This window comes from Schistocerca nitens, chromosome 3 (genome assembly GCF_023898315.1).
Source record: "Schistocerca nitens isolate TAMUIC-IGC-003100 chromosome 3, iqSchNite1.1, whole genome shotgun sequence".
Taxonomy (NCBI): domain Eukaryota; kingdom Metazoa; phylum Arthropoda; class Insecta; order Orthoptera; family Acrididae; genus Schistocerca; species Schistocerca nitens.
The window spans coordinates 283458559-283602737 of record NC_064616.1 but is presented as its reverse complement, the minus strand read 5'-3'; the positions used below and the strand labels follow the sequence as shown (position 1 = coordinate 283602737).

The 144179-nt window shown below is 40.4% G+C and overlaps 1 protein-coding gene across 1 annotated transcript; it reads right to left on the bottom strand.

Annotated features, from left to right (window-relative positions):
- Positions 1–58756: 58756 nt before the first annotated feature.
- On the bottom strand, positions 58757–143821 carry LOC126248251 (WASH complex subunit 1-like). The gene is made up of 9 exons (XM_049949101.1): positions 143447–143821; positions 138713–138968; positions 126584–126727; positions 97444–97589; positions 90107–90318; positions 88332–88690; positions 78889–79020; positions 74158–74274; positions 58757–59738 (listed from the first exon to the last, which is right to left on the bottom strand). Exons 2-9 carry the CDS (start codon positions 138944–138946, stop codon positions 59604–59606), a joined length of 1479 nt encoding a protein of 492 aa, XP_049805058.1. The 5' UTR covers positions 138947–138968; positions 143447–143821; the 3' UTR covers positions 58757–59603.
- Between the last annotated feature and the right edge of the window lie 358 nt (positions 143822–144179).

Here is a 144179-nt window from a genome sequence, read left to right as displayed (position 1 = left end):
CAACAATGCCCAGCAGCTTGTGGCAAGGAATATGCAAGCCTTCTGCAAAGAACAGCGGGTATCACGGCTTCTCTGGCCTGCCCGTTCACCTGACGTATCGCCCATCGAACATGTCCGGGATATGGTGGGTCGACAACTTCTTCGTTCAGGTCCTCATGCAGCCTCAGATGATGTTTTGTGCATGCGCCTCCAAACTGCATGGCAGAGTATTCCCCAGCAATATATTCAGGCGCTCTTTGAGTCCATGCCACGATTTCTAGTGCCTCTGATTGCAGCACGTGGTAGTGGTGCTCCATAATTAATTTACATAGTCACCGTGCATGTACGGATCTGTAAGGCTAATCATTTGTGTGGTGTCATGTCCATAATCAGTGGAACAAATTTCATCGTGATTATGACTGGGTCTTGGTTTTCCACGTTTTCCAAACAGTAGTTTCATATAAAATTGATATGTAATTAATGTTCTTGAAAACTGAATAATCAATTTTTGTAATAATCTGAATGTACTGTGCAATGACGGTAGCCATAATACCTGTCACCCAACCAACAAGTTGTGGTGTCACTGCCAGACACCACACTTGCTAGGTGGTAGCCTTTAAATCGGCCGCGGTCCGGTAGTATACGGCGGACCCGCGTGTCGCCACTATCAGTGATTGCAGACCGAGCGCCGCCACACGGCAGGTCTAGAGAGACTTCCTAGCACTCGCCCCAGTTGTACAACCGACTTTGCTAGCGATGGTTCACTGACAAAATAAGTTCTCATTTGCCGAGACGATAGTTAGCATGGCCTTCAGCTGCGTCATTTGCCACGACCTAGCAAGGCGCCATTATCAGTTACTATTGATATTGTAAAGAATGTACAGACAAGAGCTACGTTCAACATTAATGGATTAAAGTTAAGTATTCCACCAGCTACATCCTTTTTTTCTAGTCTAACTTCCTTGTCCTGTTCCAGACCTCACGCCAGCCTGCATGAGCTAAACGCGTGCTTTTCAGCTTCCTCCAAACTCCGTGGGTTGGCTCTCCTGCCAATCCACAACATTTTGGCGACGAGGATGGGATATGCTGACCCTGTCCTTGCTACCGTTCTGCGTTTTGTTGCTACGCAATGGCCCTTGTCGAAGTCACGGATCAGGTATCCGTTGGTTCGCCGATTTTTTGCTCACAAGGAGAGACTTTTTGTACGACGTGCTGTTTTGCTGTTGCGTTCTGATAATGATCAGTCCAGGGTCGTGGTCCCACGTTCGTTACAGTCCTCTGTCTTACGGCTTCTCCACCACGGACATTGGGGTATAGTGAGAACGAAACAACTTGCTCGTCAGCACTGTACTTGGTTCGGAATCGATGCTGCAATTACGAATATGTGCTCTTCTTGCATGGCGTGTGCCGAACAACAATCCGCACCGCCGCGGAAATTCTTTGCATGGCCAAAAGCCACTTCCCCTTGGCAACGCTTACACATCGATTTTGCTGGTCCATTCTGGAATGGTCGATGGTTGGTTCTGGTCGATTCATTCAGTAATTTTCCTTTTGTTGTCCGGATGTCTTCCACGACGTCATCTCCCACCATCCAGGCGTTATCTGCTATATTTTGCATTGAAGGTCTGCCACAGACTATTGTTTCCGACAATGGCCCACAATTCATGTCCGCAGAATTTCAGTCCTTCTGCAAGGCCAATGGTATTCAACATCTGACATCCGCGCCGTTTTCGCCTCAGTCAAACGGTGCCGCTGAACGATTGGTCAGGACTTTCAAGTCCCAGATGTTGAAGTTGACAGAGTCGCATTCTCTGGAGGACGCGTTGTTGCTCTTTTTGTACTCGTATCGCTCTCAGCCCCGAGATGGTCGCTCGCCGGCTGAGTTGCTCCACGGTCGTCCTCATCGAACCTTGATGTCTTTGCTACATCCGCCGCATCAGGTTCCTGTGCAGCGGCAGACACCTGCTTTTGCTCCAGGCGACGTTGTCTACTATCGTCACTATCGAGGTTCACGGCGTTGGCTCGACGGGCGCATTCTTCGCTGCCTCGGCCGCGCTATGTATCTGGTTTTGGGGGCCTCTGGTGAGGTGTGTCGGCATCTCAGTCAGCTGCGCCTCTGTCGTCGCACGGGATCTGCCGCTCCCCGTCTGCTTTCAGCGACGGTGCCGTCAGGTCAGCGCCCTGGGGACCCTTCTACTGGCTCGCCTCAGCCCCAGGTGTTACCGACGCTGCCTTCCATTTTGCTCCATGGCGACGCGACGCCGCCGCCGCCTGTTCTCCCGCCGGCGACGCCCGCAGTGGACGCGTCGCTGCACCCGCCGGGCGCCTCCCTGGGTCACGCGCCGCCGATCGCTTCCCGTGCCCAGTTGTCTTCCGACATGGAACTCTTGCCCGCTGCGGACCGTATGGCGTCTTCGCACGTCGGGTGCCCCGGCCCGATGGAGGTCGACCCTTCGGCCCCTCCTGTCTCTCTGCGGGCGCATACACCGCATGTTGGCGTGCACCCTGGAGCAGGTTTTCAGGCGTTTTCTAGCTCCCCTCGGACCGAATGGCAGGGTGCGGGTGGCACAGCCTCGCCTGTTGTAAGGCTCCCCACCTCGTCGCATACGTCAACATGGGGTCCGCCCCACGGCGGGCGGAAGCCTTATAACACAACCGTACGCCGATTTGCGGGGGAGGAATGTGGTGTCACCGCCAGACACCACACTTGATAGGTGGTAGCCTTTAAATCGGCCGCGGTCCGGTAGTATACGTCGGACCCGCGTGTCGCCACTATCAGTGATTGCAGACCGAGCGCCGCCACACGGCAGGTCTAAAGAGACTTCCTAGCACTCGCCCCACTTGTACAACCGACTTTGCTAGCGATGGTTCACTGACAAAATAAGTTCTCATTTGCCGAGACGATAGCTAGCATGGCCATCAGCTGCGTCATTTGCTACGACCTAGCAAGGCGCCATTATCAGTTGCTATTGATATTGTAAAGAATGTACTGACAAAAGCTACGTTCAACATTAATGGATTAAAGTTAAGTATTCCACCAGCTATATCCTTTTTTTCTAGTCTAACTTCCTTGTCCTGTTTCAGACCTCACGCCAGCCTGCGTGAGCTAAACGCGTGCCTTTCGGCTTCCTCCAAACTCCATGGGTTGGCTCTCCACCAAGCCACAACACAAGTGCTGTACCAATTTGAGCCACATGGAAGGACGTGCACTAAAACGTACTCCACCATCTCCCATTCCACAATTCACCCACTCAGAAGCACCCCACAGTGCCAATTTTCAAAGAAACCGCAGACGCGCCCTAACACACTCTGCCACCAGCACTGTTCCTAAAAAAACCCAAATCATTCCTGATCCCACCATCCACATGGACACTACTCCCCACCTACCACCCCTGCACCTTCAATCCTGACTGTCCATACATTATCCTTTCCCACCCTGATGCCAAATTCCTTAATACTAAACCCCTAATTCTTGAAACCAAGAAATAGATCCCACACCTTCGCATTGCCCAAAGCATACCTTCACAAATATTCAGTCCTTACTAAACCCACAAACCCCATTTACCACACAGATGTCCCCAATTTCCCAGACATCACCTTTGATCCTTATGCATCCCTCGTACCCTTTAACACCACCTCCCAAGCCAAGAAATCACGGCCTCTTCACCTTCCCCCCGTCCTCACTGCTGTTGGCCCTGAGATCATGGCGAATTCAGTTCCCATTCTGCCATAGCGATCTGTATGGCCTTCCACAGCTACAGTGATTGAGGGACCACCTTCCTTATGCACGTTTTCGTCGAGTCTGTTCTCACCACTGATCACTACCTTACCTATGAAGCCCTCATTTACAACTGCTGTCACAAATTCGAATCCTCAGACTCCATCTCTCAGTCCTATCGTTGCCAAAAGCGCCTCCTATGTAATTATCATCTCACAACCGACCGCAAAAATCCACCAACCTGTCCTCACAGTAAAGCCTCCCATTTTCTCAAACAATGTCTAAATCTCCCTCCCCTCCCAACTACAACACATGCAGTGACATCCATCCTATCTACCCAGTCAAATGAAAAGGCAAGACCCCATCTAACAAACCAAAACTAACCACTTAAAACCCTATACATGCCAATAACTCCCTTCACCTGCCTCCCATTGCCAAAGTATCATCAGATTCCTCACCATCATCCTCCAAAACATCAACTCCTTCCAATGAAAGTACATTCTCCAGCAAATTTCCCTTGCAGTCCAATCCATATGCCACCTTAGCAGCCAGCCAGTGTGACTGAGCGGTTCTAGGTGCTTCAGTCTGGAACCGTGCGACCGCTACGGTCGCAGGTTCGAATCCTGCCTCGGGCATGGATGTGTGTGATGTCTTTAGGTTAATTATGTGTAAGTAGTTCTAAGTTCTAGGGGACTGATGACTTCAGATGTTAAGTCCCATAGTGCTCAGAGCCAACAGCCACGTTAGCATTCAAGCCACCTACTTGCAAAATCAAGTCCACTTCAGATTAACCTGTCTCAACACACACGTTTAAACTCTCTCCACTCCTTGCCTACATAACTCACTGTCTAGCTTCTCATCATGACTTGACAGCAATACAGAATCCAGTCCAGCAAAATCAACTCCCATCCCAAAACTCTTTTTTAATGCATACACTCTCCAGACACAACACCACTATCTCTATATGTCCTCTACCATACAGATAATCCCCTTCTTGTGGTCAGAGGTGGAGTTGCAATCAGCCACCACAAGAACATCGCTGTTTGATGAAAACCCTTATACAATACTCCCACTGGAGACATTTTCTTTACCTCATCTTCAATATCCTAACAGTTTCCTGCGCCACAATCTACGTCCAAACTATTCACCCCATCCCTATAGCTTCCTCACCCATATCAACTGTAACCTGTCCACCTGTATTATTGCCATTGACCTGAACATCCATAGTAGATCCCCTGCAGAAGTCCAGTGGTAGCGGTAGTTTACAGACTCCCTCCAATGTGACACTGTTCCAACTACACAGCATACCTATCATGAAAATAACACCACTCCATATGTCGTCCAAGCATCTCCCAGCCTCCTTGGATGCCTCACAGCGGAAGTCATCGATCCAACTGGAAGTTACCACCTACCCATTCTCCTCAAAATCCCCCATACACTACCTCATTCCCATGCCAATCTCCATCCAAAAGTTACGAAAGACTGCTCCCACACCAACTGGAATGCATACTGGGAATTCACTGTTATCCACATTGGAAGGCACCTCCTAAACTTCCATCGCTGATACTACTCCTTCCTATGGACTCTTGACCAGGATACGTTCACATGCCGCTGTCAAATACAGACAATCATCAGGAATTATTTAAATGCTAAGAAACATCGGGACTGTCGCCAGACGTGCACTGGACTAACAGCTACACTCACCATTAACTCTTCCAAGTGCTGGAAAGCAGTCGATTGGCTCACTGGCACTTATTCCATCCCTCACAAACCACTCCTCCACAGCAACAATCCCATACCTGACAACTTGAGCAAAGCTAACCACATTGAATATTATCTCTCCAACATCTTCTCAGTTCCTGACCACTCTCACTTTGAGTACTCCCTGTTCTCTATGATCCATGGATGCGTTAATACCGCTGTCCCACCCTTGGCTCCCAGTTTCCACTGCTAGGACAACATACTACAAACTGAATCAAATACACTAGTCAGCCATGCGCAGTGGCCGCACTGTTTGAGGCGCCATGTCACGGATTGCACGGCACCTCCCGCTGGGGGTTCGAATCCCCCCTTGGGCACGGGTGTGTGTGCTTTTCTTAGCATAAATTTAGTTTAAGTAGTGTGTAAGTCTAGGGATTGATGACCTCAGCAGTTTGGTTCCTTAGGAATTCACACACATTTTAACATTTTTGAATACACTAATCACAGTACATGACATAAAACAGACACTTCACAGAAAATGCAACATTTCCGCTAGTCAGGAATTATCCCCGTCCTTTCTAGTCACCCTTGTAACCATTTATGACACTATCCTCTCTACAGGTTACTATCCTCAACTGTGGAAAAACTCCAAAACCTTACTTTTCCTCAAACAGAACGAAACCCCAAATGATACCTCCTCTTACAGCCTCATTACCCTTACCTCACTGTTTTGTAGGGTCTTCAAATCCATTCTCTCCTAACGTATCGTCAGTACCTGAACCAACACCACCACCTTCCGTTTACAAGTGCTGTTCTGTCCTAACTACTCCTCTGATGATCAGCCACTATACCTCATTCATCGTTTATCCTAACACCTCAAAAACCATAAATCCGCTATCTTTGTCTTCCTAGATCTAGAAAGATACTGTGACCATGTACAGCATTCCGATCCCCTGACTCCAGACTTATCCACTTCCGATTAACTATGTCCGCCTTCTTGTACCCTTCATATCTACTCGCCCACCCTTTGTCACTACTAAAACTATCAACTGCCATTCCTTCCATCCCACTGCAGGTGTGTCCCAAGTCTCCGGCCACTCTCCTCTCCTAAACCTTCTCTACACCGCCAGTGTGCCTAAACCACCTCTATGGCTGCCTCTAAACCTTACAGCAACTTCGTCAGTTACGTTGTTGAAATGTGGAGAACATTCAAAACCTACTGTGCCTTCAATGGTGTCTGTCAGATAAAAACTGCCTGTGGAAACACGTCCCTTCTCACTTGGTTATTGCCAGCTACAGGACTGTCGTCATGTATGAAGTACAGTCGCACACTTGTTCAAGTTGTGGCCAGGACAGCTATGTCCATTCTGAACGTCCCCGACATAGACTGGTTCAGATGCCGATCGAAGACGTCGCTCCCCCTGCGGCCCCCACTGTGCTACGTCTCTTACGCGTCCGCTGCAGGACTGCCAGTTGCGCCCACTATGAGTCAGCCAGTGCCAGTGTCGACTCTTCTCGGCGGCGTGATGGACGTTTTGCCTGTCTCTCCTACTCTGCCGCTGGCAGCAGTACCAATTGAGAATGGTCATAAGCAGCCGCAAGACGTCTATCCAAACCCCATGGTTGTTGATCATGGAGCTGTACCGACCTCCATTTCCCTGCCATATTGCTGCACATCGAACGAAACCTGTCCACTACCTGACACAGAACAACATGTTAGGAAGCAACGGTCGCTGAGGAAACGGAAGAGACAGCACCGTCTCCGTTCTGATGACTGCCTCCATCGGATTTGTGCACAGGATGATATGCTGTCCTCTGACGCCATAGCACCATACAATGTGACGGTCAGCATCCATCTATAGACACCAACCTTCATCTGCATGCATCTGATGTGGTTGCCCTACTTTCTGTGTCACACTATGTTTGGGCACACCTCTGATAGTGTTCCACTGAATCGGCCCAGTGAGAGGCCTGTCTCCCACACAGATGACTGTGATGATGAGCATGGATGTTCTGAAGGTGTACAGAGTGATAAACACTCCTTGTTGGGTTGGCTCCCTCCCCATCACAGTATGTGCCCTTCCGCAGGGGCCTAATGGGAAGCTCCCCGTGCTTCCTCTATGTTTCTCAAATTTATCGAATAGCCATGGTCAATTTCAGTACCATTAGTGTGTGTCATGAACTGGCAGTACGCCATTAAATACTGTATGCTGCGGACATTGACGATGCCCTCCTTCAGAAGGTGCGTATTGCAACCTTTTGTGCTTCCCTTGGATTTATGGCACATGTCTCCCATACTTCCCATACTGGTAGTGGGGTGGCAATCCTTACGTGACAGTGTCCTCACTGGTGCAATTGCCTATTTCCCAGATCCCAGAGGTATGGCTATCACATTTGGTGGCGTCAGGATCATTAACATCTGTGTGCCATGTGGTTCAGGTCACCACAGCGACTGTTCCACTTCCTTCTCTGAGGCGCTTATGCCTCTCTTCCTGGGTCGGCAGGATGCCTTAATCGTGGGAGGCGACTTCAATTCCATCCAGGCGATCAAAGAGAGCCTGCCGCTTCTACATCTACATCTACATCTACATCTATACTCCGCGAGCCACCTTACGGTGTGTGGCGGAGGGTACTTATTGTACCACTATCTGATCCCCCCTTCCCTGTTCCATTCACGAATTGTGCGTGGGAAGAACGACTGCTTGTAAGTCTCCGTATTTGCTCTAATTTCTCTGATCTTTTCGTTGTGATCATTACGCGAGATATATGTGGGCGGTAGTAATATGTTGCCCATCTCTTCCCGGAATGTGCTCTCTCGTAATTTCGATAATAAACCTCTCCGTATTGCGTAACGCCTTTCTGGAAGTGTCCGCCACTGGAGCTTGTTCAGCATCTCCGTAACGCTCTCGCGCTGACTAAATGTCCCCATGACGAATCGCGCTGCTTTTCGCTGGATCATGTCTATCTCTTCTATTAATCCAACCTGGTAAGGGTCCCATACTGATGAGCAATACTCAAGAATCGGACGAACAAGCGATTTGTAAGCTACTTCTTTCGTCGATGAGTCACATTTTCTTAGAATTCTTCCTATGAATCTCAACCTGGCGCCTGCTTTTCCCACTATTTGTTTTATGTGATCATTCCACTTCAGATCGCTCCGGATAGTAACTCCTAAGTATTTTACGGTCGTTACCGCTTCCAATGATTTACCACCTATGGCATAATCGTACTGGAATGGATTTCTGCCCCTATGTATGCGCATTATATTACATTTATCTACGTTTAGGGAAAGCTGCCAGCTGTCGCACCATTCATTAATCCTCTGCAGGTCTTCCTGGAGTACGTACGAGTCTTCTGATGTTGCTACTTTCTTGTAGACAACCGTGTCATCTGCAAATAGCCTCACGGAGCTACCGATGTTGTCAACTAAGTCATTTATGTATATTGTAAACAATAAAGGTCCTATCACGCTTCCTTGCGGTACTCCCGAAATTACCTCTACATCTGCAGATTTTGAACCGTTAAGAATGACATGTTGTGTTCTTTCTTCTAGGAAATCCTGAATCCAATCACAAACCTGGTCCGATATTCCGTAAGCTCGTATTTTTTTCACTAAACGTAAGTGCGGAACCGTGTGTGGTGCTAGCGGCAATTGTCCTGCATCTCAACCTTGTGAACTCTTGGGAGCATGTTATATGGTGATCGTCCAGGGTTTACGCATTCAGTAGCCATTCTTCCAGTCGCCTTAGTCGTGTTTATATCTCCCGCACTATTGGCAGTGAGGTGCAGGCTGCTGAAATCTGGTCTGCTGCATTCTCTGACCGTGACGTCCGTATCTGTGCCATTAATCTCTGCCGCCAAAGGTTGTGGCGCGGCCAGGGACGACAGAAACTGAACACAATCCCTCTTACTTCACTCGACTGCTGGCAGCTCATCGAGACCACATGGACAGCTTGTAGTCGACTCTGTGATGTGTATCAGTCTGCCCTGTCATGGTGGGTCCTCCGTGAAAAAACTTGCCCTCTCAAAGGCCTTGACTGGTTACGGAAGGGAATTCACGGCGTGGTGGTGACGAACCCAGGATTTCTACTTCACCAGTCTTCAGGAATATACTAAGATGCCATATTCGCCAGAGCATCAGATGATGGTGAACCGTGCCAAAGCACAGCTCATTGCCCTCTCTCAACACCACCTTGAAGGAGCTACTGTCAGGGCACACACACACACACATGACGGATTAGCCCAGGAGCGCCTGTCTATCTACCACGTGATAGCAGAACGGCACCACCATCAGAGGACTTTGATTAATGTTCTTACGACTGATGATGAGCAGCGCTTAGATACCCAACGTAATATAGGATCTGCCACCCCATGCACATTATATTATGCTATACTCTGCACAATGTCACAGCCCAGCTTACATTATGGTGGTCTCCTAACTCTCTTTCAGCTCAGTTCCTGTTGACGCAATGATGGATCTGCTTGCCAATATCACGGAGTATGAAGTCCATGATGCTATCCAGACGGGTTATACGAACAAGTCGCCTGACCATGGAGGCCTCCCTCTAGAGTTTTATCGAGCATTTCGTCCCCTGCTGGCGCTGGTGTGGACGAAAATTTGTCGGGGCCTTATGTCGCCTGTCATGTAGATCCCAGATGGTTTCCTCGATGGTCTCCTCATTCCTATCCAAAATTGGTGGAGTACATCATGGATATGCGGGTATCGCCCTTTGACATTGCTCAACTGCGACACAAAGATCTTTACCCGGCTGTTGGCTGCATGGCACGGACGACCTGGTATGTGGGTTCCCCAGATGGAACCTCTATGGGAGGTGCTAATAACATTTTCACTGCCTTCTGTCGCTATCGAGACATAATCGCCCTTGTTCACACTCGTCATACTCCTGGACCTTTTGGCCAGTCTTGACTTCAACCAGGCGTTCGACAGGGACGATCACGACTACTTGGAAGGGGTGCTCACTAATATGGGATAACTTGATACTACCGTCGATCTAGTAATGCATCTCCTTCACGGAACGACGTCCCTTGTACTCCAAAATGGCCATCTCATTCCTCTCATCTTGATCTGTCATTCAGTGCATCAAAGCTACCTACTCCCGCACTTTTGTACGCTTTTACCATAGAAACAATGCTCTGCTGCCTCCGTCAACGCTTGTTTGGGATGTCTCCCGGTGGCCATGTATTCAGCTGCACTGCTTAAGCGAATGATGTCGTCCTCATTTTTCGTAGTGGTGCTGAGGTCACGGAGACTTTGGCAAGGGTTACCAGCTACGGCGAAGATTCCGGTAGCTGCATTAACGTCCACAGATCGAACGCTATGGCTGTAGGTGCTGGGCTCCATGTAGGCAGCACTGCTCCATTACGTGCAGCTGCTACTTAGGACTCGATTTTGCAAGTGATGTGCGGCGCTCGATTGCATTCAACTGCCGGCGTCTACCGCTCCAATTACGAGCTGGGCTCCTAGATCATAGTTTACGAGCCCTAAAACTGCTGCAATGGACGAAATGTGTTAGTGTCTATTTGGCGTCACATATCCCCACGTGGCACAGACACTCCCCATTCCGCCATCCATGGCCCTCTGCATACTAGCAGCAATAGATTCATATGTTTGCCACTGCTTGCTGTTCAAGATACGGTATGAGATCTTCACTCCCACGTGGTGCAGGGGCGGCTTAAGCTGTATCATGTCTTTGTAAGAGTGATAGCCCTTATCGTCGGCTCTCAAATAGTGCTGCGGCGTCGTTGTCCCACGTACCTTACCAACCTATTGCTGGAGGCCCTTGCACCTCTCTCTCTCTCTCTCTCTCTCTCTCTCTCTCTCTCTCTCTCAGCACTTATCCAGATAACGGACGTCCTGCCGCCCTTCTTTTACTTCCACCATTTTTTCTTCGACATGAGCTATGTCCGTATTGCTATAGTGTCAACGCGCTTGATGTCCAGAGGTTTTCGTCAGCAGAACAGGTCACCAAATGTGGTTGAGGGGAAGCATCCTCACGTCGTGTGGCATATCTTCTGACGATCAGTGTGCACTCATTTCCTGCCACTGACGTCCAGTCTGCATGGTACCTTATGGTCGATATGAAGCAAGTATGCTGGTCACGCCTTCATGAGATTCACTTTGTAGACACCACGTTATCCGTCGTTTGTGATGTTCTGGACACTAACGAGCATCGTTGGTGTGCGGGTCGGCGATATGTGTCTGGTTCTTGGTGCGACAGATGCTGGCCTTAATTATCCGTACGACTCTTCCTCATATACCTCCTTACTCGCCCCTCTTTCCGTACTCTGGATGCTTCCCACAAACGAAGACGAACTCCGTGAAGTGGATTTGTGATCACGCAGTTCGCTACTTGTTTGCTGACAGCAAGAAAAACGTAAAACGTCCTGCACAGTTGTCCGCAATCCAAAATACAGACAAATTTTCTCTAATTTTCGGTGTACTGTCTTTCTTAACCCACCCCAGAATTGAGGTGTTACTGCAATGAAAAGTTGATCCACGCCTTTTCCACTCTTAGTACCGGCTATTCTCTGGTAATAGGAATGTTCTTCTCCGACAAACTATGCGTCAATGGTCCCATCGAGTGTGACGAACTGCAGCTCCCTCCTCCTCGCGATGTTGGTTTCCTGCTACGCTCGGTGGTATAAAAAATTTTCGAAAATAAAAAGTAAATAAAAATAATAAAAAAACAAAATTAAAAACAAAAACTTGTCACATTGATGAGCTTTGTACCTCTATTCCACATACCTTACACTTTCCATGGTTCCTGGGGGAGGAAACGGGACATGGTCGGCAGCCCTCAGGTTGCAACCCCTGCCCACTTTGCTCCGGCTCCTTCCTTTGGGCGCCAAGAAGGTTCCTTTCGAAAAAAAGAAAAGAAAGATAAGGCAGCCCTCACGATGATTGGGAAATCCGGGTTCGAGTCCCAGTCCGGCACAAGTTTTCATTGTCGTCATTCCATTACATAGCTGATGGTTGTCCTTATTCACAAATGCGAGTACAATTCATATATTTCATAACGGCTGTAGTAGCTGCAGTGCCTGCTTCTTGAACATGCATACGTGTCGAAAGTAATTTCGCATGGCACTTCTGAACAATACAGGTTCACAGTATCCTAAAAATCAAGATTGATTTATATGAAACCTTCCATTAATCTCACCTTTGCCATATTTTACATGTTCTTGTAGGTATCTTACCTTTTAATTTAGTGTTTTTTCGCCTTAGTTACTATTACTTGTCCTTTGGCTGAAGAGTTGGTTAAATGTACTGCTGACACACCATCCCTCGCTCGTGTGGGGCGAGGGGGATTAAATAACACTAAACAACAACAACAAAAAAGATTCCAGTAGTTAGCCACTCTGTAAAAGATCGCTGCACAGCCGGTCGAAACGACGGCATTTTAGTTGTTTTAAGTGTTTCATAATGACCCAAAATTATTTTATTCACATTTGATATAACTTAGGCAGCAATTTAACATAGTAGGTAAACAACACAAACAGATGAAATACAGTATTAAAAAATAGCCTACACTAACACCTCATATTACCAAGCTTAAAAATAATAGTTTACATATCGAAAACATCTTTAACAAAACATAAAAATCCAACTTAGTTGACGCAAATTTTGCCATGAAATAGACCGGGACTCACGGACAGAAATGAAACTAAACAATAGACACAACGTCAAAAATAATACAGTAACACAATCTAGCAACCAATTTAAAAAAAAAACCGAAAGGATACAAAAACGAATGCCATATACGAAACAAACCCAAACGAAACCTCCCCCGTTCTGCGCAAAAAAATAGAAAATAAATACCCACTGTCATCCACTCCTATGTAACTTACAAGCCAGGGTCTATACATTTTCTCTATTACCTTCATGAACCCCGAGAGATACGGGAATTGTTTGGAACACCCTTCCTCTAGCAGTACTCATCAAGACGAGGCTGCAGAACAAAACAAATGTTTTGTCCCTCCCTATAACAGATTTCACATCCCCTCAATATCCCTCAATACCTTGCGTGCCGGCCCCAGTCTCATTGTCTTTAAATTCAAGCCTGTGATTCACAAAGTCATTGTAACCCTTTCTGCGCAAACCCCTCCCCCCCCCCCCTAACCACTAAGAAGCGAACCCATCTGACATAATTCTAAAATTTTTTCCTGGGCCCTTCTCCTGTCGATTCTGAGCGGTGATGTGTCTGAAATGATTTTCTCGTCCACCTAAAACCGCATGATAGGTCAACCTGAATGGGGGCCGCAACCGGTATGGCGCCTGCCGAGCCCGAGGGTGATTGTCACAGGGCGCCACTCTTTTGCTCCATTACAGGGAGAGGTCGTAGGCACTTTTGAGCCAAATTTCTAACTTCTGCGTCGCAATGGGCGACAATTATGGGGTTTCAAAAATGTGACCCTTTAATTGTGTTGTGCTGTGTACGAGGTGCATTCAAGTTCTAAGGCCTCCGATTTTTTTTCTCCGGACTGGAAAGAGATAGAAACATGCGCATTGTTTTAAAATGAGGCCGCATTCATTGTCAATACGTCCCAGAGATGGCAGCACCGTACGGCAGATGGAATTTTACCGCCAGCGGCGAGAATGAGAACTGTTTTAAATACTTAAAATGGCGACGTTTTCCTTATTTGAACAGCGTGCAATCATTCGTTTTCTGAATTTTCGTGGTGTGAAACCAATTGAAATTCATCGACAGTTGAAGGAGACATGTGGTGATGGAGTTATGGATGTGTCGAAAGTGCGTTCGTGGGTGCGACAGTTTAATGAAGGCAGAACATTGTGTGACAACAAACCGAAACAACTTTGGGCTCGCACAAGCCGGTCTGACGACACGATCGAGAAAGTGGAGAGAATTGTTTTGGGGGATCGCCGAATGACTGTTGAACAGATCGCCTCCAGAGTTGGCATTTCTGTGGGTTCTGTGCACACAATCCTGCATGACGACCTGAAAATGCGAAAAGTGTCATCCAGGTGGGTGCCACAAATGCTGATGGATGATCACAAGGCTGCCTGTGTGGCATGTTGCCAAGCAATGTTGACGTGCAACGACAACACGAATGGGACTTTCTTTTCGTCGGTTGTGACAATGGATGAGACATGGATGCCATTTTTCAATCCAGAAACAAAGCGCCAGTCAGCTCAATGGAAGCACACAGATTCTCTGCCACCAAAAAAATTTCGGATAACCGCCGGTGCTGAAAAAATGATGGTGTCCATGTTCTGGGACAGCGAGGGCGTAATCCTTACCCATTGCGTTCCAAAGGGCACTACGGTAACAGGTGCATCCTACGAAAATGTTTTGAAGAACAAATTCCTTCCTGCACTGCAACAAAAACGTCCGGGAAGGGCTGCGCGTGTGCTGTTTCACCGAGACAACGCACCCGCACATCGAGCTAACGTTACGCAACAGTTTCTTCGTGATAACAACTTTGAAGTGATTCCTCAAGCTCCCTACTCACCTGACCTGGCTCCTAGTGACTTTTGGCTTTTTCCAACAATGAAAGACACTCTCCGTGGCCGCACATTCACCAGCCGTGCTGCTATTGCCTCAGCGATTTTCCAGTGGTCAAAACAGACTCCTAAAGAAGCCTTCGCCGCTGCCATGGAATCATGGCGTCAGCGTTGTGAAAAATGTGTACGTCTGCAGGGCGATTACGTCGAGAAGTAACGCCAGTTTCATCGATTTCGGGTGAGTAGTTAATTAGAAAAAAAATCGGAGGCCTTAGAACTTGAATGCACCTCGTATATATGATTCAGAGTTCACATAAATTGTAATCACTGTTTCCTCTAGTTACTAGAACAACCAAATATAATTTTTAATATCCTGACGAATAGAACCTGCAGCTCATTAACGAATGACGTCACCTATCACGTCACTGCTTAAAGCCGACGGGTGATACCGAATGCCCAAGTTGACCTATGACTTGTACCATCTGCTTCCGAAGTGAATGTCACTTATTGAGATGTCTGGCACGGGAGGAGCTTCGGGCTACCTTGTAAAACGATCCACTACTGTAGCTAGATAGCGGTGACCATCAAAATAGCAAAACAGCCCTACTATGACCACATGTATGTGTGAAAATCTTGCCTTCGGTGTTAGAAAATGCGCAATCGTTGAGAAGGCATATCATCCAACTTCACTGCACTGGCGATTGAGACAGGCCATTTGTGAAAACATTGGTCGACTTTATGCAGTGCCGCTTCACTCGCTGAAGGCCAGGGTACCTTCCAACTACTGGTTGTATGCTTAACCGAGTGCAGTGCGGTAAGCGGTTCCCGCTGACTTTCCAACCCCGGAACGTGTCGCCGACAGTTATTTAACACTCCCAACTCTGCAGGTCGTCGGCAAAGGTATATCTTTCACTGCTGCCAAACGTCCAGGAAGCAGTGACAGGCTAGCTGGTGAGACTACATATCTCAAAAACTGGACCTCTTGTTTGTCAAAAACACTCACTGCAGTATTAATGAAAATACAATATAACTGTAGGCGCTGAAAAAGCTGCCGCAGGTGAGTCGCATGCTCCTCAACTGTAGGTGAAAATATAATGATATCATCCATGTAACAGAACAGGAAAGGCAACCCACACAACTCTTCATGCATAAAATGATGCCATGTCCGTGCGACGTTTCTCAGTCCAAAACGCATACATTGATACTGCAAATCCCAAAAGAGGTAATTACAGCAATTTTCTGAACACTCTCTGACACTACCAGAATTTGCAAAAATGACTTTGCACAATAGACCACACTAAACATACGAACATTAGCGACGACACTGTTAAGGGGGGACGTTGATGAAATTGACCAAAAATGGCAATTTTCGATTTATTTTTTGTTAGTACAACTCCTGGACAATAAGTTCCCAAAGTTTCAATGTTGAAATCGCATCCTAAGTGCCTGAAAATTAATTAAAAGTGTGATGCGGCCTCCCTGCCACGTCCACGTTTTGAAGCAGCACTTCAATACCAGCTCAGTGAACAACGATTCTGTGTATTACTTTCAACCAAACGTGTGCGGGATACATCTAGGAGGCCGTGATACATACTCTTTGGTTTTACAGATCATCTTTGGAAGATCCTGCACTTCTCAAAAAGTGTATTCATGGCAAAACCCAAAATCCAAATGTGCCTCTAAATTCACTCATATGGAAACGATGCCCTAAAAGCACATTTGAATCTGCTACAGCTGTCAGAATTGCAACTCATGATGCAGTTATTGTATTTAATTATGGGAATGTCGGGAGGATGAATGTATTAAAAAGAATGGGCTTCAAGATAGGAAATTTTACTCAAGACATCCTGAGAAAAATACGAGGGCAGTTCAATAAGTAATGCAACACATTTTTTTTCTCGGCCAATTTTGGTTGAAAAAACCGGAAATTTCTTGTGGAATATTTTCAAACATTCCCGCTTCGTCTCGTATAGTTTCATTGACTTCCGACAGGTGGCAGCGCTGTACGGAGCTGTTAAAATGGCGTCTGTAACGGATGTGCGTTGCAAACAACGGGCAGGGATCGAGTTTCTTTTGGCGGAAAACCAGGGCATCTCAGATATTCATAGGCGCTTGCAGAATGTCTACGGTGATCTGGCAGTGGACAAAAGCACGGTGAGTCGTTGGGCAAAGCGTGTGTCATCATCGCCGCAAGGTCAAGCAAGACTGTCTGATCTCCCGCGTGCGGGCCGGCCGTGCACAGCAGAATGGCGGAGCTTGCGAACACACTCGTTCGAGATGATCGACGGATCACCATCAAACAACTCAGTGCTCAACTTGACATCTCTGTTGGTAGTGCTGTCACAATTGTTCACCAGTTGGGATATTCAAAGGTTTGTTCCCGCTGGGTCCCTCGTTGTCTAACCGAACACCATAAAGAGCAAAGGAGAACCATCTGTGCGGAATTGCTTGCTCGTCATGTGGCTGAGGGTGACAATTTCTTGTCAAAGATTGTTACAGGCGATGAAACATGGGTTCATCACTTCGAACCTGAAACAAAACGGCAATCAATGGAGTGGCGCCACACCCACTCCCCTACCAAGAAAAAGTTTAAAGCCATACCCTCAGCCGGTAAAGTCATGGTTACAGTCTTCTGGGACGCTGAAGGGGTTATTCTGTTCGATGTCCTTCCCCATGGTGAAACGATCAACTCTGAAGTGTATTGTGCTACTCTTCAGAAATTGAAGAAACGACTTCAGCGTTTTCGTAGGCACAAAAATCTGAACGAACTTCTCCTTCTTCATGACAACGCAAAACCTCACACAAGTCTTCGCACCCGAGAGGAGCTCACAAAACTTCAGTGGACTGTTCTTCCTCATGCACCCTACAGCCCCGATCTCGCACCGTCGGATTTCCATATGTTTGGCCCAATGAAGGACGCAATCCGTGGGAGACACTACGCGGATGATGAAGAAGTTATTGATGCAGTACGACGTTGGCTCCGACATCGACCAGTGGAATGGTACCGTGCAGGCATACAGGCCCTCATTTCAAGGTGGCGTAAGGGCGTAGCATTGAATGGAGATTACGTTGAAAAATAGTGTTGTGTAGCTAAAAGATTGGGGAATAACCTGGTGTATTTCAATGCTGAATAAAACAACCCCTGTTTCAGAAAAAAAATGTGTTGCATTACTTATTGAACTGCCCTCGTAGATTTACAGCGCGTCTCTACAGCTGAAAAGTCAGTTGAAGACCTGGTAAGGGAAAGAAGGCAGGCAACAAGAAACCAGAAGAGAAACCTTGAAGGGAAAGATGACCCAGAGTACAAATGTGGTGCCTTCTGAAGAAGTGACATAAGGAAAAAAGTTAGGTTGAACTTTAAATTGCGGCCGGCGGGAGTGGTCGAGCGGTTCTAGGCGCTACAGTCTGGAAACGCGCGACTGCTACGGTCGCAGGTTCGAATCCTGCCTCGGGCATGGATGTGTGTGGTGTCCTTAGGTTAGTTAGGTTTAAGTAGTTCTAAGTTCTAGGGGACTGATGACCACAGATGTTAAGTCCCATAGTGCTCAGAGCCATTTGCACCATTCTTTTAAAAAATTTCGTTTCCCGTAAAGTTTGTTTTTTAAAGTTTATGTACCTTTTCCTCAGATTCTATGGATGCTAGAATTATGAAATTTTGTGCACAAATTTCTATAAACCTAATAAACGTTGTCTCAAGAGCAAGTTTTGAAATTCTGATTGCAAGCTGAGATATGGGGTAAAGTGCTTGAAATTTTGCATGAATTTAAAATTGTAGTTGTGGAATTATAATTAAAAATTACGAAAATTTTCCTATTAGACCTATTCTAAAAACCTCATGAGAGAAGCTTACAACATATAAAGAGATGTAACAGAGAATTTTTTGTAGAAATCTCTTGAATACTTTCTGGGAAAAAGGAACATACATTATTTTTTGAAAATAAAACTTCAAATTTCATTTTAAAAAAGTTGGATGTATATAATCAAAGGATTTTATATGTAAATGTGTTACTTTCATGTAAAGCGTGGTACAAAATTTCATTGCCATATATCCAAAACTATGTATTTGGTGTATTTTTGAAATAGTTTGTGTTTTTCATCAACGTGAGGCACAGGGTAGCGATCGGGAATCGTGTGGACATTGAGTGCCCTGTAATCCCTGTATAATCGCTAGAAGCCTTCTCTTTTACACACCTTGTGTAGTGAAGATGGCCAAGGACTATCTGGTGTAGTCACAATACCTGATTTCAACAGCTCTTCGAACCCAGCTCCCGCTGCTGGCAGCATGTGAGAGGGAAGCCTACCCAGATGGGCTGCAACGGGTTGGTCAGATATTGTGCAGATACGGTGCACTGCCGAGTGGCGACACTTTCCGTCAGTGGCGGCCAGATGGGTGAACGCTGGAAAATCTTGAAGAATGTGGCCAAAAACGTTTCCGTCATTTTCGCTACTGGCCATTAAAATTGCTACACCACGAAGATGACGTGCTACAGACGCGAAATGTAACCAATAGGAAGAAGATGCTGTGATATGCAACACACCTACAACGTGCTGATATGAGGAAAGTTTCCAACCGATTTCTCATACACAAACAGCAGTTGACAGGCGTTGCCAGGTGAAACGTTGTTGTGATGCTTCGTGTAAGGAGGAGAAATGCGTACCATCACGTTTCTGACTTTGATAATGGTCAGATTGTAGTCTATCGCGATTGCTGTTTATCGTATCGCGACATTGCTGCTCGCGTTGGTCGAGATCCAATGACTGTTAGCAGAATACGGAATAGGTGGGTTCAGGAGGGTAATACGGAACGCGGTACTGGATCCCAACGGCCTCGTATCACTAGCAGTCGAGATGACAGGCATCTTATCCGCGTGGCTGTAACGGATCGTGCAGCCACGTCTCGATTCCTGAGTCAACAGATGGGGACGTTTGCGAGACAACAACCATCTGCACGAACAGTTCGACGACGTTTGCAGCAGCATGGACTATCAGCTCGGAGACCATGGCTGCGGTTACCCTTGACGCTGCATCACAGACAGGAGCGCCTGCGATGGTGTACTCAACGACGAACCTGGGTGCACGAACGGTAAAACGTTATTTTTTCGGATGAATCCAGGTTCTGTTTACAGCATCGTGATGGTCGCATCCGTGTTTGGCGACATCGCGGTGAACGCACATTGGAAGCGTGTATTCGTCATCGCCATACTGGCGTATCACCCGGCGTGATGGTATGGGTTGCCATTGGTTACACGTCTCGGTCACCTCTTGTTCGCATTGACGGCACTTTGAACAGTGGACGTTACATTCCATATGTGTTGGGACCCGTGGCTTTACCCCTCATTCGATCCCCGCGAAACCCTACATTTCTGCAGGATAATGCACGACCGCATGTTGCACGTCCTGTACGGGCCTTTCTGGATACAGAAAATGTTCGACTGCTGCCCTGGCCAGCACATTCTCCAGACCTCTCACCAATTGAAAACGCCTGGTCAATGGTGGCCGAGCAACTGTCTAGTCACAATACGCCAGTCACTACTCTTGATGAACTGTGGTATCGTGTTGAAGCTGCATGGGCAGCTGTACCTGTACACGCCATCCAAGCTCTGTTTGACTCAATGCCCAGGCGTATCAAGGCCGTTATTACGGCCAGAGGTGGTTGTTCTGGGTACTGATTTCTCAGGATCTATGCACCCAAATTGCTTGAAAATGTAATCACTTGTCAGTTCTAGTATAATATATTTGTCCAATGAATACCCGTTTATCATCTGCATTTCTTCTTGGTGTAGCAATTTCAACTGCCAGTAGTGTAGTTTATTAACTGTTTCTGTCGGCCAGAAAACTTTCGGACCGGCGGTTAGCATCATGTGAGACACACCTGGGTGGTTTCCACACTGTTGCATGTGCACAATCGACTCTTAATTTACCAGCATAGATGAGACGGTTGACAGGTTGTCACTGCGACTCACTGTGATTAAACGACAGTTGACTAAATCTGTCGATAGATGAAAACGAGACAAAAAATCCGCACCGAGTATAGGGTCGGCGACACTGGCGACAATAATACCCAAGTAGGCTCAAACTGAAGATCCAAATCCAATGCTGTTCTCGGTTCACCATAACTTTCAGTGCACGAATCGCTTGCTGCCCTAAACATAAGTTGTTTCGGTGTGGCAGGTACAACACTCAACCATTTGGGGTATACACTTACTTCAGACCTTCAATCTACAACGAAATTTGTACCGGAGATGCGATCCTACACGGTGTCACGCCTACAGCGATGCGTTTGCACGCTGCCTTTTATCGTTCAGTTGCAAAAGCACACATTGTTGATGTCGAACGTCGGTGTCCTCTAATGTCCATCTACGGCATTTGGGTAACAGCAGCGAGTGGTGCAATGGCGAATCCCATCTCCAAAACACCTGTGATACCAGGACCATTGCCGGCCGGAGTGGTCGTGCGGTTCTAGGCACTACAGTCTGGAACCGAGCGACCGCTACGGTCGCAGGTTCGAATCCTGCCTCGGGCATGGATGTGTGTGATGTCCTTAGGTTAGGTTTAATTAGTTCTAAGTTCTAGGCGACTGATGACCTCAGAAGTTAAGTCGCTTAGTGCTCAGAGCCATTTGAACCAGGACCATTGATCAGTAGTGATACCAGATCTACGCCGATCATCTTTCCAGCACCCTGTCCGCTGATCAGGAGTACGCTTAGAGCGCGTTGGAATTTGTGCTGCTGTGCCGATAGCTTCAAGTTCAGGCACGCGATTTGATATTCTAACTGCTTCACTGTTTGCTCCTGCACTGGCGCATCTGCGCTCGTCAGACTCGTTTCGGTACAAGTGGCGGCGCTTGCTGCTTTGAAGCTCGTTCCGCGACCGTTGGCAGTCTTACTCTCAGGTTTGTTGTTCGCTACTGCATCAGCGTTCTCTGCCAACACCTGCTACAGCAGACCTTGACGTGATACCACGACTGTGTGAGTACTAACAGGTGACTTGCAAAGCCATAACACGCATAGCGACTGTTCAAGCACCATATCAGGGCCAGCTAAAGCGCGGGAAGTTCGGAACATTTCAGATGGAGAGATGTTGTCTACCTGCACGTCGTTACATGCTTTCCGTAGCTGAAGCTCTGGTTGACAATGTATAGCGTCGTAAGAGCGCCTCCTTTAGTGACATACGAGGTCTGTCTAAAATATTCCGGAACATTCGTAATTTCGCGCCAATGGCGTGCTGGTGCGAAATGCTGTTATCCCAGCACGCGCCTATGTTTAATGTGTAACTGCCGGAAGTTTCATTGTTGTATGTCTGTTCGTCTTTGTTCGGTGCTGTATTGAGTAGAGCGTTGTGTCTCACAGTTTGCGAATTTCGATAAGGCAAAGTTAGAGGAGCAACGAATTTTTTCATATGCATACAGAGGCATCCTTCTTCAGGAGTCACCGGGCCCGGGCCTTTAGGATAGACAGTCTGTCGCACTGACCACTTCTTTTTTTTTTTTTTTTCATTTTGTGCATTGTTGATCGTTGTGTTCGGTCGTTGCGGACGTCGCAAGACATCCTGTTCAAGTTCGGTGGTTGATCCTTCCACTCAGTTTTTTATTACAGAACCACTCACCTACCCGGTGCGGACGTCCTGCCAATAAAACGCAGTCTTTGGTTAGCCTTCCCCACAACATTTTCAATGTGTTCCTTCCAATTTAAGTTGTTCGTAATTTTAATTCCTAGGTATTCAGTTGAATTTACGGCCTTTAGATTTGACTGATTTATCGTGTAACCGAAGTTTAACGGATTCCTTTTAACACTCATGCGGATGACCTCACACTTTTCGTTATTTAGGTTCAACTGCTAGTTTTCGCACCATTCGGATATCTTTCTGGATCATTTTGCAATTTGTTTTGATCTTCTGATGACTTTATTAGTCGATAAATGACAGCATCATCTGCAAACAACCTCAGACGGCTGCTCAGATTGTCTCCCAAATCGTTTATATAGATAAGGAACAACAAAGGGCCTATAACATTACCTTGGGGAACGCCAGAAATCACTTCTATTTTACTCGATGACTTTCCGTCAGTTACTACGAATTGTGACCTCTCTGACAGGAAATCACGAACCCAGGCAAATAACTGAGACGATATTCCATAAATACGCAATTTCACTACGAGCCGCTTGTGTGGTACAGTGTCATAAGCCTTCCGGAAATGCAGAAATACGGAATTAATCTGAAATCCCTAGTCAATAGCACTCAATACTTCATGCGAATAAAGAGCTAGTTGTGTTTCACAAGAACGATGTTTTCTAAATTCATGTTGACTATGTGTCAATAGACCCCTACTGACCCCCCCCCCCCCCCTTTCCCCCGGTTGATACGCTGTTGCTGGTGATGAGACGTGGATCTACGGTTATGATGTTGGACCAGGGTTCAGTCTTCACAGTTGGGTCGGGAAAGGTTCTCCAAGACCAAAAAAAAGCTCGTCAGGTCAGATCATATGACAAAACCATGCTGGGAGTTTTGTTTGACTTTGAAGGGTTAGTTTATCATGAATTAGTGCAACAGTGACAGACTGTTAATCGATGTTACTATCGAGACGTGTTGCGACGTCTGCGAAAAAATGTGAAAAGGAAACGGCCTGAAATGTGGCGAGGCGATTCATTGCTCTTGCATCACGACAACGCACCCGCACATTCATCCCTGTTGACTCGTGACTATTGCAAAAATGGTTCAAATGGCGCTGAGCACAATGGGACTTAACGTCGGTGGTCATCAGTCCCCTAGAACTTAGAACCACTTCAACCTAACTAACCCAAGGACATCACACACATCAATGCCCGCGGCAGGGTTCGAACCTGCAACCATAGCAGTCGCGCGGTTCCGGACTGAAGCGTCTAGAACCGCTCGGCCACCGCGGCCGGCGACTATTGCATAAAAAACAAAATCACTGCGCTGCCTCATCGTCCGTACTCTCGATACCTGGTCCCTGCGGACTTGTTTTATTTCCACAGTTGAATACCCGTTGAAAGGACGAAGAAAACGGCTGACGAGATAAAAGAAAATTCGCAGAAGGCACTGCGTGCAATCCAGCAAGTGGCGTACCAAGATTGCTTCGGGAAGTGGAAACGGCATTGTATCAATTGTAGAGGATAGGATTTCGAAGGGGACCATGCACAATAAGTAAAAGATAAGCGTAGAAAAATCCTGTGGACAAAGTACCGCAATTTTTTGAACAGACCTCGTATAGCAACATTGCGTCTTCTAACACTGCTCCTTCTAAAAGTGCAGCCGCGATTATGTGCTCGTCGTCGTTGTTCCACGCTCAGTCAGTGTTGTTGAAAGATGCATTCTATGTGCGAGAACCACGTCGGTGGGCGATTAGACCAGAACAGCGTAAGTTTGACATGACCAAAACGTCTAGCCGATTTATGTTGATTTGTGCAGTAACAGTAGAAGAAATGTCACTTAACAGTAGAAGAAATGTTGTCGTTGATTACTTTATAGATAATGCTGGCAAAGTACCATGGCAAGACAAATGTATCCAAGTCCGGTCGGTAACAATTGTAGTGAACACTGAGTCAAATTATTCCCGAACGTGAAAGACTGTTCAGTTTATTTCTCTATTAAAATGTGTGAAATTACGAATTTTGAGGCTGCGATACAATAATGCATTGGTTACACTGAACCGGATGAAGTTAATAGAATTTATTTTAAACCGTTGTTGTTAACTGAAGAATTATTCATTCAGAGCTAGAAAGCAAAGTAGTTCTGCTTAACGCTATTTTAAGCTTCAAATGGCCACATTCGGGCAAAAACGCCACCTTAAGAACTCAAACAGAATTTTGTCTCCTCAATCGGTTTCGCAGCAAAAAACTTTACACATACTTGAAACCATGCCATTTTCTTCTTAATCCTATCACGACACTCCTTGCGAGACATGTCCCATATTTTAGAGTATTTTTTTCATCATTTCAGTGAACAATTGCACGCCCAAACCGTCTGCATTCATACTGCTTGGGTTGCGAACACGTGTGTACCGACATAATCACATATAGCGGCTGCTGGCGATCGGCGAGATAGCTGTGATGCAGCAGTGGGTTGGGGAGCATAATTCACTCGCCCATATTAAATCGTTCGTGTGCATCGAGCTTTAAGCGGCTCGAGTGCCAGTGGTATGAAAGAAGCTATTTTGTATAGGACGATTTTGGATTCAGCTGCTGTCACCAGCAGAAAACGAGTATGTAATGCAGTAAGTGAAAGACTTTCCATTTTTCGGTAGCATTTATTTTCAATGTGTGTATATAGTCTTCCAATGATATTACAGTGTAGTGTGCGCCCTGCGCAAACATCACTGAAATTCGTAGTTCCCGCCAAAGTTCTGTTCGTGTCGTAAATGCGGAGCTGTATTTGTACGTTTGGGACTAGAAGGCAGTCACGTTTGACGGTGGGTATATTTATTTTTGTAAGTTTGTGCTGTATACTAACATTGGTGCGGTACAAAAAAGTATAGCATGGCCCCCTGCCTAAATATGAGACGTCATACCCCGAAGTGTTCCACATTTGACTTCAGAAAAGGTTATGTGACTTATGGCAAAATTCACCTTCTAATTCTGATCCTGTTAAAGCCACTTCACATATCGGTACGCTCATAAGACCTGAACGCATGAAGGTTTGTCACAGAGTAATGCACCTTATTTATTACCTCGTAAAATACTGGAAACGGTGTAAGGAACACAGTCTAACACTGTGGTAAGAAATCCGCTTCATCTACACTCGACGACATGGTTCGTCTACAGGTGGCAGCACGAAGCATTGGTATTTGAGGAACGGACGCAATTGATGATCGCTAATGACAAGGCGCTGTGATAGAATACTTGAGGGCCAAAAGCGAAATACATATTCAGATCCGTGCAAATCTGAAGAATACATTTGCGCATGTTGTACAAAGTTTTCTCACAGTTAGACTCTGGGTTTTGTTGCAGTATGGAACTGCCATTGGCTGAGTTGAAGGGCAATTCAATGCTCTGGTAAGTGCCACATATCCAGGTGCGGTATGTGTAGGAGAAAAAAAAATTAATAGAAATGCTGGACCAGGAATAATGTCTAGATCCAAAAGCTCAGGGATAAGACTTAAGAAAAGTAGCCACAGTCATATACAAACGGAGAGAGATAATTACTTTGTTGCAAGTGAACAATTGCAATATTAGAAATAAAATCATAGTTTAGAGAATTTTTGTAATATTGAGAACGTATCTGAACATTCAAGAAGAATGTAGTAATCTTCTAAAGAAGGCAGGTGCGGACAGGTGTGAATATTACCACCACCAGTTTATTAGGACTGTTTCATGTTTGGAAAATGTTACCAAGAATTTTTTACAGAAGACTGGTGAGACTGATAGAACTGAACACCAGGAAAGATCAGTTTGCATTCGAAAAAAATCTAGGAACATATGAGAAGATTCCATTGCTTGAAAAAGACAAATTCACATTTGTAGTATTTCTAGATTTAGAGAACTGTTGACTGCAATTCCTTCTTCGAAATTATGAAGGTAGCAGCGTTTAAGATTGGAAGCAAAAATTTATCCACAGAAACCAGACTGTAGTAATAGCAGTTGAGGGACATGGAGGCGGAGCAGTATCATACCAGTAGTTGAGAAGGAAGCAAGACAAGTTTATAGATCATCCCTCATGTTAGTCAATCTGTTGCACTGAGTATGCCATAAAGTAAATCGTACACAATTTGAAAAGGAATTGGTTCATGGAAAAGAAATAGAAGCTTTGAGTTTTGTTGATAACATAATCCTATTAGAAGACGGCAAAGCACTTGGAAGATTAGTTGAATGGAATAGATAATGTTTTGAAAATATGTTATGAAATGAACATCAGCAGAAGTAAAACAAGGATAATGGCCTGTAGTCAGATAAAATCAGGCAGTGCTTAGGGGATTAAATTAGGAAATGAGCCAGTAAAAGTAATAGGCAAGTTTTGCCATTTCACAGAAAAATAGAATTAATAGCAGAAGTAAGGGGGATGTACAATGCATACTGACAATAGCAAGAAAAGTATTTCTGAAAAAGAGTAATATTTTAACTTGTAATAGACTGGTAATTTTAGTGTTAGGAAGTACTTAATAAAAGAATGTGTTTTGTGTGTAGCCTTTTACAGAAGTGAATTGTGGTTGGTAAACTGTACTGATGAGAAGCAGCTAGAAGCTTTAGAAATGTGGTCCTACAAGGGAATGCTGAAGATTAGATTGGTAGATCAGATAACTAATGGATAGGTACTGATTTGATTCAGTGAGAAAAGAAATTTGTGGCTCAACTTGATGGAAAAAGGAATCAAGTGATAGGACATGTCCTGAGGCATCAAGGAATAGGGAAATATAGGGTTGGGGGGGGGGGGGGGGGAGTAAAATTTGTAGAGGAAGATAAGGCTAAAGTTAACAGGTTCAGATGCATTAAGGTTGCAGTGGTTACGTAGAGATGAAGAGGCTTGCACAGGATGGGCTATCGTGGAGAGATCTGCCAAACCTCTTGTCAGACTGAAGACAACAATATCTGAACATTGGTTGGCAGAAAAAGGAGCAGACATTTGTGTTCCTTGAAAGTATTTTATGGCAGAGAAAGAAGGATGGTGCTGGAATTTTTGTTAAAGAGGGAGTGAACATGTCAAAAATTGGTTGTTTCAGTACAATACATTATTCAGAGCAAGATGGAGAACTTTATTGTGTAAGACTGTTAGACAATAACATAATAGTCAGTTTGTATAGGTCTCCAGTGGTGTATTTCTTGATTCAGTTGACTAGAGGTGCCATATGTGGTACTTCCAGTGTTGAAATGCCAAAGACAAATGAGCAGATCACAAGCACTATTTTGAACATTTTAAGATCCTTAAATTTATGTTGTACAAACAGTGATGACTGTATTAATAATGTTATTAACCTCTCACTGTTATTTCAAAAAAGGGATGTCCCTACAATTCCTGTAACAGATGTACCATATCACACAGTTAATCTAGGAAGATAGGAAGATTAATAGCCTGTTCTTGTATAACATGGGGATTATACCATGCCCAGTACACACAGTCATGGCAGTTGATCCATCCATTCAGTTTAAATGTCACCTCATCATACCAAACAGTGACATCACTCAGCTGCTCATTATTGCATATCCATTCACAAAATTTGAGGTGCCTATCTGGATAATCCTCATTCATGGTATGAAGCAACCTGCAGATGTACAGTTTCCACTTCGCTTGCTTTAAAATGCAGTGAACACTTGATTTTCTTACACCTGATTCATGTACAATTTACCATATTGACTTCATTGAGGATCTTGAGGAAACTTGTACCATTGCATCCACTCCTCTTTCATCTCAAATTTGTCACATAATTTCATTATTCTTACATGTGATGACAGTGCAGTATCAAACTCTGCTCACTTGTTTCATGTTTTCAGTTTTCCAGTAACACTTTAAAACCTATTTTCTTTGCTCCAAGAACAAGTTACTAGTCCTTTGTTACGTATGTGTAGTTACTGGCAACTGAAAATAAAAGAAAAAAATGAATGACTACACTCACTAGTTCATGAGAGCACCATATAATTACAATTGTATCAGTTTTTCATTAATACCTTCTAAGTTATTGAAGTCCAAACAGTGTAAACCCCTTTGTGGGACACCTTGTACATATTCACCTATTATATTATTTACTTTATCAGTGGAGACACACTCTCTTAAGAAATTTGAAATTTTGCTCTACTGTAACTGTCTACTACATTATTCTGTACTTTATGAAGTATGGCAGTACCTTTTAAGATTTTTGGAATATTTAAGAATTTTCCTGTGCTGTACTTACGTACATTATTTGATTTCAAGTGGTTGCTACAATTGCTAACCTCACAACATCATGTTCCACATGCTGGACAAAACTCACATACCTTATAATGACCTTTATTAATGACAGAGCCTGTCTCATATCTGAATGATCAATGGCAATAAAGTACCATGAGTTTGGTTCCTGATCCAAAGAAAAAGTGTTCAGTCCTGCTGGATTTTTTGGAGAAGGGATGAACATACAGTTTGGTGGATATTGTCATCCTTTTGAAGAAACTAAAGATATTTCTACACCAAGTTCACTCTTAAAAATCTCTGATGTTTTCATATGAATGTACAAGACTATGCACGAGTGTGCAAAGCACTGCTGACGTTTCAAAACTTAGATGGGAATGCCACTAAAAGTAGGTTATCACAGTCAAGACTTTGAAGATAAGAAACTGAAAAAAATTCCATATACAGACATAATTGGGGAACAGATGCAGAACTTCTATGTGCCATTGACCGAATATCGATGAAGATTGTTGAAATGCACATAGACCATATTGAAAACTAAACAGTTATTCAGTTCACAAAGGTTGTGACGATATGATGTGTAAATGTCTCTTTGTTTACTTGTGAATTAAACATGAAGTAAATTAGGTGGTTTGCTTTCTGACTAACACATTTACAATAGTTCAAAAACGCTAACACTTTCTGTCCCTACATCTAGGAGTGATGCCCAGACAGTGGTATAATTTTAACCCTCCTCTACTACAGTGGTTTCAGATCACACATATACTACTGTTGGGTTGGATCCGACCAAGGGGGGGGGATAAGTGAAGAAGTATTAGTGTTTGTACTTTATCGATGTAAGCGGGTCAATGGTTTCCCCACGACTGATGAGGAGGTGCCCTTGGATGACAGCATGGAGTGCCCTCTAAGTTAGCCGTGGCATGAAATATAACATTGAACTGGGTCACATGTGACCTACCGTAATAGAGGAGGGTTAAGTTTCCTTACCAAGGAGCAGCAGCTGCTACAAAGGGTGGACCCATGGTGGATAGTGAAACGTTCTTCACTGTTTTCTGTTTTTATACTACAGTGATCACTTGAGAAAATACTCGGCACTCCAATACTCATCTATTTACTTTTTCTGTCAAAATGTAAGCATTTTTCAAAGGCAAAAGTTCTTTTTCATCTGAACAGCCTTGTCATTTGAGAAACCCTTGTGGCCTATGTATGGCACATTAAGACACACTTACTACTGTTTTCTGAGCTTAATTAGCATGTTATGCTATAGCATTTCATGTTGTATCAGAAAATGAAATGTTTAGGTAATGTCCTGTCAACAGAGTCTGACTATCTCTAATGGGTACCTTATTCTTGTCATTTTTATTTGTCTGCAGAGCTTAGGATTGCTCCACTATCATTGATATAGATGCAAGAGATACTGTCTCATAAGCTTTTCTGTATTCACTTTTACTACAGTATTTCGATGACTTATTTTTCTAATTTTTGTCCTTTAACCAATAAAGACCTAGGATTCTGTAACTTAATTCCTGTGGAACAGATACTGGTGTATCATAGTTACAGTAGTTACAGTGGAATAGGATATCCTCTGTTATGGACAGTATGGTGGCTTGTGGAGTATGTAGATGTAGATGTATTTAAGAAACTGTGAGATGAGTTTTTCCCAATTCTTCACTTAGTGACAAGCAGAACCACCCACAGCCAGCCCTCTACTACCTCTACAACTGACTGTCTTTAGGTGAGATTCAAAATTTTATCTCTTGAGAAACACCAGTAACAACATTTCTTTTTATACCGTAATCAGATCTTTTCCAGAACACAGGAAAGTGATAGTTTGTTGTAGGGCTCAATGTCCTCCTTTAAACTGTCATCACCATTTTGACTGGCTTTGCTCCTATCCTCCATCTGTTCTTATCTTGCATCAATCTTTTCCGTCTGTACAAGTATTACAGGCAGTGCTGTACTGAGAGGTCGGTAAGCTAGGCCCTCGCCAAGGGTGAAGCCACAGAGAAGATGCAAAAACTGACAAAAAAACTGAAAAGAAAGACAATTCAAGAATTTTCCAGGAAAGGTATGAGAGTTCTCCTACCACTTGTGCTCCTCTCTTTTGCATACAGTAAGAAGCATTTCCCTCAGCCTGCAGCCGTAAAGGTAGGCTGTTGCCATAGTGCCATTTCTATAGTGTCATTTTGTCCAGATACGAAGATAAAGAAATTACTACTACTAACATTGTGTGACAACACTGTACTCAGGTTACAAAGCTACATACCCAGCTCATTCATTTCAGCTGTGGGATTCTTGCTGATGCTTCACTGTGGTGTTGTAAGATCTCAGAGGTCAGTGAGTGGGTAATGAAGCAATTTTCTGCTTCACTATGGTATTATAGGATCTCAGATATCAGTGAGCAGGTAATGAAGCAAACATGTTATTTGGACGAAGGCTTCCAATTTTTGCCGATTTTTGCTGACTAAAGACTGGAGGAAGATGCGATGGACTGGGAAGTGAACAAAATAGGCAGAGAGGATATGTGATTTACTTGCCCCTCTAGGCAGTATGTTTACTGCTCCCAAGTTTCGGTTGTTATGATTATTGTGCAGTAAAAGAATGTAAGAATAAGCCTTTTGTGGCTGATTAGTAATATTATGGGAGAAGTTAATTATTGTGTACATAGACAGCTATACTTTGTTTATCTAAGTTAAAAGAAGTGAAAGCAGACTGTCAAATTTAGCTGTGTTGCCTAGAGAATACTTCACAGCAGCTAAACTTGACTTCATTAAGAGTTTCCTTTGCTCAGAGCAAAGAAATGCAAAGTAAAACAATAATAAAAACACAGTTTCTGGAAAGGGATATTTTTTGAACTCTTAATTGTAGATCTTTTTTCTTTTATTTGTAATTAATAATTTATGCACCATTATTAATTTATGAGGAACAAATTAAATCTTTTCTTTATTACACATCATATTAAAATTAATACACTGTAGCTGCCAAAACAATAAGAGATCTTTTCTTATATTTTTTATTTTTTTATAAAGTTTATATGATTTTTTGTGTATTTATATGATACATTTAATTTGTTGTTTGCAGTATGTTTCATCAGTATATTTCATTTAAGTGATATTTTCAATAATGTTCCATTTTTAGCAAGCTTACTTAGAAAATTTTAAAATCCACGTAGAAAAAAAATTTAAAAAGATATTTTTGTGAGGAGGGCGGGGTGGGGGGTGAGGAGTGGGGGAGGAGTGCAGATTTGTTTCAAATTACACTTCTATGACAAAAGTCATGGGATAGCAATGTGCACATATACAGAAGGTGGTAGTGTTGCGTACACAATGTATAAAAGGGCAGTGCGTTGGCGGAGCTGTCATTTGTCAGGTGCTACATGTGAAAAGGTTTCCAATGTAATTGGGGCTGCACAATGGGAAGTAACGGACTTTGAGCTCGGAATGGTAGCTGGAGCTAGTTGTATGGGACATTCAGTTTTGGAAATCATTAGGGAATTCATTATTCTAAGATCCACAGTGTCAGGAGTGTGCCGGAAATACCACATTTCAGGTATTATGTCTCACCATGGACAACACGGCTGACCACCTTCACTTAATGACCAAGAGCAGCAGCATTTGCATAGAGTTATCACTGGTAACAGACAAGCAACACTGTGTGAAGTAACTACAGAAATCAATGTGGGATGTATGACAAGCATATCATGTGGTGGAATTTGGCATTAGTGGGCTGTAGCAGCAGACGACCAATGAAAGTGCCTTTGCTAACAGCAGGAGATAGATTGCCTGCACTACCTTTCCTGGGCTTGTGACCATAATGGTTGGGCCCTAGACGACTGGAAAACTGTCGCCTGGTCAGATGAGTACCAATTTCAGTTGGTAAGCACTGATAGTAGAGTTCAAGTGTGGCACAGACCTCCTAATTACATTGTTCGGCAGTCCAAAAAAATTTTGAAAGAGAAAGGATTCATGGAAGGTCCAAACCCAAAACCAGGGAAGTGTTTACCGACAGAAACTGTCAAAACTGTACATTCATTTTATAAAAATGATGAAGTTAGCAGGGCAATGCCAGGTATTAAAGATTGTGTGACAATTACAGAAACAAGTGGAAATAAAACAAAAATATCAAAAAGACTTATTTTGTGTAACCTTAAAGAAGCTTACAAGCATTTTAAAGACAAGTTTCCTAACATAAAAATAGGTTTCTCTAAATTTGCTGAGTTGAGACCAAAACATTGTATATTAGCTGGCTGTAGTGGCACACACACACTGTCTGCGTGTGCACAACTCACCAAAACATAAAATTAATGATAGAAAATGCCAAACTAAATACAGTAACAAACAGCAGCTTAAACAATTATAAGCAGTGCATTGCAAAAAGGCTTTGCAACCCATCATCAGTTGATTGCAACATGGGAAACTGTGAATACTGCCCAGGAGAAACTGTCATACGTAAAATTTTAAAAGACTCTTTTCATGAAAACTTAATTGAACAAGTTCAGTTCCGACAGTGGATGTCAGTTGACTGATGTAATCTGGAAATTGTTCAGAAAACTTCTGAAGAATTCATAGATTTATTTTGTAGTAAGATGTCGACTTTGATTCGGCATGACTTCATTGCCAAGCAACAATGAACATTCCTTAACTCCACAAGAGAAAACCTTATGGAATCTGAATTTGTTGTCTTGTGTGATTTTTCAGAAAATTGTAGTATAGTTCTACAGGCTGAAGCTCAGAGTTTCCACTGGACAAGACAACAGATTACCATTCGTCCATTCGTAAGACAAAATTGAGCATATGAGCTTTGTCATTGTTTCTGATTGCCTGGAGCACAATACAACTGCGGTTTGCACCTTTCAAAAGAACCTAATTTCATATCTAACAAATAAATTTCAAAAGATTCCGAAAAAGATATACTATTATTCTGACGGTTCTGCCGCTCAGTATAAAAATAAGAAAAACTTCCTGAACCTTTGCCTTCGTGAGGAAGACTTCAACATAAAAGCTGAGTGGCACTTTTCAGCCACAGCACATGGGAAAGGGCCTTGTGATGGAGTAGGGGGTTCAGTAAAGAGACTGGCAGCTCATGCAAGTTTGCAAAGGCCATACCAAAATCAGATCCAAACTGCACGAGATCTATTTGAGTGGGCAGTAGATAATATCACAAATGTTAGTAGATAATATCACAAATGTTGATTTTGCATATTCCACTCAAGAAGACTACGCTGCTTCAGAAATATTCTTAAAAAGCTGACTTGAAGAGGCACTGACAATCAAAGGAACACAGCAATTTCACGCTTTCATTCCCAACACTACATCAAAATTAATAGTCAAATACTTCTCAGGTGATATGCAGAGTTGGGAGAGGGAAGTTACTACATCACCAGACAAACTGAAGTTACAAGATGGATCAGCTATGTCACCACTGTATATGGCAGAAACTGGTGGCTTGGGTACATTTTAGAAAAAAACGAAGAACTTGATGAAGTGAAAATAACTTTTCTTCATCCATGTGGACCAGCTAAGTCATTCTCTTATCCTGCACATGCAGATGTCCTGTGGGTGTCAGTTGTGGATGTTCTCACAAAAGTGAATCCATTTACTCCGACAGGGAGAACATACATTCTTAATGCAAGTGATGTAAACCAAACCCAGTCAGCTTTATTAAAATGTAATATGTGAAGTTCCAAGACAATTTATTGGGAAACTGCTTTCAACTCAAAACTTAATTTTTGTCTCAGGTTAGTGTTAATGTATATTTTGTAGAAAGTTGTTTCAAAATTATTGTTAGTACCTATTGTGTTAAATTTACCTATGTACAGATACCTGTTACTCAAAAACAAGCATTACGTATTTAATTTGTTTAATAGTTGCATTTCAAACATCATGGACCAGAACTATTATGTAAATACTTGTACTTATTCATACTTTATTTCAGTTTGTAGTTAAATGCTCAATTTCTTGTTTTTGTTATATCGGTTAATATACTGTTAGTGAAGTTGTATGAAATTAAAATAAGCAATCAACTTAATTATAAAATATTCTGATTAGTTTTGGTTTAATAAGGTGATGTTTTGATATTTCTAATACTTTTTTTACTTACCTTTCAGTATATTTAAAGAAATTCCTGTTTGTTAAAGGTCAATTTGGTCAAACTAGGGGCGTTAGTGAAAAACAAGAGTCTGGAATAATTTATTTTTAACAATGAACCCATCATTATCCCAGATTTATATTTTGCCATGTGATTTACAATAGTATGAAGTAGTTATGGAAATATTTTGAAAATTTTCAATTATGTACTTTTTGTAAAAAAATTAAAATTAAATCAAAATATTAATTAGTATTTTGAAAAAGGTTATTAATTAGAAGCTATGTTTTGTTGTATATCCCTGGAAAGAGCATGCAAAATGCTGCAAAATGACACCTTTCCCAGTTCTCTAGCTCAATTAGGGCAGCTCCTAGGACAATTTAAAAAAAGTCCGTTCACACATTTTTGGCTGGTTTTTGAAAAGTTTACATAGCCATATTTCAGGAATGGTTTGAGATAAAAAATTGAAATTTGGTATTTTTCTTAGTCTCAGTGCCCACTATAAGTATACCAACTTTCAGCAAAATCTAAGAGGGTGAGGTAAAATAGGTGTGTTGATTTGACATGGAATGACTCTGGACAACATTTCATTGCCATTAAACACTGAGCTGCAGAAACTCTATCTTAATTCTGTATCAGTATTCAGTGTCAGTGTGGCCCTTTTATTGATGAAAGGTGTTGTTGCCTGCAAAAATGTTCTCCTGTAGTCTGCCACATTTCTTATTTTGTGAATAGTGCTTTCTAATATCATTTCACTTTTTTAAAATTATACAGGGTGGCTCATAATTTTTGACTGTGAAGGTTGCCAGTGAAATCCACACTAAACCATAAACTAAAAGTCTCATTACAACTTATTGCCAGGAACAGTCAGAAACAGAAGGAGACAGTTATAAAGTTATTGCATTCTTCATACTCATAGATTACATTTCACACTTACAGGATGTTCAAAGCACCTGCAGGAGGTACTCAAAGTGCCCATGATTGTATTCAGAACACAGCTCTGCCCTTCTACACCATGACTCGGAGCACGATGGAAAATCTGTGGTGTACCCTGAACTGTATTTGCAGCCATCACCAATGCATTCCACAGATGTTGTTTTGTATTGTGCCATTGGGAGAACACAAACTTATTTATGTCACCCAACAACTGAAATTCACAATGTAAGAGATCAGAAGATCATGGTAGCCATACAGCAGGTCTGTGACATCCAGTTCATCTTCCTTCATAATTTTCATTCCAATAGTGAGCCACAACATGCTGATGATGTTCAAGGACTCCATCATGAAGCAGACACATGTTCTATCATGTTGCCAGCAGAACATCCTCCAGTGGATTAGGAAGAATGATCTGAAGAGACTGCAAGTAGTTGACACCTTGTAGTCCTCTAGATAGTTGAAACAGTCTAAGTAGGATATCACCAGTGATTCCTGCCTAAAAATGATGATGAAAAACTGATGCTAGGTATGGACATCCAAGATGGCATGTGGATTTTCTTCAACATAAACATTGATATTGTGTTGACTGAAAATGCAATTTCTGGTAATTCTTGCTTTGTCATTGCCAATTCTCTGCTGAGAAATTGTTGATATGTGGTGTGTTAGTTCAGCAGTGAATCACTGAATATTCTACAGCATTGTAAATCAGAATCGGGGTTCAGCTTCTGTAGTGGTTGCACGTGGGAGGGATACAGTAATTGTTCATATACTGTTTTCACACAGACTACTGTGACAGTTGATGATGGGCAGCTGATCTCCAAGTATACTATTTGGTGTGTATTCCCTGAGACAATGAGTTAGTGACACAAATGTTCGGGAACTGGGATGTCATCTCCTAGGAAAACATAGAGCATACAGGCAGCAGCAGCAGAATTCTGATGTTCCTGAACCATAACTGTCAAATCATAATTTCCGTACTCCATCGTCTTCTGTCAACCACAGCAACTAACTGACTGAATGCTTGTAGTGCACACGAGCATGCTGCAGTGGTTTGCCTTGCATTAGTGCATACAGTACTGACAATGTTCCCATATCACACAGTGTGTGTCTGACAATAAGTTATAATGACAATATTAGTTTTTTTGTGTGATTCTACTAGTTTCCTTTGTAGTCAATGATTATGGTTCATCATCTATGTGTGTTCTTCAACTTTCATTTCTCACAGATCACTAATCTGCTTTCTTCTTTATGCTTAGCACAATTTTTGTAGCCTGTTTATTCTAATGTAAATTTATTTTAAGATTCACTTACTTTTGGCCAGAAAGCTATACCTCTGCAAACCTTAGTACTGATATCTGTTTGTCCTGGTGTTTTGTTCCTGTTTGGAAATTCCCTTAAATTTCATTAATCCTTCTTTGTAGTAAAGCAGTCATCGATCTGAAGATTGCTTTGAATGCCACAGTGCTTTACTAGGCACAATCCTGTTGGAGGTGGTTTGCCGTTGCGACCTTTAAACAGATTTACCTAGCCAGTTATAGGGGAAGCTACAGTTTAACATGGATTTCAAACTATGGTGCAACTCAGCATTTCTCACATCAACAAACGCTGCCAGAAGTGATAAGTGACAGATAAATATCTTAGCATTGACTGGGAATCAAACACGATACCTGTGGGTTTGTAGTTTGGTACTCACCAAGCTACTCTACTTCTTTTTTATCAGGGTAATTTTGTCTTAAATCATACAAAATGTGTCAATTCATGATCATGAATTTCTCTGGAAAAAATCTGTGTTAGACTTCTGAATCATATATGTTACGAAATAAAATATTTTCATTTTATCTTGGTTTTTGTAAGTGGTACTGTCCTTTAAAAAATGTATATTTTGTAAATAACACTTAAAACAGCAGAGAACTAAAAAATATATAACTAATAAACCAAAAGAATTGGAGACCTGGCAGATGTTTTGCTGTAAAGCACTGTCTTTATATGTTGAAATTTAGTTGACATGCACACACTTATGGACTTTCTTTTAAGTTACAAATTTAGGAAGAAAATGCAAACAATTTAATTTTTTTCTACTTAAAATATTTTTTCTAATATGGAAAATCACAGCGTACTAACTTCCTTGTTGTATTACCATATACAACTGATATAATTATAAAAAATATCTTCTCTGCTCTAGCTATCTTTATTATATAAATATTTATTACTAAAAATTTAAAGAATCACATTTTTATGAATTATTTACTCGAAAACCCCCATCACAAAACTTATGAAAACTGCACAATATATAGCTTGGTTAATATGTTAGTAGTTGGAAGAGTGCCACTGCTGCAATTGGATTACGTGCCTCTGGAAGTTAAGGAATTCTCTGTGCTAATAAAGTACTTTGTCAGGAAACCTGCAGCAGCAGCTGATACTCCCGTGTAAATCTGTCTGTGGTGTGTTCACTTCTTCGTGGTTTCCAAGCCTCCCCTCCCCCTCCCCGCCCCCCTCCTTGCATCTCTGTTAGACTTAATTTTCACAGGATGAATAATTGTCATTTCCAGATTTGCATCTTAACTCCATGAAATTCTGAAGTTTGTTGGTTTTCTTTCTGTATTACCACTCATTGGTGAAGACTAAATTTCACTATGTAATTACAGAAAACCTGTGCCTGTCTTGTCATGTAAAGTAACAGAACTGTGAGCCCAATAATAGTCACCTAGTCACCACCTAAATGAAACATCAGCAGTCAAAGATGGTTACATTGTACCTTATATACAACAGTTAACTTCAAAACACAAATGATATTGGTGCACCATTTCAAACTATGGGACAAGTAACAGAGTTGGAGTTTCTGCAACACAAAAATATACCGCTTTTTGTAGGGTCATGCCGATAAGATGGCTGAATTTTGGAAAAGAATATCATGTTCTGACTCACTTATTTGCAAAGTTAAATCTGAACTTTTGCACACTTTCTCGTAACTTTCTTGTAACTATTATATCGTGGAGGGAAAGCTAGTTAACATGTCTGTTTTCTAACAACCAATGAAGAATGACAAGCTGTCATTGTTGTCCAGCTTGTTACTCAATACCTGGAGCTGAGAACTGCTGCTAGAAGCTAAAAAAATTCAGGTTAGAGAATTTGATAAGATTATAAATAGTGACAAATGTGGTGAAAATCAATTAAAAGTACAATGTCTAAAACTGAACACCACATGAACACAGCAGACAGGATTCAAAATACAATATTGACCTAAAGAAGATCATCAAAAGCAATATCACAGATAAAAAAAATCCCGAATAACTGTTGATAAAAGCCATTATAAAATAAGAAGATGTATACATTTAAAAAGGGGCCATATACTGTGGCTGGGTAAACACTTAACAAGAATGGGTGACCCAACTACTCTGTAATATGCCAAAATCTTCCTCCTAATATTTTGGAAAGGTGCGGGCGGTCATTTAAAATAGTGCGCAGGTCCTGTGGAAGACACATACTAGCGCACTGATCACAAAATAAAATACACACAAATAAAATACCGTGAATAGACACACGTCTTCCACTCATTTCACACACCGGTAGACTCTCCTGTTATAGGAAAAAATCATGTGTCAGTGGTTAATGTCCCACTGTTCACTACATCAAGACTACTTCTGCTGGCCTTGGCTGAAAGGAGGCAAGCCACAGTCACATTGTGGATTTCACTGATCGCAGCTTATTGCCCCTCACTTCCATCCACTGACTCTACCACCATCAAGTGGCCCTCCTGGGCACGTATGTAGTGACTGCTCACAGAAGCACTGAATAAGTGAAAGCAGGAGAGCTGGCAGTTATATGAGCAATTTCATTCCCCCAAATTCCTACATGCCGTGGTGTGCTGGTACCCTGCTTTTGCCAGAGAAGGTGAGTGGACTGTCTGCTGAGCACATCTGCCTAGTGGTAAGAGGGGCAGTTGTGGGAACCAGAGCATATGAGGAATTTCTTGTTATGAGGTCATCTCATCCATTCTAATGCTCTCTGTGTAGAAAACACTTCTGCGTAGTGGACAGAAAATTGCCTTCCAAGTCCTATCCTGAGGACACATTTGAGGAACACAACTGGGCAGTCAGTAAAGCCCCTGCTTCGGCCCATCGGCATAAACACAAATAAGATCTCATTGTCAGTTTTAGATCTTGTAAAATATGTAATTTGTGGTACAGACCTTCCTGCCCCCCCCCCCCCCATTAGTCCCAAAATTACACCGAGACACTTTAGTAGCCAAAGGGATTCTTTACCCCAGTTCTGGCTTTGGACCTTAATTCCATCAACCTGAAGAACCTCAAGGTTCTCTTCCTCACACAACTCCCAAATGACTTCATGTCTGCAAACAGTTGTCAAATAAATGTTCCAGTGGTTGTCAACCACTGGAAACAGATGCTGGCAATTTTGGAGCAGACAAGGCCCTATATGCTTTGCTGCACCACAAGCAGAAGCTGTCGTGTGAGCAGTTGGGGCTCACCAACTTCAGCACACGTGCTAGTAATTGGACTTGATATAAGCCACAATTTACAAGCTAATTCTCTCAATGTGCATTGCATCCATTATTTTGAGGTACAAAGGTCTTCTGATCCATAAATCTAGCATCCACATTGTACTTGAGTCTGCACAAAGGCTTAATAAAATTGGAGATGGTGTGTTTGGCCTTCTCCCCAAGGCCTATGATGTATTTTTCACAACTCCACATTTTTGACTGTGCTGCCATTTTCAGGTGTTTTGTGGGTTACAGACAATTATGTTGATCATACACTGTGAAAATGCAGTTGGGGGCTGGACTTTAAAATTAACTACACGGTATCAAGTGTTTTAGAATGAATGACCAACATAAATTTTGACAGTAACCCAAATTTGTCCATTTGATGGGTTATGCCTGACACTTGAGAATGGCTACACAGCCAAAACTGTGCAGTGGTGGAAAGACTAAACAGGAGGATATTCAAATCCACATTCTAACAGCCTTTGTGGCAGATTATTGTCATTATAGAAATTTATTTTGGCTGTGGACCCTGTTACAACAAAAATAGTAAAAAAATTATGATATGACGTTGCCTCCTTAGTATCTAAAAATTCTTTCTGGTAGGAAGGACCATATGCTTTCTCTGAAAACTGTCTTTAGCAACTAGTTCCACAACTTGCATGCACTGGAAATATTTTAGACATTGTAGGTACAAACAGGTCTGACCTTATTTAATGTGTCAGTACAGAGACAGGGATTAGTGATCAAGGTATCATAGCTGTGATGGTTACTAAAGTTGATAAATCCCTCGAGAAGACTTGGAGATTTTTCACACAGGAAACAGCAGATAAAATGTTGTTAGCATCCTGTTTAGACAATGTATGGACATAATTTAGTTTCAGTGTGACAGATATAGAGGCATTATTGACAACTATAAATCATGAGATGTATGTGTGGTTTAATAACAAAATTTCGAAAATGCTGAGAAAACTGAGAATGTTGCACCCTCGGTTCAAAAAAAGAATGCAGAAATGTTGATGTTCCAAAGTGAGAAGAAATTTATGTTTCTGTAAAAACATCAATGTGCCAAATGAGCAACAACTTTCACTGTCATACTTTAGCAAAAGATTTTGCAGAGAATCCTGGAAAATTTGTGATCTACATAAAATCCCTAACTGAGGTGAAGGTTTCTATACAGTCACTCGTGGGCCAGTCTGGTGTGGCAGTAGAAGACAGCAGAAGGAAAGCCTGAAGTTTTGAATTTTGCATTTAAAAAATTATTCACACTGAGGAGACATCTCATCATTCAACTGCTATACAAGCACTCATATGGAGCACATAGAAATAGGCATCCCTGGCATTGAGAAGCAACTGAAAGAGTTGAAAATATAGTAGTTGCCAGGTCTGGATGAATCCAAATTTGGTTTTACGTAGAGTACACTTCAGCATTGGCCTCTTACTTGACTTGCATTTATCCTCCAGTGTATAAGATGGGCAAACCACAGACCTAAAAAAATTATGGACCAGTATCCTTAATGTCAGTTAGCTGCAGAATTCTTCAGAATATTCTAACTTCAAATACGAGGGTTGAATGAAAAGTAATGCCTCCACCTTCGTTAATTGGGTTTGGATGGGAATATTTTAATAAATCAAATGCAGAAATAACCCTTAGAATGTGATCTTTAATTACCAATATTAACTTTTCCACATAATCACCAGCCAATTGGATACATTTCTGCCAATGAAGAACAAGTTTTCTGAAGGCATCACGGAAGAAGTCCACACTCTCTTTCCGCAACCACAGTCTCACAGTTCTCTCAACGTCTTCATCAGAAGCATAATGATGTCCCCGCAGATTGTCTTTCATTATCGGGAACAGATGGATGTCAGACGGTGCTAATTCTGGACTGTTATGGAGGGTGCTGTACAGTGGTGAGATTCAGTCTCTGAAGTTCTGCTGCGGTGGCACATGAAGTGTGTGGTTTGGCATTGGGTGTCATGCTGCAGGAAAACATTTCCCTTTTCCTTTCAGACCCTCGTTAGCCATCATTTCAGAGTTTGCAGCATTGTGATGTAACAATCTGAATTTATTGTTGTTCCATGATTGAGGAAATCAACATGGATAACATGTGTCCCAGAACACTGTGGCCATGACTTTTACAGCTGAGGGCTGCGTCTTGAATTTCTTTTTCTGGGGCAAGTCTTCGTGTCAATATTCCATGGACTGATGTTTCGACTCTGGGTTGTAATGGTGTCCCAGAACACTGTGGCCATGACTTTTCCAGCTGAGGGCTGCGTCTTGAATTTCTTTTTCTGGGGCAAGTCTTCGTGTCAATATTCCATGGACTGATGTTTCGACTCTGAGTTGTAATGGTGTACCCATGTTTCGTCTCCTGTCACAATTGAATGGAGAAAGGCATCACCTTCATTCTCGTAATGCAAGAGGAGTTCCTGGCAAATTTCAAGTCTGTGTGCTTTCATTTTAGGAGTCAGCATCCAGGGTACCCATCGTACACAGATCATCCAACAGCCAAGCAAAGGAATAATGTGACCCACACATTCTTGTGAAATGCCAACTGTGCTTGCAATTTCTCTCTGAGTGAGACGACGATCATCCTTCTCTGAGTGAGACGACGATCGTCCGGAATCAATCTGTCAACATTTTGCTTGTGAAACTTGGTGGTTGCTGACACTGGACATCCAACTTTTTGTTTGTCGTGCAGGTCAGATGTTCCCGCCTCAACATCTGTAAACTTACTTGCCCAATGACCCACAGTACTCACATCAACACAATCACCATAAACTGCTTTCATTCTCTGATGAATCTCCTTTGAGGTGACACATTCTGCTGTCAGGAATTCAATGACTGCACATTGCTTAAATCACATTGACCGACCGTCTGTACAGGGTTCCATTCTTTACACTGTAACAACACAAACGTACAATGCTAAGGCTTCTCGCCAACTGGAGCTGTAGAAAGAGGCTACGGAACAAGCGATTACCTGCCGCGTACCCATGCTGCCAACTGTTGAAGAGTTACGAAGGTGGAGGCATTACTTTTCAGTCAGCCCTCATATAATAAATTTCCTTGAGACAGAAAAGATTCTGTTCAGAAATCATCATGGATTTGGAAAGCATCACTCATACAAGACTCAGCTTGTCCTTTTCCCTCATGGTATCCTGTGAACCATAGACGAAGGGCAACAGGCAGTTTCCATATTCTTAACTTTCAGGAAAGCATTTGACACAGTGCCCCAGGGAAGTGTATAGGACTACTCTTGTTTTTTATGTACATAAACGATCTGACAGGTAGGATATGAAGCAATCTGTTATTGCTTGTTGATGATACCGTAATGTACTGGAAAGTGGCGAGGTAGGAGGATAGAGGATGATGTGGACAGTTTCTATTTGGTGTCATGTATGGCAGATTGCTCTAAACGTGGAAAATGTAACTTAATGTAGATGTGTAGGGGAAACAATCCTGTAGTATTAGAATACAGCATTAGTGGTATGCTGCTTGACAGTCATATTAAATAAACATCTATGCCTAACATTGAAAAGTCATACGAAATGGAAGGAGCACATAAGTTCAGTTGAAGGGAAGATGAATGGTTGACTTCAGTTTATTGCGAGAATTCTACGAAAGTATAGCTCGTATCTAAAGGAGACTATGTGCAGAACATTCATGTGACCCTTTCTTGATTAAATGTCCAAATGTTTGGGATCCCCACCAAGTCAGATTAAAGGAAGACAAAGCAGTTCAGAGGCATGCTGCTAAATTTGTTACTGGTAGGTTTGATCAACATGAGAGTATTACAGAAATGCCCTGTGAACTCAGATGGTAGTCCCTGGAGGTAAAAAGACATTCCTTTTGCAAAACACCATTGTGAAAGTTTAGAAAACCAGCATTTGCAACAGACTGCATTACGATTCTACAACCACCAATGCATATCTCACATAAGGACTGCAAAGACAAAATAAGAGAAGTATACACAGAGTTGTTCATCCCTCGCTTCATTTGTGAGTGCAACAGGGAAGGGAATGAGTACCAGGGATACAGTGTACCCTCCACAATGCACCATATGGTGGCTTGTGGATGGGGAGATTTACACAAAAATCCCAATTGTAGAGCTACAGCAGAATGTTATGGATCCAAGCAATATAGGCTTTACCCAGATCAAGGAATACACTTACAAGGTTTTGTTTGCATGGGGCAGCTTGTTGAATTGCCAGTTACAGCTGAGCAAGGTGACTGTCAGTGGAGTGGTAATCTGTAAACCTACACATAAAATGACTTACTAGTGACTGGGTTTCAAGAACCCACAGTAGGCATTGTGTGCTCCTAACCATTTCTAGCGAGACAGGTGCTACAGTAACTGCCTGAGTACTACAGTCCTTTCCTTGTTTTAATAGTGGGAGTACAATGGCTTCATACCATGAGTCAGAAAACATTCATGTCAACCATATCTCGGTAAAAAGCTGAGGGAGGATTTCTGTCAACCACTGATTTAACTGTTTTAACATACTTTATCAGGTTGGGTCAGGAACAGTGTAACAAGCTGCAGATAACTGGCAGTTTGAGTTATTTACACTGGCAAGGAAAAATTTTTTAGACCTGGCACAGAGATGGCACTAATGTCAATTAAATTTTGTTTTTTGTTATGTTGGTGCCAGCATAATAACGCAAGATGAAAGTAAACTTTATCTTTCAAATAGTTCTGTTTATATGGATTTTTGAAGCAGTCATTTTGTCTCTTACTTATTCATATAAATAAATTGGAACAGCACAGTCAGTTTCTTGTTTTGTTTTGTACAGTTTGTCACAAAGGAAAATTCACTCAAATTCAAGAAATAGGTAGCAATATTCAAATATGACTATAATTCTGTAGAAGATGATTCAATTGTAGTATATCCCAAAAATGGGATCACAGATAAAATCATCATGAATGTGCACTATACAGCATTAGACAGTACGCAAATAAAAGTGTAGAAAATATTTAATGCCATAGGAATATGAAAAGAAAGGAATTCAATCCAGTTCACATGAATTAATTACAGGACTGCTTTTTGTGAAACAGATACCACATTTTTTCAACGCTGAGCAAACCCAAACACAGAAATGGATTTCTCAACCATGTTTGAAACATTGTAAAAACAATACAACTGATGCTGTGTACAGATTTGTGAATGAAATGAAACGGCAACTGCCACAACGTGTGTATGCAGGTGTCTTTCATGAAAGTAGTTTCATCTTTTCAAATTAATTCAGTATTTTTTGGAATGCAAAAGGGAGTCTCCTACTGTTTATGTTGCAAAAACACAAAGCAATAAATGGTGAGAAACTGCATGTTACACCAGAATTATGCAGAGCTGATGTTGATATGTTATTGGATTCTGTTTCAGAAGTGAATGCAGTAACAGAGAAATTATTTCAAAAGCTCAATGATCATGTAAAGATGACTATTCTTCCACCAAATGGACTATAAATTGTAACCACAGTTGAGAACTGAATCAAGCCAATGACAGACCAAGTCCAGTTGAAATATCGAATTTTGGGAGAATATTTCAAGCATCCAGTTTTTGTTAGTCCATTTTTGAGCATTTGAAGTCTTTTCAGTACATACTGAATGACAGAAAGATGTTGGCAGTTAGATTTAGTAGAAGGGTGTGTTTACGTGAAAAATAAGGAGGAAGAGATAAAGATGACATGAAATTGTGCGATGATGTGAGTGAATGAAGCTGCTGCAGATATTCAAGTGAAATTAGATAAATTAACCAAACTTGTCAAGCATCAAAATGAAGGGTTGAGCCATTTATTGCACTACCACCAAGATGTATTTTCTTTCTAGCCTGTACTGACAACAGGATGTGTTTGCAGATTAAAAGTAAAACCTGATGTAGCATTTCATATGAAATCTTACGATGTCCCATCAGCCAAGAAGCCTGCTTTTGACAAAGAGCTTCAAAGAATTCTAGATGTGGGAATTATTGAGTGATCAGAGTGTGAGTATGGCCATACCATGCATTCAGGAATGAAGTAAAATAGAACTGTGAGAATTTTATTTTATTATTGTTGCCACTTTTATGAGAGCACTTTATCAGGTATTAGATGATATTTTAATTGCTCCAGCATTGTGGGAGGGACATCTTGACAGAATATGTTGTGTCATCAATGTGTGTAAGAGAACTGGAAACACTGTCAAATTGGCGAAGTCCAAGTTTGGAAAAAAAGAAATAAGATTTCTCGGACATGTGATTGCACATAAAGGAATTGAATCTGACCCACAGAAGGTGAATACAGTATCAACATAATAAAAAGTTTGGAAGAATATCCAGAATTTGTTGGATTCTACCATTGCTTCTTTGCTGGACTTTCTTTGTCGCAACGAGAAGAACATTCAAGAACTTTTGATGTGTGTGTAGTGTATATTACTAAGGTCTTTCAAAAAGAAACAAGTCAGAGGCAGTAAAATGAAAAACCTCTGTACGGATCACAATGCCATTGCCTACAGACGAAGATGCGGTCCCTATAAGAATGTTGAGGCCCGAAACTTGCCCCTAGAGGGGCATGGACACACAGCCATGTGACAACAGAATGAGCATGTGCACCCATCAACCATCCACTGCACTCAGTCAAGCTGTAAACAGAGAAATGGAGGCTTCAGAAGAAGAGCAAAGGTATGCAGTGCATTTCCTGACAGTGGGAGGAGTGTGTAAAACGGAAATTCATCAAGGAGTGGCACAGGTGTACAAAGAGCACTACTCATCCACTGCAGGAGTCAAGGCATGGCACAAGTAGTTCAAGGAAGGTGGGGACGTCATTGGCTGATGAGACAATCTGGACCACAACCACCATATTACCCTACCATTGCCCAGCATGTGGATGCCCTCAGTATTGAAGAGTGGTGAGTTACAGTAGCAGCCATTGCCCCAGAGTGCTGATTGTGCATTGGATTTGCAACAAACATTCAGTGCTCTTCGTACACTTCTGCCATTCTTCTATGAATTTCCATTCCTCGCACTCCTTCCCCTGTGAAGAAACACACTACACCCCATTGGTCTTCTTTTAAGGCCCCTATGTCTCTAATTTCAGCATTACTGAGTGCAGTGGATGATCAACATGTGCACATGCTCACTCTGTCATCACATGGATGTGCACCCATGTCCCTCTAGTGGTGAGGTGGTCTCAGCATTCTTATTGGGAACACACCTTCTTCTATGAAGCAGTGGCATTTGGATCTGTTCGGTAGTTTTTATTTTTCAGTCTCCAGCTCATTTCTTTTTGTTTGACCCTAATGTGTTCATTTCCATGTGAATAGTCTGGCTCAGGTAGCTTCATAAAATATAAAAAAATAAAAGTGTTGTGCCATATAGGCCATGGGTAATCAACCTTTTTTTACCTGCCCACTTTTGGATCCCCGTTGCTAGTAAAATTTTCTAAAAGCTGGTTGGTTCCACAGTACCATAATGGTGATTTGTAAAGCAGGGAAGTAACTTTCCCTTATAAAATTTATAAAGCAGAGCTACAGCAAGTTAAAATATGTAATAATTACTTACCAAATACATTGTTAATACTTTATGAAAGCCTAATGAAAATGTTTTTAAAATCCCTGCTGCCCCACACAAAAGCTGGAACACCGCTAGTGGATGTCAGGGCCAAAACTGACTAGCACTCATATAGACTCTTCTTGTATAAGAATGCATGCCAAGAGTTAAGATTAGTGATAGCCTTGTGGCAGGTGTGCACCACATGTGTGTTTCATTTATATGTATCGAATATTGTCTAAACACGTCAGCTTGGCACCATCGGAGTCGGTACACTCATGTTCTGTGGTTGACTCATCACTACCTCCTGCGCTCAAATAGCCTCACTTATGTATTGCTGGAGTGCAAGCATCGGGATGGCCACAGGCCATCCCCACTGCCTGCACAGCAAGAGTACTCCTGCATTTATGCCTCACCTGAAGTTGTTCACATCCATGATGCCATGCTGTTGCCAGAGCACAGTTCAAAGGTGCTACCAAATCCCCTCTGTACCTCGAGTATGGGCACATATCACAGTGCTACACCAGCCCCCTGCTGCTTTGCGCCATCTTACCCTCAATGATCACTGGAGTTTTGTTGGTGATGTGTGGGTTACATCCAAAATATTTGTGGTTTACTAAAAGCAGAACTCAGTGTGATTAGTGTTTTCTCAGTGTGTTGAACAAGTGCTCTATATAAAGTTGTAAATTGTAAAATATTTTGTAGGCTTTTATTACTTGTGTGTGTTTTTTCCCTATTTCATGTGAACAAGTACTTTTAATGTGAGATAATTTTAGGATGTTTATGCTAATATTGTTCAAACGATACATTTTTTTTAATACTCGTAGAAAAGTTCGCAGATCCTACATGATTATTTTTCAGTTTTCATACATTTAATCAGGTTATGGAGAATTGTGTCTGTTTCTATGATTGCAATTATTTAGACTTACACCTATGATTAAGTGTTGTGATAGCCTATTAGGGTATGTTTACGATTTTTTGTGAGATTACAATTATAGTATATCTATTGTAAACAGCTTCAAACAGCCCATTTTTCATAGGATGTACTCAAGTTCGCAGTTAATGTTGTCCTTACCATTGATAACAAGTTAATCATTTTCTTTATGCTACAGTAAGATGCTGTGCTAAGTTTTATTAGTTCTTTTCATCTACATTTTACTCTATCCTACAGTAAGTTTATTATTCGGTAATTGTTATGATTGCTGCTGTTATTAGTACGCAAGATTTGATTGTGGATAGGGCTTCGCTGACATTCTGTGATGCAGTGCTGTTAATACTGGACACATTCACCCTTACACAATGGTAGATTATGCTTAGGTACATTACGAACATACTGCAGTGCTTACTGCTAGTACTGGACACATCCATCCATACACTAAAATTGACTGACACTCATGAAAAGGACTGATGCAAATGATAATTTCTCCACAATCCACCACAAAAGAAGTATTTCAATTCTGTAAATGCCACAGCGTATTATATCACTTGCTCGCTTGGATTGGATAAACTTACATTAGGCAAGCAACATACACTGGTGAGCAAAACTTAAGGGTGAAAGTAGCCTTAACTGCTACTGTGTAGCAGAGAAGGCAACTGAAGGAAATAGCAATGAAACAAACAGAAATGACACTTTTATTCAAAGACAATAATTACACTGAAGTTACTGCAAGTCATGATGGTCCCCTGTACATTGCAAAATATGTAAATATGTGGTTCTTAACAGAGTATGTGATCACCATGGATGGCAGTGCATGCTCTGCAGTGTGCTCCCATGCTGGCCACAAGGTTGCTAAGGAGTTCTTGTGGTAGGGCATTTCAATTCTGCACCAGCACAGTTCACAACTGTGTGATTGTCATCAGTGCATGTGGAAGTGCTGCATTACATCTCCCCAATGTAACCCACATGTGCTTGATGGGATTTAAGGCTAGGCACTAACTGATACACGTATAGTGCATGTGGCACAGTGCAGCACACGTTTTAGTAACTTCACAGGATCAAATGGGACCGTACAAATTGTGTCACAACACGACAGGGACGAGACACGTGCCTGCGCCAGATCACACAGCATTGTGGTTGTGGCACAGTTTCTCGCACCACGCCTCACACGAGCATCACAGGAGGGGTGATGTGGGGAGTGGGAAGGCAGTCCTGTCATATTCTCACTTCGGCATAGCGCATATGGGCAGTGGAATTACTGCCCGTCTGAAAAATCAGCCTTACAGCATACTGAGTTTTTGAGTAGTGTTATGTTTTTCGCCATTTAAGCGCTCCGTATCTTTCCGTTAATTCATAATAGTTTTCAGTTACATTTATCTGTATACTTTTTTGTTTTATTTATTCTTTTGTCAAGAACAATGCACAGTTCAATAACTGGTGAGCCATTAACCACCGGAAGTATATCTTCTGCCTTCACAATATTTTCAGATCATAAGAAGGGACAGAAGGTTTATCGTGAGGGTAGTAAATAAGGGAGTAAGGACTATTATAAAATCATGTGATCTAGAAGCAAGGCAAGAAAGTAAAACAAGGTTATTTACTTGCTGCCTATTATGCTTTTGTATCCTAGGGACTGTTACAAAAAGACATAATTTCCATAGGTATGACCCCTTTGTGCTCCTGGTAAAAAGTGTCCGAGATATGAAGTACATAAGTTTCACTATCATTATGTGGATATGAGTCTAATAAGAGACATTACACTACGTACATGTGGACATCACATTTCCACTGCAAGCTAGAAACAGGCGAGAAGCCCCCACAGGCTACACAAATGAAGCAGTGGTCAGTATTACTCCACAGGTATCAGTATCCTGAAAGTGTGTGGTGATTTGATGTATTTATTTTGTTGAAATATATTGCTGACAAAGGCAGATCTACTTTCATGACAATGTTTTTCGAACGACGCGAACTCTTCCTCTCACAAAGCACACTTGGCTAGCTTCCCCATTCCTGCTACACGCATTATTCTCAGCTGCTGATGATACACTGACCATTTACTTTTATCAACAACTACTATTTTATTCGCGAATCACGCATTGTTAGTTTGGCAAGGCGTAGGTGAGTAACCAGCATCAGGCATGTGGGAGGAGTACGCTTGTCATTACTTTAATACTGCTCAGATGAAGAAAAGGAATAAAACCCTTTGGTAAGGTTCCATTCCAGTTGCTCAGTGTTAAAAATACAATGGATTATGGGATTCAACCAAAATTCCAACCGAATTGGCAATTTATTTTTGTGTGAATCGTTAACCTTTTCTCATTCGAAGCAGTATCACAATTTATGAGTAACGGACACATTTCTCTTGTTGACAGGTTTGAGAGTACTGCTTTTGCCAAAACACTATAATTTGCACAAACTCATCTTTGCAGCAGCTATTGTGACAGGATTCTGAAACAGAGTGTCTCATTAAACAAGTAATTGGCGACCAGAGCGCCCAATAGCTAATGAGAAACATCATTGTGTCAGTTTGTGGTAACATAAGAGAAGAAATATCATGTTTATTTTCAGACTAGGAAACTCTCATCTCACTAGCTGTCGATAACTCTTAAAGAATTAGTCACTGGAATGAAAAAAATAAAATAGAAATTACAACTTCTGATATATCATCATAGGTAAAAAAGTCCAGTGTCTTTATGAACTGGCAGAGTACTCTCCTCCTTGTGTGCCATTATCAGCCAAAATCTCAAGCAGTTTAGGAGATACGAGGGATTTAAGATTATTTCATTCCCATGGGCGTGAGGTCGGGAGTGAATGCACTACATAGGATCCATTTTCTTGATATCAGAGGCAGATAGAGACCTCCTCCCAAATCTAAACAAAAATTCAATATGGTAGCTAAATTTCATACACAGCAACATATGGTGTAATACGCACTGAATGCAAAATCATAGCAACCCCAATTTTTCATTGCAAACTTTTTGAGTTTTACATGAAGACAGTAACTGTTCTCGAAAGAACAGATACTGTTGATGACCGTGCAGCTTTTCCCTGGAACACATTTTCAGCTGTCCACATCGAAGTTTATCAACAACACCTGTCGGCAGCTGAGGGTTTCAGGTAATCATCATTTATTCCAGGGAAAAGCTGCACGGTCATCAACAGTATCTGTTCTTTCGAGAACAGTTACTGTCTTCATATATATAGTTAAAGGCTACCCAGCCATTGACCTTCGTCTGTGCGAGTGCGCACAGGTTGCCCAAACTCTTACGGGAATCGCCAAAGCGTGCGCGAGTAATGAGTGGATGGGCAAATGTCTATAAGGTACATTACATATGTAGAATTGTGGACAGTTGGGAATGTGAGTCTCACGGGGAGCGTGCAAGGGATAAGTCCCCGCAGTCGCGCTATTCATCTGTGTCCTCGGTGGCTCAGATGGATAGAGCGTCTGCCATGTAAGCAGGAGATCCCGGGTTCGAGTCCCGGTCGGGGCACACATTTTCAGCTGTCCACATCGGAAGTATATCAACAACACCTGTCGGCAGCTGAGGGTTTCAGGTAGTCATCATTTTTTTAGTTTTGCATAGTATCTTGCTAAAATGTGTATATCACAATAAGCATGACCATTAGTGAGATGATGGGCACATCGCCACGAAGCTGACATATAATGCTACAAGGAAGGCAAAAATCAAATATTTTCAGTGAATAGTTTCTGTAAAATCATTTGAGAAAGATAACAGGGTGCACGCGCTTTGGTTCTGTCAGCGCAGTGTCGCCAATCGGCACGTGCGAAATATGTCTGTGTGTGTGTGTCGCAATATGCGTTGGACCAGTGTGATATGTGGAACGTGCGCGGCGCACTGTAGTGTCGTGTCACGTCACACGTGCTATATGCATCTCAATTTGCGCTTAGCCTTAGTCAGAGGAACGGGCAGGCCAGTCCATTTGCCGAATATCCTCAGGTTCCAAGAGCCCCTTCAATTGTTTTGTTCAATGCGCCATGCACTGTTGTCCATAAAAAAAGAAGTTAGGTTTAAATGCAACCCCGAGAAGATATGCATCGGGAAGTAGTACAGTATCACAATAACAATGACCAATGAGTGTACCATGTTAAAGGATTTGGAGGTCAGTACACCCCTCCAACATTATGCCTCCCTACACCATACCACCTAGACCATCAAAATGATCACATTTGACAATGCTAGATGTACCTTTACACGGTGAGAGGGGGGAACATGTAATTCACCGAGGAGCATTGTCAAACACCATCATTTTTGAGGTCCAGGTGTTATGGTGTGTAGGGAAATGTTACATTGCATGTGAGTGCTGTCTTTCAAATCTTTGAAGATGGGACGCTCGCCATTCAACAGTATTGTGATGCTGTACTCCTTCCTGATGTGCATCTTTTTAGGGGTGCATTTGGCCTTGACTTCATTTTTATGGATGAAAGTGCGTGACCACATCAAATAGCAGCTCTTTTCATTTGGTGAATAGGCTGGCCTGCCCTTTTCACTGACTTAGTTCTCACAGAGCATGTATGGGATGCATTGGGGAGACCTATTGCTGCACATCCACATGTACTAGTGACCATCCAACAATTGTCAACCGTGCTGGTGGAGGAATGGAACTTGTTACCAACCTTACGGTTAGCATGGAAGCATGCTACAGAGCATGCATTGCTGTGTATGGTCATCAAACACCCTCTTATCAACCAATGTTCTACCTCTTGTAATATCCAGGGGACCATAATAAATCATCATTTCACTTCCTCTCATTACACATTTCTTTCAGTTACTTTCATTACATACTGGAGCAGTTCTTTCTATGTATAGTTCATGTTTCATTGAGTTATGTTAGTTGGGAATGATATCGTCTGAAAGTAATTTGCATCCTAAATTTTGCACACCAGTATATTATAGAAATGCCACAATGTTAATGTTAACTGAACTTTATTAAAAGTTTGTTATCTTTCTTGGACAGTTTGGGAGTTTTCGATCATGGCATTGTTTGGACTTTGGTGCCTTGGATTTTTCATTCACATGAGGAAGCTACGGACAAAAATTTTAAGAATTCTGTGTATGATGCCATTCTAGCATCTCAATCCATATAAGAACAAATACAGCCTCTGTGAAGCGCAACACAATACATGGCTCAACGAGTTTTATGGTTCTCTGTTTTTGAGTACATGATACAGTGGTAATTAAAAAGGAGTCTATAATTGTGGTTGGGCACAAACACTTGATCGGAAATAGTATCGAAAAAAAGCCAAGTAGTGTTCTGAATTTGATATGTCACATGTTGGAAAGAATATTGAACAGTAATTTGCAAGTAGCAAATGTCCTGCAAGAATGAAGCATTCATGGAAATGGAAGTTTTGTTCAAATCAAGTGACATGATTTTGTTTACTATAATTCAATAAAACCTCTCAACAAAGGATATAATTAACGAACAGTAGCCTATCCATCCATTGTGCTTAACCCTCGACTGGGCGCACCTGTGTATAAAGTGCACCACCCAAAAATAAAGTTATTTTGCACGGTTCCATTGTTGTTTCATAACTGCAAACCCATACCTATTCCTTCATTATTTACTTCAGGTAACACAGCGATAAATTGTGTTATCATACGTCCAAGTGAGCAGCAGTAATATAAAATACAAAGTGAGCTAGGTGAGAAAAAATTTACGATCCGTGCAAAAAAAAAAAAAAAAAAAAAATTCCCCAATTATGAACTAGCAACGTAATCCCACATTGAGGTAGTTGTCTACGAGGTAATGGTGATTGAATAAGCAACTGGCTGGGATCTGGGATCTGATGCAACTACACTGCTTAATGCTGCTGTCCTTGGCAACAGTGTGTTATAGTGAAGATTTATTTAATTATTGTTTAATAAAACAGTGGTTTAGCTAATATTATGCAAGCTTATTTTCTCATTGTTTAAATAAAGTAAGATTAAACTGTGATTTTGATCATACATGACTTACCTTGGTAACGTAAAGAAAGCTATTCTATAAATGTGTACAAAGTGCACCGCACACCTGCTTGTGTTATGAAAAATGGCACGCCCACTCGAGGCTTAATAATGAAATCCACATCAACAAGCATCAAATAATACTAATGATGAAACATTCCATTATCAACCATGAGATGAATAATTACCATCAAACTGAGCAATGAAGAGGAACCTTACAGCTGCTATCACGATTCATTACTGCTTATGTTTCTTCGTTTGTGTCCTGATCATTATTCTCTCCAGGAACATTCAATAGGCCATTAACACTTTGAAGACCAGCCACTTTTTTTTTTTTGGGGGGGGGGGGGCAGAACAAAAAAATAAGACAAGCCATTTATGCCATTATTCAAAGTGTTACTGGCACATATGTAATTAATATGTCTTAAAGAGTAATACATACTAAAAAAAGACCAAGCTTCAAGATTTATTTTTCATATTTACTTCAGTTGTTTGATGCATCAAAAATTTAAAATGATGACAGAAAGTCTAATTATCCTTCCAAAAAAGTGCAAGATGACTTATTGAGCAAGTTCTTCATCTTGCGCTTACAAAATTTCTTGGTCACTCAACAAATGCGACCTATCTGCAGCAGAAATACAGCAAACTGTGAAACCTAATGAGTCACACATGAAATTATGTCAATGCAATTACATATTGCCTTGTCAACCATTCACTAATATTTCTTTCGAAATGATCCTAGAAACTGACAACAATAGGCAGTGCCTGTCAAAGGACATGTAGTGAGACATCCGTACAATGTTCTCATATGAAATGCATCCACTTGAACTCAGCGTTGTGGCTCGAATTATGCAAGGACTTGGTTGCCAAAGTATTAACATGTGATGCTTGTCTTGTGCATAACCTCTCCACTTCCAGCTGCTCCAACTGCCATTGTTCACCACTTGACTGTGAAATGGTGTAGATTAGAGTCCCAGTTGTGTCTTAACAGTGCATTGTATCAGCTCTCAGTGATTCCTGATGATGTCTCCTTCTCCGACACAGCTGCCTACCATTGTGTAAACCTGCTCAGGCTGAACAGCCATTCAAGCACATGTTTTGTGGAGGAACCACCACCAGAATTAGAAATAATTTTTCACAGTAGGCAGTTTACACGTTTGTAAAACATATGTTGTCTCATAATTGTTTGTATCTCCTCTACCAATCTTGAGACTTTGTGTATTATTTCATGTGTTGAGAGTGATGTGATTTATTCTAATAGTCATTAAATTCATTTATCACAGCTTGCATGGATAATGGTAGCAATATACCCTTCAGATATGTAAATAATTTAAGGTGTACAGGTAACAACTCACTCTATAGCTTTGAAAAAGGATTTAGCTTTGCTTCTTAAATTATTTCCATTCCACCAAGACTGACTCTCTCTCTCTCTCTCTCTCAACACACACACACACACACACACACACACACACACACACACACACAAAGAAAGAGAGAGAGAGAGAGAGAGAGAGAGAGAGAGAGAGAGAGAGACATGAGTTGTGGATCTGGTACTACATATAATTTTGAGTTGTCACCAATAGTACAGCAACTATTGCTATTGTTGCCAATGCAAAACTGTCTGTATAGATATTGTGTATGTTAACCAAATTCCATTATCTCTGTTGGTCCATCACGGCCAGGGGTCTTACTCTACATCTTTCCATCATTTTGCTGATCAATTCAGTACGCGAGTGCGCCGAACGGTCTCGTTTTCGAAACAGAGCCCCGACATTATTCAGTAAGCATTTCAAAAGCAATGCCGAATGGTCCTAGTGAACCGAAATGCCATTTATCCTTGCACCAACCAATGAAAAGCAATCTGCCTCAGATCCGCGCATGCACACAGCAGCACAAACTCGAAGTGGCCAGCAGCTGACACAGGCGTGCCATTCTTCACAGTACCGAAAAGTGTGGTTAGAGTATTTAATACTGTACAAATTTCGCTGACCACAGGCTTCCATGAATGCAGGAAAACTACAGAATATTGACCATGTCCTGGAAACTGTCATAAATGTCACATTATGTCATTTTATTGTCATTCACATCAACATCTGTTTTGGATTTTACGTTTTGGAATATGAGTTAGGAATGGAGTGTAGTACCACAATGTTCAAATACATCTGTAGAAACACACAAAAAATTTGTCATTTTTTCTGTTTTTCATTGTTCCTTAGTTGCTTAAAAATTCATAGAGATATGTTCCGTCTATGCAACTAATTGAAGGCAGTTTGTTTATTGCCATACACGTTTTGCTTCCTTTATTCGTGATAATGCTTCACAAATAAAAGAAGCGAAACATGTATGGAAATAAACTACCTTCAATTAGTAGCATAGACAGAACACATCTCCACGAACCCAAAAAATTGTTTAAGAGAGTGTCAAAGAATAAGAAGATGCACAGAATGTGGTTGTAGCTCACCTCCTACAGAACCAAATGAGGAAGTAGCCTACTTCCCTAAATGACTCATCAACGATTTGGTTCACAAAAACAAAATTTAAAAAATCGCCTTTTCGAGAGTGTGTGGCGAGTGCAGCTATAGAAGTTCGTTGTAGTTTATAACATGCATCTGATGAATCAAAATGTTTCATATATGGTGGTATAGTCTGAAAATACTGTGGCGGGAACTATCATCTCTGTCTACTGTTGTTAAGGATTCGATCGCAGATAAATACTTGTGACAAGCTAGAGTATAAAGACGATTACTGCTAGTTTCATTCGCTGTAATTTACTTTGTGCTCTTCGATTCCTATCTGGCCACATTCTCGAAAATCGCTACGTATTCTGGAAAAAGGTGAACTATTTGTGACAAGTAGTAGTATAAATGTCACTGTCAGTTGTTTCACACACAGTAATTTCATCTTTCATTTCTTAAACGTTTGGAAGTCACGAAATGGGGGATACTAGTTAAAGAGAAAGCATGCTCATATGTGTAAATTGCAACAAATATTTCAGAAAAATGCTTAACTTTGATGATTAACGAAGTCTGACAAGGTGTTGCAAACACGTAGAGCAAAAAAAATTTTCACATGCATTAGTATACGAACCTACGCCCTGTGCCATGGCAGTTCACATCTTACCAACTTCGCTACTATGACTCGCATACTGTCGGCGCTTCATTTTATGTAATTCCATTCAAGAGAAATTCAGGTTGACTTCATTGCAGACTGATGTGGGCATAAGCTGTAAATGCAGAAAATTTTGGAAGGTTTCCTCTGTCAGACTTCACAAAATTGCTTTGCATTGTTACTTAAAAGTTTTAAACGTGTTTTGAAAGTTAATAAGTAAACCATTTGCGGAAAAGAGTACGCGAAGTCACTAGTAATTTCAGCTAACACTCATGTAATATACGTAAGCAGATCCGATGTCTTGATATTTAATGATCTTTAAACTCTTAATTGCATAAAAGTAACAGGTATTTTGAGAGGATATTGACCGAAAACTTTTTTTTTGACACTGTAATCATTCACAGTAACAATGTAACCTAACCATATTTCTAACAAAGGAAATAGCCTTCTCAACTCACTTTCCATCCAGACTCATGCTGTGGTGATTCTTTAGTAACACAATCACTAAATCCAATGCTAATGCCACTGAATATGTTTAAAATAACAAATTATAGGTGTAAATAAACCACACAACTGAACAACAGGGCCATACCAAAACCTTAAACCTCTCGGTACAGTTGTGTTGAAAAATTGGCGGGAGGACCATTAGGTAACAACTCTCAAAAGCTCACTGAATACGAAATTCTAATAAAAAACCGAAAATGATACCACTATCGAGACTAATCTACTGCCCCAATCGGTATGAACAATACAGAATAGGGCCCCAGGCCCCATATACTTTTATCCATATAAGCGAACTTATCGTATAGTGCCATAAAAAGATGCTGTAACATCTTCGTATGAAGCATTTGTAAAACGATCTGAATTCACGATACCCATTGTTTTATGGAGATATTTGATACGTTCGTTTATTTGGATAAAAGTGGATAGGGCCTGAAGATAGCAAAATGAATTGCTGAAACTGGTTGCTTTCAGAATAAAATAAAATATCTTAAAGTATACAGCTGTTGGTGAAGTTTATTGAGATTGAAAAATCCATTATAGTGCCAAAAATCCAACAGTTTCATGTATGATGTTCTCGGTGGACAATACAAATCAGATCAGTAGTATATCTGACTAATGCCTGGGAGATTTATGCTCTGTCTACTCCCCAAGCTATCTTTCTTAGACACTTAGCAAGGTGATTATTTTCATTTTCAGAGCTCCTAAGAGCAGCAGCAGAGTTAGCTTTATTTCAAAAATAGGTTCCATGAACCTTGCTTGACTTTCAAATTAAGGAAAGTAGTCCAGCATCTAACAGAAACTGAACAAACCATTCTCCTTCACAAATAGGACATCACTGCTTGTATAAGCAAGCACATACATCAAACAACCCAAATTCCAATACATAAGTTTTGTTCATTGTCACATTGAAAACAGTCAAAAAAATTTTCACATATAAAGAACATTTCAAATTAACACTGATCACCACCATCTTCACTCCTTAGACTAACAACACCATCATTCAACTGGATCATGTATAAATTCAACTTGGTATTTTAACCAAAAAAACGTAACTTTCCTTAATTTGGATAACAATTGCTATATTACAATGCACATATCATAAATTAACATGATCTATATATAAAAAATACTGTAAATATTTTGACTCTATAACCTATTTAATAAAGCTTCTTCCAATGATTACATGAAACAAATAATTTCAAACTCAATAAATATAAATTTTTCACAATTTTGCTAAATATCTCCATAAATCTTCAAAATGTAAATTTAACTTAATCTAATTTAGGTAATAAATAGCATTTACAGATTTATAGCTTTTTACATGCAAATTTCAGTTAGTCCCAATCATCATCATTGTAATCTGCACTTCCTGATGCCGCATCAGGTATTGCTTCTGGAGGTGGGATCATTGCAGAAACCCTACTCATCACACCTGCTGCTGGGGAATCTGTTTTTGCTCCAGATATTCCCTAAACAAAAAACATACATTCAAGATTAAATTCATAAGACAATGACAACAACAAGAACCCCTCGTTGCTTCTTCTTCAAACAGTTTACATAAATGACCTTTAATTTTTTCATTTTTTTTGGAAACTTAATAGAAGAGGAAAAAAAGCTGCATTGATTCTAAGGCACTATGCTAAGATAACATTCAAGAAATGAAAACACTGATAACTTCAAACCATCTTACTGGAAGAAGGTTTCAACAGTAATGCTGAGTGAACTGTCAAAAAATTCTCAAAAACATCAGCTGAAATCAGGCTAATTTTTTTCATTTATGACAGTGTGGAATTGGCTAGGATAGAGGTAATCCTGTATTTATATTCTGTTTTGATAAAACCACTTTCTCTTCTACTATTCATTTTTATGCCAATGATTGTCAGCTGGTAAAATATCAATGACTAGACACTGTAGCATACTATATGACACAAACTTTCATGCAGTCATCTCTGTGAATTCTATAGTTGTTCTGTAGATATGCTTGGCACCGTGAGCATATACATTATCTGACTACGCAATGCAGTTTGGTTAGAAGTATTAATTTCCAAACTTTTTTCCATTGTGGCACATCACTTCATTTTTCACATTATTTCTTGTTTTAATTTGTTTGACCTTTGGCTATATTTCTTAACAGTAAACACAGCAACTAGGATCATTCCACTGGACTTTGTATTTCATCACTAGTGAGACACTTCCCAAGCACCTAGCAACACATGATGTATCTGTGGACAATTCATGCATATCTCAATAAAGTGGCAATTTTATCAATGCAGATACTTTTCAAGAATCAAGATTTGTGGCACTGTTCCCAGTGTGCCAAGAACCATTGGAACCATTTTCACCAGTTTATACCAGCATAATTCTGCTGTAGTTTGATTTTTCACGTCCGTGTATCTGCTAAATTTCCAGTTGTTTCTCGTCGATTCTTCATTCACCTCGGATGGGAATGTCAATAACCCAGCCTTTCTTTTTCTCCACAATTTTGATCAATGGCATACTGTGTTCCAGCATTCTGTCTGTGTCTGTCTCAAGTCCCACAATAGTTTTGCATGTTTGTTATTGACAACTGTTTCTGGCTTATTGTTTCACCAGTTCTTTGCCATTGGCAGATGGTAATTTTGGCAGAATTTCCAGTGGATCATTTGTGCCGCAGCATAGTTGTTCTGCTTGTAATCAGTCTGAGCAGTTTTTTGCAACAGCTCAAGCTGTGGTCATTTCCTCAGCCTCTTTGGAGAGGCTGCACTTTTGGTCTTCTGCTTATTTCTCAATTCTGGCTTTGATAGGATGACTTCTGATGGCTTGTTCTTGAATAGCAAAAACCAGTACTTCAGTTTCCTTCTTTAGGGGTCTGTTGGTCTGCCAGTAACATGTCTTTTCATTATCTTTTTGCCTTTGATCTTCTCCAAATGCTATCCACACAATACTTTATTGTGCAAGCTATCAGTCTAGTACTGTTTCAGTTTTCAAATATTGATTTGATTTTAACAAGTTTTCTGTCATTGACTTCATTCAGAAGCAGTTCTTGGCTATCTTTGGTGCATTGGCATAAATTTTCAGGGGAAAAAATGCGATTTAAAAATCATCATGATACACAATATTTAGTTTATTACTCAAGACATTGTATCTTTTATTTTTTTATCTTATACTTACATCTATGTTTAGCTCTTTGACAGTTATTATTCTCTGTCTAACACTATTTGGAGTAACAACGTCGTGCAAATAAGTTTTACTACAATATTGTTACATTCCATCCTGGATTTTCCATTGTTTGAAGTTATACTATTTCATTCACAGTATTGAGTTTGGACTTTCACTTTATGCACATTCTCATTTTGTTAAAACAATAATTCCTACTCCAAAAAGAAATTGGTTCACTTTTCTAAAGTTAATGAATAGAAAACTCTAGAAAAACATTGTGTAATGTCATGACTAATTACTGAAATTGGAATCAGTTCAGTAGAAAATAATGTTTAACATGATTGGTTGTACCAAGTAATATAACATCAGCATTTACCCTTTGTAAATGGTTGTAATTAAAATAATTAAGCATCAATTTGCATATTATAATATTCTTTGTTAAAGGTTCTCATAATGTGGAATTTGACACTCAGTCTCTACATTTTGCAAAAGATTTGTTGTTTAAAAAATGTCTTTGTGCTCTGCTGACCTCTGTATCACATGTGACATTTTATATATTAACCTTTTTTCACTGTAATTAACATATAACGTAAATTATAATAATGCTTAAGGCTGTTGACATTGTTACAATACACTGCCTCACAAAAACAGTGTAACTGGTCCTTGATATACTGGCTTTGGCACGAAGTTGACATCTGAGCTGGTCTCTGACATTTTCTGGTGGGGACAGAGGTAGGGATCTTGCATAGGAATACCTCAACATCACACAGACAGTTCACTGAGATGCACTCATGAGTCCTGCGCTGTTGAGAAGTGGCACCAAGTAAGTTACTCTCGCACGACAGGTAACACATGAGGATGCAGAATGTCTGTGGCGTTATGCACTGCTTTGCCATCATACTTTCTCGAATCACTACCAGCCATGACCTGAGTCATACCTGATGGCTCCCCACACCATTATGCCAGGAGTAACATTGTTGTGCACCTCCAAAACATTGGAAGAATGGGACTTCTCCCCAGCTGCTACCATACTAAATGATGATGATTGTCTGCAGTCCATACTTCCCACCTCGCGACACCAACCCAAATGCCGCCATTTGTATAGTGATGTTAATGGTAGCCTATGCATGGGTCAGTAATTCCTTTTTCAAACTACTACTAATCTCTGAACAGTGGTGCAAGATGAGACTGAATATTTCAGGGAGTTAATTATTTGTTCTCAGAAGGCAAGTGCAGATGCAATAGGGTTATTATGTACTTGGTGCACAATATGGTGATCCCCCATTGTGGTGGTCAGACTTGGTCGACCGGAACATTGACGACGAGTATGCCTGCCCTCGCATTCCTATGCCTGCCCTTGCATTCCCATGCAGTCCAAGATTGAGCCACTGTCACAACCAAATGCCCCAAAAATCTGGATATTGCACGATTTGACCAGCCAGCCAAATGGAGACCCATAATAAGGTACTTTTCAATGTCTGTTGGGTCTTAGTAGCTGTCATCCATAAGTGCACAGCATCTCTGTGTCCTTCACAGTGATTACGTAAAATATGACACAGTCCTTGCCCCTCATATACCCTCCCAGGCCTGGTAACAGCACTAAACATGGACAACACTAATCCACTATAGTGGCTGTTCTACCTGTCACAGAGAATTGCGACTCTAATCATTTACATAGCAGCTGTGAGTGTGTATGTGTACGAAGCTACACTGACTTTCAACCATATCTTCTGGATGTTTCACTGTCTTGTCGGGCAGTTTATGTTGCCAAGGCTTCAACTTCGTAGTAGTAGTAGTAGTGGTAGTAGTAGTACGAGGAGCAGGAGCAGCAGCAGCAGCAGCAGCAGGAGGAGGAGGAGGAAGAGCAGCAGCAGGACGGCAGCGGTATTACGATAGTAGCAGTTCATACGTAGTAAGGTTTTCTACATCTACATACATACTCTGCAAGCCACTGTATGATGTGTGGCAGATGGTACGCTGTACAACTATCAGTCATTACCTTTCCTGTTCCATTTACAAACAGAGCAAGGGAAGAAAGACAGACTGTATGCCTCCATACGAGCCGTAATCTCTCTAATCTTATCTTCATGTTCCTTAAGGGAAATGTCCACTGGCGGCAATAGAATCATTCTGCAGTCAGCCTTGAATACAGGTTCTCTAAATTTTCTCAACAGCACTCTGCGAAAGGAACGTTGTCTTCCCTCCAGCAATTCCTGTTCGAGTTCCCAAAGCATCTCTAACATTTGTGTGATGTTTGAATCTACCAGTAACAAGTCTGGCAGCCTGCCTCTGAATTGCTTAGATGTCTTCCTTCAATCCAACCTGGTGTAGATCCTAAACACTAACAGTATTCAACAATGGATCGCACTAATGTCCAATATGTGGTCTCCTTTACAAATGAATCACACTTTCCTAAGATTCTCCTGATAAACCAAAGTCAACAACTTGCCTTCCCTACTACAATCCCTACATGCTCCTTCCATTTCATATTGCTTTGCAACATTATGCCTAGATATTTAATCGACATGAATGTGTCGAGCAGCATACTACCAATGCTGCACTCTAACATTATGGTTTTTGTCCCCCCTACTCATCTGCATTAACTTACATTTTTCTACAGATACCTTCCCATAAACCTCAGCATCATCAGTAAAAAAGCCACAGACTACTGCTTACCCTGTCTGCCAGATCATTTATGTATACAGAAAATAACAGCAGTCCTACAACATTTCTCTGGGTCATTCCTGACGATACCCTTGTCTCCAGTGAACACTTGCCATCAAGGGCAATACACTGGATTCTGCTACTTAAGAAGTCTTTGAGCCACTCACATACCTGGGAACCCATTCTTTATGCTTGTACCTTCATTAACCGCCGGCAGTGTGACACTATGTCAAATGCTTTACAAAAATCTAAGAATATGGAATCCGCCTGTTGCCCTTCATCCATGGTTCGCCAGATCTTGTGTGAGAAAAGGGCAAACAGTTTCGCGCAAGCAATGCTTTCTAAAACCTTGTGGACAGTAGCTTTTCCCTCTCGAGGAAATTTAAGATATTAGAACTGAGAATATGTTAAAGGATTCTGCAGCAAACCTATGTAAAGGTATTGGTCTACAATTTTGCAGGTCTGTTCTTTTGCCCTTATTATATATGTTAGTCACCTGCACTTTTTCCCTGTTACTTGGGACACTGCACTGGGTGATAGATTCACAATAAATGCAAGCTAAGTAAGGGACCAGTGCTGTAGAGTACTCTTTGTAAAACCGAATTGGGATTCCACCAGGACCTGATGACTCATTTGCTTTCAACTTTCAGTTATTTCTCTATACCAGTGATGGTTATTCTCCATATAGGAGTCTGTGTGATAGTCAAATGCAGACTGTTTGTATGATTTCTTAAATGAAAAAATTTATAACTTACTGCCACACCAGACTAGTCAACAAATGACTGGACGAAAACCTTACTCCCACTTAGCAATTTTTCATAGGACCAGAATTTTCTCAGGTTCTCGGTAAGATTTACTGCTAAGGTATGATGGTGGTAGTCATAAGCTTCAAGCATTGATCTTTTTACAGACTTACAGATTTCTATCAACCTCTGCCTGTCATCATTTGCGGGTTTTCCTTTGAATTGAGAGTGAAACAGCATTTGCTCCCTCAGCATTTTTCGAATTTTGTTGTTAAACCACAGTGGATCTTTTCCGTTCTTAATCCACTTACTCGGCGGCACATACTTCTCCAGTGTATGATTTATGATTTATTTAAACTTTGCCCATAATTCCTGTACGTACATTGTACTGGAATTAAATGATGTCAATTCACTGCCTAATTGATATGCTAACAACAGTCTGTCTACCTTTCTAGCAGAAATACTCTCCTAGCCTTCTTGATTGATGTATTACCTTTAGTAACCAATGTCACTATGATGACATCATGGTCACTTGTTCCTTTACCTATACTGATACCAATTAGGTCAGGTCTGTTTGTAGCTACATAAATCTGAAGTATTTACATTGCATGTGGGCTGTTGAACTGGCTGCTCATGATAACTTTCGGAAAACTGTGTTCAAAATAACTTTGCAAGACTTGTCTATCTATATCCCCGCAATAAACCCATAGACGTCCCAGTCTATACTTGGTAGGCTAAAGTCACCTCCAACTAAAGCCCGCATCACCACCTAGGATGGCCCTTCTGCGCATAGAGGAGGAGCGGGAAGGAAGTGTGTGTGTGTGGGGGGGGGGGGGATAAGAACTGTGCATACGTGGCAGCAGAAAGTGGGCAAACAAGCTCACATTGTCGAACTGTGCTGCTGCGGACAACAGTCAGGCTCGTTTGCCTACGGTACATTGTGTAATGTATATACATTGTATATATTAGATGTTCAAGTCTATGAAGGGAATAATAAATATTAAAACCAATTTCCATCAATTGTCATGAGAGAAATATTAATTAATCTTTTGACAAGGTTGCGTCCACTGTTCCACAGATTTACTCTGCGTGACGTCAGGAGGCGAGAACAGCTGACACAGCTTTGTGAAGATGTGAAGTAGAATTTCTCTCAAAATGACAATTGTCTAATGACAAGGTCATTGAAACTGCTTGCAATAATTATCATTTATTGCAATTTTAATTGCATTGTAAGTAAAAATTTAATACACAACAAAATTATCTTCAAGCACAAACCGAAATCATGTTTTTTGCTTGACAACTGTTTCTACTCAATAGAACTTTTAAAAATGTGTAGGTGTGTGTGTGGATGTGTTTAGCTATAGTTACGTGTAATCACTGCGTGTAAAAAAGAATTAGTGGTAGAAAAACTAATGTAAAAGACTATCATAAAAATGGCCAGTAAGTTGTAATATTTTTCGCTGTTAATGGGCATTATGAGTGTAAACAAATGCGTTCGACATTACAGTGACAGATCGCATTTATGATCCATTGAACAAGCAAACAATTAACCAACAGCTGCGAATAACACAAGAGAATGCTGACTGATAACATTGAAAACCACCGATATCTCGACAAGTAACAGTTACTGTCATTTTAGAGCCTTATCCAGTTCGTACCTTGAAAATGACAGAGGTTTACATGTGGAAATATCGGACTTCTGATGAATTTATCCAACTGCATTCTCGTGTGTTATTAGAGCATACAACATGGTGGGAGAAACTTAACTCCTCCTTGGGCAATATGATGAACATTATAGTCTGCATAATTAAAAAGATACGAAGTCCTAATCAAAAAGGCTAGGAAGTTCTCATTATTATGTATGCAACTGATATGTTGACAAACACATTTTTTAAACCACAAATCTTTAAAACTAAGAAATATTATTACTTTGTTAAGTCTACACCGTAACACCATCGTCACTTCTATTTGAGGATTTCTGGACTATCTGATTGTAAACTTACGACGATAGGTTCAAGGCTTATATCCATCTTCACTGTCAAGTTTCTTCTTTCGGAAGCTTTTCAGCATGGCGCACAGACTGTGCCCATGCTACAGTTAGTATGTTGTCTGTTGCCTCATGCACAAGCAATTCAGTATATGTTATCTTGAATGTTTGGTTTATTTCTCCCACATAGCCTTAAAACCCTTTCTATGGGACTACGCAGACAGTGACACGTGGGTAAATGCAAAACTGCGTGACCCCCATTCACATGCAAAGAATTGAAGTTTTTACATTCTGTCACATGACTTGTATAAATTAACGAGCTGCAGGAGATTGGTATGAGTCTGTATTATACTGAGCTTAATATTTTTATCTTCAAGCCGTGGAAAATATCTGATTTTCTAGTGTTTGTACTTGGTGTTTTCTCTGTAACAGTTGAATTATAACTGGCAATGACCGACTTCAAAGCAAGGTAGCAAGGTGTGACAAGAATTGTGAATCGCCTCACAAAATTGACAGTGTTCATTTCTGAATGGTAGTCACTGTTTTTCTTACATGTAAATACAAGAGTATCTTCAGAAACAAAAGCAGAACAAGAGTCAGCAGGCAGAATAATTATCCAAGAACTTATTCCTATCAGAACTTTAAAACCGTCAGTACCATCACTCATTTCCCAGCAGATTTTCCTGGAATGATTCTAACTGACCCATGTTTCATCAAGGTAATACACTCTTGAACCATCTTCTCCTCCTGTATCATTAATCTTTATATAGGATATGGTTCGTCCTGCACCTATGCCATCTCTTTGCACTAAAAACTATATAGGATATAGTTCGTGCTGCACCTATGCCATCTCTTTGAACTAAAAACTCTCTTCTCAACATATTGAACTAAAAACTCTCTTCTCAACATATATGGAACCAATGTCTTTTAATATTCTTTACATTGACGAAGTGCTTACCACTGAAGCCTGCTTAACCGTAACACGTTTTTGTGATGTTGAACATTCATCATTCACATGGAGCGCTTTAAAACATCGTTTTTAAAACTATCCATTTATGTTACAGATTCCTTGTGATTTTGATGCTTTTCAGGCGACATGAAACCAACTTTTTCTACGGTTGCTACAGCTTTGACACTTTCGTTTACAGTTCTCTTGCTGACACCACATGGTTCAGGAGCCTGTTCTTGTGTTTTCAAATATTGACAGTAGGAGACCTACTTTCAAATTCACGTTTGAAAAGTTATAAATGCAGTAAATAATCCCCTTCGCCTGCTTGTGAAGCACTTCACATTTATTGCCGTCACCTGGCTTTCTTTTTAATTGCACTTAAACATTTACAGATACACATACACAGCTATATTGCTGCAAGGGAAAAAAAGGAAACAAAAAACAAAATTACAGTTGAATGAATAATTCAGTTGTCATGTAGTATGGCAACAGTGCAACATGTAGAAGTGAGATTCTCATTCTCTGGCTGTAACTCTCCGCTAGCTGCTCGGAAAGAGAATGAATATTATTGGCTGCCAGTGGCTAGTGGAGGGGGATGTGCAGAACTGCTGAAAATTGGGCCGCCTTCTTACATGACGCGAACAATAATATTGCATTATCTGGGTATTTCTGCACTACTGATGGTAGACTCTCCGTCAACGATTCCAAAATTGTCAGAGCGGTATTGGGGCCCATTAAAACCATCCAGCAATTAACTTGATTTCATCTAGACCTGTTACACGATACCAGATAACTTCACTGTCATACTTGGATTCAACCTCAGTAGAGAGAATATTTTTGTCAACTCCAACGAACATACCCACTACTATGGCATCTAATCTGTCTTTTAGATATATATTCTTTGAGTCGATAAATATCTCAGAGCTTTCTGCCTCAGGTTTCAGCCAGGTTTCTGTTCGTAGAATAATCTGACCATGAGATGTTCTCTGGAGGGCTAAATCTGGGTGATACAAATAATTTGACAATTTACTGATTACATTTTGACAGTCAAAGTGCCTTTGTCCTGAACACTGTCTGCTTTCACTATCTGCGGGTTGTTTGGAGAGAGTTCATCAGAGAATGTCAACCTACTGCCTATGTTAGCTTTGGCAGCTGGTTTCTGAATTTGATGCTTCAAAATGGAGTGCAAGATTTTGTTACAATGCAGAGCAGATGAATTTAAATAAAATGAGCACATAATACATTTTTCACAGAATTCAACTTTTCATTTAAAAAATTACCAACCACGACTTGCATGTTAGAAATCAACATATTCCAAAGATAGAACCTGGGCAATTTTTATTAATCAGATATGGAAAAAAACAATTCTGAACAACAGCTTACACTAGAGAAGCATAAATTATGTGCTAATAATAACAATGTTAATTGCCACAGGATTTTTGCAGAACTTTAAGCAAACACAATATATAAAAATTAAAAAAAAGATATAAATAATTTTATACTCGCAATATTATTAAGAACTGGAATGTTACACTGTCAGATTATCCAGCTCATTTTGTGTCCAACATACGATGCCTACAGTGTATCTGATGATAGGTATGGCCCTGGTATAAACTGCCTTGATGATATTGCTGCTATTCAGTTTGCTTTTCAAAATTTTTCTGACCCTTTCGGTGTACTCTTTTCTGATCAGATGTTTTACATGCACCTACTTAATGATGTACAACTTCAAAATGCCTAGGTATTTGTAGGCTTCTGGCTCATGCCACTTCACAGTTCGCCTATTTGGTATTTTGATGTCTTCACTTTCTGAGATTTTGCCATAATGTAATGTCAGTGTGGTGCACTTATCAAAGGTGAGTTCCTTGCTAATGTCACTGCTGAAGATTCTAATTGTATTTGTCACCACTGGATTTCAGTTTCATATTTTCTACAGACCTTCAGGTCTTCCATGTACAGTACAGGGACAATTTCTGAGAATTTCTTACTGTTTGACAGCCCAGGTTTCTTTTCTGTAAGACAGTTGACAGTGGGATCAAGGCGATGATAAACAGCAGTAGAGCCAACGAGCCCCCTGAAAACTGTCTAGTTCGCAACTTTCATTTCTGACCAATAGTTCTGTCTTCCAGTGCTGCATTAATTTTTCTGCGAATTCTCCTGTGTTTTTTGAAGACACTGATGTTATCCAGGCACTTCCCAATCCCGATTATTATTATTATTATTATTATTATTATTTACAACCATTCCAATTATAAATGGCTTCCTTATTATGTTATGTAAATTTTATTTTTATTAAATCAATTCAACTTTGGATTCTTGGTGAAACCTTGTATAGTATATTAACTAAATGAAACACTTTTTTAACGCTGTTTCACAAATTTTATTATTACTGAACGACCTAGGTTTCAAGTTGTATGCCAAGTTTCTAGTACACAACTGATCCCAAAAATGGGAACAAAACAAAGATAAACATGTCAACTTCTTAATCTATTGATAATTGACTTAAACTAGAAAAATTATCCCTGTTAATAATTTTGATGCAGTTACATATGTATTTTTTAGAAATCCATTAAGCAGCATATACAACAACTATGGATAAACATATGAATGTCATCTACGTGTGGAAATGTTCCACTAGGCATCTCCAGAAGTTCTTGGAAAAGGTGAATCAGTGGCATACTACACAAGCATCAGTATGTAGCTACAGGATTCCACTGTTAATTTCCTGGACATCAACTTAAAAATAGAAAATAGCAGCCATAAGTTTAATATTAACTAGAAAGACTCCTTTACTGACACATTCATGCCAGCTTCCTTTCAACATACAACATGCAGCATTCCACCACATGATTCACTGTATCCCTTCAACCACCATGTCCCAAGAAGACTATGGACAAGAACCTAATACAATAAAAATAATAATTTTGAATCCAACATTATTGGCAAAATTCTCAATTAAAAAATGAAGTGAAAAAGATCCCTACTGCACCCAGTGAACAATGTAGAGAGACTGAAAAGGAAATAGTGTAGTTTACCTTTTATAGGTAAAATTTCAAATAGGATAAGCAACATTTTGAAGACAAAGGGTTTCTTTTTGTTTTTCTATGTTTCACAGACATTAGGCAGAAATATCTTCAGTTCAAAAAATAAATTACCAGCCATCATAAAAAATGTGGTTTAATATCCCCAGCAGTAGACATTGTGATGGAGGCAGATGAGCTGGCATGAGTAGAGCAGCAGAGTAGTAGTTCAGAAACCTATTATACAGGTCCCTTGTGTCGCGTATTATGGGCAGACACCCTGATGCAAGTGTTTACTTGTGGGCGGCAGTAAGTGGAGCGTGCCAGTGCTCATGCTGAGCTCAACTACCACAGACCTCAGCTTGTACTTCATGCCAAGCGATGGTGTCCTGTGCTTAGTTGTTAGCCAGTAATATGCAAAGTTATTGCCATGCATGTCTATACATGGCTTCTAATAGATTGACTCCCATGGTTTTTTTTTCCTCATTGGGTTCTGTTTCCCGGTTGCTACCAAGTCACTGTCAGCCAGTGAGTAAACTTGCTAACAGTGTAGACTAGCAGTATTGTTACACCCGTGCAAACACTAAAGTGGTGATGAAGGACATCCTTACTCATGTGACTCTTTTCGTCTCCCTCCCTCTCTCCCCACCCCCCTTTTCATAGTGTTAATTTTGGATTACAATGGGTTTGGCATTTCTGCAATGCTTGCAAAACAGTCATGCCTACAGAAGAACAAGGATCAAGCAGCAGCAACAGCAGCAGTGGCGGTGGCAGCAGCAACAGGAGCAGATGCAGATGCTGATCAACCACAATGCGGACTTGCTCCATGCCCCTGCCTTTACCAGCAGGGGGCCAGGTACCCACTGGGCAGTTTCTTCTCTGTCCCCAATGCTGTTTGCTGGTTTCAATGAGTCTACAGAAAGGTGGGAGAATCACCCGCACCAGTTCTTGCTGCACTGCCAGGTAAGGCGTATCATCAATCCAGTTGACTGCCTTGTTGTTGTCCAGCAGAGCAGGTTCATACGGAGTTGTCAACTGAGAAACTCACCTTTGACAAGTTTTGTCAGTTGCTCAAGCAGTATTTCAGTCATCAAACCCACGTGGTGGCGGCACGGTGGCAGTTTAACCAAGACTGCAAGAAGCTCGGCAATTGTATGCAGCCTGGATTGCTGATTTTCAGGGCCTCTCAGCCAAGTGTCATTTTGAATGCCCCAAATGTGCTACCTCTTATCAGACTCCCTAATTTGGGACATGATTAACCATTTAGCTCCTGATCACAAGGTTCAGACTTGGGCATGGCTATGTCTGACCCTTCTTTAACTAAAGTTGCCCAAATTGCAAAATCGCATGAGCTTATAGCGGCAGCAAGCGACATCCTTTCTGATAATTGCAGGTGTCTCAATTAGGTTAGAATGGTAAACAGCCCCTGGTGTCCTGCAAGATATCCTTGCTGGCCAAGCCTCCCACCAAGTCACTGTGTTGTCACCTTTGATGATTCCGGTGCAGCGGCATCGTTGTGCTGCCCATCTTCACTCACATCAAGCTCAGCGGGATCAAGTCACTCGCAGTGTTGTAATTCCTGCCCAGTGCATCCTTTTGGGTGAAAGTGGTCCTGCCCAGATTGTCATTTGTTGCCTGTTCGGCATTCCATTGTGCATAACAATAGCATGTGGTGAGTTCAACCTAATTCAATCATCCGAATTCTAAGAATGTTGGGTTTTATGCACAATTTGCAAGTTATCATTTGTGTTCAATTTGGGCAAGCCCTTTTCTTCTTTTTAAGGCGCTGTAAGTGTCAGACTTCTTCATTTTAAAGATCACTCTATTGGACACTGATAATTTGTAAACATCTCATAGTGTTTTATTTGGTTTCTGTACCAGGTGGTCTGACATTTTATCTGTAACTATTATATTGATATCATCTGAAAAATAATTTTTCTCTGTGTATAATTGTGTTTGTTGAGTCATTGACTGTATTAAAACAGCATTGGTACTAATACACTAAGCTCAGGAACTACTTTGTCAGTATATTTGGGACTTTTAGATGCAGACTCTTATATTTAAACACACTATGCTTCCCACATACAATCTGAGATCTCAGCAGCTATCCACGTAACTCCCAGTGCCTTCAGCTTTGTAATTATGTAATAAGATGTGGTCAACCATGTCAGCAGCCTCAAACAGGCCTACAATTATACCAACTGTATAAGCAACCTTGTCTATAGCCTAAAGTACAATTTGTGTGCATCCAAATCTCTGAAATCAAACTCTCCTTTACTAATTTTTTTCAAATTCAATTCATTAGCCTCACTTACAACCTAATTTTATTATTTTTGTGTATGGTGACAGCTTGGAAATTGTGCTGTAATTTTTTGTTTCTTTGGCTTCACTTTTTTGTGCATTCTTGTACAATTTAGATAGCTGTAAAAACTATCAGAGTGAAAGTGTTCTTTTCTACATCTATCAAAGGAAGTTTTCCTGATTTATCCTTTTGACATTATAGTACAGAAAAAAAAAATTTACAAAGTAATTTCTTCTTTCTCGGGAGTACTTTAATGTATTCTGCTCCTCAATATGTTACTGTTTTTCTTTTGAGACAGTAATATCCTCACATCATACTTTACCATAAGCTATTTGACATCCACTGCTGGGGCAAGACCTTCACCAGACTTCTCAATGCATTAAGGCCTTCAGCTATACATATTCACGTTGTCCCTGCATGTTTTTCTAATGTCATCTACCACCTTTGTCTTTTCTTATCTCTCAGAATCTAACAAACTGTTGGGCAATATACCTATTGCCTTGCATCTCACTATTTTTCAAGAACAATTCCATGCGTGTTACAAAAGTTGTAATTCATTGCTTGCTTAGTTTTCTTGCATTTACTCCCCACAGATGATATAAAGAACCTTAGATGATAAGTTCATAACGTGTCACGCTACATTGTAAATTTTCACATTCAAAACACAGATTTATGGGAAATAAATAATAGCATTCATTTGCCATACAAGCTGGTAGCTCATTATTAAGTAGCATGGCAACAAAAGGTCTCCATCTTCCGCAGCATTCTCCAACTGGGTATATATACGAGCTGTGAGAGTGACTGGATGATTGCAGCTCCTACTGTAGGTGAAACCAACCAGCATGTAACTGAATTCCTGTGGAAGCCACAAAGACAAGCAGCTGCTCTTAATAAAAGATGTATAATGAACATAATGTGGCAGATGTGACAAGAGGTGCTTTTCAGTGGGTAGGCATACAAGTAGAGGTATACAGGCCACAATGTGATTGAAGTTGTATGGGTCACAGTTGCTCCACATGTAAATGAACAAAACTTAGCTAGAAAAAAAGAAAAAAAAATTCTCTAACATTGAAGAAAATACAAACCTTTCTTCGCATTGCTAATTTTGCATGCAGGTCTGCCATGAAATCGCCACCACCACCAACATCAGGCGGCTTGCTGCCAGCACCACCACTGCTGCTCACACCAGTCTGCTTCTCTTCCTACAAAAAAACTCAGTGTCATCGTTTCTAGAAAACAATTCACAAGATCTCACATCAACATTAGTATTTTTTATTGGCAAGGAGGATTAACACATTTCTTTCACAGTGAACACAAATGTTCCACTTCCCTGAAAATAAACTAACATGAAATTATTTATTGTTGACACGGAGATATAAATATCAGTAGAGCGATGATTATGAATCAGAGATTTAAAAGAGAATGACATACACATTAATTTACTACCAGGACCAATCTTAATTATTGTACTTGTCTGTCTGTAAAACAAATCAAAAATGAAAACAACAGATGAACTTAAAACAAAAAAGCATTAAGTTCCCTGGGAACTGCAACAATTGTTTTTTTGTTCTAGAATTCATGCTATGAGATGAAATTCAGGTAATTATGAAGGAAAAGTGTTCCAAAATAACTGCATGACTGACTCACGTGAATTTTGGTCAGACATCGACAACAATAATCATGTAGCAGGACTGGAAATTAAAAAACGTGCTGATGAAGTTAACTGAGAACTGCTATTTTTGTGTGTATCCCGTTGCTCACTGAAATACAAGCGTATTAGTGTGTGGACCCCTCCAGACACAATATCTGATACCACATAATTCTTGCATCATTGTTGCGATTTAATAGACAATATCTTTTTGGAACATCATCTCTTGTAATGCAGTGAAGACAATGGGTCAGTAGTTGCTGTCACAGTTTCAGTACAGCAGCAGCAGCAGCAGCATCACAACTGGGGTTTTAGTGTGGGTACCTCTGATGGTATACAAAAAGAAGGAAGACACTGGGAACATTTTACTGTTGTTCATACACCACCATTGTGGGCCGTACATTGGGAACATTTTACTGTTGTTCATACACCACCACTGTGGGCCATACATTGACTACATTCACGAAATTATAGTATCTCTGATACTCTCTGATTACAAGAGTGTTATTTTATTTGATTACTGATTAAATTTAGTAATCAGATCTAATTAAAAACACAACTCTCTTCTGATCATAGACTGATACAAATACTACAATTTAAATCATCTGGATCACTTCACTGTGAACATGTCATACTTCATCAAGATTAAATTCCTTTTCTCAGCTCAGGTAAATGAAGGAGCATATTGTAAACAATCTCCTGTAAACTGACCAGTACAGCACTATACTCCATTGCCAGTCTGTCCCAAGCTAAGGAGAAAAAGACCAATCAGTGCTGATTGACGTACCAAGGTGTCAGAAAGAAATTGCAATGCAAACACCTGAAGATTTTGAACAGCGCAAGATCCTGTTTTGGCTTTAAGAATGTGTGGAAACTGCATGGGAAACATGCAGCAAGACTGCAGCTGGAAAAATGATCGTTATAAACTTAACAGAACTGAATAATGTAACATGAAAGTATGTGAGTCAAATTGTTAACGTAACGTTGCCTGCCTCGGTTTGCTACTAAACTAGTGCAATATCTTTTATTCTCTGAAAAAGTATTTTAGATTTGTATTAACTCTGTAATTATTTTTATTTGTGTTGTCTCTCCTATTGTACTCACTACATTCCTCATAACTGTCATTATTACTTAATTTTAGCTACTAGTAATGTCTCTACTTATTTTTTTCATTGCAGATCATCAGTTAAATTTCTCGTCACTATGAGTGGAAACTGTCATTGGTGTCATGCCTCCCCACCATTACAATAGCTTTCTGGCATGGTAGCTATTGCTTGGAACGCCGGAGCTCAAAATTACGTAGGTGCATATTCCACAACACACACTAGGAGATCACTTGTCAGGAATCAAGAGTGAGATGCCTGCATAGTTAGGGATGTTACGAACTTACAGGTACGTGACAACACTCCTACAATAGACTAGGTACTGTGCTGGTGTCCAACCATTCAGATGAGAGGTGGTTGGGGCTTTGAAAAACAGTAATGGACTTTGTGCCACATCAGGTTTCCTTAAAAAGACAGCCTAGACTTAAGTAAAATCTGGTTCAAATGGCTCTGAGCACTATGGGACTTAACTGCTAAGGTCATCAGTCCCCTAGAACTTAGAACTACTTAAGCCTAACTAACCTAAGGACATCACACACACCCATGCCCGGGGCAGGATTCGAACCTGCGACCGTAGTGGTCGCTCGGTTCCAGACTGTAGCGCCTAGAACCGCTCGGCCACCACGGCCGGCTAAGTAAAGTCTGGAAGTTAAAAAAAACTGCTGATGTTTATTATTATTATTATTATTATTATTATTGCTATTCAAATCCCTAGTCATACAAGTGGATTGACTAACATGATATTTATGGTAGTTGGTCATAGTTTTATAATAGGAACTCTCCAGGCATTTGTCTGAAATAATTTATGGAAACCACAGAAAACCTAAACCAGAATGGCTGGATGAAGATTGGAGCCTCCATCCACCCAAATACAAGTCCAGTCTGCTTAAAAAGCAAAACCACATTCGGTTAACCCATGTTTTGTGTGGAAGTTATTTAAGAATATAATAAGTCAGTGCTACACTGTTCATTCTTTCATTTACAATGGATGTGTACAACTGCTTTAGGTTATGGGTTTTGAGGAGACTAAACATTTAAGATCATCAGTATCCTCCTATTCACCCCCAGGATGAAATCAGTAAACCCCATCTGTCTGCGTCTAGTGTTATTTCTGTGCGAGTGTGAGAAAGGCTTGTAAATGCTTGCAAAACGTGTATAGGAGGCGCGATATAGGTTCCAGCCAGATTTTCACCTAGTGGGGAAAATCACATCCAGTCTGGCCGGCACACCAGCCCTCTTCGGTAATCTGTAGGATGGATTCAAACTGGATTCAGAATGCCTCCCTGACCCAGAAACAAGCACTAAGATGCATGGTTATCCTGCCAGGTAGAGATATACAGGTGGAAATTTTAAATCATCCAATAAGTAATTGGTCTCTCTAATACATGAAAGAAGTCTTGTATCTTTAATACATGAAAGAAGTCTGGTTAACGGTAGTTTGTAGATGTTATGCAATAATGACACACTAAATCTATTGGTATTGAGCAGTAATAATATGATCTTCATAAGCAGATATGGAAATTGCAGGGTGCAAACAGAAGGTTTGAATCCATGGGCCAGAAGAAGAAGGTAGGAGCAGATACAGTTTGTAGTGGATTTTTCTGAAAACCCAAAGTGGACAATATGGACAATATTCAAATATAATGGCCTTTATGAGCCATAACTGAGCACCTAAAGTCAGGTCATGTTTGAGCATAAGTCCTGTAGTGCAGAAATAAACAGACTGCTCCCAGTGGCCCATGGCTGTGACATTTTGATTTTGCCTCTGAGCTTCACATCCTTTGGATGCTGCTGCAGTGTGCCTTAATTTTAAGAGTTCCAAACCCGCCCTGAACCTTTGAAACTGAGAGCAATTCACTGCAAACACATTTCACCGAGGTTAAATTTGTGAGGGAGAACGATTAAAAGTTACATGTACCATCCTTTTCACAAGGTAGCTAAATATATCCTCATGTAATGAATACTGGACTGGGTTTTAACTGTAAATAAAGTATCACCAATGACTGTTACAAACATGGTGTCACATGAAACAGATTTTCAGGTGCATCATATAGCTTGAACATAGTACATCAGTTTCTTAGACTCTCGGAGTCGGGTGGACCACACACTTCAGAAACTTTAACTCACAGATACTGAAGACAACATTAAAATACAAATAAGAGCAATGGCATCAAGATGGAGACAAAGACTATTTTTATTTCCATACTTAAGGAAGTCTCCAGTCAACCATCATATCATCTCATTTCCTGTCTTAACATGATGCACTCCTTTCCAGGTGAAGTTTCAGAATCCGCAAACAATGCAAAATCCAGCATCCACATGGAAAAAGGATAGTTGCACTCTTCACTTGTGCTGGATCTGAAGTACCAATTGCCCCCCCCCCCCCCTCCTCACCCTTGCTGCCCCAAGTTTTTGGTGGTGATGACCGATGAAACATAGCCTGTCATTGTCAGCAGATACTCCTGAATCATTTTATGTTTATTGGTGGCCTCCCATGTCTCCCACAAACCATACTGATTGCTGCTCCTTTTTTCATGCACCTGAAAGGTACATAACATATACTTGCCCAGAAACTGATTTTCACTTACTTAAGCCGATTGTAGAAATTCAGGCTAAGTTCATCAGTAATATGTTGGATCAAACTTTTAATGTTAACTCTCTTATGTAGCTCTTTTCCAGGCTACCATACTCCATATGATTTACTGTGAGAAGGCTGTATATTCCTTCAGGCAATGGTATGATTGCAGTCATAATCAACTGCATTAAATAATCCACAAAAATAATCATACATAATACTGACAATGTAAATCCAACACAAATATAATATTTTTCGTAGGTACCTCAATGAACACCTCAACTTTTCAAGGTAATTATATACGATTTTTGCACAGCCAAATGGTCACCAATAATGACAGCCAAGTACAACTGAGGAACTTAAACTATTTGTATCTTCTTATCTGACAGTATTATTAATCCCCAAGAATTTTTACAGTAAAAGCTGCAGAAGAATTATATAATCACACTTCAGTTACATTATGTAACAAAAAAAAAGCACAACAACTTACATTCTTTTTCTTCTTGGCTTCACTCTTCCTGTCTTGAACAGACCTGAGATTTTTTGAGCCTCCAGCTTTTCGGATAGCTTCCATCAAGTTAGCTCTGACATCAGTACCAGAGTCACCTTTGGGAGGTGGACGCTGGAAAAATATATTTCAAGTGCATTTCTATTGTCTCCTTTAACTACACTGCTGGCCATCCAAAATGCAGCACCAAGAACCACCCTAGATATCACTGCCAAATTGATTTGGGAGCTAACACATTGTACAAAGAGCACATGATTGAAAATACAGCCCCATGTGAAATCAGGAAGATGATGAAATCAGTATTGAGCATTGCTGCCATTGCTGGCTGTAACCACTGCTACAGGCCTCAGCACTGAATCGAAGAGGCTCTGGATGTGTTGTTGGGGTATAGTAGTCCGGTCTGCCTCCACATATTACCAAAGCTGATCCAGTGTAGCAATGGGTGGTGTATCGCAGACCAGTCGTTCCGCAATCGTCGACCAGACTAGGCGAGAGTCTGGGAGAACAGGGAGGCCAAGGCAACAGTGCAATCCAGTGGGTAAGGAAGAAGTCTTTAACACTGTGTGCCACATGTGATCACACATTATCCCGATGCAATGTGGCCGTCGGCAGCCTCCAAAGGTATGGGAGGACAATGGCTCCAACACTTCAGAGATGTAAGGCTGGCTGGTTAGCATACTGGCAACGCTAGGGTGGTGCGGGAGTGGAATCCAATAGCATAACACCAGGTGTAGAGCCAGTATGGCAATGCATAAGCCAGCAGTTCAACAGTCTCTCACCACGGTGTCTCCAGGCTAATCCAACCATTGTGGTGGTGCAGGCAGAATCAGATTTGTCAGTAAAAACAATGTCATTCCATTTGGTTGTCCATGTCTGTCATTCATAGTACCACTGCCGGTACAAATACCTATGGTGTTGGCTCAGTGGTAAATGCAGCAATGGACACAGTGGTAAATGCAGCAATGGACATCTTACGGACAGAACGCTCTGCTGCAAACAAAGTCAAATGGCATGCACATGTGCTGCTTGTTGCGCAATACACCAAATTTGTTGTGGTACAGTTCGTGATGTGGCAGAACAATCCATCACTGCCATGCACACAATGTGCCTGTAATCACAAGCAGTGGTGCAATGAGGTGAGTGCATTCAGTCCTGTCGGCCCCTCCTGCATCCTTCTTTCCACGAACAATACGAGACTGGAATAGAAGGGAGAACTGATAGACGTACTCAAGGTACCCTCCGCCACACACCGTCAGGTGGCTTGCGGAGTATGGGTGTAGATGTAGATGTAGATTAACCAATCTGCATCACAGTTGCTCGATTCCATCTGATGTGCGCACCGATTTCTCTAAAGGATAATCTGCAGGCCCTATAAGCAACTATTCTTCCTCAGTCAAACTCTGAAATGAGCTCAAAAGACACTTACTGTCTTCTACGAGGCATCCTGGAGCTGCTTCCAGTATGTCCACATGGTTCTCTCTTCCCCTTTTATTTAGTGTTTGCTGGTGTCGCTACTGGCACCCGTGATATGCGCCTCTGCTGAAATGCTAATCATGTGCATCTCTTATCACCCCAGATGCAGGCTGCAAATTTCACCTGATTTGGGTACTTCCTTCAGGATGTTACATTTTGGGTGGCCAACAGTGTATGTACAGTTTAGCACTGGAATACATGCTAACACAAAATCAAAAGCAACAAAGCTACAAGAATGTAAATAAGACCTTAACAGATAAATTCAAATGGAAAAAGTAGGTACAGAAATAAACATTGACTACACAAATGCCAGCAAAATGAAAAGTATAGTGTAACACACTAACTTAGTGAAAGTTTGACAAAGAATTTGGTAAGTAATTATTGTATTACACTTTAACTTGCTATAACGCTGCTTTATAAATTTTATAAAGTAATGTTACTTCCTTACTTTATAAACCACCATTACTATGGAACTCGTGGGCAATTTCACTACTGACAGAGATACAAAAGTGGATGGCAGGTGTAAAAAGATCGACAAACCCTCGTTTAATGTGTTAACAATTATATAACGTGTTAAGCTTCTCCCGTACTTGCAGTTTTGAGGTACATGTTGGAGTCTGCATCTTGTTACTGCACCCATAGCAAAATGGTATTCCAATTCAGCACCTTCTAATTATATAGAAAACATTGTTTGAAAGTACACCATTAGTGGACAATTGAGCTGTTTCAATGAAGTCTCAACTTTTAGTTTATTTATAATTGTTTTATGTTTTGTGAGGGGCTAATTATGTGGTGATCTACCGTTTTAAATGGAGCTGCATGTGTAAATACACATTTACCAATGCAAAGCTTTGAACACTGAACTGTTTATTATTTCACATGCATGAGTGTGTGGTGTGTTTTGTGCATCTGAGTGGTGGTGGTGGTGTGCTTATAACATGTCCAAGTTGATATATATTTGTAAATGCTCATATAACCTGTAAAACTTTTAGATGCTAATTAAAGCATGTTAACACTGTATGACATATCCACAAATTATTAACACAGTAGCATTGAGTTGTAGGAATGTGTGAAGTTCACAGCTTGGAAAGTTACCGCATTGCACTAAAGGATCTTATGAAATTTCCACAAATATTATCATAAAACTAAAGGTACTGGAATGTGATGCCATTGCAGAATAGGCTACAGCATCTTACTGGAAACCGGAAGGACTAAATAACTGTAAGAACTGAATAAGCTTGACAAGTCAAATTACAATATAAAAGCACAAAAAGGTAGCAGAATGAAAGCATATTCCACTCCACTGTGGCAGGGTGCTACAGCAACCAGTTTTGAATTAGTCCAGAATAAAAATTGTCTTGGTTGCAATGAGACATTTCACCCAATTGGGGCATTATCAGACTGTGTAAAAGTAGTTGGATATGTAACCCATCTGTCACAAAACTAAAAAAATGGAAAATGGATGCAATAGTAACTGGGTATGTAATCTACCCATCATAAAAGTATATAAAATGCAAGGTGGACCTTGAGCACACCAGCTGACTCCCATAGCAGTACAAAGTAGGGCCACACTTACAAACTGAACGCAGTACAAGTCGCACACAGCACAATGTTCATTTGACGTGCACGCCAAACAGACATTGTGCTGTTTATGACTCTTAACGCATTCATTTTGTAAGTGTGGCCCAGATACATAGCTGCTTACTGCATTTCGTTAGTGTAGTTACGTAGAGAAATAAATTTTTGATGACAAAGATGATGTGACTTACCAAATGAAAGTGCTGGCAGGTCGACAGACACACAAACAAACGCAAACACACACACAAAATTCAAGCTTCCCACATCCTTTCGTCTTTCCCTCTCCTTCCCTCTTTCCTGATGAGGCAACAGTTTGTTGCGAAAGCTTGAATTTTGTGTGTGTGTTTGTGTTTGTTTGTGTGTCTGTCGACCTGCCAGCACTTTCATTTGGTAAGTCACATCATCTTTGTTTTTAGACATATTTTTCCTACGTGGAATGTTTCCCTCTAAAACCAATATATAAGGTCAAAGACTAAGGTCATGAGCGTGAATGTGGAAATTCATATAAACTCACTATGTTGCATATTACTGTCAAGTTCTACTCACTAGTTTTCCAGTTATACAAGTTTCATTGCCGTATTATGGATCAGAACCAGAACTATAGTCATTTGTGTTGAAAGACACGTATGTAAATTTTACACAATTCCTACACTTTGCAGGCCTGTAACTTTCTTCATAAATTTCATACAGCTCTGAAAATTGGTAATTTTGTATCTCTTATCTGGATCACTGAATTTGAAAGAAATCTAAGTGGCTCAGGTTGAGTGCTGTACTTAACTGACATTGGATCCTGTCTAGGAATTCCTGAAGAGAAATGGAATGTGTCAAGATTGATTACAGGTTTCCTGCTTTATGTACTGAAGCAAAGTATCTCTCTGACAGTTTACAGTCACAACAACAGTGTTCCAGTCAACCTGGGTAAGTAATCAGTTTATATTTGTGCAAATCTATGGATATATTTGTGCAAATCTATGGAAAATGAGTCTTTGGATATTGGAGATACTTCATCCCTTTTACGTGTGATCATACATTATATTACATAAGTATTTTAGTGACTACGAATTTGATAACAGGAAAATTTTTGTGTTTTATGAAAGCCAATAGTAAAGGGTTGGATATTATAAATCTCTACAAACATCTTAAAATAGACATACTGAAGATTTAAAAAGAACAGTTCTTAAACTTGGTCGAACAATGTTCTTCTCACATAATTCACCAGAATATTAATGGTCAGAAGCAGTCAGAGGTTGAGAGTTGGCAGAAAAAGGTAGTGAAAAACTTTTATGGCCCAATAAAGTCACAAGCTACAAGTAACTGGAAATTATCAATGTAAGACGACAATGAACACTAGATGCAGAATTCTACAGAGACTTTCGACAGAGGTACCAGCAGTGTTTTAGGCAGTCTAAAATCATTCATTTTGTTTCTTGTCAAATGAGATGATGATGGATAAATTTATCATTATAAAGGCCAATTAGTTGTACAGTCCTGCAGTCAACAAGGGGGAATTAGCTATCATGAAACGTTCATCAGTCACTCACTCTACATTAGATAATATAAAGTGTCGAGTGTTGTAGCTAATGAATGTTTGAAGTTGGTACAATCTGAAATAGTCAGAATTTTTAAATGGTCTGCTGAAGGAAGAAATGTATATGGGATTTCAAGGTGGTATCAGTAAGGTAAGAAAACTCTTCAAAAGTCTTTATGGCTTTAAACAGTCTCCAAGCTGTTGGAATGATCGGTTCCAGTTGACTGTGATAGAGGTTGTTGATGATGAAACTTTATGTAACCAAGAGACCATCAACAACAGTTTTAAGTATACTGCAAATGGAATGCAAGATTACAGCAGAAGTTTATGGATATATTTTTGTTTAAAATACATTGACCGAACATGATGATGATGGTTAAGGTTTCATCCATCAGTAGTCTTAAGCAGAAGGTATATTCCACTGATCTAATGTAGAAGCAGCAGATTCTATCTCAACACTAATTGAGAAATACGTTAATACATGAATTAACAGATGCAGCATTTCAAGTTTGTTATCAAGAAGCAGTGGGATGGTCAATGTAATTGGCACTAATGACATATACTGGCATATACTTTGCTATAGACTATATGCCAAAATTTCTGAGGGGGGAAAAGAATCACAAAATATAAGCACTGTCTACTGGTTAAATAGCCCTTAAAATACATCCCGTGCCAATAGTCACTTGGAATAAGGTTCAGAGCAGCTGATCTGTCAGATTAGATGCTTACATCCTCAATGAGCAATGCAAGGCTTTGATCACCGATACATCCATTCTTTGGTTGTAGGACGTGTTTGTAGGCTTTGTGTATTACTATTAAAAATACGTCACTATAACTAGTAATACTTTCAGATGCTAATAATGCGTATAACTGCTACATGAATCATTAACATTGTTAATACTGAGCACTTCCTTTTGATGGATCCCACACACAAGATCCTCCTGAACCAGAAAACACAATACAGTACTGCCTATGTTGGAAGTGAGATGCACCATTTCTACTTTTTCAGACCATGATGCACAAATTTTAACATAAAAAGGCTTTTGTGCTCAAACAAATGTCACATATAACTACGAACTATGTAGGAAAGTTATTTCAATGGCAATAGAGTGTTTTTTAAAACTCATCAGAGAACAAGAGTGGTAGGATGTTTATAGTGCAGATAACATAGAAGACAAATATAATTCTTTCCTTAACACATTTCTCATGCTCTTTGAGAGTTGCTTTCCATTAGAATGTTCCAAATGGGGTACCAGCAGTAAAAGGCAGCCTGGGTGGCTGACTAGTGGGATAAGGATATCACGTAGAACAAAGCAGGAATTATATCAAAATGTTAGAAGGGGTCACAATCAAGCTGCAGTTGCCCATTACAAACAGTATTGTAAGGTGCTTAAAAATGTTATTAGGAAGGCAAAGAGTATGTGGTGCAAAAATAGAATAGCTAATTCACAGGATAAAATTAAAACCATATGGTCAGTTGTGAAGGAAGTGTCTGGTCAGCAGCACAAGGCTGACGATATAAAGTCAGTTCGTAGTAAAAATATTTCTGTTACAGATAAATCAGATATGTGTACAGTATTTAACAACCATTTTCTGAGCATTGATGGTGAATTAAATAAAAATTTAGTTCCTGCAAGGAATCATATAACTCTCTTGGAAAATGCCTTGATGTCTGAAATATTTCTCTATGATATAGACAAGGGGGAGATTGAGTCAATAATTAAATCACTGAAGACTAAGGACTCTCAGGGATATGATGGAGTGTATAGCAGAATATTAAAGTACTGTGCTGCACATGTTAGTCCAGTACTTAGCCATATTTGTAATTTTTCCTTTAGGAACTGTCAGTTTCCTGAATGGTTAAAGTACTCAGTAGTAAAGCCACTTTATAAAAAGGGAGAAAGGGATAATGTAGACAATTTTAGACCTATTTCTATGCCATCAGTGTTTGCTAAAGTTATTGAAAAGGCTGCACATGTAAGGATAACTTATCATTCTATATCACATAATTTGCTACCAAATGCACAGATCGGCTAAAGAAATGGTTTAACAACTGAAAATGCTATATTCTCGTTTCTCTGTGAGGTACTGGATGGGTTAAACAAAAGGTTTCAAACACTAGGCATTTTTTTTTTTTTTTAACTATGGCGTTTGATTGTGTTGATCACAAAATATTGCTCCAGAAGTTGGACCATTACAGAATACGGGAGTAGCTCACAACTTACTTTAACAACAGACAGCAAAAGGTCATTCTTCACAGTGTTGAGAATGGCTGTGATATGGGGTCTGAGTGGGGTACAGTCAAATGGGGGGTGCCCCAGGCATCAGTATTGGGGCCACTCCTGTTCCTTATTTATACAAAAGATATGCCCTCTAGTATCATGGGTAACTCTAAAATATTTCTGTTTCCTGATGACACTAGCTTGGTAGTAAGGGATGTTGTGTGCAATATTGGCTCGATTTCAAACAGTGCAGTTCATGACAAGTTCATGGCTCGTAGAAAATAAACTAACGCTGAATCACAGTAAGACTCTGCTTTTACAGTTTTCAACACACAATTCAACAAAACCCGACATTTTAATTTCACAGAATGCCCATCTGATTAGTGAAACTGAACCGTCATGGAAAGCCCACATTCAGGATCTTGTCCAAAGACTTAATGCTGCCATTTTTACTATTCGAACGGTATCTGCAGTAAGCGATCATTCAACGCAAAAATTAGTCTACTTTGCTTATTTTCATTTGCTTATGTTGTGTGGTATTATAATTTGGGGTAACTCCTCCCATTCTGAGAGGATATTTTTGGCTCAGAAGCAGGCGGGTCAGGCAATACGTGGTGCAAGTTCACAAACCTCTTGTCGACCCCTGTTTACTAGTCTGGGGTATTTTGACATTGGCCTCTCAATATATATATCCTTTATGGTTGTTTCTTGTTAACAATATCAGCTTATTCCCAAGAATAAGCAGCTTTCACTCAGTTAATACTTGGCAGAAATCCAACCTGCATTTGGATCGGACTTCCTTAACTCTTGAGCAGAAAGGTGTGCAGTATACTGGTGCATTCATTTTCAATAATCTACCACAAGAATTCAAAAATCTTAGCAGTAATCCACGCGGTTTCAAATTGAAACTGACAAGTTTCCTCGTGGGTCATTCCTATTCTGTTGAGGAGTTCCTTGAAAAATTGAGCTGATTCTTCTGTTGTATTGTTGACTGCATTTACTGAAACTTACGGCTTGACTTTTTTTTGGGTTCATAAAGATTTTATTTTTATCTGTTATTACTTTTACACTATGTGATCAAAAGTATCCAGACACCTGGCTGAAAATGACACATTGTGGCGTCCCCCATTGATAATGCTGGAATTCAATATGGCATTGGCCCACCCTTAGCCTTGATGACAGCTTCCACTCTCGCAGGCATAAATTCAATCAGGTGCTGGAAGGTTTCTTGGGGAATGGCAGCCCATTCTTCACGGAGTGCTGCACTGAGGAGAGGTATTGATGTCAGTCGGTGAGGCCTTGCATGAAGTTGGAGTTCCAAAACATCCCAAAGGTGTTCTATATGAGTCAGGTCAGGACTATGTGCAGGGCAGTTCATCACAGGGATGTTACTGTCGTGTAAACACTCCACCACAGACTGTGCATTATGATCAGGTGCTCGATCGTGTTGAAAGATGCAGTCACCATCCCCAAATTGCTCTTCAACAGTGGGAAGCAAGAAGGTGCTTAAAACATCAGTGTGGGCCTGTACTGTGATAGTGCCATGCAAAACAACAATGAAAAACACGACCACACCACAACACCACGGCCTCTGAATTTTACTGTTGGCACTACACATGCTGGCAGATGATGTTCACCGGGCATTCGCTGTACCCACACCATGCTGTCAGATCACCACATTGTGTTCTGTGATTTCTCACTTCACACAACGTTTTTCCACTGCTCAGTCGTGCAATGTTTACGCTCCTTACTACAAGTGAGGCATCATCTGGCATTTACCACCATGATGTGTGGCTTATGAGCAGCCGGTATACCATGAAATCCAAGTTTTCTCACCTCACGCATAACTGTCATAGTACTTGCAGTGGATCCTGATGCACTTTGGAATTCCTGTGTGATGGCCTGGATAGATGTCTCCCTATTACACATTATGACCCACTTCAACTGTCGGCGGTCTCTGTCAGTCAACAGATGAGGTTGGCTGTACATGTCCCTTCATGTTTCCACTTCACTTTCATATCAGAAACAGTGGACCTAGGGATGTTTAGGAGTGTGGAAATCTCGCATACAGATGTATGTCACAAGTGACACCCAATTACCTGACCACGTTCAAAGTCCGTGAGTTCCGCCGAGGGCCCCATTCTGCTCTCTCACGGTGTCTAATGACTACTGAGGTCGCTGATATGGAGTACCTGGCAGTAGGTGGCAGTAAAATGCACCTAATATGAAAAACTTATGTTTTTGGGGGTGTCTGGATACTTTTGATCACATAGTGTATGTTGAAATTTCATGTACGCACATGTTTAACGACCTTGGAGATTTATTCCTCAATTTGGTCCTACGGAACTTGACGTGTAAATATGTAAATAAATAAATAAACTATTAGTATTGCATAATCATTTGTCTGGTACATCAGCCAGACTGGATGTAGAAGGGAGGAAGGAAGGGTTTGACGTGCCATTGATAATGAGGTCATTAGGGATGAAACAGGCTTGAATTGAGTTGTGTCTACACACACACACACACACACACACACACACACACACACACACACACACACACATTCTGAGTACAATACTGTACCAGTTACAATACCCTACAAGTACAAGTTTAAATCTACATACCTCCTGAACAGAGTCAACAGTCGTAGGAATGGTGGTGTTGTGTTCACCTGGAAGTAATGCAGGTGGAGGTGGAGGGGGTGGTGGTGGAGGAGGTGGGGGTGGAGGTGGAGGCGGTGGAGGAGAAGCAGTAGCTGGAGGCTGAGTGGCTGGTGAGGATGAAAATAGGGGAGGCCCTGCTGGCGCAACTTCAGGCACTGCCATAACTGCCGAAGGTACTGCTGGCAGCTCCGGGAGAGACATTGACGAAACAGGTGTTTCTGACAGCAGACCAGGCAGATCTGGCATGGCTGGGGTTGTAGTAACTGATGGTGCGATCGTAGGCTCTGAATCCGTACTGTAGCGGAGGTCATCGGCAACTCCTAACACACAAATGTCGTATATAGTGGAGAGTGATAAACAATTTTCTGCTTATTATAAAAGCTGTATGAGTAAGGTACACTTGGAGATGGCCACCGCTCCTCCTCATTTTCCCAACAGCTAAGTGATAACTACAAATTTTGTGAAGTGAACCTCAAAGCATTTTTTAAACCACACATCTGTTCATAATGAGAAATGCTACACCAACATCTGTTGCTCTTCTGGCTCTACAGATTTTATTATTTTGATTTGTTCCTCTAATGTGGGTTATGTAAAACACAAAATTTCAGTTTCAAGAAAATTACTGCACGTTATTCGTAGTAAATTAGCGTTACTGCAAAATCAATGTCAGGAATTTAGGCAGTACATATGTACATCTATATTCTTCAAATCATTGTAAATTGGATGGCATAATATTTTTGTTTCATAATTATACATTCTTCCCATTTCGTTAATGGATGTATCATGAGAAAAACTGCTTTTGTTCCACTATACAAGATTATTTAAATTCCTCACTGACAACTGTTTCGTGGAATGTTCTACAGAGATTTTTTTACAATACTTCTTTTTCTGTCTTCGAGTACCTCTTATGACAGTAGATAAGTTTAGTAGGCATCAATTTCTCTATTCATTAACTTTGAAATTTTATGATGGGAAAACAAGATCAACTGTATCTACGTGTAAGAAACAGGATACGCTCAGACTGAATATCAATGGGATAGGAAACAGGTAGAAGCCTGCACAGATAATAGAGTTATCTGCATCCACAAGTACCTTATACCTATTTGCATCTACAAATCTTTTATCCTTGTCTGTAAACCATTTTGACCTGTTCAGAATGCCACTGCTCTGATGGTAGGATTGCCCCTGGTCTAAATTTCAATCTGCTGATGTCGAGCCTAATAATTTGCACTCCACTGACTGAGAACATAGAGCCTAATCGTGATCACAATTTAATACAACATATTTTATCATATTTATATTCATGATACATTGCAGAAATGATAAGTCTTTGGGGTAATTAATGACAAATTGTGTGAAATATTCTGCGAAACATTTCCACAACACTGAAAAGAAAAATGAAGTCACGTCATTGTTGTCATTGCATATTGTTTAACGCTAGTCAATGGTTCATTTAACAAATGTACATTAATTCACCAAATCTTTAAACAAAAATTTAAACATCCTAAACCTATCAATATGCTAAGCACTGTGTTGTATACTTGTAATTATATTTAAGAGGAATGTTGTTAGATTCACTGATTTTATACTACACATTATTTGTAACGTATGTTAGAGACGAACAGGAGTCAGGTCATGAATCAAAGACAATGTATGTAAACCATACACTTCATTTCTGTCTTGGATCCTTTAAACTGAACCTCATGGTAAAATACTTAAATGAAAAAGAAATTAACCTGGTAAGTCAGGAAGATCAAGTGGAACATCTATTTGTGGGACCTCTCCAAGATCTGGTGAATAGAAGTAGTTCTCTCCTGTATCATGCTCTAGCTGCTCCCGCTGAGATATTGACAGTGGAGCAGCTTCCATATGGTGTTCGTCTTCATCCAAAATTTGCCGAGACTTTGTTAGAGCACCAAGAGGATCCAGCATGACATAACGCTTGTACCTGAAAAATACAACTAGTCTTCGTATTTTTCCTTTGATTTTCTTTGTTTCCACATTGGCTTTAATGGCAAAAGCAAAACAAGAGAAAGAATCAAATGATGTAAACAGATTTCAACTTATTTAAATCAATTGCTTGCTGCACCATCAACAGAACAGGCTCTGCTAACGGTATTCCCACATCGCTGGCAGGGGGTTCTACACAACGCTGGTGACTACTTTGGAGGACAATAACAGGTGCAAACATTTAACTCTTTTGTATCGGTTGTGAATAAATAGCTGCCACTATTTAAGTCCCAAACCTCATAGATGTCTTAATGCCGTAGTAGGCATCATTGGCTCTTCCAGTCTAGTAAGCTGCATAACGTTCTCTATGCTTTCATAAATCTGTCACTGATCAGTTCTAGCCCGTGTTTTATTGCTTACTTCTTTGTAGTCGGTGTTTGTCTCCCGTACGAGCTGACTCAGTCTCATACTGTTTCTGTTGCAGATTCTTGTTCTGCATTGGAGAATCTTCTTTTATTTCTGTAGGCAATGCAGTGTATTCCTCAGGATGTGTGCTGTTGCATTCTAAGTACAACTGCCCAATTTGTGTCACAAATTCCTAACTGCATGGTATTATATGTCACTCATACATCTGCCTCTGATCTTGCTTCTCTGTTACACCTCAGAGTTCCGAGTTTTCACCAGAAACTTCTTTCCTGCTTTTTTGTAGGCACATGATGCTCTGCTTTTGTCTGTGTTGCATGCTCCATGATACTTAATGCTTACTTTATGCCAGAAATTTCTTGCTTTTTCAGTGTGCCCCCTCCTTGATGGTGATTTATGTTTCTTACATAGACAGCACTTGATGGTGTCATTAGAGTCCTCATTGCTTTCTAGTGTTATGAAATGTCTACCCATAACCTGTTTTTAAAATCTGACTTGTTAGGAGGGTTTGATACAAGTGACATCCATCTGTGTTCCTTGTGCATTCTTTACACCTATGTTTACATGGCTCACACACTGCCGCTTGTCTGATTTTATTGTAATCTTTTCTGATATAGCCTTCTTCCCCACAATGTCCACAGATTATTACTTGTTTATCACAATATTTTGCCAAATAACCAAGGTCTTGGCAGTGAACGCACCACCTCGCTACTAGATAGTCTTTCACTGAAACTGAACAAAACCCAAGATATACTTTTTGTTGCTTCATGGGGGCTGTTCTAACCTGAGGGCTCACTTCAAAAACTTGATGGACCACTTTTCTTCACCTTGGTCCTGTCATGAATCATACCATACAGCCTACAGCCGCTTTCGAAGCTTTCGTTAGTCAGTTCATCTTCAAGGTTTTGCATGTATATTGTGTCTCTTAGTGTCTACATCTGTCTCCTCTGGGATGTCACACAGTACTATTAAAGGTCTCCTTTTCTTAGGCTGTTCACAAATCAGTGTCTCTTGAACCTTTGTGTTCTTCATTATCTTTTCTGTGTCACTTCGTGTAGCAGTTTCCATCACGACTATAATATTGGTTTGCTTGATCTTCCTTATACAAATTTTCTCTTTGGTGGAGTTTATTAAGGTCATTACTTTTGTTGCATTGTTTGCATTGCCACAATTTTAGCTCCAGGAGCTGTTTTGGTTACGCCTCTACGAGGTGGCATTGTTAGCACCGCAACTGCTTATGTTTTCAACCGTTTTTGTGAATTTTTTCTATAACTGTCTTTACTTTTTGTAGTTGTTCCAAGCTGCCAATTAATAAAACCTGCTCTACTGCCCAATGCGACATTTTATCCCGTAATTCCACTTTCCATTCACTTGCACTTGCCTGTGTCATCTTTTGTCCAGAAAATTCATTTTCAATAAATGTCATCAGTTCTTCATACCACTGTTGTAAATTTACTGCTTCCCTAATTGTTGCAGTTTTCCCTTCAGCAATATCATTTAAATTAGCTGTGTGAATCAGAACCATTCCTTTCCAGGTAGCCATCCTGACTACATCTGTTAGCCCATTTGATGTCAAACACTCTGCAATGCATGGCTTCTCCACATTAATCTGCACCACTGACTTATGTTGCTTTCCATTGAGTCACCATAAGCAGCACTGTACAGAGGGTGTCAGGTGTGGCTCACCTCATATCGGTCATGGCTGATCGGGATGGCAGAGCAGCTAGCAGCAGCAGTGGGCACCTGACACAGCACTGTGGTCTGTGTGCCTTTCCTCAGCTGATGCAGGGCAAACGCCAATGCGAATTCTTCAAGCTGGCGGCAACCGATCCCACTTACAACTTTTAAGTCACTCGCCTTGCCTTCTTTCCACTTAATGTCTCTTCAAGAAAATGCACACTTGAATAATTGACATTTCACAAAAGTGGCACATGCAACACGAAAAAAAACCACATAAATGTGGAGCTAACAACATACAGCCGATCCTGTGGCCATCTTGCCACTGTCAAGTTAATTGTTGGAATTTTTACTGGCCACCCAGTTCCACCATGACAGTTTTAGAGTCATTCAAAGAAAGTTTATGCTCGGTCTAGTTGTTTTTTGACCATTTTGAATGATCAAAAAACAACTAGAAGAGCACAAGGGCAATTGCAAAAGAGGAGAGATTTACTGATCAGCTCTTACAGAACATGCTTTGCAGCCAACAGACCAGAAGAGACAGGTGCTTCCGGTTCTGTTACCTGTACAGTCACTTTTAAGTGCTACAAGTGTCTTTTGCGCTCTCCAACAGAGTGGATGTGTGGATGGGATCATTTTTATGCAAGATGGCACACCTCTGTACATTGCAAATACAGTTAAGAAGCTGCTGAAGTGCCATTTCGGAAATGCTAGAATTATCAGCTGCCATTTCCCTACAGCCTGGCCGTCTCTATCACCTGATCTTAATCTGTGTGACTTCTGGCCGTGAAGCTATCTGAAAGATTTTGTGTTCAGTGTTATAATTGCAAACTTAGCTGCATTGAAGGCACACACTGCACAGCACATTCTGAACGTGACCCTGGAAACAATTCAATCACTTATGGAACATGCTGTTTCTTGATTTCAACTTGTTGCAGAAAATGGTGGACAGCATATTGAACATGTTTTGCACCAGTCACACATACATTAATAATTCAATTTGATTTTGATTGATGCTTTTTATGCTGTTTTTGGCCTCAGGACAATTAAAAACCGATTTTTCCCATCCGATGTGATATGACCTTGCCGTGGTGGACCAGCTTATGTAAAGACAGTATCACACATTTACTCTGTGTAATACAATTTGTTTAGTGTCAAACGTACACCTTAGGTATTGTTGCATGATGCATTCGTCATTTGTGGTCGACTAAACCTTGTCAAGGACCTGTTATGATGTTCCCATAAAAATGGTATTCAGTTTCTCATATAATTTCTGGTAATGCGATGAAACTACTGTTTTTTTTCCCTGGTGTTCTACACTTACATTGACCCATGGATGGACTATCCTATATGATGGTCACTCCCAGAAATATGTCTAGGTACTTGATATTATTCAATGTTTCCCTCTTAGATATTTACATCATATTACCTACTCTCTTATAAGAAGATGGAGTTTAGATGTTGTACATATTAGAACAGTAATGTAATTATAAAGTCGTTAGTATATTTGTGAATGGATGGCTTTCATATTCGAAAAATATTTGGAAACTTTTTCGTACTGGTGATTTAACCAGACATTCCCTGTTTACCATTTAATGAACTATACATCTTATTTCTATGACACTTCAATTATGATGTAACACTCCTCAAACATACACATACACTATATGATCAAAAGTATCCAGACACCTCCAAAAACATACGTTTTTCACATTCGGTGCATTGTGCTGCCACCTACTGCCAGGTACTCCATATGAGCGACCTCAGTAGTCATTAGACATCGTGAGAGAGCAGAATTACATCTGTACATGAGATTTCCACACTCTAAACATCCCTAGGTCCACTGTTTCCAATGTGAAAGTGAAGTGGAAACGTGAAGGAACACATACACCACAAATGCGTACAGGCCGACCTCATGTGTTGACTGACAGATCGCCAACACTTGAAGAGGATTGTAATGTGTAATATGCAAACATCTATCCAGACCATCACACAGGAATTCCAAACAGCATCAGGATCCACTTCAAGTACTATACTATGACAGTTAGGCGGGAGGTGAGAAAATTTTGATTTCATGGTTGAGTGGCTGCCCATAAGCCACACATCACGCTGGTAAAGTCCAAATGATGCCTTGCTTGTAATAAGGAGCATAAACATTGGACGACTGAACAGTGAAAAAACGTTGTGTGGAGTGACAAATCACGGTACACAATGTGGCAATCCGATGGCAAGGTGTGGGTATGGCGAATCCCCAGTGAATGTCACCTGCCAGCATGTGTAGTGCCAACAGCAAAATTTGGAGTCGGTGGTGTTATGGTGTGGTCTTGTTTTCCATGGTGGGGGCTCGCACCCCTTGTTGTTTTGCATGGCACCATCCCAGCAAAGGCCTACATTGATGTTTTAAGCACCTTCTTGTTTCCCACTGTTGAAAAGCAATTTGGGGATGGCAACTGCGTCTTTCAACACGATCGAGCACCTGTTCATAATGCACGGCCTGTGGTGGAGTGGTTACACAACAATAACATCCCTGTAATAGACTGGCCTGCACAGAGTCCTGACCTGAATCCTACACAACACCTTTGGGATGTTTTGGAACTCCGACTTCGTGCCAGGCCTCACCGACTGACATTGATACCTCTCCTCAGTGCAGCACTCCGTGAAGAATGGGCAGCCATTCCCCAAGAAACCTTCCAGCACCTGACTGAACGATTGCCTGCGAGAGTGGAAGCTGTCATCAAGGCTAAGGGTGGGCCAACACCAAATGGAATTCCAGCATTACCGATGGACGGCGCCACGAACTTGTAAGTCATTTTCAGCCAGGTGGCCGGATACTTTTGATCACATAGTGTATCTGGAGTTTATGTGGTATGTGATTTTTTTTTTATATTTTTTATTGCTTGGCAACAATTCTACTCACATTATTTTCAAAGATTTCTCTGTTCATTGTTTTTAGACATTGCACCATACTCAATACAATGAAGTATTCCACATGTATATGAGGTAATTCCTAGGCTATTTATTAGTCTGACTTAAGTGATGTTACTTTGATATCCTGGTAACATGCATGTGCATTTGTGAATATATTGTACTAATAAAAAAAATGTTATATTATACATTAGCTATTTTCATAATGATCAATTGTAAATCATGTTTGTTTCTTGGATTGTAACATCTTCAATGGATACATTCTTTGGTATGGTGTCATACATTTACTGTGGATCTACGGGTATCCTTGATGCTTGGTCTCTGTACCTGAGTTGAATTAGTCACAGTAGTTCAATGGTAACTTTTGATGTGTATCATAATATCCCCTGGAGTATGGCATTCATCTGTAGCATGATATATGAAATGTAAAAGTTGTATTATTTTTTGCTTTGTAAGATGTTAGTACTTAACGAATATGGATTGTGTATTTTTTGTCAGTAACAAATATTGTTCATTTCTGTTTATTTCGTATAGTCCCTGGATGATGGGTGAAAAACCAAAACTGGTCAGAGTAAATGTGTAAAATTCAGTAAAGCAAAGTTAACATGCATGTCATAAAATAGGTAGCAAGAGACCCGAGTTCGAATCCCAGTCTTTGTACAAATTTCATTTGTCACTTCATCTGCACATGCACAGGATACAAGATGACTTAGACAAAATTTCTAGTATGTGTGATGAATGGTAGCTGGCTCTAAATGTAGAAAAATTTAAGTTAATGCAGATAAGTAGGAAAAACAATGTTACATGCATGTTCTCTGTTAAAGAACCATACAAGTGAGCTCAGATTAGCAACACAGCAGCTGTCTACAAGAGCTGCAAAATGCACTGCAGTTGACTGTGGACTTTTTGAACACCTTTTATGAGGAAACATACACAATTAAACAAAATATTAGAGCACAATGTTTCATTCACTATCACCTGCATTTGTCCCGTTCTGTACTGTTTTCACTAGTGTCATCAGAAACACTTAAGAGCAGGACATAAGTTCGTATGACCTTTTTTGTTCAGAATCACTACTACTACTACTACTACTACTACTACTACTACCATCATCCCTCAAAGCATGTACCTTCCTTCCAGTTCACCCTATAGAATACTGGTACAGCCATTTCTTGAGTACTGCTTATGTGTTTGGGATCCCAATCAGGTCGGATTAAAAGAAGACATTGACACAATTCAGAGGTAGGGTACTAGATTTGTACGAACGTACATTTCATGTAAGGACCACTAATATAAGATAAGAGGAATTAGGGCTCATACAGAGGCATATAGCTAATCTTTTTCCCTTGCTCTACTTCCAAGTGGAACTGGAAGAGAAAGACTAGTAGTGGTACAACGTACCCTCCACCAAGCACCGTACGGTGGCTTGTGAGTTATGTATGAATGTAGATGTCGATATAGATACAGATGTAGATTTGCATTCCATGAACATCTCTGCTCCAAATTTGGAGTGCTGTATAGCAAAGTACTTCCCAAATGTGTGTCCCTGACAGAACTTCTACAAGTTTTGCAGACCCCAAACATGCTCAATAGAAAGTTCACAAAAACAAGAATGCCATTAAGAAATAAGTTCACATGAAGCACTGTTTTTCAACAACCTGAAGGTTTCTTTGAGAGTGACATTTACAGGAGGTTCTCTGTGGACATAATAAACATGAGACAGAGCTGAGTAAAGCTTCAATTACTGAACTAGGCACAATGACAGCAGCAGATGATGCACAGTCCAGACAGTTTAAATCTCACAGGAAGATGGATACTGGACTGTGCACCATTCAACGAGAGACTTCATTCAGGGAGATTTATATATTCGGCTTTTACATGTCATCATATATTTCTTTGAAAATAACATCAGTATGACGTGAACCGAGTACATCAAAGTGAAAGTAAATGTGAGTTATGTGTAGTACCAGCTTACTTAGTAAGAATTTTTTTTTCTTTTACATACACGAAGCACTCCATCGCTAAACTGTAAAATAAGAGAACTGGATTGTCAGCACAATGTAGTCTATTATGATGCATGTCTCTCAGTATCACTTACGGGTTTTCAGAAGTGTTGAACAGGAGTAGGGAGCTAATAGAGTCCACATCACTAGGGAGACTCCCCAGTCCTTCTTCAGGGGCAATTTCCATATTTCTTCTTAACAGTTTACTGCTAACTTTTACATGAAAAAACTGCAATCTGTCCTGGAACAAAGATTTCAAACAGATTTATAACATTGAAATGCAAAGCAAAACTAGTAAAACCAGGCTGTCATCTCCCAGAAATGCCTGAAAATATTACAACCCCCACCACCACCACCACTACATGCTCTCTCTCTCTCTCTCTCTCTCTCTCTCTCTCTCTCTGTGTGTGTGTGTGTGTGTGTGTGTGTGAAGATTGCTGCTACCCTTCCAAATGAGCCCCAAGTTCACTGCTTGCTGAACAGTATCAAAGGCTTTTTAAAACTCAATAAACTTAGCATCACTATAAGCTCCACTATTTCCTGTCTCCTAAATCTTGTGAATGAACAAAGCAAGCTGCATTTCACACAATTGGTGCTTGCAGAATCCTTGTTAATTCCTACACAGGAGTTGTTTGGGCTCCAGGAAAGTCACAATATGCTGGCACAATATAATTCTGTAGGAAACTGACATCAGTGGGACAAGGCTATAGTTCTGTGCACAGGTCTTACTGATTGAAATGGCTGTAGCCTTCTCCAGTCATGTGGCACACTTCATTGACCCAGTCACCTGTGGTAATCTGAATTCTAGAAGAGGTACCATTTCCTTCATATATTCAATACAGAATCTAACGGACACCTCATCAGGTTCTCTGGCCTTTCCTGCACCATGCCATTTGAGCTGCTGCTCAATTCTGCAGTCCCTATTTCCATATCTGTTATTTTTGCACCTGTGTGATGGTCAAAGTTATGATATGTACTATGGTCTTCTTCAGTAAAGCAGGTTTGGAACACAGAATTTGTCATCTTCCATCTCAGTGCTATTATCATGAAAGAACCTGTAGACAGGTGATCTTTTTGTTCCGGTGACTGATTTATGTAGGAACAAACCTTTTTAAGGGTTTTTAACAACTCAGAAGGTGAGATATTACTTTCAAATTCACTGAATGCTTCCTGTATGGTTGTCTTTGCACTAGTTTTTGCTTTGTTCAGCCTTCTTCCCTTTTTTAATCTACTATACACCTATCTCTGTTTTTTTAGTAACTTCCTAATATTATTGCTGAAATGTGATGAGTTGTTGCCATCTATCACTGTCTTCTTGACATCAATTTATTCGACACATAGCCTAGAATATGTATGAACTTCTCCCAGAGATTCTCTACATTCTTTTTCTCCCACCTGAATGTTTGCTGTCGAGTGCACAGATCTGTTCCAATGCTTTTTCTACTATACTTGTTAATCAGAATTATCCTTATGCCTTAAACTTTTTGTTTAATAGTAGCGACTGATTGTGTTCTTGCTGATCCGCACATGGTTTGGCACTTTACTGCAGCTGATAAACAATGGGATTTCCCTAACCTGCTTTTTTTTTTTTTTATCTGCATTTCGCACATACTCTGCTACCTGACTAGCTGCTCACTGAGTGGATTGCATGCGTGACCTGTTAAGGGAGGACCGGTAGAAATCTGAACCCAAGGGGGAATCAAGTCGTCTTCTATATCTTACACTTATGGGCTTTGTTGTTAAAAACCAGTATGAAATGCCACTGTAGAATGTAATAAGATTTATTTGGATCTTCAAATCCCAGGAACTAAGGTAATCAGTGACAGCAATGGATATGGAGGTACATCACTATTAAATCTTATACTTTCTGGTAGTTCATCAAAGATCTTTTATACCCATGTGTGTTGATTCTTTAAATTTAGCAAATATTTAGAAGCCTACAGAGAAAATTTGAATCCCGTGTTGCATGAATCACAACAAATGTGAAAAAGATTTTCACTGCTACCTGCCAACATTTTAAGAACTAAAGGTACCATCACAAATATAAGTAGCCACAAAATTTGAATCTAGATATACATTTCTTTACTGAGGAACAGAGCAAGTGTAGGCTTTATTGTAGACAAAATTAAAAAAAAAAAAAATATTACAGGCAGACCAAACCTCTGATGGAATGGATAAACTTGCTCTAAAAATAAACAAAAGATATTACTGATGCAAATAAGTACAAGCATTAAATAACATATGAATTATACATCATGGTTTTTAAGATGTAGTGTAAAAATAGATGCAAAGTCTGTTTCTTCTAACAGACTCATCAGACAGGAAGTTGAAAATTTAGGTTATGAGAATTTATTTACTAATAGGGTGGTATACAAGAATGAATAAAGCTCAGCATCTTAGAAAATGAATCTTGTATTGACATCCTGTGGAGTAGCAGTTAGCACCTTGACTGGCATGCTGCTGGTCACCAGTTCAAAACTTTCCACCAGCGAATATTTGTTATTTCATTGTGTCATTTCTGGGAGGGCCTTGAAACTTCTTACATTTGCATATTCTGAAATATTCTATGTTTGTAGAAAATCAGCACTTTCCACACAGGAATTCAGTTCTATTCTGACTGTATGTTAGTATCAATAATAAACTTGCTTTCAGTGCTAAGTTCAAAATGGTTCAAATGGCTCTGAGCACTATGGGACTCAACTGCTGAGGTCATTAGTCCCCTAGAACTTAGAACTAGTTAAACCTAACTAACCTAAGGACATCACAAACATCCATGCCCGAGGCAGGATTCGAACCTGCGACCGTAGCGGTCTTGCGGTTCCAGACTGCAGCGCCTTTAACCGCACGGTCAGTGCTAAGTGTTGTAGTTCACTGATGACCATGTTTTTTGATTTGGACTAAACTGTGGTTACAACATGACATTATTTGATAGAGATGCCAGATACTTCAAAACATCTACATCAGTATGGCTGTAATTAGCCAAAGTAAAAGCCATAGCCTACATTGACAAGAACGGGAATACAAGCACTTCATCATTCCAAGGGCCCATATATTCAGAGACCAATGGATTGCTGTAAGTCAGCTGCATAGCAGGCATCCATCAGTATTTCCCAGGGAGAGAGAGAGGGGTCAAAACCTGCCAAATGACAAAGGATTTGACTGAGTCCTCAATCACCAAAGGTGTGATGACATGACGTATTTGGTAATATGTGCTTTTACTTGGACAGCACGGCCCAGCAGTGGTTCAGGAACAATGAAAAGAAGCTAAACAGTTGGGAGAAATTCCAAGCCGAATGAAAGGAAAAAATCTGGTGAGACTCCACAGTAAGTCAGCTAGAAAAATTGAAGAACAGGGCCAAGTGTCACAGTGAAATGACACAGTTTTACAAACAGAATGCTCTGGCCCAATGCAACATAGTGGATTCAAATATGACAGAAGACGGCAAAATCTCATGTTGTTCCACATCATTGACATCTGTTCATTGTAGAATCCAACATTTACACATGTTTGGACTTTGCAAACCCCTGTAAAGTGCAGGGCAAACAGTACTTCCCACTGTACCACTTATTAGAGATTCTTGTTGCTTCATTCACATAAGGTTGGTTGGATGGTGCTATTCATATAAGGAGTGTGGAGAGAAAGATGGATTCAGTGCTTCTGCACATGCCGTGAGTAGTCTAATCTTGCCTTTTCAGTCAACACAGGATCAATAGGTGGGGGTGGAGGGTGGTTGTATATTCACAGACACACACTTAATGCTGGTTCTCGAAACTTTGTAAGTACGCATCGTGGGATACTTGGTGTTTTATCTTCAAGCATCTGCAAGTCAGGTTATTCAGTATTTGATTAACATCCCCCCCCCCCCCCCCCCCCATGGTTCAAACAAACCTGAGGCCATTTGCACTGCCTTTCTTTGTATTTCTTCATTATTCCATGTTAGTCTGATTTGGTATGAGTCTCACACACTTCAGCAATTTTCTATAAACTGTCAGAAAGGTGTTATGTGGGCAATTCCTTTATAGAGTAACTGCATTTTCCCAATATCCTATCAATTAACCGAAGTCTGACCACTACCTTTCCTACAAAGTCTGCCAAATATGTTGCCTACAAGTGTGCTTCTGTGAACATTCCATTTCATATCCCCATAAATTGTGACCCCCCAGGTATTTGAATGATATCACTCATAATTCATTGATTTGTTTCTGCATCTTATAAAGTGCAATATTCAACATTCCTGAACATTTAAAGCAAGTTTCCAATCTGCATGCTACTTTGAAATCTTGTCAAGATATGACTAAATATTTGTGCAACTTTTTTCTGATAGTGACAACATTATGAAATGGATAAACTGCTACTCGCCATAGAGAGTTGCTGAGTCACAGATAAGCACAACAAAAAGACTGCTAAACATGTGAGCTTTTAGCCGAAAGCTCACGTTTAGTAGTCTTTTTGTTGTGTCTGTCTGACTCAACATCATTCTAGATGATGAGTAGCAAGCTATCCTTTTTCAAAATACTGTCATTATTCCATCCTGGATTTTCCATTGTTTGCTTTTTTTTCTGATAGTACTTTATTACAGATAACTGCATCATCTGCAGAAAGTCTGAGGTTACTATTAGTACTGTCTGCCAGGTCATAACTCTCCATTGCTCACACAGATGACACTCGTCAGTTACATGATTTTCCCACTCTACTTTGTCTGACTGGACTGGATTCAGTTTGTGCCATTTTCAGTACCTTTCCATTAACTCTCCATCCGATAGCTTCAGCCATCAGTGGCTTTCTGTTATGCAGGGTTGCAGTGTTTATGAAACATTATTATATCTTTGAGGACCTCTGTCATCCATGAGAGCACTACTGCTACAATCTAAAAGAAAGTAAATGTATGTTGCTTCACTGCTTTCCTAGTTGCAATCCAACTTTCACATGTGTAATTTTAGGCATATCTTAAAATAATTACAGTTAATTTGCTGTTTATCTAGATTACTTATCTACAACAAGGAAATATTCTCTACACTTTTAGTTTATGGAATAAATGTCAGAGGCTTTCCTAAAACCCATAGGGACAAGTTTAGTAGAGGTTCTGATGTATAGCTGGAGTGGTTCCAAAAGCTGAGTGATGAAGATTTGGCAGTGATATTGCTGACTCTAGGAACAAGGATTGTGTATATCAAAGTGGTAATGATTCAGGCACAGAACAGAAAGTATCAGAATATGATGAATATGAATCACAGGAAGAAGTAATCCAAGAGGACATATTTCTTTTACGAAAAGATTGAATAGCTGAATGGAGGAAAAGTAAATATCCTACCAATGTTAGAATGAGTTCTTTTAATATTATTATGCATTTACCTGGATCCAAAAACAAAGCTCATATAACACATACATAGATATTACAAAGTTATTTTTTGTATAAAAATTTAATGTCCATTATTGCAACATGTCCTAGCATTTACATCAATGAAGTTTGTAGTAACTTTTCTAGGGAAAGGAATGCCTAAGAGACAGATGTAAGAGAGATCAGAGGTTTCATTGGTTTGTAATATGAAATGAAATGATCGTAAGGCATTGGCCAGGAGGCCCTGTCCAGGGAAGTCCGGCCGCCCTGTTGCAAGTCTTATTTCATGTGAAGCCACATTGGGCAACTTGCGTGTCGATGAAGATGAGATGATGACGATGATAACATGACACCCAGTCCAAGGGCAGATAATCTCCATCCAGTCCAAATAATTACAGTTGCAGGATACCACAAAGTGTGTCAGATCCAAAGAAATGGCTCCCATAGTTGAGACTTTGATAAACTCTTTCTACAACATTTCAGACATCCACACATATATGACAAACCGTCTGCCTGCTTAGCTGAGTTGTAACGTGTCGAGCGAGTGACAGAAGGTCAATAAACAATGTGAACAGCAAAAGCCCCAGCACATTTCTGTGGTACACCATAGAAGTTACCTCTACATCTGCCAATGACTCCATGCAGTTTATTTATTTATTTATTTATTTATTTATTATTTGTCCCATAGATCAAATCAGTACAATGGCTTGTACAACTGATATGGGATAAGTCAATACAAATATACAGTTTACAGGAGTCTAAAACAGTAAACAAGAACACAGAAGAATGATTATTTTACATTACCTACAAAATTATGTTACTTAAAGTTACAGCTTTACAGAGAATTGTTACATGATGTGACAAAACTGACTTAACAACATTCAGCTTTGATACATTATCATGCACTAAGACAATTTTGATTCCAAATATTCCTGGATGGTATAAAAGCAGTCTTTTATTAAAAGAGATTTCACTGTCTGTTTGAATTTATTTATTTCTTGGATTTCTTGTATAAAAGTTGGAAGATGATTATATAATTTTATTCCCATGCACTTGACACCATCACTGTACAGTTTTGTTGAGTGGGGAAGTATTCTTAGAGAGGTTTTTGATCTTGTGTCATAATTGTGGTAATCCATATATTTGCTAATTTTGTTGATACTTTTTTTTGGTAAAGAATAATAATTCTAGTATGTATTGGCATGGGAGGGGCAAAATATTTAGTTTCTTAAATAATGGTTTACAAGTGTCTCTTTGTTTTTTGAACATAATTGTTCTATCTTCTTTTGCAGTTTGAATATCTTAATTGACTCAGAATTTTGGCCCCAGATGATGATTCCGTAGTTAAGTACAGAGTGAAAGAGTGCATGGTACATTGTGGTTAGAGTACTTGTGTTAGTGACGTTCCTTATTGATCTAATCATGAAGCATACTTTACTAAGTTTTGTGCTGGTAACGTCAATGTGCCTTTTCCATGTGAGCGTATCAGTAATAGTGACCCCCAAAAATTTTATTTCATTTTCAAGTTTAACATTATTTTTTTCCAGTGATATAGTTGTTAGTAATGGATTTCTGTTTTGGGCAGTGTGGAAGGTTATTCCAATTGTCTTTTTTGCATTAAGCAGCAGCCTGTTACTTTGAAGCCATCGACTTATTTGATCTGTGGTCCTATCTATATTAGATTGGAGAATTTGTTCAGGCGCAGATATGAGTATAGAGGTGTCATCAGCGAACAAAAGGGTTTTTGTGTCTGGTAGGCTGTAAAGTAAGAACAGCAAGGGGCCCAGGACGGAGCCTTGGGGAACGCCTTGCTTTATGGTATGTATGGAGGAATGTACAGTGCTAGCTGTACCTGAGAGCTTAGTTTCATTTAATTCGACATACTGCTGTCGATCTTCCAGATAGCTTTTAAACCAGTCATAGGCATTTCCTCTTATTCCATAGGAATGCATCTTTTGCAAAAGTATACTATGATTAACCATGTCGAATGCCTTTGTTATATCTAGGAAGATACCTATGGCTCGGAGTTTTTTGTCCACAAGCTCCAGTGCATGATCTAGAAATTCTTGTATTGCATCAGTTGTAGCTTTTTTTACTTTGGACGCCGAACTGAGCAGGTGACAGGATATTTTCTTTGTCTAGAAAGGACATGATTCTGGTGGCCATTATATATTCAAATATTTTACCAAAAGTTGAAAGCAGTGCAATGGGTCGATAATTTCTGGGATCCTCTTTGCTTCCTTTTTTGTGGACAGGTATAATTTTTGCAATTTTGAGCATACCAGGAAATGCACCATTCAGGAATGAGAAGTTTATTATGTGGGCTAGGGGTTTACTGATAAAGTTACTGCAATTATGAAGGAGGAAGCATGGAATTTGATCTTGTCCAGCAGGTGATTTTTTTTTTAATTTTGCTATGAAGTGTCTTTTCTATTTCAATTTCAGATGTAGGCCTTAAAAATAGTCTCAGAGCATAAGTTTGGTTCTAGTTGTAAGGGACAGCTATTTTTAAGATGGTTAGCCAGGTTTTCTACTGTTTCTGTAAAGTAGTTATTGAATTCCTCTGCTGTTTCTTTCCCACTGGAGACTAATTTTCCATTTATTTTTAAGCTAATATCACTTTGTAGTTGTTTTCCTCTATTAGTATTCATATTAATAAGTTGCCACATGCTTTTGCTCTTATTTGATGACAATTTGAGGTAGTTATCATTCTGTAGCTTTTTGGCTGCATTTACTATGTTCCTAATATCTTTTTATATAGAGTAAAGTATGACTTAAATGCTTCACTACTGCCTAGTTTGGATTTGCTAATGTAAAAAAGTTCTCTTTTTCTTTGTGATGATCTAATGATTCCTGGGGTGATCCAGCTGGAGAGTTTTCTATCCAGCTGGAGAGTTTTCTGTCTTTGTTGATACATTTTATTTGTAAGGGAAGTGGCAATTAAAATAATAACAGAAAATATCCAAGAATGCTTCATATTTGCTGTCTACTGTTTGAGCCTCATATACTGTATCTGACAGTTCACTTGCACTTGATAACAAAATTTCAAATTCATTAAGTTTGGTTTTGAGCCCTTGTACATTATGGATGTATACTTTTAGATCAAGAATTTTTTTGTTTAATTTTTTACACATTGGTGAGGAGGTTCAGACTTTACCTTATTTACTACAATTTGCTGATGGAGTCCTTTGCAAGTTTTATGGTGTATCTTTAACTTATTTGATGATGCTATCTTTAACTTGTTTGGTGATACTAAGGTTTTTCTTTTCTCAGAGGGGGATAGAAAAAATCCTCCTTCTTGGGTATATTCCGCCTTGATCTTAAATTAATTCTTACAGGTGTAGCTGCTGCAGTCCTTTGTGGATCTTCTGATGTCTCCTCTTTCCTGCTTTCTTCGTTCTTGTCGAATTTGCTTACCTCATTTTTGCCTGTAAGTCTTTCAGGAAGCTGATAGACAGATCTATTTCGTAATAGTCTTTCGTTAATTATTTCACTGATGTGATCGCACATAACACTTTTTCCGTCGTAATTAAGGTGCATTCCTTGTTTGGTGTGTAGGTTTCGATGTAGTTTACTTATATCCAGTACATCGCACTTTGCGTATTCTGCACACAATTCCTTAATTTTGATGTTAGTTTTCCTAATTTCTTTATTAACACACGATCTGTAAATTAGGTCGTGTCTATGAGGCACAGTGGCTACTATTGTGTTCCTAGATGTATTCACTTCTAGAAAGTTCTGTAGCGTTGTAATGCAGGCATTGGCTTCATTTTTAGCTATGTCATTCGAACCCGCTATACATACTATAAAGTCATTATCCTATATTGTGTTCATCTGAAGATCAGTGTCTACGACATGGTGTGTTCTCACTCCAGGTTTCACTATGCTAGTCACTGCCGTTTCTCGATTTTCTCTCGGAGCATGCTTGATAGCTTTCTGCCGTGGCTGTCGGCAAGCAAGAGAATACCACACTTTTTCCTTAGTGATACGGGTTTGCCCTTACCACTGTTTCCAAGTTTACTGTTGGTGTCCGGATTGCAGGTTTTTACAACGTCACGATCAGTTGTACACTCGTTATGACACAAGACATCATATTTGTTTTCATCTAAGAAAGTAACACTTTTAACAGTTTTCATAATTTGAGACCGAATTTTTTGCGACACTGCTATCCACTCGGATGATTTATCACGTGTATCTTGTTTCACTTCATGTGAATTTTCCACTGTTTGTACTTCGCCGATTTCTTTCTTCAGTCCAGCTATTTCCCTTTTTAAATTATTGACTATGAATTGTAGGCTTGAAATTTTACTATGAATTTTAGGTTTGAAATTCGTTCGTTTAGGGTTGTAATTTCAGCTTTACAATTTTCACAGGTTTTCTTTTTAACTACATAACTATAACTATTTCTCGTGTTAAAATTCGCGACTTCCACACTCGTGGCCATCTTATAAGAGTCGAGGGACATGAAAGGGAAGCAGTGTCCTCCCTAACACTGAATTCTCTATCCAACCACAAATTTCATTTGATACCCCATATGTTTGTACTTTTGTTATTGAGTAGTACTCTTGGAATTTATTTTGTAAAGAAACATTTGAAAACAGAGATCAGCATTTCTACTTTTGACAAACTGCCTATTGGCTTCTGTCTCGGGTTCTTCGGCCGATGTTCATCTAATGATTTTTTCTGACGTTTCGCCAGCACGAGTGGCTGGCATTTTCAAAGCTTCACCCTCCATTGCCGGTGGTGAACTGGAGCCGAGCTCGCGGCCGCAGACTATATGTACCTGGCGCGCCAACGTCCGAGGGCTTCTCCGCGGTCATTTCCGGTGCGGTTCTCCTCTTGCTACCTGCCGAAGAACCCGAGACAGAAGCCAATAGGCAGTTTGTCAACAAGTGGCCACGAAAGCCTTAACAATTTTGTATTTCTACTTTTGTTTTACAACACTCAGTTTCAGTTCCTGTGTCATCCACAGATACCTGGAAATGCTAACATTAGTGTCACTGACAGCCTTTATGTATGATCAGAATTTTTCAAGTTCTATATGAGCTATTCTAATAAGATTGTATCACAGTAGTCACTGAAGGTTTCACAAATTCATTTCTGACATTTAGACAAGTTTTATTTAGAATTTTTCTATGTACATAGCTCTACAATTTGTTTTACAACTATTGCACAGTAATGAAAATGAAGGCTCTAAAACTAGCTGCAATAAGATAATTTGTTTAATATTTTACACATCAGACCTGTTTCGGCGTAATTGCCATTATCAAGTGATAAGATACATAAATCGTGACTGTTTTATGTTTACATTTGTATTGGCAGTTACATCTAGTTGGAAGTAACAATCATATTCCATCCACAGTAAATTTTTTCTGTCAAGTTGTGATGAGTATATTTTTTGTAATTAAAAAAATACATTTTTGGCAGATATGTTGAGAGATCAATATTTTGACAGTTATTTATTACAGATATGATGTTACATTTTGTTGTTTTTATTTTCCTTTGAATTTTGTCTACAGCCTGTGTATGTTTTGTTTTCCACGTAACAATCTCGTTTCATATTTATTATGTCAATAACGTTTTCAAGCTAGTATGTGTGTTTCAAGTTTGTGTGTTCATTTAGAATGTGTGTGGATATTTTCTTGTATGAATAGAAAGAGTGACAATTATTGAAATATATGAAAAAAATGTAAATTAGTTACAAACTATAGTGTGCACACACTTAATTCAACACATAAATTTCATTACAGATATTCGGATTTAGGTCATGACATGTCGACATGCCATCACTGACGATAATGTGGTGCAGACGAATAGCGAAATTCTGCATGACCCCTGAAGTGTCGGAACATCGATGCAGTCGATGACCTTCCGAATGGCTGTTTTCAGCTCAGAAATGGTTTTGGGGTTATTGCTGTACATCTTGTATTTAATACAGCCCCACAAAAAGGCTGTCTCATGTGCACAGATCTGGAGAATATGGCGGCCAATCAAGGCCCATGCTAGTGACCTCTGGGTACCCCAGAGCATGAATCACGTCTTGTGAAATCAGGGTCACTTTGGATAATGAGGATGAAATCATCTTACACAACCTTCACATACTGTTCAGTAGTCACCGTGCCATCAAATCATATTGCACAGATTATTCCGTGACTGGAAATTGCATACCACACAGTCACCCGTTGTGGGTGAAGAGACTTTTCGGTTGTGAAATGTGGATTCTCAGTCCCCCATATGCACCAATTTTGCTTATTGATGGACCCATCCAAATGAAAGTGGACTTCATTGCTAAACAAACCATGCACATACATACTAATTCCCATCACACCCGGCCAACCATGCAGTTTGAACATCCTAACACAAACCGTTCAGAAGTTACGATAATTTTATTTCATATAGTTCAATAATTGCACCCTGTATATTACCTTATTGCAGCTAGTCTTGGAGCTTTCATTTTCATTGTCTTCTAATGATGTATGCTACGCTGCAGGTCCAACAGAATGTAAAATATTGCTCAGTAGTTGTTGTTTAGAAGTTTCGTTGCAGAGACTTTATATCATTAAGGATCCCTCCCATTACAAATTCTTATACCAGGTACATAAATATCCAACGTTTAGCCCACTATTCCTCTAAACTTTAGGCACAGTTCCTCTTCATGCTCCCACCCAGAGTTAAATATTTCTAGTTCCTCACTGAAATACAAAACTACTGTCCCTTTATCTAGTTTGCTGAACATACAAATCTTACCACTTGATTTAGCTGCTCTTTGTACTTTGGTATCATTGTTGCCTGCCAGTTTCAATGTGGGCAGCGTCAAAGAGATCAGGTCTCTTTGTTGCTATTAGATTTGAGATACTATCATCATGAGTAGGTTTCTGAACTACTTTTTATTGTTAATTTTCAGAGAAAGCATTTTGCAAGATGTATTGTCATGCACGCCATCTGTAATTATACCAGTCAACAGTTTGATGAGTAAAGTGTCCTCCAATGATGGCAATTTTGTCTAATGTTTTCGGTAGTATCTGGGGTGAAAGACCCAGTTATAAGGTTATGTCCTTCCTTGATCCTGAGTCTTGCTCAAAAATATCTTAAATTCAGCTTCAATATCTATCTTTGTAGATTTGAGATTCTGTCTACTGCAACAAAAACACTACTTCCATTTTCCATTCATATATCCTTTCATTGTAGGTTTAGATTTACCCCAAAAATCTCACCAGTATCAATTTTGGGTTTTAGTAAGCTTTCTGTACCTTGTATAATGTCAGCTCCACTTTTTTTTTGTGGAAAACTTCAAACTCTGGCCCTTTGTTGTGAATATCTTGGCAGTTGATCACTGTCATTTTAAAGTCTCAACTATGGGAGCCATTTCTTTGGATCTGACACTAACACTTTGTGGTATCCTGCAACTGTAATTATTTGGACTGGATGGAGATTCCCTTAATCTAAAAAAATCTTGTGTGTACCCCACTCACAGTCAGTCACCAATATTGCAGACTCTGATGTGTGGTGTACACCTGACCCATTTATGGCACCCTATGATTCATCAACCCTGTGGTGTATGTTGAGATAGTCACAGCCTAGCCAAGTATTCTGATGACTGACAGACCCCTAACCTTTTGCACTTGCCTTCCCCTGGCACATATCACAGCAGACTTTTTAACACATAAGCCTCTGATGGAAGCCTTCCACTCAGCTCAGAACCAGATGCCACAATGATGACTATAGTGCTTCTCACCATCTAGGAAGTAAATATGCAGCCATGGTGTGTAAGTAACACAAACAACTAGCAGGAAGCAACCTCTGCTGCACGCCAATTAATATTTTGATGAAATTCCCCCAATCCTGCTCTGCCTGTTTCCCTACGAACGTCCACTAATAGTGGTTGGAAAAATTTCATCCAGTAATCCCACTGCTCCATAAGTGTCAGGAAACTCCCTTTTATAAGTAAAATCGACACTGATCTTTAACAGTGTTCAGCTATATGGGGACACCAGAAGATCCGGAATATGATCTCAGCAGAGGCCTCAATGTCAACTGTGTAAGAAGAAACTGCAGAGGAATATGACAGAGTAACAGTCTAGAAGATTTTACATTCTATAACAACAGCCACGAAAGACTGAGAACATACTATAATAGATAGCTCCTGCTATCATGTGTGTTATATGTTTTCGTATCATTTTTCACACAGCTGCGAGTTACAAAATTAACTAATTATGTGTTATAAGGAGAATTTTATTTATTTCTTTATATTTCTATGGATCTGAGAGATCATGTGAGCCAAAGCTACTTGAATATGAAAAAAGTCGGTACACAATTCACACAGTCTTCTTTCTTATTATCCCTAGCATTCATTCATACCACCTTGTACGGGGTCCAGGTTTATAGGATTTAGCAAATTATATTTTGTTATTTAACTTTGTGGCTCGATGCCTTTCCTGATTCGTTACTTGCCAATGTAACCTGAGGGAGGGAAGTCTTGCGTCGTCTGCCTGTGAATAGCGTGAACTTTATTCTATGTGTTATTGCATTTTAACTGTATGAATATGGACTTCTCTGAGGCATAATTTGGGGACCAGCCCAGCATTTGCCTAAACAAGTGTGGGAAAGTGGTTAAAAGCACCATCAGGCTGGCCAGTGTATCATCTCATGGTCTTTAATCTGCCACACAGATGTGATCCAAGTGTGGTTCACCTCCATACCTACCAAGCTAGATTGCTGTGCATTATACTATATGAGCAGGTCTCTACATAATTCACAGGATGACATTTGGTTTAAAAATTAAAGACACTTAACTGCTTTTAAAAATTTGAAACAAAGGATTTGGGATAGTATACACTAACTAACTCATCAAAAGTTTTTGGACACTTAAAGTGGACTATAATCCGTAGTCTTTATGACAGTTTGAACTCCGCTGGGTACACTTTCAATCAGGTGTCTGGATGTCTGAGGAGAAATGGCACCCCATTCTTCCTCAGCAGCCAAAGCCAGAGAAGGTACTGATGTAGGCCATTCGGGTCTGAAGCGAAGTCAACATTCTCATTCACACCAAAAGTGTTTCATACGATTCAGGTCAGGACCCTGGGCAGGCCAGTCCATTTCAGAAATGTTGCTGCCCACAAATTGTTGCCTCAAAGGATGTTGCTTTATGACAAGATGCACTGCCATGCTGATACAGTCATGGTCTCCAAACTGTTCCTCTGCTGTGCACAGTACACAATGCTGTAAAATGTGTTCATATCCTTCTGCATTTAGGGATTTTCAAGCATCATAAGGGACCCACACCATAACATAACAGCATTTCCACTGTACTGTTCTTCACTGTTGGCACTTACACGTGGTGGCAGGTAATTTTCTGCAGGCATTCACCAAACCCAAACCCTTCCACTGTATTACCACAGGGTGTAGCATGACTCATCATTCAATCACTCATTTCCAGTCATCCACTTTCCAGTGGTGATGTTCTTTACATCACTTCAAGCATCCCTGTGCTTTGACTACAGAAATGGGTGGCTTACAAGGAGCTGCTCAACAACTATACCCGAGTCTTGTTCACTCTTTACTCCCTATGCTGGACTACTGGTAGCACTTTGGAACTCGAGTGATTCCTTCTGGTGGTGATACAAGATATTTTACATCCACCCTCCATAATGTTCCACAGTCCCTGTCTGGTAGTACATAATGTCTGCTTTGACTTGGTTTACCTGTGGTTGTTCTCTATGTTTCCAATTCACAATCACATCACTAAAAGTTGACTTGTGCAGCTTTAGAATGGGTGAGATGTCCCTGATGGATTTGCTACTCAGGTGGCAGCCAACTAATAATGAAAATGATGATTAGTGTTTTTTAAGACACTTAACAATGAGGTCATTAACACCCTTGCATAAAATGAAAATGATAAGGGCAGTGAATATATATTAAAAGTAACTATAAATTTTAATAGCAAGCTATATCAACAAATGAAAATTTAAAATACAACACTGACATTTTGAAATCCATAAAAGCCCTGGCAACATGCTAATAAAACACTGCAGAATAACAAGATAAGATCAAGGCTAAACAACTAGTACAGATCTAGTGAACAGGGTCCAGGTTATTGTGACATGGTGAATACTTAGAAATAATGGGTGAACAAACCACTCTCTACACATTAAAATCTCAACACCCAACAGTTTGGAAAGGAGTCCTGATGGCACATCAAACCTTAAAACACAAACCGCACTTGCTTCAGTATCAGTTAAAGAGCACGTCCTGTGAAAGACCCACATCTACCCTCATATAAAACACACTCAATTACAATATGTCATTTTGACAGCTGTGTTTCACGTCTGTGACACTGGTGGCACGTCATGACTTAACATTATGCCATGTGTCAATGGACAATGTCCCACTCTTCTTTGACTTGTCAGGGTTGGAAGTAAGTAGGCTATGTCACACTGAAGGTTTCAATGACTGCAGCTTATTGCTCCTCATTTACAGTCCCTGAGCCTTCCAGCAAAACATGGTCTTCCAAGTCACATATGTGGTAACAGACTGCAGGGGGACTGAACAGTGACCAGGTGATGGAAGGGACCGAGCATCCATGGCAGACCCACATCAGTAAATTTATTGCCCCCGAATCCCTATGTGCCCTGGACCCCAACAGTAAATTATTTCTTTTTTCTTTTTCCTGCTATGAAAGAGAGAGAGAGAGAGAGAGAGAGAGAAAGAGAGAGAGAGAGAGAGAGCCCTGGACTTCTTGCGCCACCCTATCTGCTGGGTATATCTGACCAATACCAAGATGAGCACTTTGGGAATCTGAGCAGGTGCCATCTCATCTGCTCCAGTACTTACAAGATAGGAAACAATTCTACATGAGTAAACCAAAAATTGATCCCAGAACCATTTCTTAAGGACGAATTCAGGAAACAAGACAGAGAAGCTGACAAAGTCCCCCTGCTTAGACCCAGTGGTGTAAACACTAATAAAATCCAGGCGGAAATGTAAAAAGTAGTATCAAAATGTAATTTGGGGTACAATTCTTCCCGTACCCATTCAATTAAAAACATAACCTAGGCCACTTTACTAGCTAGGGAGATTCCCTCCTTCAGCCCTGGCTGTGGACTTCATGCATAAAGCAGCATCTGCCTGTAATTACTTGAGGTTCTCTCAGCCTAATCTGCTGTTACTGCTTCTCTACTGACAACACAATACTCACCCCACCACCTTTTATACTGGCGGGTCTGCGTCTCATGACATTTAGTGGTCAATTCCGCATTACACAGGGCTGTCCAGATGCTTTTTGGTCAGATGGTGCATAAAAATGAATGGCACATTACACTGTGTGGAACACTGATGAAAACTAAAGGACTGTGCCACATAGAAGCCTGTCAACTTCGATTTTAAAATCTGAGGTTTATCCCTCAACTTTGAGTTTTGCACACCTCTCTATTCAATCATTAAGGAGCATTTTCAAAAATGCAAATAGTTTTTCTGTTGAGTGAATGTTTTAATTCCTTTTGAATGTGACTCTATTATTAACCAGAAATCTCACAAGACAGTATACTTAAAAGGATGGCAGAGTTAGAATACCAAGACACTCAAATAATGGTTCAAATGAAGTTTGGGAACAGACACCATAAATTTTCCTGACCACCGTTTTCTAATCTAAGTATATTTTTATGAACACAAAAAGTTACCCAAACTGTAATACCATCAGAGAAAATGGAGCAGAAGTAAGCAAAGTAAATAAGCTTTCGTGTTTCGTTCTCAGTGACAGTGGAGGCTATTCTTACATTGAAAGATTGCAGTACTGAGTTTCTGCACAAGTTCCTGAATGCATTACATACAAGAAAGGCTTTTAACCTGTCTTCAATCCTACAATTTTTAATGTTTGACTTTACTGATTATTTGATCACCCTGTGGTAACATTTCATTTTTGCAAGAATTCTACATCAGAAACTGCAAAAGCAGTGTTTTGTTGCTTTTAAGTAACAATCTCTTCTCTATAAGTGATGAGGTGAACTTAACGATGAATCTGTTTGCCGAATTAGTAATGTCACATTCTACATCTTTTACGAAGAAAATTTTTGTAATACTCCATTATGTTTAGTGCTAGATCACTGATATATATTACGAAAAAAAGTGGACCCTGCCCCTTCACTTTTTCTTTTTACAGCTTGCCAGTCAGATTCAAATCTGATCCCTGTTTGATGACACTGAAAGAAATATTCTTCCTCCTTATTTGCCGGATATGAAATGAACCATTGTGGAGGTGTTTCCCCAATTCTTGAATGATCCATATAATGCAAATTTACAGCATAGGCTACATAATCAAATTATGTTGTAAAATTAAGAAATATGCCTTCTATCCTTGAATAATCTTTTACAACTGCAAGCACGACACACACTAAACAACAAATTGCATAGTCTGTTTCTGCTCCCTTCCTGAATACATCTTACAGTCTGACAACAAATTATGCATTCAGTACCAATTAAATTCAAAGAAAGCTATAACACTGGTTTCATTCAATATTCTGTCAGTTTTTATATTTACTTTCATCACAGACAAGGGTGACAAAGTGCTAACAAAAACAAGGCCACCCCCAAGCCATAACACTACTAGGATTTCAGTGTACTCTTACTCAGGGACACTTTGCTGCTACGCCTGACATGTGGCTCCCCAGTTAATGTCTGAAGGTCAGTTGACTGGCTGCATAAACAATTATTATCCGGGTCATTTCCATCAGATACCTACAGTCCATACAGTAAAAGAAGAGCCCCAACAGATAAAGTGGCCCATGTGTGGCTGCTTCACGCATCTACCTCGACTTATCACGTAACGTGACTTTGGAATCAACTAAAAATACTATGGTGGTGCTGGCTATTGTTTTTTGTCACATGGCTTCAGTACTGCCAGCAGCTTTTTGTACATCACAGTTGAAACCTGGCAACATCAGTACTGGCAGTAGCCTGGTCTCTTCTTTCATGGTACAAAGTATAGTCCAGTCCAGCCTGTGAGTGTGTCTACACAAACCCAACACCAACAGCCTGCACATGCCACTTTCTCCCATGTGTAGCCCAAATCCCATGCCTAATAAAACATGGCTGATACAGCAATTATCACCTGCTACTGATACACATAAGACAATCACAATGCACCAAAGCAAACCAGTAAAGGTTCACAAGTGCTAAAGTACTGTTTGTCTCAAAGTCATTAATAGCTACTGTTTGTCTATAAGTCATTAATAACTACTCACTAGAAAAATCACCCTGACACAATGATTAACAGAATGGGTATTTTTAGCTTGTGGTAGAGAAATGTTAGTTGTTTTTGTTTAGACTCCTCACAGAAATTTTGTAAATAGAAGTTCTCAGCAATTTAGCTAGGGTTTGACATAGATAATTTGTATTGTGAATTAAGCCCTTTAATTTTAATTGCAAATGCCCCCACATTCACATTACTTTAATTATTCTCTCCAACTGCGATTTGCTACAAGTAAGTGAACTATTTGTGAACCATACCATACTTAGAATCTATGGACCCTAGCTTGAATCTGTGATGTGGACCTTGCCAGGGCAAATTTTAAGTCAATTAACACACAAAATCATAATTTTAAAGACATGTTTGAAATAAAAAGTTTATTGTTCAATTATCTAATATTTTAATATACAGTAATTTAATAAATTAACAACATTTAAAAATTTTTAGAATGAAATCATCATGGTATTCAATGCGCTATTTAACATAGCTGTGAACAAATATATCGGTATCAGTATAATTATTACCACAAAAAATATTTTTGTAAAATACATTCATATTTTTTATACACATCTCTTTATGTGACTTTTGACTTTACCACAAGTGTTCGTGGAGGTCACATGACTTCACTATGACATCACAAATAACTATGTCTCACACAGTGTAGATATTAATGCATCTTTTATGTTTCCCACAATATCTCATTAACAAATAAAGTTATCTAAAAATGGTTTTACCAGCCTCAAGAACTCAAGAATCCACATCTGGTAACAGAAAGTAAAATAATAGTAAAACTAGTAATAATAATTAGAAAATCTAATTTGTGAAACACAGACAGTATCTAAAGTTAAATTTATGGGACAAATATCTCAGCCCTACAAAATAAACAGAGGTACATAACAAGGTGATGGCCTATCTTAAATTCTTTTTAATTGAGTTCTAGAAAGAATTGCAAGAATTTTGAATGAAAAATTGAATGAATATAAGATTTGACCGATAAGGCTGGGAAGAGGAGTAAATTGTCTTGCATTTGCAGATGACTGCTACACTATCTGAAAATGTGACTTCTGTTGCAACACAAATTAATCTTTTACAAGAAATAGCCAGTAGGTACTGTAAAAATTTCTGCAGAGAAAACCAGATTTTTTACAAACATTAAAAATGTACTGAACTTTCTGAAAACAGATACTGGACAAATCGAAAGTGTTAAAAAATTGGGATATTTTGGAGACATAATCCAAAAAGATGGTTTGGAAAACGCTGGTATTGAGGAAACGATACATGAAATGGGAAGGGCATATGGTACAGCTGAAGACCTTTACAACAAAAATGCCTATCTAAAGATCAAAAATAAGGCATCACAATACACAAACGAAGCCAGTCTGTCTATATGCAAGTGACCATAAAGCATTAAACTATAATTTCAATAACATAGAAATATTAGAAACATGAATCATTCAAAAAACATTAGGCTCACAAAAAACTATGGACAGATGGAAATCATGTAGTATTGATGAAATTTATCGAAACTGAGAAAACAAATACAAAGTAATAAGAAAAAGATGACTGGTATTTTCTGGACATTAATATTAAATGCAGGAGTGTGGATAACCTACAAGATCTTCAAATATTTGTGGGACAAAAGTCAACAACACGATATCTCCACAAAGTAAAAAAGGATTTTGAAGAAAGAAAAAAAAGAAAAAAGAAAGAAAGAAAGAAAAAAACTAATATAAAAGCTGAAGAAACAACTGAAGAAGTGTTTAGGGAAAAAGTATTGAATGTGAAAGGATTCAAAGGTAGGAGAGTGAAGAAACTGGTCTGAAGAGGTCAGAAGAAAGGAAGAGAAAACACATTTAACATGTGAAAGAATACTGGAAGAAAAGAAGAGAAGAGAACAATGATAATGAATTAAAATTGGCATGTGATCCTTTGGTGGCCTATCCAAGAATAATAATAATAATAATAATAATAATAATAATAATAATAGTGTCATTCCAAGCTAAGTGGTTTAGATGTTCCCACACATCCATCACAGATTTTGATGAAATTTGTGCAAGTACACAATTAACATTGGTAAATTTTCACTATCACTAATTCAATACTTCCGGATATATATTCATTTGTTTGACGCCATCATAGGGATGGCATTTACTACTGAAAACCTGGTTTTTGGTTCCCCCAGTTCTTTTCTTCTCCAATTTAACCTGGCTATTAAAATGACAGATATTGAGAAGTACACAATCTTTTATGGAGGCTTTGAGACAGGACACAAACTAGGTATGGCATTTTCTGTGAGTAAGGCTCTGGCTGCTATTGTATCTGGGTTTGAGTGTGTGAGGCATAGAATAGCAGTTTTAATAAAATAAATAAATAAATAAAAATAAAAAACATAGAGAGATGTAAAATATCATTTGTGAATCGGCATGCACCTACAAAAGAAAGTACATCCCAAGTTAAGGACGAATTCTATGCGGAACTGGGGGTAGTCATAGATGCCATCCCAAATAATAATTGTAAAGTCCTATTGGGAGGCATGAATGCTACAGTTGGGAGAGAGAATGCATTCCAGTCAACAACTGGAAGACACAGTCTGCATGAACTCAGCAATGACAATGACATCATATTCATAACGTTTGCAACATCCAAAGGTATATTCATAAGTAGCACAAATTTCCAACTCGGGTATCGCCAGATGGTAAAACAGTTAATCAAATAGACCACATTGCAATAGATATCAAAGCAAAGAACTGGATGAGGGATGTGAAGACAGCAAGGGGTGCAGAGTGTGGGAATAATCATTCCCTTGTAAACAGCTGGCTAAAAGTACAAACCAGAGCTAAAGTTAGAAGCAACCTTACATAAGTTGTCCACTATCGTATCGATGCGCTGAAAGACAACACAAAGAAAGAAGAATTTCAGCTCCAGATTAGCAACTGCTTTGAAAATCTGCAGGAAGAGGTTTCACAAGAGAACAAGATGAAATGTGGAAAGAAGTTAAGGATGCCATAAATGAGGTGGCGAATGTAGTCATCAAGAAGCGGATCAGAGGCAAAAAGATTTGGTTTGGGGATGAATGTATTAAGGCATTAGATAAGAGAAGAGAAGCCAAGGAGAGCTGGTTACAAGGGGCTGATTTTGCACAAGGCAAAGCACAGTTCGAAGAAGTTCGGAGAACTACTGAAGCAACCCTGAGAAGAGCAAAGAAAATGTACATTGAAGGACTGATAGAAGAGGCTAAACAAGATTTCTTGGAGAAAGATGCACAAAAAGTGTACCAGAAAGTAAAATTCTTCAAGAATGGATATCAAAGCCACCAAAAATTCATCAAAGACAATAATGGGAGCATACTCACTAGTGAGCTTGACATTTCTAAAAGGTGGCAATAATACTTCAGGGAACTCCTCAACTGTGAGGAACCTAAAGACCTGTATGAACTTCAGTTCCCTGACATTGCAGATTTAGACTATCCTCCACCCACACTGAAGGAAATAAAGAATCAGATAATGATGCTAAAGAAGAACAAAAGCCCAGGAGAATATGGAATCCAGGCAGAAATCATTCAAGCTGGAGAGGAGGGACTCCACAAGAAAATTCACCAATTAATCAAGGGGATCTGGATTCTGGAGGTTATTCCAGATGATTGGAAGACAGCTGTCATAATCCCTATACACAAGATAGGTGACAAAATGAACAGCACTAACTACAGAGGAATTGCCCTACAGATCTTGTCCAACTGTATACTGGATAGAATACAGCCATTTGCAGAAGAAGTGATTGGTGAATATCATGTCGACAACATCTTCGTGCTGCGACAACTCACCGAAGAGTTGTGAGAGTATGGGGAAGAACTTCATGTGCTCTTCATAGATTTTAAGAAGGCGTACGTCTGCATCCACTGGGAGAGCCTGAGGACCTGCCTAACGGAGTTTGGAATACCTAAGAAAGTCATCAGCCTAGTTGGAATTTGTCTCACTGATTCAAAAAATGAAGTGAAGCTCGGGAACTATTTCACAGGGAGCTAAAGACAGGGCTGAGACAAGGAGATGGTGTGTCATCGGTATTGTTCAACCTGACACTTGAGAAGATAATGAGAGAAGTCTCTAGTAAAAGCTTAGAGGGTATACAGGTAGGGGGTGAGAAAAATCACACATCTCACGTTTCCTGATGATGTGACCCTGTTGTCCAGATCTAAGGAGGAACTAATGAGGATGAGTGAAAACGTGAGGCGGAAGAAAGCAAAATTGTACTCCTTGTGAATAAATCAAAGATGGAATACCTGGTGATGAGTAGGACCCATGCTTATTCAAGAGACCCACTCCAGCCTTTCATAGTTGGAAACCGATCATACAAAAGGGTTTGTGAATTTAAATATCTGGAGGTAATCTTTACAGAAGATGCAGAACGAAAAGCAGAAATCAAAGCGAGGATCCAAGCCGCCAGCCAATCATACTTTGGTCTCAGTCAGCTTCTTGCATCGCGTGGTCTCTCGAGGAATTTCAAACTCCAGCTGTATAAAACAATGATTCAGCCCATAGTACTGTATGGTTATGAAACTTGGAGTGTCTGGGAAAAAGACTTTAACAATCTTCTTGTTTTTAAGCGGAAAGTCTTAAGGAAGATCTTTGGTCCAGTACAAGGTGAGATCACTGGAGAATGGAGGATCAGACATAATTGTGAACCAGACAAAATGTACAATAGACCAAACATTGTAGGACTGATGAGAACCAAGCGCCTTGTATGAGCAAGACATGTCAGTCGGATGGATAAATTCTGATGGCCTTTGAAAGCTATGGATTATATTCCCAATGGAAGACATCCACTAGGAAGACCAAAGAAGAGATGGAGAGATGGAATCCCTGAACACTTGCTGCAGATTCGAATAGAGAATGATTGGCGCCAGAAGCCACAAAACAGAAGAAGGAGGAGGAACCTTGCAGCAGTGCTCGGTCCTCTGGGCCTGCTCGTGTAAAGTAAAGTAAAAGTAATTAAAATGACTCAAAAATGCCAGTTTCTCAAATAATCAATATTCCATTTTTCATTACTACTATTTCCAGTAATAAACGAAGACTTCAATGAAATACTGAAAAGTTCTAATGAAGGTGAATAAGTAGGAGAGGACGATCAAAATGGGGTTGAGGCTGTGGCAGAAATCGGTCTCACTGTCTCCAGCAAAGATGGCGAATGTGGAGGAGAGTGAACTGACAGCGAGAGCAAAGAGTCACAAGTTGATAAGTTCCCTGCGTAGTCGCTTTTCGATGGCATCAATTTTTCACCCTGAAGCATCCACAAAATTAAGGATTCAGTTATTATCCCAAGTTTATAGCACGACAATAAAATTAAAGGTATATGTTTCAAATTTACCATCTCTTCCAAAGAACTCTGTGGATGTTTCCTCCTTATATGACGTCATAAGTTTGTCATGTTTCCACCCACTTTTAATCTTTTAATGCAAACAGAGCATTCGTAAAATATTTCCAAACTAAGGATGATGCCATTTTGCAAATCAATCGATGTCCCAGGACGACAGCGAGAATTTGCCGTATAAACCAGATGGTGGAAAATCTTTCACACATACCATCAAACAGGCTACACCAGAGATGGCATTACTGTCTCTGCATTGCTGTACCGATTCTTATGTCATGCATTTGTTGCTAGTTTCTAACTATAAGTGTAGATAATAAAATAATGCTGATCGATTTTCCCAATTTTTATAATAATCCAATACTTGAGAGCAATGAGAATTTTATGGATAAAGACCACTCACTTTAAAAAGTTTTATTTAAAAATGGAAACTTTTAGTACAGCTGCTGTGGCAAATTGATATGCCATTTCTTTTACTCTGTTATTAGTAAAAATGAAAAACCTGTTAAACAACTGAAGCCCAACAAACACTGAATACCAGTTATTCAGAACAAAAGTTTCGGTATCAGTTTTAGCTTGTCTGTTTTTGCATCCCTACCCCATAGTGAAGCTACCAACAGTGCAACAATGAGTTTTTGGAAACTTTGAGACATTATATCCTCTGGCAATATTTTCTTGAAAGAAATAAAACTAAGCAATCTTGTACAACTTTTGTGCACTCCCTTAACTGAAATAACAAAAATTAAATAAGAGATTTCCTGAACAATTTTCATACAGATAATTAAAAAAACAAAAAACACACAGATGCTTGACAAAATATAAATTTTACCTTGTTATATTTCTGGAAGTAATTGTGGGATAAACCTGAAACTTTGTACATAATAACTTACCAATACAAGAATGTGGAATATAAAAATTCATTCTCCTACTGTTTCCAGTAGTATACAAGTTGAGAACAAAGTTGACGATTTTTCTAAAAAATCCCAAAAATGCCTATTTTTGGCCCACTTTTACAAGAAAGAGTCTTCTGCAAACTCTCTTTTCATTAGAAATACCATGTTCTAAACTGCCTAAAACTTATATTTGCTTTTGCAATGCAAGCATGTTGTTGTTGTGGTCTTCAGTCCTGAGACTGGTTTGATGCAGCTCTCCACACTACTCTATCCTGTGCAAGTTTCTTCATCTCCCAGTACCTACTGCAACCAACATCCTTCTGAATCTGCTTAGTGTATTCATCTCTTGGTCTCCCTCTATGATTTTTACCCTCCAATACTAAATTGGTGATCCCTTGATGCCTCAGAAAATGTCCTACCAACCGATCCCTTCTTCTAGTCAAGTTGTGTCACAAACTTCTCTTCTCCCCAATCCTATTCAGTACCTCCTCATTAGGTATGTGATCTCCCCATCTAATCTTCAGCATTCTTCTGTAGCACCACATTTCGAAAGCTTCTATTCTCTTCTTGTCCAAACTAGTTATCGTCCATGTTTCCATACATGGCTACACTCCATACAAATACTTTCAGAAATGACTTCCTGACACTTAAATCAATACTCGATGTTAACAAATTTCTCTTCTTCAGAAACGCTTTCCTTGCCATTGCCAGTCTACATTTTATATCCTCTCTACTTCGACCATCATCAGTTATTTTGCTCCCCAAATAGCAAAATTCCTTTACTACTTTAAGTGTCTCATTTCCTAATCTAATTCCCTCAGCATCACCCGACTTAATTCGACTACATTCCATTATCCTCATTTTGCTTTTGTTGATGTTCATCTTATATCCTCCTTTCAAGACACTGTCTATTCAGTTCAACTTAAAGTTTTTATTTCTTCTCCATGGATTTTAATACCTACTCCAAATTTTTCTTTTGTTTCCTTTACTGCTTGTTCAATATACAGATTGAATAACATCGGGGAGAGGCTACAACACTGTCTCACTCCCTTCCCTACCACTGCTTCCCTTTCATACCCCTCGACTTTTATAACTGCCATCTGGTTTCTGTACAAATTGTAAATAGCCTTTCGCTTCCTGTATTTTACCCCTGCCACCTTCAGAATTTGAAAGAGTATTCCAGTCAACATTGTCAAAAGCTAACTCTAAGTCTACAAAAGCTAGAAACGTAGGTTTGCTTTTTCTTAATCTAGCTTGTGAGATAAGTCGTAGGGTCAGTATTGGCTCACGTGTTCCAATATTTCTACGGAATCCAAAGTGATCTTCCCCAAGGTCGGCTTCTACCAGTTTTTCCATTCGTCTGTAAAGAATTCGCGTTACTATTTTGCAGCCGTGACTTATTAAACTGATATTTCGGTAATTTTCACATCTTTCAATGCCTGCTTTCTTTGGGATTGGAATTATTATATTCTTCTTGAAGTCTGAGGGTATTTCGCCCGTCTCATACATCTTGCTCACCAGATGGTCGAGTTTTGACAGGACTGGCTCTCCCAAGGCTGTCAGTAGTTCTAATGGAATGTTGTCTACTCCCGGGGCCTTGTTTTGACTTAGGTCTTTCAGTGCTCTATCAAACTCTTCACGCAGTATCATATCTCCTATTTCATCTTCATCTACATCCTCTTCCATTTCTATAACATTGCTCTCAAGTACATCTCCCTTGAGCATATAAGGCCCTAAAAAACGACAAGGTAGAGGTGCATTGAAAATGGCCCCACATGCCGATGGCATTCAAATCAAATCTGCTTTCTTTTATTGTGTTCTACAGATATTTAGTACTCTCTGGGGAAGGGAATATCAAAAGTCTTGATTACTAGGAAGTGAGAAAGTCCAAATAACTCGAGAAACTTCAAAAAAGGGATGCTGTTTTTCCATTGTCACTACAGAATCAGACTGGTTATAAACTTCACAATTTAACTATGCATTACCAATGCAGTGGAGATGATCATAGTGAAATTGTTGCATTACAGCTGCACCACACACACACACACACACACACACACACACACACACACACACACACACACACACACACACAGCCTTCAGGTTTTAGATTATTGTCACACTGTGAAAATTTTAGTGAAGCTCACAGTAGTCTTCCTGACATTTTGGTGGAATGGATTCATGTTATAGAGAATTATTAGTATCTCTCCTTATTGTGTAATGCTATTTATTTGCTAGTTTAATTCCAGTTTAAGATAAAGCGTGTTTTATGTTAGCACAGTTTGCGGCTAATGTGGAACATTAGTGTACTGATGAAAAATTATATAAACGTGTTGCTATGGCCCATGGTGGTTCAACCTCTGCTGGTTCCTTTCAAAGTGAGAAAACCAGCACTCATCAACATAGGGCCACACCTGATAACTGTGCAACAGCAGCCATGGTTGGGTTTCTTTACCACAAGTTCCCAAGCCTGATAACTGTTTCATTACACAAGTTTACAAGCCTGATGCTACATTTCTATAAATGTCAGAGGCCAAAGTTGGATGGTTGGTTGGTTCTTCGATTTTTTTTTTTTTTTAGGAGGGGGTGGCGGGCGCTCACAGTGAGGTCATAAGTCCCATCGGACTATGGAAGGATGGGGAAGGAAGCTGGCCATGCCCTTTCAAAGAAACCATCCCGACATTTGCCTGAAGCGATTTAGGGAAATCACGAAAACCTAAATCAGGATGACCGGATGCGGGTTTGAACCATTGTCGTCCTAACCACTGCATCACCTTGCTCGGCAAAGTCAGATAAAGTCTCTTTTACGGCCTAGGCTTATGTTTACTTCAAGATACCTTAATTGTTTTTACAGGTTTCATTAATTTGATGTAGAAAGTCACGTGGAAAACAATACTGGCTGTCAGATGATGTCACTGATGGGATTGTTTGGGAGGAAATTTTGATAAGACAGAAACAAAAAACTTACACGATTCAAATGTGATCACCTCAAACTATTAGAGCCATGAAAAAGAGAAAACTATTGTTTTTATAGAATTCCTTATTCCATTTTATTTTTTATAAAAGAATTTTGTAGAGTTGAATGCTGTAGAGATGTTTAAAAAACAAAAAGGTTGTTCATTTAAAGTTTTTCTGACTCAAGCTCATTTCTTGGACATAAGAACTTTTGATATTACCTTCCACAAAGAGTATTAATCAATTTTAGAACATAATAAAAGACATCAGATTTAAGTACCAAAAGAATATGGGCCCCATTTTCAATGCACCTCCACTTTTTCGTTTTTAGGTTCTAATATGCTCACTTTGCAAACCCAAATCTAGTTTTTAAGTGGTTTACAATACAGTCTTTCTAATGAAAAATGCTTTAAAAAGAGTTTGCAAAAGAATTTTTTGTAAAAGTGGGTAAAAAACAGCTGTTCTTAGAAAAATCATCAACTTTGTCCTCACCTTGTAAACTATTGGAAGGCACGTGGAGAATGAAATTTTATATTGTAAGATCTTGTATTGGCAAGTTATAACTTGCATTGTTTCAGGTTTATAATAATAATAATAATAATGTAATGCATCTTGATTTGAATGAAATGAGGTACAGAAAAGTCAGCTTTCTGCAAAATTGAGCTCACATCAAACTGTCAAAATTCTGTCAAGTCTCGTGTGATTTTTGCAACTGTAAAATCACGATTCTGACCAGCCATAATTATAAATTGATGTGAGCCAGCACATGGTTTGAAAGGTGATATGAATCATCAGCTGTCCGCCGAAAACATTTCAGCCAAATAATCCTATACAAAGTAATCATGTCTGTATCTTACAATTAAAAGTGGCCTTGCTTCATAGTATTAAAACTAAGATTTTTTTTAAATTTAAGTTTTTGTGTGGGGCCCTAGATTGCAACCTATATAGCCTGCACATAAATGTGGCCCTTTTATGAATAATGAATAACCAATATAATTAACATAAATTAGACCCTTGACCTAGTAACATAACAAATCTGACCACACTAATCCTTTGTCAACAGCTACACAGGGTTATTCTTAACTCCTCCCAAACAGGCCATGAAGGCCCAATGGTACCAACTGGCCTCAGCCGATAGGCGTCGCTGGATGCAGATATGGAGGGGCATGTAGTCAGCACACCGCTCTCCTGGCCAAATGTCAGTTTCTGAGATCGAAGCCGCTACTTCTCAAACAAGTAGTTACTCAGTTTACCTCACAAGGGCTGAGTGCACCCCACTTACAAACAGGACTCGGCAGACCGAATGGTCACCCATCCAAGTGCTAGCCCAGCCCAACAGCGCTTAACCTCGGTGATCTGACAGGAATCGGTGTTACCATTGCGGCAAGGCCATTGGCTACACAGGGTTATTCTATCATTACAAATTTTCAAAATAAATTGCACTTACCTGCAACTCAGAAGCATCTGGATGTTGATGTTTAGATTTGATATTTATATCAGAATATTTAAATTCCAATGGTTTGGTTATGTTGAATATGGACTCATAATTTTTGTGAACATCTTTAGCTGGATACTTAGCACTGGAAAGGACCTGACAAAAAAGATAGACAACTGCATTACAATACGAACACACAAGACTAAGATGCATCAAGTAATAGATTATTGATACTCTCTGAAATTCTGAAGATAGATGAGAAAATACAGAGAGAGAGAGAGAGAGAGAGAGAGAGAGAGAGAGAGAGAGAGAGGTTAGCTACAATCAATAATACAGGTATAAGAGTTGAAGGATGTGAAAGAAAAGCAGTAGTCAAGAAGGAAGTGAAAGAGCTGTAGGCTGTATTGGGTAAGCAGTACAGAAAACCAATGACAAATTTGAAGAGGGAATAAAAGTTCACAGAGAAGAAATAAAAACTTTAATTTGCCAATGACACTGTAATTCTGGCAGATGGCAAAAGTTTTTAGTTTTGGAAAGAGCAGTTGAACAGACGATGGTCAAAGTAGAGAGGATTTAAAATGTACACAGGCAATAGCAAGAAAAGCATTTTTAAAAGTGACATTTGTTTTCACTTTATATAGATATTTGTATTATGAAGTCTTTCCTGAAGTTATTTGGAATGTGGCCTTGTATGGAAGTGAAATGAGGACGACAAACAGTTTGGACAAGATGAGGATGGAATTTTTTGAAATGTGGTACTACAGAAGAATGCTAGCAACAGAAGGAAATTCACCTCTGTCCCGCATGCCAATGGCCATTTGTTCCAGTTAGTGGCAGTGTGCACCCCCCCCCCCCCCCCCAACCTTTTCCTCTTTTTCCTGTCCCACTTTCGCTTTTAATGCAAGGTCAAGGATCTGGCTCCATGAAATGAATCAAAACCCCCTTCATGTCTCCCCTGCACACACTTTTCTGGGTATTGTGATGAGCATTGGAAAGAGTGCACACAAGTGCTACATATAGTATAAACGTAAGACTGGCACAATCATAAAGGTGAGTAAATTTCCATGAATACTGATAACTTATCATGTGATCATAAAACTTTAGTAATTTGGTAACGTAATGGTGAAAGTGAAATGATGCCAAATGCAGTTACAGTAAGATTCTGGTTCTATCCTGTAAATATTATCTCAAAAGCATTCCCAATGTTCCACAAAACTCATCGGGTTTTCAATTGATTCATAAATTCTGAACCAATTTACCGAAAAACTACAAGATGGCAATGTTCCATACAGGAATAGCTAGCTGCTAACTGCATTGTTTGAATAGGCTGACATCTCAAAAATAAAGTTCAACCATTAAAGGCATCCTTGTCTGGTGAGGATCTAGTAAGTATGCCTGTAACTGAGCAGTCCATATAGGACTGCTGACATACCTACATAGAAAAAAAAAAAATTATAGTTACCAAGGTTCTTAAAGATCACTGAGCTGCACTCCACACACACACACACACACACACACACACACACACACACACACAGACAGAGAGAGAGAGAGAGAGAGAGAGAGAGAGAGAGAGAGAGAGAGAGAGGGGGGGGGGGGGAGAGATAATAACCACTGCAATTCAGCAGACATTACATGAAAAGTGTGGAAGTGGTGTGATGATGCAACAAATAGGTGTCACAATCTTCCACTGTTTCACTGAACATTACAAACACTGATGATAGAGTAAGGTTTCCCATTGTATTTTGCCGCAACAACAGCTCGATCTGCTGCTGTTGTACCTAATATATTCAAAGCCCCAATATAAAAGCACAGGTTGTCAACTAAGGGAGAAAAGCACATCTAGTAATAAGTATCCCTGTGAAAAGCACTGTATATGGCACACTGATGAAAAAGAGCATTATGAAAGTGACAGCAGTACTTCAGTTAAGAAGACATCACACTCATATTGTGTGCACCACCTTTAGTGTTGATAATAGCCTCCATTCGCCAAGGAATACTGTCCACAAGTTTCTTCAGGCATACCATATCTATCTGGAGCTGCGCACTGATGATTAAATTCCACAGAGCTACCAAATTGTGGGGATGTCTAATATTATGTTTCACCCCCTGTTCAAAATAGTCTCAGATATTTTCTGTGGTAATGAGATCAGTTGAGTTAGCAGGCCAGTCGAGGTGCAACAGGATGCCCAAGTGTTCACCAAGTCGGTGAAGTATGTATGCAGCCCTGTGAGAACAGGGCTGTTATCTTGGAAGACATGGGTGTCCACACCATACTCATCATAAAGATGTAGAAAACCAAACAAAGTTTTGTCACGGAGAATGTTGAAACTAATATCCTGGTTCTTGTTCATGGTCACTGAATGTTGGTTGGTTGGTTGGTTTGTTTGTTTAAAAGAGGGGGAAAGGGACCAAACTACGAGGTCATCAGTCCCTTGTTCCTAATAAAACAATGCCACAAGTCTGAGAATAAAACAGACGAGACATATAACACGAAACGGAAAGAAAAAAAAGACCACAAGAATGAAGGAAAGGCAACCAACACTAAGAGGAACAAAAGAGGACAAGAAAACAACAGAGAGATGCAGGAAACAGTTAGAACAGAGTAAAACAAGGAAGCAGATTACAGTGGCTGGCTGACCACAGAAATAAAAAGGAAAAGCCAGCCACCCTGCAACACATTAAAATCTCCACCCTAAAAGCAATAGATTGGAGGACACAGAGGGACAAAGGATATGTGCTAAAAATCAGATCGAATGATAAAACCCACCCTCACGAATGAAACATAAAACCAAATTAGCCGATGAGGCGTTGTCTGCTAAAATCAATGATAACGAGTCCGGCAACCACAGGTGAAGTCGCAGGGCAGCCAAAGGAGGACATAGCAAAAGAATATGGGCCACTGTCAACCGGGCACCACACCGACACTGAGGTGGGTCTTCACTGCACAGGAAGTAACCATGGGATGCCCAGGCATGGCCAATGCAGAGCCACCAGAGAACCACAGAGTCCCTGCGAGATGCCCTCAACGAGGACTCCCACACACTTGTGATCCCCTTAATGGCTCGCAGTTTATTGTGCACACTGAGATTTTGCCATTCCGTCTCCCAAGGCTGAAAAACCTTGCGGCGTAATAATGAGCAAGTTCATTTCCTGGGATTCCCACGTGACCAGGGGTCCATATGAACAGCACTGAACAACTGGACCGTTCCAGTTCATAGATGGACTCCTGGATGGACGCTACCAAAGGATGGCGAGGGTAGCACTGGTCAGTAGTTTTCAGGCTGCTCAAGGAGTCAGTACATAAAAGAAAAGACGACTCCCTGGGGCGTGAACGGAGATACTGAAGTGCATGAGAAATGGCCACCAGCTCCGCAGTGAATACACTGCAGCCATCGGGTAAGGAATGCTGTTCAATACGGCCACCGTGAACGTAGGCAAAGCCAATGTGACCGTCACCCATCAAGCCGTTGGTGTGAACCACTTCAGAGCCCCGGAACACATCAAGAATCGAGAGGAAGTGACAGCGGAGAGCCGCAGGGCGCAGGGTTAATGGAGTCCTTCGGGCCACATGAAAGGTCCAAACGAAGCTGCGGCTGAGGCGTACACCATGGAGGCGTACGTGGACAGACCGCAAGTAGAAGTGGTAAAGGGTAGGACTCCAGTCCAGAGAGAAAGGACCGCATGCGAACTGCAATTGTTAGCCCCAACCTGGGTCGCCGATGTAGGAGATGGACTGCTGCGGGCGGGAAAAGGAGATGGTAATTAGGATGCTCAGGAGAACTACAAATGTGTGCTGCATAACTGGCAAGCAGTAATGCACATCTGATCTGCAATGGAGGGACCTCAGCCTCCACCAGTATGCTGGTCACCGGACTTGTGCTAAAAGTTCCTGCCGCTAGTCAAACCCACAGTGGTGCACAGGGTCGAGAAAATGCAACTCTGAGGGCACTGCCGAACCATAAACTACACTCCCATAGTCAATTCGGGATTGGACAAGGCCTCTGTAGAGCCGCAGCAGCGTAGAGCGATCTGCACCCCAATTGGTGTTGCTCAGGCAACGGAGGGCATTGAGGTGTTACCAGCACTTCTGCTTAAGCTGATGAAGATGAAGAAGCCAAGACCATTGTGCGTTGAAAACCAGTCCTAAGAATCGATATGTCTCCACTACAGTGAGTGGATCGTCATGAAGGTAAAGTTCTGGGTCCGGATGAATGGTACGGTGCTGACAGAAGTGCATGACACATGACTTTGCAGCTGAAAACTGGAAGCCATTCCAGTACGATTATGCCATAGGTGGTAAATCATTGGAAGCGGTAACGACCGTAAAATACTTAGGAGTTACTATCCGGAGCGATCTGAAGTGGAATGATCACATAAAACAAATAGTGGGAAAAGCAGGCGCCAGGTTGAGATTCATAGGAAGAATTCTAAGAAAATGTGACTCATCGACGAAAGAAGTAGCTTACAAAACGCTTGTTCGTCCGATTCTTGAGTATTGCTCATCAGTATGGGACCCTTACCAGGTTGGATTAATAGGAGAGATAGACATGATCCAGCGAAAAGCAGCGCGATTCGTCATGGGGACATTTAGTCAGCGCGAGAGCGTTACGGAGATGCTGAACAAGCTCCAGTGGCGGACACTTCAAGAAAGGCGTTACGCAATACGGAGAGGTTTATTATCGAAATTACGAGAGAGCACATTCCGGGAAGAGATGGGCAACATATTACTACCGCCCACATATATCTCGCGTAATGATCACAACGAAAAGATCCGAGAAATTAGAGCAAATACGGAGACTTACAAGCAGTCGTTCTTCCCACGCACAATTCGTGAATGGAACAGGGAAGGGGGGATCAGATAGTGGTACAATAAGTACCCTCCGCCACACACCGTAAGGTGGCTCGCGGAGTATAGATGTAGATGTAGATGTAGAGCCCATGATTGTGCCTTGTGGATGGCTCCCTGAAGACGATGCTCAGCAACACCAGTACTGGAGCAGCAGTACAAAATGCAGAAGTCGTCTGCATACAGAGAAGGTGAGACGGAGGTCCCAACAGCTGCTTCTAGACCGTTAATAGCCACTAAAAATAGACAGACACTCAATACAGAGCCCTGCGGGACTCCATTCTCCTGGGTATGGATGGAACTATAGGAGGCACCAACTTGGACACGGAAAGTATGAAGCGACAGGAAGTTTTGGATAAAAATCGGGAGTGGGCCTCAGAGACCCCACTCATACAATGTGGCAAGGATACGATGTCACCAGGTAGTGTCGTATGCTTTACATAAGACAAAAACGATGGCAATCAGTGTTGCCATCTGGAAAAGGCTGTTCGGAAGGCAGACCTGATGAACACAAGATTATCAGTGGTAGAGTGACCCTGGCGGAAGCCACCCTGACATGGAGCCAGTAGGCCACGTGACTCCAGGACCCAACCCGACTGCCGACATACTATATATTTCATTAGCTTACAAATAATGTTGGTGAGGCTCATGGGCCGATAGCTATCCACATCAAGCGGGTTTTTACTGGGTTTGAGCACTGGAATGATGGTGCTCTCCCACCACTGTGGTGGAAAGACGCCATCGCACCAGATCCGGTTGATGAAGATGATGGGATGTCGCTTGGAGTCAGATGAGAGATGTTTAATCATCTGGCTGTGGATCCGATCAGGACCAGGAGTTGTGTAAAGGCAATGTGCAAGGGTATCAAGGAGCTCCCACTCCGTAAATGGGGCGTTCGAGGATTCACTGTGGTGTGTAGTGAATGAGAGGATGTTCCCTTGCAGCTGCCATTTGAGAGTACGAAAGGCCGGGGGTAATTCTCCGACACAGAGGCTTGAGCAGAGTGCTCGGCAATTGCGTTTGTGTCAGTAGATAACATGCCATTTATGGTAACACCGGGAACACCTGTTGGGGTCTGGCACCTGAAAAGACGTTTGATCTTTGCCCAGACTTGGGAAGGTGACGTATGGCACCCAATGGTCGAGACGTATGTCTCCCAACACTCCAGTTTCCGTCATTTGATAAGCTGGTGAACATGTGCACGGAGCCGTTTAAAGGCTATGAAGTGCTCCAGGGAAGGAAGCCGCTGTAGAGCTCGCCGACGCTCCTTAATTGCTTCAGCAACTTCCGGCAACCACCAAGGGACTGCCTCACACCTCGGGCACCCTAAAGAGTGAGGAATCGCATTTTCTGCTGCAGAAACAATTGTTGTAGTCACTTGCTCAACCATCACATCGATGTTACCGTGTGGAGGGGGGGGGGATTCAATGGTAACAGCAGAGGTGAAAGTTTCCCAGTCCCTCTTGTTTAAAGCCCATGGGCCTGACGCTGTGACAGTGATAGGAAGATGGGGAAGTGGTCACTACTACACAGGTCGTCAAGTGCTCTCCAGTGGATAGATGGTATAAGTCCAGGGCTGCAAATTGATAAATCAATGGCCGAGCAACTACCATAAGCCACACTGAAATGTGTGGCGGCCCTAGTATTTAAGAGGCAGAGGTCAAACTGAGACAGTAAAGTTTCGACATATCTGCCTCGGCCAGTAGGCACAGTGCCACCCCACAAGGGGTTATGGGTGTTAAAATCTCCCAGAAGTAGGAAAGGTTTAGGGAGCTGACCAATCAGTGCAGCTAATACATTCAGAGGTAAGGCACCATCTGGAGGAAGATATATGTTGCAGACAGTTATTTCCCACATTGTCCTTATCCTAACAGCGACAGCTTCAAGAGGGGTTTGAAGGGGCACAGGTTCACTACAGACTGAGTTTAGGACATAAACGCAAACTCCACCTGACACTCGATTATAGTCGCTTAGGTTCCTGTAAACCCCTTACAGCCGTGGAGGGCAGGGGTCCACATTGCCAGGAACCAGGTTTCCTTGAGGGCAAGGCATATAGCAGTTGTACAGCTTAAAAGTTGCCGTAGCTCAGCCAGGCGGTGGAAAAAACCGCCACAATTCCACTGGAGGATGACATCATGAGACTGGTAAGGCATGGAACATTCAATGAGGTAGTTTATGCCTCAGAGCCACCTGCTGCCACAAACTTATTGCCTGATCAGTCTATATCCATTGTGTCTGAGGGTCTGGTGAGATCTGGGTCCTCAGCCGACACCAAAATCTCCACCCCATCCTCAGACACAGAGCTTGTAGGTAGTGGCGGTGTGGGTGCCACCACAATTTCCTTGGTCTTGGGTATTTTCATTTTGGATTTCTCTCACTGCTCCTTGGGTTTCCCTGGATGGGAGGACTTCACTGGCTCAGTCTCCAGGACTGAGGATAAGCATGAAGCCCTAAGACCAGCTGCTTTTGGGCTCTTCAGCCACTGGTGCATGTCGTCTTTCTCCCACTAGCAGAAACCTGGGAAGGGAGTGACCCAAGGGACCCCTTCCTTGCAATAGACGACTTACGCTTCTCCGGCTCAGAAGTGGGGACGGACATCCCTGATGGATGGAGGGGGGGGGGGGTTACTCCCGAAGTAGATGGTGCAGGAGCAACAGGGAGGGAAATCCCCCCCCCCCCCCACTATCAAGGGAGTAGGTGTAGTCTGCTCCGAGAGGTCACTGGGGATGGCGGAGCTGATGGTGCCAGAACTGTTGTAGCCGCAGCGTAAGACAATGTCATATGCACAGGATGCAGGCGTTCAAATTTTCTCTTAGCCTCAGTGTAGGTCAGTCAGTCCAGGGTATTGCACCCCATGATTTTCCTTTCTTTCTGGGGAATCCTGCAGTCTGGCAAGCAAGGTGAATGGTGCTCTCCGCAGTTGACACAGAGGGGAGGTGGGGCGCATGGAGTATTGGGATGTGATGGGCGTCTGCAATCTCGACATGCGACACTGGAAGTACAGCGAGAAGACATATGGCTGAACTTCCAGCACTTAAAGCACCGCATCAGGGGAGGGATATAGGGCCTTACATCACAGCGGTAGACCATCACCTAGACCTTCTCAGGCAATGTAGCACCCTCCAAGGCCAAGATGAAGGCACAGGTGGCAACCTGATTATCCCTCGGACTCCGGTGGACATGCTGGATGAAATGTACAGTCGTGGACAAAACGAGTGAGACCCCTCGCCTTTTCCTTATGCTGATCCGCACAGCTTTAAAGTCTACTACACAGCATAACAGGCAAGGCAACGAAGTTCCACCAATATACTATGCACAGGCGTGAAATTGACAAACTATCCGAACTTTGTCAGACTGTTTTCAATCATGCCTAAGACTATATTAATGCTGATTATTGTGTTAAACACAACACGGAAATATAAGATATAAATGAAAGAAGAAACACTAATTAGTATGAACTGTACTAATAAAAATGAATTTCAGCTTATTGAGATAAGATAACTGTTTTAGTAAGACAAACTACCCCAGATCGTTACGAATTAGCAAAATATTATGCGCATTCGGCTGTGAAACGGTCTGTGTCAATGTTCAGACCAGTCATACTGGATTACCGTTGCTGACCTACCATGAAAGTGTGCAAATTTAGCAATGCATGGAGATTCATAACGAAATTCAGTTAAACATCATTTAGTGCCACACGTAAGTCAATTCAATTGTTGACAGAAGTGGAAAAAGTAGGCAGTAACAAGTATGAAATTCTACAAGATCTTCATATTTACATCCACAGGTTGCCGGTACAGAATAAAGGTAGCAATAAAACAAATTGGGGGCGCGAGAATTTCTTAAAATTGCTTTGCTGATAGTCTACCTGCCTCCATCGAGATTAGAACCGAAAACAAACCAGACCTCCCTTGCAGTAGCAAACAACTTTCACTACGCTAGCAGACAACCCAGGCAAACAGCCCTCTATTATTACCCCAGACATGAGTAAGCCAGCAATTTCACAACGAAAATGGCAAAATGATCTGCACTTTCTGTTGCATAGAGCTTTCTGTACTCAAAACAAGGATTTTCTACCTTTATGTCACCACTTATCTGACAATCATTCGGGATGTTTATCGAAATAACAAAGTACTGTTATTAGTGAATAAATTTAATAGGATAATTCGACACCACCCCAGGAAATAAACGGCTACATAGCTGCCAAACGTATTCTACAATGTTTCGAATTCTCCATTAGACTCGCCACAGATAGAAAACGTTCATTAGCCGAAGTGTTTCTTAAGCTAGCTAGCTTCAGAAAGCGACACTGCATAGTGCATGGTGGAAACCGCACCCAGGAAGGTATCCTCACCCAAGAGACGGAGAATGGGTGGAACTGCAATGCGATGACGAGGAAGTTGGCTAAAAATCTCAATGCATCATGGGCACAATGCACCATGTAAGGTGCCCTTCCCCAGTCGGCTAGCGCTTCAGGAAAATTTTGAAGAATGGAGGTCAAACCCTACAGGGAACCATCACATAAAGGCCGAAATGTGTGAAAGTCCTTTTAGTCATCTCGTACGACAGGCACAAACACCTCGGGCCTATTCTTACCCCCGGACCCACAGGGGGATAACTGAATATGTGGGCGAATGTCACGGTATGAAAAACACCTCCAAAACATCACAGACTTTCCTCTAGCCTGAACTAAATCCTCCACAACACAGTGTATGTGTGCCAACAGTGCACTCGGTGCCGTGCATCATTTGGAAAAAAACAGAAGGGACAAAATCATGACTCTGTATTACACAATTTCCTCTAGTCAATTACTGCCGAGTTTCTGTGTTGTTTGCCCCAAAGAAGATGTGCTGCTTTTCTGGTGCTGTGAGCAATGGTCTTTTGCAGGGTACCTAACTTCAAACGTCCACAACATGCAGTTCCTTTCTCAATGTTCGTTCTGAAACTAGTTGGGATAGACCTACATTCACTGATGGCAGCAATTCCTGTTGCGTTTGAAACCTATTGTAATTGACAAGGCATGATACATGTATCCAGTCCCTGTAGATTAGGATCTTTTAACGCCTACTGCTCTTATGCCTTGTTACATGGCTAGGGATGGTACAGTTTTCCTTGTACGTACATTGGACAGTTTACATTGATACACACGAGCAACTTCATTCACAGTGTATTCAGGTGCACGTCTAAACACTAGATCATTTCCACCATTCTGTCACATCTCCATGTTGACCAATCTTACTGCACTGATTCCATAAGACCAACTAGCACATACACGCACCACTTCACTGATTATGATTTATGTCAATAATTGAGTGTTACATGACTATATGGTAGCAGTTTACAAAATCTACAGTGCTAATCCAATTCCATCATGGTGGATAGCATCATCTGTCTTAAAAAAGAATTCTGCTTTCCTGATCAGTAAACTGCATCACTTCAGTTAAAACTAAAGTGAATAATTTGTAACTGTGAATACTAGTAAACACCACTGCTGTAGGCTGTTTCTGTCACTGCTTTCTCAATCATCACATACACTTCCAACTTCACTGGGCAGTATCCATGAAGCAAGGAAGTGGACTCACATTAAAAGATGACCCTGACAGTAGGCAAAATTTTTGTCACTTACTCTGAAGGCACAAGGATCCTATGGTTATAACTTACTCAACCTTGAGTGCTACACGATATTACATGACTCACATCTGACAATATCATCATGGGTAGTACGAAGTGCAGGACAATCTTATGTGGGGCAGTGAAAAACAACATAGCATGTGATAAGGGGTTGTTGTCTAGTGGCTGGTTTCTTCAAACTCCCCAGTCCAGCACTACTCCATGCTCATGTTGTGTCTAAGTTTTCTCTCTCTCTCTCTCTCTCTCTCTCTCTCTCTCTCTCTCTCTCTCTAAGAAAAGAAGCAAGTACTACTTTTAAACACGGGCACATAAATCCACACTGCAATGTAAACTTTGCTTTCTTCACACATTTGCGTATTTAGAAAAATTGAACTGTGATTTGTTCTTCCAGATAAGTGATGATTTTGCCGTGGAGAGGAGTGGTAAAATAAATTTCAGATATCTTTGTAGGTCTGCTATTCCCATGCTACAGTCATCTTCACTGATTTTCTATGGCTTTGACTGATTTAATTTATTCTTTGGTTCTTTCCATTAGCTGTCTGTCCTGTGATAAGAGTAGCTGTGATGAAAGAGTACAATAGGACACTCAATTTCCTGGAAAGATCTATGGTATAATCCTTATGGGCTGAAAACTTATATCAGTTATTTGATTTTGACACCAGGTGCACAAAAATGTATTCACTCAAAAGTCGCATGAAAGAACATGTCTTCTCACATACTTCAGCTACAATCATTTCAATTAATTAAAACCTACACGTCTGACTGTCGTATCTATTTTGTGTGCATCTGGACTGCATCTCCCACAAGTTACTTTCCCCTTCCATATTAAAAAAAATGTGACCAAACCCTTGACATTGATCCTCTTCAGGATGCTTTTTTTCTTACATAGCAAAAGCCTCCATCCTCCCTCTACACACTCCTATCAGCCCCCCTTTCCACTCTACCCCCTTCACCTAAACAACATTTTAAAACACACTTTTCCAAGACTACCACTTTGCCAAGCTCCACACAGCTTCACATGTTTTTGTTACTTGTCCCAAACTCTTCATTCTACCAATGTGTTCTGTGAATTATTGTTGGGTTCCATATTGGTCTGCAGCAATAATCAAGCAAAATACATGGCTTCCCAGGCAGATTCCACACAACTCAGTAAGCTTAATGTAACTGATTTATGGGGTATTATCTATTGGAGATAACATACTGTGTTTTAATAACTATTTCACTAGTTTTCAAGTTGTTCACCATAAGCTGCAGATATCTGCGTCTTCCCCAAACTCCAGCTCCTTGATCTCAGAAACACAATATATTCCACCCTTAGGTCCCGCAATGGTAGTTGAGGCATCCATGGGATTTATAGGGTTTATGGGCTGTCAGCATAAACTAAACTACAAGCCCAACTCAGCGACTTCTGGCCAATGGGTTGGGGAATTTACATTTGAAACCACTACAAAATAGACTCATAAATTAGGACAATTACTCAGATAATATAATAAATGGCAACAGATTAAAACTTAGTCAATGGTAACTAACTCCTGAACATCAGTTGTAACGTAACAGGAATGAGAGTAGCTTTTATAACAAAAAACGGAGACAACAAACACAAAATAGTTTAAATAATTCATAATTTTTAGTAATTCACAATGTGGAAACCTGTTACTCACTTTAGTTGCTTTTTTACTTCCAGTAAGTTTGTTTACTTTAGCATTGGCCACAGCTGCTCTCTGCTTCAGCTCATTTAGTTTCATCTTGCTCTTCGATATCTTTGAGTCGATCCGTTGTAACATGTCACTCACAACATTATTCAAATAATCTAAGGCATCTGCAATTTGGATTATCATTTCTTCTTGACGAAGGTCACAATGGACAGTTGGCATTTCATAGCTAACCAGCCCCATTTCTTTCTTCTTTTTCTTTGAGCTATAAGAAAAATGGTAAAATGATTAATTCTCCATAAAAGTGAAAAGAAATACTAAATATCAGTATGCCTGCTATTATTCAGGAGAGCTTGCCCACATCAAACTATCTAAATTAAAGTTTTAATAAATCATCACAGAGTTACTGCTACAACACAAACATTTGAAAAAGTATAAATGTCCAAATCCACAATGAGATACCATACTGACACAAATCTTACGCCTTTCTCCTCCTACCCCACACCATTCCCACCAGCGCTCTCTCTCTCTCTCTCTCTCTCTCTCTCTCTCCCTCTCCCTCCCCCCCCCCCCCCCCCACACACACACACTATTCGGTCTACAACTTTGCTTCTGCCGTTTTGCAATAGACGGCAGTAGCAGCAAGTGGGGTTCAGGTGGTTGGTCATAGGTGTAATACAATAAGCTTAGGCATCTGTAAACATAATGCCATAAAAATATTAGTTGATTTGAGATTGCATCGTAAGGTTATTCTCGATTAAATATGTTAACTTACATCCATTTGGCCATTTGCGGGAAGTATTGATTTTCTGCTTTAACAAGAAGAAATCTGTGTGGCTCTTAAAATGCTGGGTAAGGCCAATGGTGAGGGAACTATTAGTGGAAGAACGTGCAGAGAATGTTTTCATCGCCTTAAGAACGGTGATTTTTATGTCGAAGACCAGCACGGTGGGGGAAGACAGAACGTTTTCGTGGCTACTGAAACAGATGAAGATAGTCACAGGACATCATTATCGAAAGCAATTGATGCGTTCGAGCCCAGCACTGAAACACAAACGACCACAATACAGTGATAGACATGTAAAGGTAATTTTCCTGCAGGTCAGTGCTCGACCCCATGTCACAAAACCCGTCAAAATATACATGGAAACGTTGAAATGACAAGTCCTATCCCTCACACCGTATTCTCCATACATTGCTCTCTCTGATTACCACCTTCTTCGATCAGTGGCATACAGCCTGGTTGACCAGCACTTCCGAACATATGAATAAGTGCAAAATTGAATCGATTCATGGATCCCCACAAAAGACGCCCAGTTCTTCCGCCACGGGATTCGTATGCTATCCAAAAGATGGGAGACTGTAGTGACCAGAGATGGGCAATATCTGTAAACAATAAGTTGTAGGAGCCTCTCACCAGAGCAGAAAGCTACAAATCATCAGGCTATGTCCTACACAAAGACAAATGAGAAACACCTCATCTCCTCTAAATGGGTAGGAAAAGGCATGCCACTGTCAACTGGTTGGCTTTACTAGGAGGAGCTTATTGTATATCTCTCCTAGGCATGCTTATTGTTACCCGCATACGACACTACACAGTGAGGCAATAGAATGTAGGGGACAGAACACTGAGCCCCAAGTTTTTCGGTGCATGCTTTCTCAACTGCAATAACTACTATTCTTTTCCCTGAATTACTGTGCAGGTGCTAGAATATGCTTTTGGTTCATATTTTACGTGTACTCAGAAAACCTACTCCTGGTATCTGATAACACGCACAATGCACAGTTACTCAATTATTTTATTACCTTCCTTCATGAGGCTTTGTGGATGGAAGAGGATGTCCTGCATTTTCTGTTATTTTAACTTCCGAGTATACGATTGAATAGTTTGAAGGGCACTCCTTAGGCAGAGCAGATGGGGAATATAATAGCCCAATGAAGCCTCTAATGTACTGTGGATACTATCAGGGGAAAACCATAGAGTAGCCAAGAATATGCTCATATAATACTTCACAAAACATCAAATTAAAAATGTATGTAACAGGAACAAGCTTATTGTTCACAAATAAATTGTGAGACTGGTTTTAAAACAAAAGGAGAAACAGTTTCAACTCCAGAGGAGTAAAGTATTATTAAGCCTAAATAATCATGAAAAACTGCCACCAGTTGGCAACAGTGGCTTTCTAGCCTCAGCCAATAAACTTTGTACAATGCTGGTATTGTGGGCATATATTGCCAACACAATCCCTTCGGGTGAATACCATCATTGCCATTTAGATAGGTAGGCCTCACTGCTCATTACAGTGGGCACTCTTACTCTAGCCAGAATCACACACAAGCCTTCTAGAACTGGAGTAAACATGCCTCTGTGTTAACCACGACAACTTTGGATCAAGTATGAGACCCAGAAACATCATGTTAATTGTGTACCTCATTTGCAAATTATGTATATTATAAATACAATGAGAAACCTGCTTCTTCAACCCACACCTCCAAAGTTCTTAAATGAGAGCTACAACTGAAGTCGCATCTCCTTAGAAGGGAGGAAAAATGTTACAGGGTAAAATATATATAAATATTTTTACAGCAGAGAAAACTAAAATCAGTCACAACTGTTTCCTCCCAAGAATTCTTATGTTTCTGGCAGTAAATTATTTCTATTCTCTGTAAAATCAGCTCACAAATAGCTATTTAACTTCAGGATGCATTAAAAATTGGTCTGCAATTTTAAAGCAGAAATTTCTTCTTCTTCATCTCATCTTCTTCACTTCAAGCATAAGGGCTTTCTTTTGTTTTGCCTGTTACAGTACCTAGCACTTCCTTGACATGAGCCAAGGTTGGTTTGGGTACTATTAGTAATTGGGAAAATTCATATGGCCAGCTTATGGGGGTTGAGCAAGTATAGTTGGATGGTGGGGGCTGCTACTTTGCAGCCTTCCAACCTATCCAATTTTCTTTTAAGGCAGTTGACAACACATCAGCTGAGGAGAGTGCTTCATCTTCGAAGGATGCCATGGGTCTGATGATGGTCATGTGATATGACCGAAACTGGTCACCTGTATTCTTGTAGCATATGTGGTGCGATTAAGACTGAATTTTCAAAAGAAAATTTTTTTTAAGTTCTTTTAAGGGTTTACTCTCCTAGGAAGCTTGACTTCCCTATGCCTAATAGTCCTACCTAAATTTCACTTATAGCTGGAGATGACAGGAAAAAGGACACAGTAAGGAGTGGTTTCATATAGGAGAAAGGGACCAATGCCATTGTGGGACACACTTTGTCTGGCTTGGGTGACCCTTTCAGTAGCTAAGCTACCATTGGTGTGGCCCTCAGGAGCCAAAGCATACAAACCACCTCACCTGCATGGACAGTGCTATGTTAAGGCTGTCCCCCTGAGGAGCGGATAACCACAACAAATGAACAAACATGTATATTTACATGTCACATACATACTGTTTTTTACGGTTTTGTTGTAGAATTGTTTTTGTGAGACTTTTGTAGTTCTCTATTGATACATTAAGAAAGAAAATTCCTTTCATTTTGCAAATTTTGACAGCTGACTGTACATACCAGCAGTACAAGGACACACAAAAAAGCAGAACTCTTACTATATCTTCGAGGCTCACTAAAAGTACAGTGCAACATATCCATATTTACTAACAGACATTCCTACTAAACTTCATGCTAAATCACAGTATACTGGTATAAATCAGAAGTGCCCTATCCACACACAAACAACAACTGAGTCAGCCGTCCAGCTTCACATTTTTATTGTGAAAACCTTGAAGCCTATGTAGTCGCTTGCATTTAGTATAGGCAACTTAACAATAAACTAAATTGATGCTTCATAGACATTAAAGGCTGGAAGCACTAAATGTGGTTAACATCTGAGGCAGCAGAATAAGGCATTCTGCCACATGCACATGATGTGAATCAAATGGACAACATGCATGGGAACTGGTGTAGGTAGAAGGAAGAAAAATTATTGTGGGAATCTTAAGTGTATCATCATCCATGTAAATAAAGATAAAATAAACTTAGGCCTATAATTATGCAGCAAGTTTCTCACTCTAAAATAAAGTTTTCATTGTGTTCTGTGTAGAATAGATTGTACTGTTTTTATGAAACTCGTGCATTTTACAGTGTCTTCCATGTTGGCAAACGTATATGAACTTACGACAACAATCACTTCAATATGTTTAATATGAGTAGTTTCTGAGTAGAAAAGTATAGCTCTTATAGTCTACGTTAAACGCTTGGACACTGCACTTAGTGTGCAATAACTGAAATACTCAGGTGCTTGTATCTGTTATTCTTGCTGCTATGCACTAGTACGTAACACTATTCATGATTAGCAATTTGAATGTCAATCGTTTAGGCAACTGAGTGGCAAACACAGTTCATATGTTCGTGTAAATAGCAGAACGTTCGAGTAAATAACAGAACACTGACACTTCATGCGACTACAAATACTATGCCACACTTAAACGCAACGACAAAGAATTACAATCAATGCAGAAGTAGACTATTTGCGTCCAAAGGAGTAACATCAACAAATTTTCCAGTAATCCTTCTCATAAGTTTGCGGGGACATGTGGTACACGCTGTGCGCTAATGTTTAACGCGTATTTTTAATTTTGAACAGACTTTGTCGTGTATGTTTTATAGCTGGTGTGTAGTTATCGGCACCTCGTACAATGGGACATTAAATGAACCTGGGACCAATACTTAACAAGTACAATTACCTTTCTATGCTTGCACTATTAAAAAATTAATGTATTGGGATCACATAATGCTGTACATTCATGACGTTTGACAATCAGCAAACATCATACGGAGATGTTTCGCGAAAACGTATACAACAGACGATGACCGAACAGAACTGTGGGTACGCAAGTTTTTGTTGACATGTAAACTTGAAGCAATATTCCGCGGCTACACTATGCTCCGTTCAAAGATACACAGACAAGGCAGTCCGGAATGTGTGAGTTATGTGATAAGACTTTTATGCTGAGGAAGAATTTATGTGAATTCATTGGGCAACGCCACAGCATGAATGTACAGTTAGGTCAACATAAAAGAAAACCGTATGTAAAATTTGTGACAAAACGTTTTAGGTGCACTAGATCGCCACATCAAAATCGATGTCATAGGGCAAAGACTGCAACTTATACCGTGACCTCTTGTGATGGCAATGACTGCTCTCAGTGTCATATCTGAATTTAAAAAAGCTGAAAAATTCCCATTTGATTGACGCATTTTTACTGAAGACGACATCTTACCAAACACAGTGAGAAATAGATGGACACCAAATGGTGTGCTTGATATCCTAAACCTCTTGGCTGATGGTTCTCAACCAATAAGTGAAATGACCTAGTCATCATAAAATGGGTTGATGCGAACAGGATTAGGCAGAAAACTGATAGATACAGCCCCACAAAATGTAGGGCAAGTTACTTGCGTAAGTTAGAACGAACA

What these genes read in the sequence shown, in the direction of transcription:
- LOC126248251 (XM_049949101.1), bottom strand. Translation starts at nt 138,946, where the DNA reads ATGGGGCTGGTTAGCTATGAAATGCCAACTGTCCATTGTGACCTTCGT. An exon ending in TTCAACACTTCTGAAAACCC is followed by an intron (nt 90,319 to 97,443) that starts GTAAGTGATACT and finishes TGTATTTTTCAG; the next exon opens with GTACAAGCGTTATGTCATGC. An exon ending in CTGTTGACTCTGTTCAGGAG is followed by an intron (nt 79,021 to 88,331) that starts GTATGTAGATTT and finishes ATATTTTTCCAG; the next exon opens with CGTCCACCTCCCAAAGGTGA.